This window comes from Mauremys mutica, chromosome 20 (assembly GCF_020497125.1).
Source record: "Mauremys mutica isolate MM-2020 ecotype Southern chromosome 20, ASM2049712v1, whole genome shotgun sequence".
NCBI classification, from domain to species: domain Eukaryota; kingdom Metazoa; phylum Chordata; order Testudines; family Geoemydidae; genus Mauremys; species Mauremys mutica.
Genome location: NC_059091.1, coordinates 24,709,284 through 24,825,600, shown reverse-complemented (window position 1 = coordinate 24,825,600; position 116,317 = coordinate 24,709,284). Strand labels below are relative to the sequence as shown.

The window sequence follows — 116,317 nt, the reverse complement described above, 5'->3', positions numbered from 1 at the left end:
CTCCCCCCCCCGCGGGTCCTGATCCCCTCCCTCTCCCCTGGGGCATCTCGCCCACCCCGGGGCCTGATCACCCTCCCCCGCCCGCTCTCCACCCAGCCCTCGTGGGCACCTCCCCCCCCCCCCCGGGCCTGATCCCCTCCCCCCACCCGGGACCTGATCCCCCTCCCGGGGCAGCTCCCCACTCACCCCCCTTTGGGCAGCTCCCCCCCCCGGGGCCTGATCCCCTCCCCCTTCCCCCAGGGCAGCTCCCCCTCCCCCGGGGCCTCATCTCCTCCCCCTCCCCCTCCCCCAGGGCAGCTCCCCACACAGCCCTCGTGGGCACCTCCCCCTCCCCGGGGCAGCTCCCCCCGCCCCCGGGGAAGTTCCCCACTCACCCCCCCGGGGGCAGCTCCCCCCCCCAGGGCAGCCCCCCTCCCCCACCCATCCCCAGGGGCGGCCCCCCCAGCAGCTCCCCACCTCCCCTCAGCCCCCAGGCTCGGCTCCCCACTGTCCTGCCCCCTCCCCCCGCCTGGGTGCCGCCGGCCCCGGGATCCCGCCCGCAGCCCCCGGCCAATGACAGCTGGAGGCTGCGGCTCGCGAGCTGCCCGCCCAAACCAGCCCCGGAGCTCGCGCCCGGCTCGAGGGCAAGTGCGTGGGGCTGATCCGGATCCTCCCCCCCCCCGGGGCAAGTGCGTGGGGCTGATCCGGATCCTCCCCTCCCACCCCGCGGGGCAAGTGCGTGGGGCTGATCCGGATCCTCCCCCCCCCCCGGGGCAAGTGCGTGGGGCTGATCCGGATCCTCCCCTCCCACCCCCGGGGCAAGTGCGTGGGGCTGATCCGGATCCTCCCCCCCCCGGGGCAAGTGCGTGGGGCTGATCCGGATCCTCCGCTCCCCTCCCCGGGGGCAAGTGCGTGGGGCTGATCCGGACCCTCCCCCCTCCCGGGGCAAGTGCGTGGGGCTGATCCGGACCCTCCCCTCCCCGGGGGCAAGTGCGTGGGGCTGATCCGGATCCTCCCCCCTCCCGGGGCAAGTGCGTGGGGCTGATCCGGATCCTCCCCTCCCCCCCGGGGGCAAGTGCGTGAGGCTGATCCGGATCCTCCCCTCCCCTCCCGGGGCAAGTGCGTGAGGCTGATCCGGATCCTCCCCCCTCCCGGGGCAAGTGCGTGAGGCTGATCCGGATCCTCCCCCCTCCCGGGGCAAGTGCGTGGGGCTGATCCGGATCCTCCCCTCCCCCCCGGGGCAAGTGCGTGGGGCTGATCCGGATCCTCCCCTCCCACCCCGGGGCAAGTGCGTGGAGCTGATCCGGATTCCCTCCCTACGGGCAGGTGCATGGGGAGGAATCGGATCTCCCCTCCCGGGGGGGGCGGCATATGCATGGAGCTGATCCCGATTCCTCGTCTCTTCCCCCGCTCCCCCAGGGCAGGTCCATGGGGCCGATCCGGCTCCCCCCCAGCGCTGACCTGGCGGCCCCTCCCGGGCTGGCCGGGCCCCGGGCTGGGCTGCCGGGCTCCGGCTCCAGGCAGGGCGGGAAGAGCAGCTGCTGCAGGAGGGAGAAGTCGGGGGGGTGCCCGTCCAGGAACAGCTCCCCCTCCATGCGCGGGGCCGGCAGCCTCGCTGCGGGGAGCGGCCGGAGCAAGGGCCCGGCCCCAGCTGGGGGGCGGGGGGGGCTTAACCGGACACACCTGGGCAGCCGGGGCCTCGCCCTATAAGAGCCTGGAGGGCCGGGGCCGGGGCCGGGCGGCTGCAGCAGCAGGGAGGGAGCGAGCGAGCCTGGCCGGTGCAGGGGGTTGTCTCGCTGTGCTGGTACCTGGGGGGGGTGTTTGATGTCCACCTGCCCCAGCAGTGGGGTGTCTGCCCCCTCTGGGGGGTGGGGTGGGGCAGGGCCCTGTCTGGCTCTGCCAGGCCCTGGAGCGGCTGAGGACCCCAGAGCGGCTCCCGCAGGAGCTCTCAGCCCAGTCGGGCTGGGGGAGACACAGACACCCCCCCCACCTTTGCCCTGGCTGTGGATGGTGAGCACCACCTAGGGGTGATTCTCCCCCCACCCCCGTCAGTGGGGCAGCCCCAGATGCAACCTGACACGTGAGTGAATGCATCGTGGGACCCACAGCTGTGAGCACGGGGCGGGGCGGGGTGGAGACACCCCCCCCAACTGCTGTGGTTATGCCAAGGGTGCATTTGCTCAGACTTTCCTCCCCTGCCACTCTGGCCTGTGCAGGGGGGCAGACCAGGTGCTCCCAGGTCCCCCTTCTGTGCCTGCAGCCACGGCTGGCTGGGCCTGGGAGCCCCTCGGGCGCAGGGTGCTGCACGTGGCAGGCAGAGTGGCTGGATGGTCCAGAGGCTACAGCAATGGACCTGGGGCTGGGTTTAATCCCTGGCTGGGCCAGCGCTGCCTGTGCCTGGGTGTGCGGGTCCCCATTCCCTGTCCTGCCTCGGGGGAGATCTTGGGAGTGGGTCTGTGCTGCACCCAGCACGATGGGCTCAACGGACCTACCGAAATACCCCCAATGAACAAGCCTAAGTGATTGGGCAACAAAATGGCAAATGAAATTTAATGTGGATAAATGTAAAGTAATGCACATTGGATAAATGTAAAGTAATGCACACTGCGTGGACATCTTCAGAGAACTATCCACGATGATGCCAAGATCTTTTTCCTGACTCGTAGCTAAATTAGCCCCCATCATGTTGTATGTATAGTTGGGGCTAATTTAGCTACGAGTCAGGAAAAAGATCTTGGCATCATCGTGGATAGTTCTCTAAAGATGTCCACGCAGTGTGCAGAGGCGGTCAAAAAAGCAAACAGGATGTTAGGAATCATTAAAAAGGGGATAGAGAATAAGACTGAGAACATATTATTGCCCTTATATAAATCCATGGTACGCCCACATCTCGAATACTGTGTACAGATGTGGTTTCCTCACCTCAAAAAAGATATTCTAGCACTAGAAAAGGTTCAGAAAAGGGCAACTAAAATGATTAGGGGTTTGGAGAGGGTCCCATACGAGGAAAGATTAAAGAGGCTAGGACTCTTCAGCTTGGAAAAGAGGAGACTAAGGGGGGATATGATAGAGGTCTATAAAATCATGAGTGATGTTGAGAAAGTGGATAAGGAAAAGTTATTTACTTGTTCCCGTAATACAAGAACTAGGGGTCACCAAATGAAATTAATAGGCAGCAGGTTTAAAACAAATAAAAGGAAGTTCTTCTTCACGCAGCGCACAGTCAACTTGTGGAACTCCTTACCTGAGGAGGTTGTGAAGGCTAGGACTATAACAATGTTTAAAAGGGGACTGGATAAATTCATGGTGGCTAAGTCCATAAATGGCTATTAGCCAGGATGGGTAAGAATGGTGTCCCTAACCTCTGTTCGTCAGAGGAGGGAGATGGATGGCAGGAGAGAGATCACTTGATCATTGCCTGTTAGGTTCACTCCCTCTGGGGCACCTGGCATTGGCCACTGTCGGTAGACAGATACTGGGCTAGATGGACCTTTGGTCTGACCCAGTACGGCCTCTCTTATGTTCTTAAGAGCTGCCCTGGGGCTGGGTTTCGTGTCTCCCCCAGGCTCTGGGGCCTGGATGTGGCAGAGCTGGGCAGGTGAATCCCCCAGGCCTGGCTCTGGCATCCCATCCCATGCCGGGGCGCCCTAGCAGGCTGAGCACCTGGCAGCAGTCCTGGGACTCGGCTCGGTTCCTGCTGGCTGAGTGCCCTTGGGCTCAGGAATCCAGACCCTCCATGGAGTGAGTGTGTCGGGTCTCCGGCCACCTGCCCTCAGCCGTCCTACACTGCCCAACCATGCAGGGTGCTCCCTGCCCAGACAGGAGACCAGCCACGGAGCTACTGGGGGGCTGGAATGTTCCCACTTCCCCAGGCAGGAGACAGTGACACTGCACATGCCACCAAAGCTAAAAGGCTTCAGGTCAGACACCCCCCACCCCCCAATGACGTGCTAAGCTGCTGTGGCTGTTCCCAGCCCCCCCCCTCTTCCCCAGTGGGGGCGAGGATGGTGCAGAGAAACCCACTTGACCAGTTGTGCACATCTCATGGGAGGATGGAGGCTGTTCCAAAGGGCAGGGGCACGGCCCCACCAGTACAATGCAGCCACCTCTGGGGTGGGACACAACAGCTGTCAGCCAGAGAGCAACAGTTTAGCAGAGGGGTGTGAGCGTGTCTGGGGGCAGATGCAGTCTCTCTCTTTGCAGAAAGGTAGAATAGTCAGCACCTGGACAGGCATTTGGCTGGCAAAGCCGCTTCCTGGCTTTCAATGGGATCCAGCCCCCAGGATGCTGGGGCTCCCCCTAAGCACCCCGCTCAGTCTAGCACCGATTCCAGGGGAGAAGCGCAGCAGCCAGCTGTCCTGGGGCTCAGCCCAGCCGGCTCCTGTGTGTCGTGGGAAGACACCTGCTAGGAGCGTGTGTAATCTGGTAACCACATCGCCTTCCCTGGCTGATGTTCAGCCCCCTCCCATGCTCCATGGGGGGCTGCAGAAGGGTTCGGGTTCTGCCCCTCAGCCTGCAGTGCTGGCACCAGCAAGGGGTAAATCTTGTACCACTGACCCTCGGGCCAGCTGTAACTAGTGCTTGGCTCCAGCTGGAGCGCGAGCGGCTCTCTGCTCCCTGCGGTGCCCGCACGGACAGTCCCGGTGTGGGGGCCAGGGAAGAGAGCAGCCGCGTGTTGTACAAACGTGAGCTTTAATAACCGAATGTGGCCCTGATCCTGAGGTTCCAGCGTGACACAGGCTGAGCGACTGTGACCAGCCCAGAGAATATGCGGCTTCGGTCCCTGCTGTCCCCGGCAAGTGGCACAGGGAACGCACCAAGGCCCCAATGTACATTAAAACATGCCATGAGGCACCGACCGCCAGGCAGGGGGAAGGCAGAGTCCCCCCACTTCCTCTCCCCCAGATGGGCTGTGGGGTTTGTTAACCAACACCAATAAACACCCGTTCCCTGGACACAAAAGGTAGGGCTGTTGTACGGCCCCCTCTCCTCTGCCGTCCCACGTCGCCTCTGGGGCTGTGAGCATAGGTGCTGGGGAGGGGGTGGCAGAGCTGGTGTGTGGGGGGGTTATTCTAGCATCTTTGCTGCTGCCATCTTCCTCCTCTCCCCCCAAGGCCTGCAGGAAGTTCAGCGCTTCATCCTGGGCCTATTAAACAACCCCTCCCCCCACCTCTCCATGTCACCAGCAGGCCCCCGGCGGAGCCTTCTCCGACCAGCCCCCCTTGCTTTGGGCTCTATAAGGCCCAGCCCCAGAGCCACGGGCAGCCCAGAGCCTCCTCCAGCCTTCAGTGGGGCTTGGGAACATGGCCATCCACGTAGAAGTTCCTGGTGATTTTGGGCAGGGTGAACTCTGCCCCCTCCAGCTCTTTGGTGAGGATGATCTGACAGCCGAGCCGGGAGTTCTCCTGCAGCTGTGGGGCCAGGTCCAGCATGTCTTCCTCCCTAGGGAGCCGGAGAGGCAAGGGTGAGTCCACAGGGCAGGGGGGCGTTAGCTGCTGGGCAGCGTTTCCTAGGCTGAACGCAGGCGACTGTTTCACTGAAATGCAGCAGCTGAACAGCCCCCACGCCGTATTGCCAAGGGAAAGAACAGGCTTGGGGCTAAAACACTTGGCCCCAGGAGCCCTGGGTTTGAGTCACAGCTTTGGCAATGCTCGTGGTGACGGGGGGGCACTTACTGGCTCTGGGCCTCAGTTTCCCTCACCTGTAAAATGGAGAAAATTCTTCATTGGTCTGTTTAGATGGTGAGAGGCAGGGACCCCACTGCTGCACCCAGCACGGGGCGGGGGGGGGGGCGCTCTCGCTCACCCAGCACAACAGGGGGAGGAATACAGCCTTAGGCTCTCGCAGAGCCCTGCCCTCCTGGTGATGGGGGGGCAGCAGGGCCCAGACACCCAGAGGCCGTTACCTTTCGTCAGGGACAGGCAGTTTGTCCAGCAACTCCTGGCTCACGTAGACGTGGCAGGTGGAACAAGCCAGGGAGGCTTCGCAGGCGCCTGGGAACACAAGAGCAGAGTCAGGGGCGGACAAGGCCCCTGCAGTGGAGGGGGAGGGGGAGGGGGGCTGAGCTGCCCCCAGGGAGAAGGGGGAGCCCAGCCGTGTGTCTGTATAGTTCGGGCAGACTCCGAGTCCCTCACCTCTGACCCCTCCCCCCTCCTGCCCCCGGGTCCAGCTCTGGGACACCCTCCAGCAGCCTGACTGCCTCAGTGCTCCCACCCCAAAGGGACCCACGCTGGATTCTTGGGACTCCCTCCCAGCCTCAGCCTCGGCTCCTGGGGGGAAGCGGAGTCCGGCTACAGGGAGGGACGTGCGGGGACCGAGCTTGACCCCGCCCTGCCCCTTCCCTGCACCATGGCCCCCTCTGGGGACTTGGCAAATCCCCTGAAATGCAGGGGGGGGGAGCACTGAAGAGATTCCAAGGGCTCCCCTAGTCACACCCGACGCTGGCAGCTGCCGGGGCCAGGGGGGGCCTGGCTCCTGCCGGCCCACGGAGCTGTCTGCATCCCTGATCGTCTACCCCCCAGCACGGGGCACAGCGGCAGACCTTCCAGTTCGATGTCGTGCCTCTGGGCCAGGCGCAGCACATCCTCCCCCACGCGGCCCTGCACGGGGATCCGGCGCCCGGAACGGTCAATGAAAACCACGTTCACTCTAGAGGAGGGAAAGGGGGAAACACAGTCAGATCCAGTGACCTCCTGCCGCCACTGGAAGAGGGGGGCTAGCAGGATTATATAGCGTGAATGGAGCCAGGGCTGCTGACGGGGGTGGGGGGATCACTTCTCGGGGCACACGCAGCAGAACTCCAAGTCAGGGCAGCCTGCGAGCCAGCTGGAATGGGACCACGCGGCAATCCTGGTGCTTCTCTCTTCCGCCAGGGCGACTGACAGGCATTAGCCACGCGCCAGCCACAGCACCTCCCAGCCACAGATTGCACAGTGCGTTTCAGAGCAAGGTCAGGGTCATCCTAGTCACGTCACAGGTGGGGAAACTGAGGCACAGAGCAAGCCAGAGACTTGCCCAAGCGGCAGAGCTGGGAACAGAACCCTGGTCTCCTGAATTCCAGTCCAGCGCTGCACCCACGGGGCCATGCTGCCACTCTTTCAGGGCTGTAGAGCCCCCCCCAGGACCCCATTCTCTGAGCCCCCCCTACAGAGGGGCAGGGGCAGGATCTGGAAATATCATCCACCTGGTGAGGGAGGCAGGTATGATCCTTGTTTTACTGACCAGGGACAAAGAGGGGCAGTGACTTGCCAGAGGTCACACAGGGAATTGGTGTTAGCCCTGGGATTAGAACCCAGGCATCCTGCACCCCAGTGCTGTGCTCAGCCCACTACTGCCCCACATCCTTCTGGACCATGTCTGGCAGCCTCTGAGAACAGACACCGTCCTGGCTGAGGCGGCAGTGGAAATCCTCCAATGCGATGGCTGCACAAAGGGCCTGAGCTTAGTCCCATCTGCGGATCTTGGTACTCACACGTCGCCCGCGGGCTCCGCTGTGCAGCTCTCGTCTTCCACCTGGAACACCCCTGGGAAAAGTACATTGCAGCTCAGTTAGCGGCAGAGCTCCCTGGGGACCGTCAGCCCAGCCTGAGCAGGGCAGGAGCTTGAAAGCCCACAGGGCAAACAGTGTCCTGGGACGGTGCCTGCTCATCCCCACCCAGGCCAGGCCTCTGCTGCTGCGGATGTCCCTGGCGGGGCAGGGGGCAGCGGGAGGGATGGGAATGGCAGGTTCGAACAGGCAATGAGCGGCAGGCTCAGGCCCATGTATACGGCAGCACCATAAATCCCAGCTGGGCCGAGACCTTGGGAAGGTGCCTGAGGGAATTAGGAGCCCAATTCACGCTGAAAGGCAGCGGGAAGTGGGGGGCGTCCCGTAGGCGCCCAGCACCCAGACACGCAGGCTCCCGCAGACCAAACCTCAGCCTTGTCCGCAGCCGGGCGTCGGGCACCGGTGCACACCCCTTCGCACCATTCGCACGAGCACGTGCGCCTTGCACGGGGGCGGCTCACGCCGGTTCACTCGCACCCCTCCAGGGTGAAGGTGACAATGGTGACGTGAGTCTGGCGGGTCTCAGCCCAGTTCGCAGGGTCCCCCCCGGGGTCCCCTCCCGCCCCGTGGCAGCTCCAGCCGGGAGGCCCGAGGCGGGTCAGGCCAGGGCCGAGGCCGCCTCTCCCCGGGGCTCCGCCCGCCCGTGGCCGTGAGGGTCCCACGCGTGGCTCTGCCCGAGCTCGGGGGTGCCCGGCCCCGCCCCACGGAGACCGGGGGGGCTCCCCCCCCCGGCCCGGCCCCACCTGCCGTGCGGAAGCCCCGCGCCGGGCGGAGCCGCAGCCCCCCGGCCGCCCCCAGCAGCAGCCGCCGAGTCACTATCCCGCCACCGGCCGCCACGGGGGCCGCCATGACAGGCGCCACGTGATCCAGGCGGGGTCAGGGGTCACTGGCTGCTGAGTCCGGGAGACGGGCAGGGGGGCGGGGCCAGGACCAAGAGGGAGGCGGGGCGGGGCCAGGGTTATACTGGGGGCGGGGGGTGAGGGGCTAGGACCAGGAGGGGTCTGGGGCCCTGCTGGGGGGGGGGGGGCAGGACCAGGAGAGGGGGTGGGGGCCTGGGGCCATGCTGAGAGGGGTTTGGGGCCATCCTAGGGGGTGAGGGGCAGGACCAAGAGGGGGTTTGGGGCCATCCTGGGGGGTGTGGGGCAGGACCAGGAGGGAGGCAGGACGGGGCCAGGGTATGCTGGGGGTGTGTGTGAGGGGCTAGGACCAGGAGGGGTGAGGGGCCCTGCTGGGAGGGGGGGGCTGAGGGGCAGGACCAGGAGGGGTCTGGGGCCCTGCTGGGGGGGGGCAGGACCAGGAGAGGGGGTGGGGGCCTGGGGCCATGCTGAGAGGGGTTTGGGGCCATCCTGGGGGGTGCGGGACAGGACGGGGCCAGGGCTATGCTGGGGGTGTGTGTGAGGGGCTAGGACCAGGAGGGGTGAGGGGCCCTGCTGGGGGGGGGGCTGAGGGGCAGGACCAGGACCGGCTTTGGGGCTATGCTGAGGGGCAGGACCAGGAAGGAGGGGGGGGGGGGCAGGGCCCTGCTGAGCACCAGCACCTCAGCACAGCTGTGCCCAAGCCCAGCTCAGCAGATGCAGGATCTGGGCCTGGTACCACCCCTGCTCTGTAGGCAGCAGCCGCAGCACAGAAGAGCAGCTCGTTCTGCTTCCCCCAGCCCGGGGGGCCAGCACCTATGGGGCTAAAGGAACCTGCCTCCTCCCTGTTTCAGTGGAGTCAGACCAAGCCTCCCTGGGTCCCTCTGCCCCAGCCCCCCAGTAGCTGAGTGCCTGGCAGGCTTTGATCCATCTGTCCCCTGGGCAGGAGCCCCAGCAGATCACGCACGAGCCTGGGGTGCAGGAGAGCTGGGTTCTAGCTGCAGAGCTCAGTGCCTGACCTTGGGCACAGCCTGTCCCCGCTCTACCCCCATTTCCAGAGGCAGAAGCTGAACGTTACCAAGCTGCTGCGTAAAGCGCTTCGAGCTCTGCCCCGCCCCACACCTGCTAAGAGCTGGGACAGGCCCTCCCCCTTTGCCAGACGGGGCCCTAGGCCAGAGGCTGCAGCAGAGCAGGGATCGCAGCTGGGAAACGGGAGCTGGGCTCAGGGACCCCCCGTTTTAGTGCTGCAGTTTGCACAGGTTCTAGTCTGTTGTGCAGTCAGCGCACTGTGCTGTGTGAGGGTGTCACCCTGGCCTAAGCCAGAGCTGCACCTGCCCTGTGCCTGCAGAGTAGCGCAGGGTGGAGATGAGCTCAGTGGAAATGCGCAGACGGCAGCCACGTAACCAGCTGTCGGATCCTCCTCCCCCAGTCGTCTCCATGAGCTGGGCGCCTCAGGCTGTCGCAGTTACGGTGAGAGGGGTCTTGCTGCTACTTCCCCCCACGGCCATCCCAGGGGCTCGGTACGTGCAAGCTGCAGCCCTCCCTGCAGTCCTGGTGCTGGGATCCCCAAAGAACTCCCAGGGCAGGGGGCAGCCCCTTGAATCCACTGAAGTTCCCCCCATTCCCTCCCCCTTCCCCCCTGCTGTCTGCTACTCTCCCCTTGTCTTCTTGGAGCACTGCTCCCCTTCTAATTAACCCCCCCCACCCCATCATGGAACGATGCTGCTGGGTGCCCCCTGCCCTTGGCCACTCTACTGGGGGGTTACACCCTTTCTCCCACCCTCCCCCCAGGCCCTGGCAATGCAGAGTGCAAGCTCTCTCGTTCTAGGCCGGGACTAGCCCCCCAGACGCCAGTGCCAGTTGGGGCCTGCCCCACCCTACTAAACACTCATAAGGAGAAAGTCAGGCACAGGGAGCGCATTACAAAAAATTTTTTCTTCACTTAAAAATTTTCAATTCAGCAAACAAAACACTTGCATGGAGCTATGTTCCCAGCTGATCCCTGGCACTGGCCAGAGCACAAGAGCTACTCCCCACGGCCTGCTGCAGCAAGCGATGACCAGAAAAGGGGAAACAGAATCAAGGCAGCATGAAGTAAAAACAAGAACAAAATCCCCAGCAAACAAGACAGCAGAGCTGTGAAAGCCGGGCTCAGCGGCTGCCCGAGGAGCAGAGTGGCAGGAAGGGAACTGGGGCTGATAGTTGCCCAACACAGCTGCAGTTACCAATGTAGACCAGGCTGGAGATGATCTGTGACTCACCCCAGGCCTTCAGGTAAAAGCAAGAGGGGATGCAGATCAGTGTAGCAAAGGGGGGGGGGGGGAGGTCTGGATGCTGAAAGCTGCTGTGAGGTTGTAAGGTGCAGTATTGGAGTGATGGGGCTTGTGAATCACCAGGACTCTTAGCTCCTGGAAGTCTCCCTGGGGACAGAAAGTTGAAGGGTCTAACGTGTAGCTGGATGGACGCACAGACCAGTGTCTGTAGGACTAGACGCTGGTGTTCATGGACTTAGCCAAGAGAAACATGGTTAAGGCCAAGTCCAGTCTGCCTGGCTCCCAGACCCCCCATCTGGCCACTGGCTCCCAGCTCCAGGGGGCGGTGCAGCTCCAAGCAATTGGAAGTGTTCAGAAAATGACACATTTACGCACGTATAGAAAGGGGACAAGGCTTGATAGAAATCTCTCTTTACTTTGGAAAGGCAATGGCCAGCTCGAGGGCTTGGGCCCCACATACAGCAAGCCAGACAGCATCTACAGTAGAAACATGGTAGCAACTTTATCAACCCCAAATCAAGAGAGGGTGGGGAGTCTCTATACAAATCCTTCCCCGAAAAGCAGCTCATCACCCTCCCCTCAATGGAGGCCAGCAGGGCACCATTCTCAATCACTGGACACCGGCTCGCTGTGCAACTCTGCAGCCTGCTCGACTAAATCGGCTGGCTAGCGGCTCGGTCCCTAGGCATTAACCCAGCCGGTTCTCAGCAGCACATACCGTTACGGGCTTGATACCCAAAGCTGCCAACATCAGCTCAGCTGCATTTAATGCTATATTCAAAATGCAGCTGGAGAGAGGGTGCAACTGGCTGAACGTCTAGTTCCACACCGAACACAAGGGCGGCCTCGTGTCGGACATCACGAAGCCACAAATCGCCCTCCAAGCTTGGTCAACAGGAGGGGGAGGCAGAGCAGCTTCCTGGGAAGCAGTGTCCAGAGGCTGCCTGGCTGCAGGGAAAGCAGCTCTGTTCGCCAGCTGCAGCTGGCTTCTACTGCAAGACTCAGCAAAACAGAAATCAAGGAATATGTTGGACTCTCCCCACCCCAAAAGAAACTTCTAGAACCAAAGTTCATGCCCAGGAGAGAGAAACTAAAAAAAGGAATGACCAGGCTCAGCGACCGTACAATGGACCAAGATTCCTGCTCCTAGCTAGTTAAAAAAGGAAATAAAAACCAAAGCGTGAATTAAAATGGCAACTTAACAAATCTCATTTCCAAACAAAAAAAAGTGTAAAACATCAGCATCTGAAGGGTTTAAAAAACAAAACAGAACAGGAATTTGGAGAGGCAGGCGGGGCCCGAGACCTCGAGCTCAGCGTGAGCCTCTAGGGAGCACTGCATCCCAGACGCAGCCCTGAAGGCTTTGAGCAGGGTGAGGCCAGGAACCAGGCAGATCCGGAGTCCCACGGTGTAACTAGACCTCTGTACGTGTACCCCCTAGATCGCCACCTCTGCGCTGCCAGAACTTCCATGCTCACGTTCCAGTGAGCAAAGGGCACCTGCCGGAGTCACTTACATTCCTCTCTCTGAAGCAGCAGTTTAAGGCAGGGAACGTGCATCTCCCTAGGACTCACTGTCCTCTCAGGATTGTTTGTAGGTTCCCAGTTACTGCAATCAGAATACAGCACGACTCCAGCAGGTTCCGCCCCATGGAGAGGCGCCAAGAACAGCAGAGACAGGGGCCACGGGGTAACCTTTGTCCTCCCCCCGCACGGTACAGGAGTGCTCGCCTCTGCTCTGGCTGCCCGTGACACAGACGGGTGCTGGTTCTGGAATGGGGGGGAATTGGAAGGGCTCATCCTCCAGCAGGAAGCCTGTGGGGTTTCCCACCCTGCTCAGAGAAGCCAAGTCTTTCTCACACACGTAAAAACCTCAAAATCAAGACTAACGTTAAAAAAAAGTTTGTACAAGATTTACACGCGGAGGGGATGATAGTGCTTCAGCAGGGAGGGGGTTAAAATATCCTCTTCCGCTTCAGGTAGGAGTCTGCATAGTGCCCTCCCAGGCCCTGAGAATGCTGTCCGACGTAGCCGCCCTCCGGGCTGGGCTCCGGGGATGGCAGCAGGTGGGAGAAGGCCCGTTTCTGGCCCCCGATCGGAGTCTGGAAAAAAGACAGCGGGGAGCTGAGTGTCAGGGCCTGGCAAAGCACCGGGTGTGTGTGGGGGTGGGGGGTGGGGGTGTAGAGGTCGGTAGCAAAGCTCTGCCCTCGTCCCCACAGATACTCACCTTGGAGTGGGAGCCGTGGGAATGGCTGTTTGGTCCCAAGCCCAGGATATTGTCCCCGGTGCCCACAGGTGGCATCCCTACTGCCTGGAAGAGAGAGAGAGTCGCCGCCACTGATGTCCCTGTTTACCAGCACTGCATGGGCCCACAAGCACCCTGCAGTTCCACTGGCTCAACACAGCCGCTTTCCATTCAAGGGACCCCTCAGAGGCCTAGTCCCACCTCCCGGGGACTAGCAGGGGCTACGTTCTGCGCATACATCTTACCATCTCTCCCCTCCCACTAGGGAACGGGGCTGCAGCTGCGGCTCCTGCCGTGCGACCTAGTGGCAGACTTTATGGCACTGAATGCAACATCCAGACAGCAGGGAACGTGCCCATTCTCCTGCAGGGAGAGCAGCTCCCTTTGGGAGCTGGCCCAGTGAGTCTTACCGGAAGGGCTGGGCTTCAAATATCAGGCCATTTCTAATCACTGCTGGCGGGACCTTCACCCCAGAGGGAAGTTACCGGCCTCCAGGTCCTACCTCTGCTGTCGCTGAGTAAGTGCGTCTCAGAGCCGCCCCTGCCGTGAGGCCGTACAACTGGCCGCTTGCTCATCTGCCAGGCGGCTCCATTTCATGGCAGCGCCAGAGCAAGGCGAAGGCCTGGCCTTTTCCATTAAAGGCTAATACCCCTGTAAAACCCAGGCCGTGCAGAGCCCCGGCAGGCTGGGATCCCCGCCAGGAATCACCACGCCCGCCTGCATGGATCTTTGAGTCACTCCGAACTAGAGGAAGCCTGAGTGCGAGCGAGCTGATGCACACTCGTCTGCGCCCTTAGCAGCCGGAAGCCCAGACTCTCCCCTCCCGGCACACACAGAAGTGACCTCTCACTTTGTTCAGGTGGCTTTGCTTAAGCCCAGCTTGAAGGCCACTGGTGAAGTAGGAGGTTGGGGATCCTGAGTAGAAGGGTGGCAGGGGTGGCCCCAAGCTGCTCCGCTCAAATCCAGGAGATGAAGACATCTGGAAGAGAAGCGGCTCCGCATCACAAGCTGGATCAAGGCTCGGTTCAGCCCCCTGGAGGCAGAACTGCAGGCTGTGCCTCCGTGCTCTGCAGCGTGGAAATAGATCAACGGGTGTGTCTACAGCGACCCAAGACCCACCGCAGGCCCGGGTTAACCGACTTGGTTGTGGGCTGCAGGACTGAAAATTGCAGCGTAAACGTCTGGGCTGGGGCTGGGGATCTGAAACCCTGCCGGGGGGAGGTCTCAGAGCCGGGGGCCCAGCCCAAATGTCTACACCGCAATTTTCACCCCGCAGCCTGAGTCAATTGACCCAGACACGGTGCCACAGGTTTTACTGCAGTGTAGACGTACCCAGTGAAACCAAATTCTCTTTGGCGCAAAGGACACAACACCCCCGCTTGCTCAGGGACAGGGGGCTGCTGTGCGGGATCCCCCTTGAAGCAGGCCCACGGGACTCGTGGAAAAGAACATGCCACCGTGGAGCCCGAAGGCCTGGGCTAGCTGAGTATAGAAAGGCATGAGGCTAGGGATTGGCTAGTGTGGTCTAACTCACTGGAAATCGAATGTAGACAAGGCAGCAGGTACCTCCCCCCGGCTCCAACTAGACCCTGCTAGAGACGGTACGTCCCGTCTGCACTGGGCTTTCCAGCATGTTAGCTGGAAGACACTGGCCCCCCCGCGACATCCTGCTCTGGGCAAGACTGACAGCTGTTCTCTGAGCAGCGAGCAGACACATCACCGACTTTCTGGCCAGCCTGGGAATGGTTCCTCCCCTTGGCAGCTTGCCCCGAGGAGACCCACAAACCAGGCCCTTGTTATCAATACCCTCACGAGCAGCCATGGACACACGGACAGGGAACTGCCTGGTGCCTCTATGGGAGCGATCAGGGAACGATCAGCTGTGCAGGGCACACGCAGGGCAGAACTCCACCTAACCTGATCCATGCCACTTCGTGACCCAGGCAGGCTCCTCCCACACCCCAAAACCAGCCAACCAGGGAGCCCTGAGAGCGGCAGGCCACACCCCCAGAGAGAGGCCCAGAAGCTGCAGGGGTGAAGAACGGGAGAGCGGGGAAGCAGCAGAGCCCAGTCCAGTGCATTGTCGCCTCGAAAGGGAGGTTCAGAATCCAGGCGGCTGCACTCAGACCAGCCCCACGGCTCAGCTCCTAGCTGAATACCCGCAGAAGTTACCTTGTGCCTACTGTGTCCAAATCCGCCCAGGATGGGCCCAGCGTGGTCCCTCGACTGGCCGTACATTCGGGATCCCAAGTCCTTCCAGGAGAAAGCAGAGAGCAAACACGGCTCTTACACAGGCATTTCCAGAGGCCATAACACAAGCTCAGGTGGGTCAAGGGTGCCTGACCAGGGAGGGAGAAAACGGGAGAAGAGCAGGCAGGACGCCTGGGTTCCGTTCCCTGCTCTGCTGCTTTAATACCCAGAGGACTCGACTCGTCCCAGCTGACGTCTTGGCTAATGCTCTGTCCCACCCCAAGGTACTTACCGGCTGATAGTCGAAAGCATAGTTGTCTCCTGCCAGCCCAGGAGAGGGCAGTGGTGGGTCGGCCATGGGGGGCTGTGGGATTCTGGGATTGGAAACATTACCGAGCACTCCAGCCTTCAGATTAAATGTTTTATTGGCACCACCTGCAGAAGAGCGTTACTCATTAGCACCACGGCAGCCGGGCAGATAGTCAAGGGCCCAGCTGCCCCGGCTCCCTTTCGAGAGAAATTACTGCAGGCTGCCCCATTACCCAACTGCACTGCTGGGCCCAGCCCTTTGCCCCCTGGGAGAGGCAGCTCTCAGCCCTCGGGATTCCCTTCCCCCGGACGCCCCATGCCTGAGAGGAGGGACAGTCCCATTGCCCCGTGGGCCATTAGCAGTGCGCTGGAGACGGAGCCTGACCTCGCTTCAGTAACGCCCACAAGGCAAAACTGAAATCATTTGTCCCTCTGGGCTGCCATCCACCGAGTTTAACCCCTACACTCGAACACAGCCGGATCTGTGCCCTATCCGAGTCAGGGCAGCACGGTGGACTAACGGCTGCTCCTGCTCTTGGCTCCGATACCAACTGCCCCTGGGCAAGTGACTTTGCTTCTCAAGTGGGGATCCGTGACCCCGTGGCAGGAGGTCAACAGGCGAAGTCTGCCCCCACCTCCATTCAAACGGAGTCTCCTGACTGGCATCTGCCTGAACAAGCCAAGTGCTAGGTCCCGGGCGCTTGTTGGCAGGCTCCTAACGTCAATCCCCCTCCGCTGTGCAGACAGGCACTGAGCTGAAGCAGGAGGAGTCTTGCCCTGCTCCCCCAGGTCCGCAGCCCTGCTCTGGTCCCAGCATGGACAGCTCCCCGCCCAGCTCCGGTTCAGTTCCAGCCTTGTCCGCCCCTTTCAGGGCACACTTAGCAGAAGAGCCATGCCGACCCCCATGCTTCTCCTACTGTCAGTTTAAAGGGGCAGCAGCCCCCCGGCCAGCTCACCTCCCAGGCTGTTTGCAGGAAGAAGGCTGTGCAGGTTTAAATAAGGGTTGAGAGGAATCTTGAAGTCTTTGGGCGGCTCTCCCAGCAGCGAGGCCTAGGAGAGAAGGAGTCCCGGGGATTAGTGCTGCTGGACGGTATCCCCGAGGCAGGCCGCTCAGAGGAGCGTCAGGAGGACAGGGAAACGCACAGGCCGTTCGGACTCCTGCCGACCGCTACGTTGCTTTGCCGGGGACAAGCGGCTGGAAGCGTTACAGACTTTTAAGGCTGCACCGAACAGACTGGGGAGCAGGCGGCATATGGCAGTGGGAAGCGCTTGTTCTAGGTGGACTCTGAACACAGCTGCTCTTCTTACCCCGTTCTCCATCTGCTTTGGTTTCTGAAGTCCACTGATCACCGATCCCAGGATGGAAGTGGTGAGGCCCGGCAGGGCTGATGGGGTCCCAGGAGATGAGGGCAGCTGGGACACCTGCGTCCCCATTGCCGAGTTCTCTCTCTCTGTCCCCAGGAAGGATGCCAGGGGCATGCCCCCCGAAGGCAGGATCGGTGACTTCACGTGCCCCTGCGTCATGTCAGCAGGCAGAGGCCCCCCTGGGGAGAGGAGATGCCACCGCTTTACAGACAGTCACTCAGCACCCTCTTCCACCCTCCCCTTCACCCACACACGCCTGCATCTGAGCCCGAGAACACCTGCTGCTAGGGTTGGGTCAGCCTCCTCTGCAGGCCCACGCCAATGGCTCCTACTCCAGAGAGGGCAGAGAAATCTTAACATGCCCCAGGGTTTCCTACAGGGCTCTGCGCTCCTCCAGGGTTATCTGCAAACCAACATGCCCGTGCTTTAGACCCCGACGTCAATGCCAGCACAGCAATCTCCAGTGATGCGCACTGCAGCTATTGCTCCATGCGCGAGGCGGCACGGTGAACGGGCAGCGCCCAGGGTGGCAGGAACTGCCACCCCCAGCGTCTGGGATGGGGCACTGCACAGAGAACCAAAGCTGCACTCACGTGAGCAGCTGCAGCTCTGCCCAGCATCCAGCACATGCTGCAGGAATCACGACTCCTGAGCAATCAGCTCATGCCACAAACCCACAGCGTTACCTGAGGCGAGTTCTCCCAGCAGCGAGCTTCCGGGCTGAGCCGGGGTGGTCGCCAACCCCAAGGTGCCGTGCTGTAGAGAACTGAGAGGAGAGTCCCCCAAGATCCCGGGTTTCTGCAAACAAGAGGCAGGTTAAAGGGCAAGCCGAAGGCACAGTGGGAAACGTGGTTAGTATGAAATGCCAGCGGTGCAGCCAAGCGGTGAGAGCATTGCAAGAAGCCAACCCAAGCAAATCGGTGCCTATGGTGCACTCAGCTCTGGGCCCTACATGAGCGGTTCATGCACGGCACGCGGGGACAGAACCTGCAGAGTACTAGCCTGCCACGCGCTCACTAGCCATGTGCACGTGAAGAGTTCCCTAGAGCAGTGGTTCTCAACCAGGAGCACATGTACCCCTGGGGCACGCAGGGGTCTTCCGGGGATACAGCAACACATCTAGCTACATAAAAAGCACTGGCCAAGCCAGTACACACTAAATGTCATACAGTGACTTGTTTATAGTGCTCTGTGCTGAGCAGCAGGTGAGGAGGCCCGGCCAAACACCCGCTGTCCGGTTGCAGCCGGGTGACCTTGTGCTAAGGAAGTGCAGTGATCACAGTCCCAGCACATCCCTCCCAGAGAAGCAGGGAGGGACACAGGAGGCTCTGCACATTTACAGATGGGAGGGGAAGCTGGAGCTTCCCGGGAAAGGAAGAGAAGACAGCAGATCTGGCAATCTTTGCATGCTCAGGGACCCAACGGGCTGCTGCAGAGAGCCATCCTAGCCTGCGCTTCCCAAGGAGGCGGGCTGCAAGCTCAGCTGGCACTGGAGTGATCTAAACACAGCACAGCTTGTTAGCGCAAGCACTCGCTGGATCTCTTCCCCGGAGAGGGGCACCCCACAGCCGCTGCTTGTCTTTCCAGAGCACTATTGGCATTTCAAAGCTCTCCCTGGAGGGGCCGCCAGGGAGACGGGCTGCAGCAATTTCATGGCTCTTTAAACAGACAAACCACCGAAAATAGAAACCAGGCTACTCCCACGCAGCGCCCTCCCCTCCGTCCAGACCGCTTGCTTCCCTAGAACCAAGGAGCCAGCTCAGCTCACCCCGAGTCCTGTGCCACTAACAAACGGAGAGGTTACCACTGTCCAACAGACCCAGCGCTGAGAGGCCCGGCCCCGCTTGCGCCACGGCACGGAACTCACGCCGCCGCAGCTGAATGCAGCCACGGGCCTGGTCGGCACACGCTCTTCCACTGGCAGAAGCCCTGCTTCGGCAGCAGCACATTAACTGAGCCTTACCCATGAGGCAGAGAGGGGCTCCGCTCAGACGGGTACTACCAAGCCCAGAGACGCTCCGATCGTTAGAGGCTAGGCTGTGACCTGCGACATGCCCCGCCCAGAACCCCCTTACAGCCCTACACAGGCCCCTGGATCCAGGGGCCGCACCCCTGCAAATGGGAGGGAGGGGACAGCTGGAGACCTTACTACCCCCTAAAGCCACAGGCAGGGCTGAAGCAACCCACTGCTGGTACAGCTGGGATCCTGCTCCTGGGGAAGTGCCGTGGCAAGGCACCCACCGATTTCCATGGCAGCAGGGTCAAGCCCCTAGACCAGCAGTAAGTGCCGACCTCCCAGGAGCAAGGAGGTGACAGGAGAGGGTGTCTGCCCCCCAGGACAGTGCAGTTTACACACCGCTCCTTGCTCCGCGTGTCACAACCCAGCCTGAAAGGTCAGCGCATGAGTGGAATTTGGACCAGGCCTGAGGGTGCATCTGGCGCTGCGTCTCCCCACACACACGCACACAGGAAGCCCTCTACCACTCACATGGAGTACGGCCTGGTTCTCCTTGTTCTGCAGCAGCTGCGTCCAGACCTGGTTCTGCAGTAACAGGGAGCTCCCAAGCAATGCCTTCTGGGGCAGAGAGCAAAGCAAGAGAGATCACTTCATGAACCGGGGCGGCTAAAGGAGCAGATGTCAGCTAAGAACAGCTTGAGTCAGCATTGAGCCGGCCTCCAAATGCCCAGCTTGACACCAGCCACGCTGGGGAGGTGGGGAACGCCGCTAGGAGCAACGCCAGTCAGAGGCTGACAGACAGCAGAGTGTAACGGGGCAGCGCCGGGCGCCACTGACAGAGATGGCAGAGTTCCGATTCAGTTCTCCAGCTGTCGGTTTCGTGGGCAAGGGCTCGAGGCCAACGGTTTCGGAGGTCATGCAGTGTGTGTGCGCCCAGGTGCACACGTGTGTGAGATTTGTGTACCCGACCAGAGTTATGGGAAGAGTCAGGCCTGGGGCATCTCAAGCTGGGCACACAACATAAGAACGGCCGTACCGGGTCAGACCAAAGGTCCATCCAGCCCAGTGTCCTGTCTGCCAACAGTGGCCAATGCCAGGTGCCCTAGAGGGAGTGAACCTAACAGGCAATGATCAAGTGATCTCTCTCCTGCCATCCATCTCCACCCTGTGACAGACAGAGGCTAGGGACACCATTCTTACCCATCCTGGCTAAGAGCCATTAATGGACTTAACCTCCATGTTCTCTTTTAAAAGCTGTTATAGTCCTAGCCTTCACCACCTCCTCAGGCAAGGAGTTCCACAAGTTGACTGTGTGCTGTGTGAAGAAGAACTTCCTTTTATTTGTTTTAAACCTGCTGCCCATTAATTTCATTTGGTGACCCCTAGTTCTTGTATTATGGGAACAAGTAAATAACTTTTCCTTATTCACTTTCTCCACATCACTCATGATTTTATAGGCCTCTATCATATCCCCCCTTAGTCTCCTCTTTTCCCAGCTGAAGAGTCCTAGCCTCTTTAATCTCTCCTCATATGGGACTCGTTCCAAACCCCTAATCATTTTAGTTGCCCTTCTCTGAACCTTTTCTTGTGCCAGTATATCTTTTTTGAGATGAGGTGACCACATCTGTACACAGTATTCAAGATGTGGGCGTAACATGGATTTATATAAGGGCAATAAGATATTCTCCGTCTTATTCTCTATCCCTTTTTGAATGATTCCTAACATCCTATTTGCTTTTTTGACCGCCGCTGCACACTGCGTGGACATCTTCAGAGAACTATCCACGATGACTCCCAGATCTTTTTCCTGACTCGTAGCTAAATTAGCCCCCATCCTATTGTATGTATAGTTGGGGTTATTTTTCCAATGTGCATTACTTTACATTTATCCACATTACATTTCATTTGCCATTTTGTTGCCCAATCACTTAGTTTTGTGAGATCTTCAGTCTGCCTTGGTCTTACTAAACTGCTCAAGATAGTTAGCTGCAAACTTTGCCACCTCACTGTTTACCCCTTTCTCCAGATCATTTATGAATAAGCTGAATAGGATTGGTCCTAGGACTGACCCTTGGGGAACACCACTAGTTACCCCTCTCCATTCTGAGAATTTACCATTTATTCCTACCCTTTGTTCCCTGTCTTTTAACCAGTTGGATTCAGTGGCCACTTCTGAAAGTCTGGCTGTTATTCAGCTTCTACCTTCACAGAAGGGCCTGTTTATAACGGGGCGGAGATCTCCCCCCACTCCCCCGAAGCGGGATGTAGCTAGAGGAGGGACAGCCCCATGGTTAAAGCACTGCTCAGCCGCAGAAAAGCTTGGTTCTACTCCTGGCTGCAGCAGACTCAGGGTGCGTTCCTAAGACAGACAATTTGTGCCTGGGTTCCCCAACCTCCCACCTCCTAGGGGTGCCGTGGGGATAGATTTGCTAGTGTTCTTGAGGTGCTCAAGTGACGGGAGCAATATAAATACAGAGACAAGCACAGGAAATTCTTAAGTCTGAAGCAGAGCAGCTTCTAGGACATTACAGGAGTGTCTTGGGCGAGTACCTGCTGTGCTTGCGTCTGGCTCTGCAGAGCTAGCTGAAGAAGAGCAGCGGAGAGGGCTGGGTTGGTCATGAGCGGCATGGACGGGGGGGCCCCCAGGATTCCTGCAAAGAAAAGACCATTTTGATACCGGCTGCCACCACACTGACAGTGCCGACTTTCGCATGGAGGATGGCGGCACGGGCCCTCTAGCAACGAGGCATTGTCCACCGTGGGACAGAATGCCTTGTTCCCAGCCCCTGCCCCACCACTCAGCACCTCTCCCCCAAGTGACGCGAGAGCCTGGGCCAGCACCACGCAAATACCAACAGGAAGGCATGTGTGCGCCGTGTCAGTGCTGCCAGCAGAGCTGAGAATTCGAGCAGGCCCCAGACGAGACGGGAACAAGCCTGGAAGTGTCAGACACCTGGGTTCCTACGCAGCGTACACTTAGCTCAACAGAACGCTGGGCTCTGGGGCTGGCTGCTGGCCAGGGTTACAAGCCTGGGCTTGCTACTGACTAGCTAAACAGGCTTGGCCTCGAGCCCATTCTCTGCTCCCAGCCACGGTCGGTGGCTTTCCTTCTTATGAAGGAGCAACGCAGTCATCCAGCTAAAGAGTGACTGTGACCATCGGTACAACCCTCCTCCCGCTCCCGCTGTTGAGAAGAGTCAGCACAGAGGGAATCTAGCTGTCTGGGGAGCTCTGGGCGGCACTCACAGTACCTCACAGGCCCTGTTCCCTACAACAGCTCCACCAGGGCTGTAGCCCCACGTAAGAAAGCCCATTACTCATTCTTACCCTGTTTTCCAGGAACGGCTCCGTGAAGCAGGGGGTTGAGTAAGAGCTGGATCGAAGCGGGGTTCCCCAGGCTGTTAAGAATCTGAAGGATATTTGGCTCTGGAAGGAGCCCTTTCCCACGATTAAGTGCCTTAAAAAAAAAAAGTTGCAGATGTCAGAGTCTGAATCTCTCTCTTTCATTACGGCAACATCCAGAGACCACAGGCAGGGTCGTGCCAAGGGCTGTACAGACAGTGCCAGACTCACACAGGTATTTAGGCACCTAAAGATGCAGATAGGTGCCGAATGGGATTACAATACACCTGAGTGAGTTACGCACCTGATCCCATTGACGTTCCACTGGAAATCAGGTGCCTCGCCTGGCAAAACCCATCACCACCACCCAGGCCCTCCCTGCAGCTCCAGGAGCCTAAATACCTTTGTCAACCTGGCTCAAGAGGGTTTGACATTTGTTCTGGAACGTGACTTGAAGGAGCTGGGGGAGAGAGAACTGACTAACCAGGAACTTCAGCAGAAGCTACGAGGAGTCTGAATTACACAGTTGCACTTGACAATGGGAGCTCAAGCAGTGCATTCAGCAGGCGTTTGGGCAAGCACCGGAAGAGGGTTGTTAAACCCAGCATGAAGCCAGGTCACTAACATTCCTAGCGCAGACAGAAACCCTGCGGTACAGGAGCTCCCAGGTGATCGGGCGTGGCCAGCAATGTCAGGCTGGCGTATGTGATGGAATAGTTCAGTGCTGGAGTTGTAAAGCAAATATACGCTGCTCTTTTTGAGAGCGGGATCCGGGCTTCAGATTGAGGAAGAAATTGGGCTAGTAATGACTGTGACCTAACTGGGTCACATGGAGCTAACAGCTTTCACTACCCAGCCTCCCCTCTCTACAAAACCTCACGGGTCTTTTAGTATCTTAACTTGCACAGGAAGCGAGTACTTAGAACATGGAAGTTGCAGGACGCTGGCCCGCAGGGAAGGTGGGACATTCTGCTTGCTAGAGCTCAGTACATTTACCGTCCATGTCTCAGGTGCAGAGAGACAGGGCAGATGCCTCGTCCCCTCTGAGCCTGGAACACGAGCATCAAGGCTCTTCATACAGAACAGCCTGTCGGTTTCTGTAGTGACAACACTGCCATGTTAGATTTTCCTGCTGTGAATTAGCAGAAGTTAATTTGTGTCCTGTTTCCTTCAGTCCAGCTGAGCGCTAGCAGTATCTGCACTGGCTCTGCACACAAACTGCCCCCGTCACTAACACTGGATGCCCCCAAGCATTAGCTACAGCCTACAGAAGGAAGCGCTGTGGGCAGAGTGTTGTTGGACCAGGCACCGTGCCACTGGTGTGAACTAAGCCTGTTCTAGGCTGCAGATCTGGCCTTGGAAAGGTGCAAGGAGCAGCCCCTGGGGTCTCCGGACAGAGCTGTGAACACTGTAGTGCAAATGCGGGGGAAGGGGGAGGTAACAGCACAGTCTGCCTGAGCAGGGTTGGATTAGTAGCCTTACCGTCGCCTGTGCAGCTATCAGGGCGGCCAGCATGCTGCGCCCAGGAGGGCCTGGGGCACAGAAGGAGACGCGGATGTGGTTCCCAGCGAGCGGCAGGCCATCTGTGGCCTGCTGGACCATTTCTGCTATCTCTGCTGACTCATACTCCAGGACTCCAAAGCCTTTCAGCTGGCCATCCTGACCGTACGCCAGCTACACAAAAACAAGGCAGTGAAAAGGAGGCTTAGCACAATAGGGAGAGGACACTGGCTGCTAGCACACGAAGGCCAGAGGCGCTGTGTGCTGGCCGGGGCTGACAGGGCCAGGGGCTTTCAGACCCTTCAGGCTGTGAATTTTTACAATCCGCATCCACACAATTGGAAACGTAACGCACCTGGATCTCAGGCCTGGGCACTGAGACCTTACAATGGGCTCTAATGGAGCTCAAAGCCCTGGGCTGGGCAAGGACCGTGCCAACGCAGGCAGGCAGGAGACACCATGTCATCCAGAAACTCACTGGTTTCGGGTGGGATTTTCAAAGGGATTTGGGCACCCAACTGCCTTAGGAATCCCTGCTCTAAAGGCCATGCCTGCCTCACAGAGCCGGGCTTCACCAGACTGGTTTAACTGCAAAGCATTTAGCTTCACAATCTTTGTTCCTTAACGCAGGGAGCCTCAGATCATTTCCCCTCCCTTTCTTCGAAGGAAAGCTGGAGGCTGTGAGCCAGTGGCAGCGTCCCAGCACATGGGAGCAGGTACATTCTAGATGACTGAACAGACACTAGACCGATGGCACAAGGACGAGTCATTTCCACACTGGTGTCAGGGAGCCAGATGGCACTTTCCAGTGGGACAGCCCACAGGTCACTTTCAGAACCTAGCCAGACACGCAAATTTACACTTGTTGTTTTCCTAGTGAAAGGCAAGGGCCTGAACCTTTACATCCCTGAAAGATCCTAGCTAGGTAGGGAACCCCCTAACCTCACTGCCTTCATTAATCTTAGCTAGCTTACCCAGCCAGGACCTGCCCCAGGGCAAGTCTCCCACGGACACTGGCCCCGCCAGCCTGGGGGGCGCCTTTCAAAGGCAGCACTAAGGCGTTCGGGGTACAGACCGCATCTTCCATCTAGCCCAGGTGGCTGGCTCAGTGATCATAGAATCTCAGGGTTGGAAGGGACCTCGGGAGGTCATCTAGTCCCACCCCCTGCTCAGAGCAGGCCCAACCCCAACTAATATCCACTGGGGTGGGATTGTTTTATGACTTTATTCCAGCAAAAGCCCAAGCACAGACACAGTCATACCCGATAAAGGGCTTTTGCCGGCATAGCCGGCTTCACTCGGGGAACCAGCATAAGCTATACCAGCAAACGCTCTCTTGCCGGCCTAAGCTGCGTCTCTACCAAGAGGCCTTGCTAGAATAAGCACTCTGGCGAGGTGTTTCTAGCGCAGACTAGGCCTCAGCACACCCTCCAGATTGTCTGGGGCCAGGTCTCGACACCACCATCATGAACACAAAGGAAACCCACCCCTGGGGCTGAGCTCCTCACCTGGCAGAAGGTCGGGGCAGAAATTGCTGAGAAGACCTGCCTCAGCTCCTCCAGGTCAGTGTAGCTGTGGGGTAATTTGCCCACACACAAGCACTTGGAATGAACCAGGTCTGCGGTCAGCTGGTTGACATCGGTCCAGTGAACATACAGAGTCCGCGTCCCCAGCTGCTTGCCCAGCAGCTCGGATTTTGCTCTGGCTGCTGAGTCCTTTTTCATGTACTCGACGAAGCCATAGCCTTTGGAGTGGCCCGTCTTCTCACTGTACACCAAGAAGCAGCGCTCCAGGTTTCCAAAAGGCCGAACCAGCTCCTCAAATTGCTGTTGCGTATAGAGCCGGGGGAGGTTGGCAATGCACAGGAGGGCATCAGTGGGCTGCAGCTGCACAGAGATCTCCTTGTCCCGGAGCTGGCTCAAGTGGAATTTCTGGATGGCCGACTCGGCCTGTTCCCCATTCAGCAAGGTGACAAACGCTGCAAGCAGAGAAGTTATGATAAGAAACCCTGCAACCCAGCAAGCAAGCACCTGGCTAGCGCATCCCACCTTCAGTGCCACTCCCACACCACCTCCAGCGTCACACCACACTGTCCGTACCCACACATCCAGCCATGCAGTGTTAGCGGCTCCAGATTATTAGAAAGGGCTCAACGCCCCATGAGGCAGTCACTTAGACTATCGGCTAACAGCCGTCTTGCTTAGAAGATGTATCATGCACTCGTGCTTTCTATCAGCCTCAGGACAAGGCAGAAATCTTGGTCTAAGCACTGGAACATTGTCAATAATATTAACAGAGGATCAGTCTGCAGGTGTCCTACAGGCCCAGACGCTAGCACACCACGTCCTAACTCCCTGGGCAAATGGCCCACCAGGGAGGAGACTGGGAACATCCAGTGATTGCTAGCAATGCCCGATACGTAATGGCAGCGCGAGGCTCAAGCCATTCGCATCCCAACCTCCACCTTGACACTCAGACGGTGAATGGCCCAGCCTAACAGCAGCCTCCACCTTGACAGGCGGTGAATGGCCCAGCAGCACAGTCACCTCACGCAACCCCACAAGCCTTTTCTGTCCACAGGAACCTTTAGCTGCACAGATTGTACGAGTGTCAGAAAGGCAGAGCAGCTGCAAAGTGCTGCCTTCAAGAGTCTGCAAGAAGAGTCAGGGGCTGGCTTGACTGAAAATCCCTCAGGTCAGCACCGCACAGAGGGAGCAGTCCTGGGGTTCCATAAAGCAATGCAACCCCATGTTGCATGTGGAACGTCTGCTGGGGCTGCAAGCTCCACAGCCCAAGTTTCCCAACAGATGCCATTAGCCCCCTCACAAATAGGATCCAATGTGCACAGCTGAAGGAAGACCTACCCAAAGAGCTGTAAGAAAAACAGTCCCAGCACGGCCACAGAACAACATGGCAAACAGTGTTTACTGAGGCAGATTAGCACTTGGACAAAGCGAAACCACATTTTAACAAAATGCAGGCACCACGCCCCCTCCAGAACCCCAGGCAACAGAGAAGCTGTCCCGAGGTCTGGAGTTGGGGAAAGGATCCATTCACTCGCACAGCACCCTGTGGGTGGGCTGCACAATAGCTGCGGCCCGGCATAGATTAGCCTCAGGCTGAGAAGATTCAACATTTAAATAGAATGACCCTTCGTGAGAGACCTGCTCTCTGCTTACTCACCAGTCCCTTTGTATTTGTCCACAAAACAGTACTTCAGTTCATAGTCGCTCAGCAGATCATGAACCTCCTGCATAAACAAAGTCAATGAGAAATCAGCTCCCAAGGAGAGAAGTGACATAACCCCTTGCATTTAACAGCCCCAGAGAAGAGCCTCACCTGCCCTCCATTCCCAAGCAGAGTGTTTGGAGCCAGTCAGGACTGCTCCTCATGGCAGAATTCTCCAGGACGCTAATTAGCTAGTGGGAAAGGGCAGCAGGTCGTACCCCCAGCACAGCCAGGGACGGCAGAGTCCATCAGCAGCAGGGCTGACTACAAAAACAAACAGGGCTGGTTCTCACAGCCACATTCCAGCAGAGCTGAAGGTCTCGGGCATTTCCTGCCTCAGAAATACTTACCTGCACGTGGGCAGGTCTGGGTTACATGCCTGAATAAACAAGGCCCAACGGCGCACCCCTCAAACTGCTCCAGCTAGCCAGCTTTTCACAGAACTGGTTTTTAACAACTCCCTCTGGTTTCATGGGACCGAGGTCAAGGCAAGATCTTTGGCTGGTAGTTTGAATGGGAAGTGCCACAGAAAGTCCAATCTGGCCTTGCTGCTGCTACTTCAGTCCTTGGGTTTATAAGTCAGAGTTCAGTATGGACACAAGAAATCGCCCACCATGCACATTGGATGCATTTGTACCTCCTGAGACACCTCTTCCAGTCCCAAGCAGCTTAGGGCCCCTAGAAACGTGATTACACTCAGTCTGAGTTCAGATGCTCCTATGCACTGCCTGGGCACCAGGGTTAGTTTCCATTACAGCAATGACTGGCCTTTCAAACCAAGGTGGCTTTTCTCCATCTTCATAGCATGGGAAGGCAGGTTGGACACTGCTGCATGCTCACGGGGCGTGCAATCCATGCCTTTGCTATAGGATTTAGACTGAACGCTCACACTCCCGTGTCACACCAAGGGCAGTGTTCTGAAATGGGGACGTGTGCAGTGGAATTCTCCAGCTGGGAGAGCAGGGGCCAGCTGGGCAGTCAGGGGGCAGCCCTGGGAGCTGCGTTTTGTTGCGGAAGGGGTGGCTGTACAGCGAGTTGCTACAGTGGACCTAAGTCACTTAGTGGGACCCCAAAAAAAAAAAATCTGACCCATTGAGTGAGAACAAGATGCAAACCGTGAGAAATCCTGCTCCTGATGCCAGTCCTTTAAACATACAACCTCAAAACCCTGTGGCTGACGTGCAGCGAGCACTCAACGTTGCCGTTTTGTCTGCCTCGGAGAAACCTCCCATCCCAACGATATAGCGTGGGTATCATCCGAGTAGCACAATCTCATCAACCCAAGCAACAAGCAGCCTATTTGCCAACACAAACATCGGGTGTTTTGCCAGAGCACTACCCTGAAGTTACACACACTTCTCCTTTCAGATAAGCATCTTCAAACCAGTGAGTTAATATCTCCGTGTTACAGCTGCCCCAGGCAGCAATTTCATGTAATGCTTTGCACAAGACTTTGCCCTTCTCTAGCAGCTCCTAGCTAAGCAGCGCAAGTGACTTCTAAACTTTGAGCCTTTCACTCCCCACCAGCAGGTGGTTCTCTGTGTTTTACAGATAGAGAAATGGAAGCACGAGAGAGACGACATAACTTGCCCTAGATGAAATTGCAAGTCCATGGTAGAGCTAGAAACAAAGCCCTGAAATCTTGATCCTGGCTCCCTGCTCCAGCCACGAGTGTGAAGACCTTCAAGAAAACCCACACGCAGAAGTGGATGAGCGAGATTCTGTGTGCAACCCCAACTTTCACATAGGAGACCTAAGCTGCCTGAGACATTCCAGAAAAAGCACTGTACGCTGCCTTTCCAATGCAAGCCTACTGACCTACGGGAGGGACTGCTCCTTGCTCAGTTTCTCGTGAGACCAATTACACGTGCTTCTGGAAAGCCAGGCCACCACACTTTGGAGGCAATGGACAGCATCAGGAAGTCAAGTGACTGGCTGAACAATGAGAGCCAGTCATGGGATCGAACCATTACCTGCTGGCCTGATGAGCTGATTCTGTGGAAGGACAATAGAAATGTGTTCACAAGGATTTCCTGCAAAGTCCCATTGTCCTTCCTAACAGCCAGGTCACTTCATCCAAGCGCCCATGCAGGGAGCTGAAGAGAAACGTTAGCCATGCTGAAGAGAGGACAAGAAAGCAAGGTGCTTTTATGGCACAGGGTCCTGTGCTGCTTCTTATGCAGGAGATGGTCTACGAAAGACTAAAGCTGCGTTCGATTTTGGAGCAAATGTAAAAATTCACCGAGTTCTGGGTTTTGCATCAACTTGAAATTCAGACCAACTCCAGTAAAAGATTGATGATTGTGGAAATTTACTGTTTTGCACCTTAAGTAGTGCAACATTTCCAGTTTCAGGAAGAAATGAGACGCTATTGACTATGTTTATCTTGGTGTTTGAGGGTTCACTTGAACCAGACACTCGGGTGATGAGACCTCATGAACTCTAGTTGTTTGCACAAACCCCTGAGAAGCAAAAATCAGATTTCCTACTCCCTAATCAGGATTGGAAAAAATCAGTCTGGTTTGATGAGACCTGCTCCTCCATCAGAGTTTTTGAAAGTCAGTCAGTTTAACAAATCAAAACTAAGCAGCAACTAACTTATGAGAAACACACTTGTCTAAAAGGAAACTCTCTATACCACATAGGCATAGCCTGCAATATAGATTTAATTTCTTGTCCAATAAAGTGAGGAAGAAAAGACGAGTATAATTTGGGGAGACGAGTGGGCTACAGAAAGGCAGCCTGCCACCAGATCAGAAGCAAACAGACTTGGACACGCAGTATAAAAATCCACTTCTATCGTGGTGTCTCCTCCCAAACTGAGTGTCCCTGAACTATTTAAGTTTAGCAACAATTGTACAGGCAAGTCTCATCTTACGCGGGGGTTCTGTTCCTCAGTTAGCGCATAAAGCGAAAACCACGTAGAATCAAAATTACATTGAGTTGAATGGTGGGTGGAATTTCCCACACTACAGAAACAGTATTTAAATTGTTATTTTTCTCTTTTTTTTGTTTCTGCTGACTGTGTAAAGCTGAAATCGCGCAAGTTAAACATGCACAAGATGCAACAGACCTGTAACCCTTTAGCTACCTGATACACTTAAAGACTCAGAGTTTGAATGCTGGCTGGCTAACTTTCCCAGGAGCACTGGGCAAGTCACTTCCCCACTCTGCAACCCAGCTGCAAAACAGGAAAACAACCTGTGGCAGATTTAGGGGTTGAGAGGGTTAGTTGATGTTTGTAAAGTGCTTTGAGGCCACAAAGTCCATTTTTTGTGGGTGTGGAGGGAGTACGATGTCAATTCACGTCTCAGCCAGGGACCAAAGATTACAGAGACACAAGCCAACCAGCACGGGATCAACAAATAGCATAAATGACCTGTTCAACTCTACTGTTGCGTCATCCAGGAGCTGTTTAGAGGAAAGATTCTAATCACTGCGTGAGACATCACCTGCAGTTTTATAGTTTAAGCCAACAAGGAAGCAGCCGATAGCCACCTGAACATCCAGGTGACCCTGGCGAGGAGTGAGGGATCAGACCTGGACACCAGAAGGGGCTGGGGAAGGGAGACACTTGTCTCAGCCCTCAACTTCAGAAAGTAGCTGACCTCCCGTTACAGCTGAGGGGCTGTTCCATGAGTAGGGATAAGATAAAGCTTCACCTCTTTCATGCTGTTACTACCCCCTGCTTCTTGAATCCAACTCCTCCCTCCCCATCTGCAGCCCTAATTTTCCCTGATTGGTCACACTTGCGGCCCAGCCGCCCCCCCCCCCACAGATCGACACACACCTCTGGGACCACCAGCTCCCCCCCCCCCACCCCAGCGGTCACATCCTCACCCAGCCCCTGCTCGATCCCATTCCCACCCCGTCCAGCCGAACACCAGCCCCCAGCTCAACCGAGTCTGGTTCAGCCTCCCGGCTCCAGGGGCTGCTGGTGACGTTTCCACTCCCGGATCCCCACTCGCAACCCCCCCCCCCCCACGGCCCGTTATCTGTTTGGTCACGTGCTCACCTGGCTCTCCCCCCCCCCCCCCCCGGTACCCGGCTGGTCACGTCCCCGCCCCCCCGGTACCTGGCTGGTCACGTGCTCACCTGGCTCCCCCCCCGGTACCCGGCTCGCTCCCTCCCCCCGGTACCCGGCTGGTCACGTCCCCGCCCCCCCGGTACCTGGTTGGTCACGTCCCCGCCCCCCCCGGTACCTGGTTGGTCACGTCCCCGGGCAGCCCCCGGATCAGGACCTTGCGGCGGTTGCGGAACTGGTGCGAGCTCCGCTCCAGGCGGCTCCGCACCTCGGCCGGGTCCAGCGAGGGCAGCTCCTCCTCGGGGACCCGGTCCGGGCCCAGCCCCGGCTCCAGCCCGGGGGGCTCCGGGCTGGGGACTGACGCGGCGCCTGACACGGACACCGCCGCCATCTTGGGAACCCTCCGCCTCCTGAGACCATAGAGCGGGAGACGGTCAGAAAAGAGCGGCGCCAATATCCCGCCCCCCTATTGGGCCATCGTAACCCCGCCCCTCCGCCGGCCTCCCACTGCCCATTGGCCAGAGGGAAAACATCCCGTCTGCTCATTGGCCAGCGACACAAAGACCCGCTAGCATCCGCGCTTCCCATTGGTCAGTAGAGCCCACCGGCACTAGCATCGCGCCGATTGATTGGCCAGGGTAGGGCGAGGCTAGACTCGCTGCTTCTGTAATCCCCGCTGCCCCCCCAGTGACCCGTCCCCCATTGCGTCACTGAGCCTGCCCCGTGACTCGAGTGTCCCCCACCACCCCCCCCGTCTGCCCCCATCCACCCCTCCCCCACTGACCCCCCCCACAGCCACCCCTCCCCCACTGACCCCCCACCTCCAGCCCAGTCCTGTCCCCCGCCCGAGCCAGCCCCCCCCTTCTGCCCCCCACCTCCATCCCCCGCCCCCTCGGCCTCCCAGTGACCCCTGTCCCCCATTGCGTCACTGAGCCTGCCCCGTGACTCGAGTGTCCCCCACTGACCCCCCCACATCCAGCCCCCTTCTGCCCCCACCAGAGCCAGCCCCCCTTGTCCCCCCACATCCAGCCCCCACACTGATCCCCCCCCACATCCAGCACATTTCTGTCCTCCCACATCCAGCCCCCTCTTCTGCCCCCTGCCAGCCCCCCTTGTCCCCCCACATCCATCCCTTCCCCACTGACCCCCCCACATCCAGCCCCCTCTTCTGCCCCCACCAGAGCCAGCCCCCTTGTCCCCCCACATCCAGCCCCCACCCTGACATACTGGGGTATGTAACCTATCACTTAAATCAGCTGCTGCAGCAGATGACGCTCAGAGCAGTAATAGCAGCAAAGAGTCTTGTGGCACCTTATAGACTAACAGACGTTTTGGAGCACGAGCTTTCGTGGGTGAATGCCCACATGACATGCATCCGACGAAGTGGGGATTCACCCCTGAAGGCTCGTGCTCCAATACGTCTGTTAGTCCATAAGGTGCCACAAGACTCTTTGCTGCTTTTACAGATCCAGACTAACACGGCTCCCCTCTGATACAGAGCAGTAATGTAATTTTAAAATATATTCAGAACAAAAAGAATCCTAACTGTGGTATTGGCCTATTGCTAGACAGAAATTGTAGAATGTTCAATAATGCAGAAAAGGCAGAAGTAGTCAATATTTCTGTTATGTAGTTGGAGAAAAATAATTATATAGTCTCATCATACGGTGGTAACTCTTTCCAGGCTACTGGTACCTGTGGAGAATATTAAAGACAAGCTACTGAAGGTTGACATTTTTAAACCATCACGGTCAAATAACTTGCACCCCCAAGTTTTAAAACTGCTGGCTGAGAGGTTTGATGGACTGTCAATATTGATATCTAATCAATCTTGGAGCACTAGAGAAGTTCCAGAAAACACAGGGTCTGCCATTGTTTAGAATGGTAAATAGGGTGACCTGGGTCATTATAGGCCTTGAACCAGACCTCACTCTCAAGCAAGATAATAGAGTGGCTGATATGACACTCCATTAATATAGAATTAAAGGAGGGTAACAATTAACATCAATCAACATGAGTTTATGGACAATAGATCCTGTCAGACTAATTGGATCTTTTCCTTGATGAGATTACAAGCTTGGTTGATAAAGGTAACAGTATTGATGCAATGTACTTAGACTTCTGTAGACCTGGTACCACCCATTTTGATTAAACTAGAATATAAAATTAACAGGGCACAGGTTTTAATGCCTTTAATGTTAAAGGCATTAAAACCTGCCTGGGAGGTCTCAAAAATGTAAATGGAGAATCATCAAGCAGTTTTTAAGGGGACTGGTTCTTAGCCGTATGCTAGCTAATTTTTTATTTATTTATTTTAAATCAAGGACCTGGAAGAAAACAAAATCATTGATAAAGTTTGCAGATGACACACACATTGAGGGAGTGATAAATAAAATGAAGAGGACCAGTCATGCTGGAGTGGTTGGTATACTGGTTAAGCAAACTGTGTGTATTAAGACAGCTATATCTATTTTATATATATTTTACACACACACACACACACACACACACACACACACACACACACACCTCTAGCCCTAGAAACAAAAGATGCAGTCCCCCCATCCTGGAAGTATGGACTATCTTGGGAAGCTGTGACTCTGAATAAGTTTTAGGAGTCATGGTGGAGATATCTCCCACGGCAGTGCTGTGGCCAAAAGAGCTCATGTTGAGAGAAGCTATTTTACATCTGTATTGGGCACTGGTACAACTGCTGCTGGAATCCTGTGTCCAGGGCGGGTGTCCACAATTCAAATATGTTGATAATTCAGAGAAGAGCCATGAGAGTGATTAAAGGGTTAGAAATCCTGCCTTGGTGTGATAAATAGAAAGAGCCAAACCTATTTATCTTAACAAAGAAAAGGTGAAGCCGTGACTTGATGACAGTCTAGAAGTATCTACATGGGGAACACATTTGCATCCGAAGAAGTGGGTATTCACCCACGAAAGCTCATGCTGCAAAACGTCTGTTAGTCTATAAGGTGCCACAGGACTCTTTGCTGCTTCTACAGAACCAGACTAACACGGCTACCCCTCTGATACATTTAAGAATGGGCTCTACGTTTTTGTAGAGAAAGGTCTAACCCAATCCAACGGGTGGACGTTGAAGCTAGACACTGGAAGTAAAGCTTACCTTCTTATGGTGAAAGTAATTAGCCATTAGAACACTTTACTGGGGTCGTGGTGGATTCTCCATCACTGACAATTTTTAAATCAAGATGAGTTGTTTTAAGAGCTGCTCTAGGAATTATTTGGGGGAAGATCTCTGGCTGTGTTATACAGGAGGTCAGATTAGATTATCACAATGGTCCCTTCCAGCTTTGGAATCTATGAATTTCCTCTCAACCCCCTTCCTTCCAACCCTGGACAGGTTTTGTGAGGTCAAGCACCTTTGCAAGACAAGCCTCTCAGACCTCACGCAGGAGCTGCTCTTAGCTGGTGAGGCAGCACAGAGCGTTTTATAGGGATGTCTGGGCCTTACACCACCACTTTGCCATCAAATTACTTCTTAAGCAGCCAAAAGTTCCAAACAAAGCGAGACTCGCACACTAGTGCTCAAAGCTCCTTGCAGGGGCTGCCTAAACGCTCTGCTTTATTATGCTCTGCCCGATGCAGGACACTGCAGGACGTGCTGCGTGGCACAGGCTCTGTGCTAGGAGGGGATGCAGTGAAACAGCAGCCCTAGATTTGTATCAATCAAATCCCACACTAAAAAGACCGTCCCTTCATTTTGTTCATGTGCTGCACGTTGCACAAAGGGACCCGGATCCATAGTTAGGAATTGCAAGTGTTAAGTAACTCCATGAAGAGCCTGCCAATGCAGAGCAGCAGCATTTAAAAAAAAGAGATATTACTGTGTAAAGTACTTTATTTGCAGAAAAGTTCAGGGATGTTACCAGCTACAGGTTATACTAGCCAGTAGTAGATTAGCACTGAGACCAGTGACGTTCACATTCGATAATCATCTCCCGCTGTCCAATAGAAAAAAAAGCCTCTGTACACACAGGCGCTTTGGCCAGAAGCAAGGAAGCTGCAGCTTGTTCAATCACCCACGCTTCCCTGGGGAGAGAGGGAGTCACAGCTCCAGCACAACGGCAAGACGCAAGGCACATTGCTGAAGTCCATTTTGCAGAAAGGTCGACACGCAGACCATGGCGCAGGATGGCCCCAGGAGGCCGGCAGCATTGCTCCACACTTCAGGCCCATGGCTCACTGCAGAGGTTATTTCAGTGACATTTACAGAGCAGACAATAAATACGGGGTGGGGAAATCCACTATTATACAGTTTAACAGCGTGATTTTAGGAACAATCCATCCAAGGCCTCCCTCTAGAAAGAGTGACGCTTGCTAACTCAGACGAAACGATCCTCCTTCCTTTACAAAAACATTGCACTTTTATACACACAATCTCTTCCCAGGCCTTTTATTTACTTTGAGCCAAACCAACAAATTGGTCACATTAGAAGATTCCTCCCTAGTTGTCCAGGCCAGGAGTGAATAAGCCTTTGGAGACTGGTCAGGGGAAGAGCTGTGTATGTGGAAATACAGTGGCAAGATACAAAGGCAAGACTAGAGGTATGTTACAAATACTGAAGGAAGATTTCCTCATGTAGCAGCCTCCTAGAAGAGAGGTCAGGGGACCACAGCTGTCCAATGCAGTAGCTGGCCAGGGGTGTCCAATCTGTAGCCCTCGATGTGTTAAGGAAACACGTCTTTGATTAGGAATTGGAAGTGCATTCCCTGACCGGGGTCCTGTGATTTTTAAACTGAAGCATTGGCCCCATTACTATGGGAGACCGTGGGAGTCACGCACCCTTGGAGCTGCGGGTGTCCCTTCCCGGCTGCAGCCCAGCTGGCAGGGCAGGAAGCGGGAGCAGCTCTGGCTGCTCCAATGCCAAAGACCGTCCTGGCCTGCAAACACCTCAGGGTCAGCGGGATCGGCGCTTGAGTGACTTTATTTCCATTGGTGCAGGCAACATATTGACTTTGGCTCCTAGACCTCACTGCAATCAGTTCAGCTCTGGGGCTGGGCGCTGGGCACCAGGCAATAGCACCCGCTCTCTAGCCTGTGGCTACAAGAGATTGAGGGCTACGGGGACTCCAAGAACCACAAACAACTGGGACACCCAACTGCTACCGTTTCGTTAGTAATAAAGTGCCACAAATGTTCACTTGCTCAAAGCCGGTGAACCAGACCCCAAATGTTCTGCAGAGTCAGATGGGCTGGGTACAGCCCACACCCATTTCTGTCGCAAAATCCATTCCAGGCATTTAGCTGAGACAGTGAGCAACTAACACTAAGGCTACAGGCTGGTTGAGCGGATGTTGGCAGCACACGCACGGATCTAAGGCCTTGTTCATTCAGGGCTTGAGCCGTCCCTCCACCGGGTTTTGTAACGTAACCGACGGTGGCAATGCAGCCGTCTCTGCAGCGCACGGAGAATGAATCTGAGCCCTCAGGCCGAGCACACGCGCGACCGCAGCAGTCCCTGTTGCTGAGGAAGAGGGCATTCGACTGGATGTTGTTTGTGGGGCCGTGTCTAGAGAAGCAGGCAACCAGGACTAAAGGGCTAACTGGCTTTTTCAGGACTAGTCTGGCTAACGCTGGCGTAAGGTGGCCAGAGGACAGGGGGGGGCTGTGATTTGGTCAGCAGATAAAGGCCATTCTTGTCTCGTGATCCGGATTTGGTTTAAGGCCAGCAGGCTCCAGCCCCCTCCCCCAACCACATGATCTAATTCAGTGCTTGGCTCCTGGGCGGGAAACCCTTTGGCTGGCACGTGGACGCGGCAGCAGAGTGACCGGCCTCGGTACCTCCCCTGGGAGCGGCCGTGTCTCACTGAGGCGTTCGAGAGCCATGGCCAGACAGGCTGGGGCAGCTGCTGCCTGTTCAGGGAGTAGCCAACACATGCTCCTTCTGGGCCCCAAACAGCCCTTCCAGTGGGGCACAGGAGCTCCCCTTGTTGCCCCCTGGGCGGCAGCCAAGGCTGCCGGAGAGCACCGAAGGGCTGCCCCGGAGCACAGACAAGGCCTCTGACTGCAGGGCCAGCAGAGGCCCTGGTCAGAGGCTGGGGAGCGGGCGGGCTCCACGCTGGAGAAAGCCAGGCCCAGCAGGCAATGCGGAGAGGGCAGCCCCCTGAGGCAGCCTGCACCTGCCCCCAGCCCGCAGGGGCCTTTGGAGGGGGAACGTCCCTCTGCTCAAGGCGAGAGGGGAGCAGAGGGGGGCCCAGGCAGCTGCCCAGGGGGTTACAGAAGAAGCCAGCGCTGTCCCGGGGTTGCCAGCGGAAGAGGCACTGGGGTGCTTTATGGTACAAACTGGGCAAGAGCGCAAAGAGCTGGAGGATGGGCCAGAAGACCAGGCGGGCGACACGCCCAAGAGAGGCCCGTTCCCCTGAGCTGCAAACGCACCACAGAGCAGGGCAGGCTGGGAGCCCCTGTCCGGCTGGAGGAGGGAGCAGGCGCGGGCCCAGTGTGTCCTTCCTAAAAATGCTTCGAGCCCTCCCTCGGCAGCTGCCTTAACCACGCACCCCGCTTCCCCTAGTCAGAGGCAGCGTTACAGGCCTATACCCCCAGAAGTACCCACCCCTCAAGCCCAGCCTCTGCCCCACAGCTCCCTGCAAAGGGGTTAGGAGTTCCTGACAGCAGCCCGGGACGCGGCCTGTTAGGCTCCAAGGAGGCTTTTTCACACGTCCGTCCAGCCCTTCCAACACGCACAGAGCTCTGGCTGCACAGCGCTGACACAAGCCAAGAGGTTTGATGAGATGCGCCTGGCCGCCAGACAGCCCCACAGCTTCCTCTGGCTGCGCTTCCCGGGATTAAAATCCCCCTGACTGGAGAGCCTACGAATCCAGGCCAAAGCAGAAGTGGCAACGGAAGCTTCGCCAGCCCTCTCTCCTTACACGGAGGGTTCCCTGGACTCCAAGGCACACGGTGGAAAAGTGGATCGAGTAGGACGGTTCCGTGCAGCAGCAGCAGCACCGAGGCAGCAAGTGGTGAAGTCTCAACCCTCCCCAGCACTTCCAAGTGGCCTCTCCACCAGAGAGTTTCCAGCTGAAGGCAGCCGTGGTCCTTCCCCAAGCAAGTTCCCAAGCATCCCACTCAACACACGCTGAAGACTGAGGGGGCCTGAGCCTTGTATTTCTCGTGGAAGTTCTTCAGGATGGGGACGAGGTTCTTGAAGGCTGGGCGGAAGGAAGCTTCGGATTCCCAGCAGTTTTTCATTAAGCAGTAGATCTGAGGAAGGAAAGAACAGCTGAAAGGCAGGCCGAGCAGAAATCAAACCCACCACTCAAAGCAGCTGCCCCCAGCCTGTGCTGGAAGGCAGTTGGGAACAGGCCCGTTAGCAGGCAGCAGTGGAACAGCCCTCTGGCTGACATGTACCCTCCCCTGCTCCAAAGCCTATCAAAACCAACCCGAAGTAACAATAGCCACCACTGCTCCCTTATTCCGCCAGCTGAGGGTTCTCTCTGCCTACGGCCATGGGCATTGGAGGATACAGCCCCTGCCCAGGGCAGGGCAGCTGGCTGGAGAGACTTCAAGCTTGCCCAGTCTGAGTGGAATCCCAGGGAGAGCTCTCACTGACTTCAGCAGGGGCCGGATTTCACCCTGCAATCTTTTACCAGCAAGGCCAACCTACTGCTTCCATTCCTAATCAGAGTGAAGGCAATTAACCGTTAGCCGGGCCCTCTGGAGGCAAAGCCTTCATTGGGAGGCAGACACTGCCTCGCTACGGCCTGCTCGAGCCCAGCACCGATACAGCTGAGGGGCTATCCCTGGCGGCGTGGGGGAAAGGGAGTCAATTCTGCTTCCCTGTGTCACCCTGCCGCATCACTGGATTCTTCACTTCCTGTCCTAGGCTGCTGAGCAGCCATCAGCGAGACGGCTACATTCCAGGGGTGGAGGAAGTGGTCCCTGTACAGTCTGTGGAGCACTCGGGGTCCCACTGGGACGGAATGGGCTGTAGCACCACGTGAAGTTATTAACAGGCACCGCTCAGCGACAGCCTCACCTCACAAGGACAGTCCTTCGGGCTCGGGAGCCTCTTCCCCCTGTCCAGCAGCTCAATCAGCCTCAGCACTGTCATCTGACCCTGAGTCGCGCCAATCATCTCGATGAATTTCTAAGAGGGAGGGAGAACAAAGCTGGTTAGTGGGGGAGGGTCCCGCTTGTTACTTGTTCAGCAAAGTAACTCGAACCCCAGGAGCAGGAAAGCCCCCGTCAGTCCCTCTCCACTCACCACAGGAGGGCTCTGGCTGGAGTCACAGCGTGTCAGGAGCTCGTAGAGAGTGACGCCGAAGGACCAGACGTCGGAGGCGTAGTAGAACTTGCACTCCTTCAGGCACTCCATAGCGTACCTGCGGGCCGGGGCAGGGGAGACGGGCACCATCAAGCTCTAGCTGCAACCACAGGGCATCAGCACAAGGGACCCACAGCCAGAGCGTGGCCAGACTCCCTCCGAAAACGGCACTTGAGCTCCGAGGGGCTCACAACAGAGACGCTGCGCCATGGCCCTGCACAGCATCCCGGAGAGTCCCAGGCCAGACGCTGCCCGGACGGCAGGATCCCATTCCTCAGGGCCTCCCAGCCACATCTCTGGCATGGCAGAGAACGTGCAGAAGGAGGCCGTCACATTCAGACGCAGTCTCTGGGCAGTCGCCGAGGGATGAGGCGGCACAAGTGCTGGTTACCCCGTCATCCTCCTCGCCGTGGCTGCGCTGCAGACCGACCCTCAATGCACCCAGCCTCCAGGTGTTACTGAATTTGCTTTTCCACCACAGCTCGCACGTGGCCTGAGGCCACTCACCTGTGTGGCTCACAAAGACTACAGGTCCCAGCATGCAATGCTCCAACTGAGCCGTGCTGGGACCTGCATTTTAATCAGGCCAACCCTCTCTATTAACAAGAGGAGGCTGGCTAGTCAGCTCCGCGCAATGCAGATTCACCAGGGCACTGGGCTAGCTAGCAAGCTACCGGCGTTGCCCTCCGAGGGAAAACATGGGGACCCCTGGGAGGGCTCTCTTGGGACCCCACAACGCTTACCAGAAGACAGGGCTGTCTCCGTCCTCGCAGACACGGTAATATTCGTGCCCTTCGGGGATGGCTTTGGCCAGTCCGAAATCACCGATCTTCACCACATTCTCGTTCTCCAGCAGCACATTCCTAGCAGCCAGGTCCCTGTGGATGTAGTGCAGGGAGTGCAGGTAAGCCATGCCCTGTGGAGAGCAAACACCGGATTATCCCCATTCTGCAGCCAGAGAGACGGGGACTGGCCCAAGGTCACATGAAGAGTCTGACAGAACTGGGGATAGGACCCAGGAGTCCCAGCGCCCAGATTCTCCCCTGCTCTAGCCACTAGACCCCACTCCTTCCCCTGGACATTGCACACTGCACAATCATTTGTTTCCCCAACCCAGCTCTGGAGCAGCACAGACACACTGTGTAGCCCCTTCTCCCCCAGGCAGTGACAGCATCGGCACAGGCCCCCCCCACGCTGCCTGGCTTGGGCCCGGTCGTTACCTCGCAGATTTGCTGGGCAAAGAGGAGGATGTGGGCCAGGCTGACGTTGTGCTTGGGCAGGTAATCCCGCAGGCTGCCCAGGGGCACGTACTCCATGATGAGCTGCACGATCTTCTCCCCTGGAAGAGGAGGCGGATGTAAGCGATGCGCTAACTGGGACGGGCTGCGGTGGGCAGCGGAGCAGAGAGACGCAGCCACGGCCTGAATCCCCATCACGGTCCTACCAGAGGCTAAGCCCCCTCCTGCGATACTGCAGCTTCGCGCCTTACGTCCCACGCTCCTGGAGAGCAACCCCTGGGCAGCTGGCCAGCCTCTGCAGGGAGTGCCTAGCGCTCCCTTCTGCCAGCTGACTGAGAGGTGCAACCGTTCTGCTCTGGCCTGGGGATTTGCAATCAAGGCACCAGGCAGCAGCCTTGGGGGGACGTGCATAGTTAACCCCACCTTAGGGGAAGCAGGGGAGCCCCACAGCACGCTCAGCCTACGGGGTGGGTGTCCGTAGAGCACGTGCCTTGGGCTACTGGAGAACTAACCGGCTTGGGAGGGAGCCGCGCACAATGCGGGACACATGGGACTAGGGGAGACAACGCTCTGCCGCGATCCTCCCCCAGGAGCCCCGCTCCCCAGTGGCGGCTGGGCTGTACCTTGCTCGCTGCAGCAGCCCTTGTACTTGACAATGTTCTCGTGGTAGAGCGTCTTGAGGATCTCGATCTCCCTCTTCCAGCTGGTGAGAAGCTGCTGGCTGCAGCCGGACTTCAGCGACTTCACGGCCACCATCTCCCCGGTGCCGTCGTTGGTGGGGTCATAGCAGTACAGGCTCACTTTGCCGAAGTGACCCTGGGAGACGGAAACGGGGCTTTCAGATCCCACCATGGAGCAGGGCTCCAGATGCGGGGAGAGGCCCCTGTGGGACGCACGAACTGGGGCAGAAAAGCTTCTCAGACCAAGGTCTCCAGTGGAAACGTCCTCTGCCAGCCTGGGATCCGGCCCGAGCTCAAGGCCGGTTAGTGGCAGGTCGGGGGCAGTGCCCAGAGCGCTGGAAGTGACCAGTAACTGCCAGGGTATCCCAGCGTCCCAGGGAGAGGGCAGCACAGGCCGACCCAGGCGGGAGCAGACGAGAGGCTCATCTATCTAAGTGCACACTCTCCAACAGTGGTGCAAGAAGCCTCAGTCAGCAGTCGCGCCCTCACCGGCCTGCAGGGCCCCAGCCAGCGGCTTTGCTCACCCTACCCTGACAGAGTCTGTCCTTGCGAAAGGGACGGGGCTGTCTGGGCTCTCGGGAAAAGCAGCCACTTCTACCTCCCTCTGGCGGTGCATTGACACGGTGCCATTGAACCCGGGCGAGGGTTGCTATGGATGCAGCTTACCTCCCCCAGTTCTCGGATCTTCTTCAGGTAGCGTTTCTGAAAGACCGTGGGGTCCGACACGGGGAAGTCGGGGCTCACGGAGGTGACATCGACGAGGTCTGGAATGCAAGGAGACGAGTCACGTGGCTGACAGGACTGGCACGAGCCACGCGCCAGTGCGACACTTCGCTCAGTGATGGCCAGCGAGGAGCAGCAAAGGGAGCTCCGTCGTGGCCAGATGTGGGGCGCCCGGTGCAAGCCAAGCCTAGGTTAACCACACGTGCCTGGTTGGGCTCCAGGGGTGGCAGGTTTGTTTTGCCTGGGTCATCCCTTCTACTGAGCGCCAGGAGGGAGAGTCGCGTATTGATGCAGGGCAGACACCAGCAGAGCTGGGGGCCCCTCACCCTCCCTGCCCGGCCTGACACAGAGCGGAGGAGCAGCCCAGGAGTCAGGAAGTCTCCCTCAGTCTGTTCCCAGCCCCCATGTGTGCTCTGCCCGCTGGCGGGGGGCCGGAGGGCTTACTGTGCGGCTGCAGCTGGGTGAGGTCCCGCAGGATGGTCCGGAAAGAGGGCCGCTCGCTGGGGGCGTAGGTCAGGCACTGGCTGATCAGGGCACCCAGCTCCTTGCAGGACGGCTCGGGCAGGCGGTGCTTCTTCTCATAGAAGCGCTCTTTCTGTGGGGAAAGGAGGGTCCCACTGAGCACTGCGGCGAGCCATTCAGAGCCACGCAGCCCCGCTCCTGCAGTCTCTCGAAACTCAGCACTCTCCCCTGCCTCAGTGACCGTTTCCTCTGCGGCCCCCGCCACCCAGAGCGGCTCTGGCCTGCCACAGAACGGAGCAGGCTCTTCCAGGGGGGTTTAGAGCCCGCGAGATTCACCCCACTCAGCACATCCCATTCCCTCTGCCACGCCGGCCTCGGAAGAGATGCTAGAGTCTGAGGGAAAAACAGCGTATCCAGCCGCTACTGCTCTCGTTCTCACTAGCCGGAGGGCAGCTCGGGGGCACAGCTGAGGTTATGGGACAGGCGCGTACCAGGCTGGGAGGTACAGGCACCCAGGCGCAGGCGTTACCTCAGAGGGGGTGCGCTCCTTCAGCGGGACGTCCGCATCAAAGCAGATCTCCAGCAGGGTGGTGCCAAAGCTCCATTTGTCGGCTGCGGTGCTGAGGCTGCCGACATCCTGGACGCACTCAGGGGCGATCCAGGGGATCCGGTCCACTCGCTCTTGGGGAAGAGGAGAGAGGGGTTCGGGGCTGCTGCAGGGACACTGCCTGAGCCACCGCACACACCGCTAAGAACTCGGGTTTGGGGAAAGCCCCTTGCAGCAGGACCGCAAGAATGGGGCAGACGCCGAAGGAGTCGGGCCCGGTCACGGTGACCCAGCTCGGCTCTGCAAGGGCAGCCCACCCCTGCTGCGTGCTGACGTCAGGAGTCACACGTGCAGCTCCAGAGTCCCCAGCCCTGCTGGGAGGAGCAGGAGGGGCCGGGCTCCCAGCTAGGAGAGGACAAAGCAAACAGACCAAATGGGAGTCTAATGAGCAGGGCCTGGTGGCCGGAGTCACCCGGGGCGTGTAACCCGCACCACTCGGTGCTCCGATCCGGTCACGTCTCCCAAAGGAGAGCTGGGCTGCAGGCAGCACACCGGGGCTCAGCAGAGGGCGTGCTCCCCTCAGAGGCAGTGCTACAGGAAATGGAATGGGTGGCTCAGTAGGAGGCGCTCTCCCCCCGAGAGTCATTGCTGACCCCAGTGTGGCTAGGGGGCCTGTGCTGCAGGGAGTGAGGTTCGGCCCTTGGAATGGGCCGGGACCTCAGGACTCCACATGGAGCTCAGGGGATGGTGGAGATGCAACATTCTGGTCACAGTCCATCCCACGGCTCTTTTGGCCCCCGAGTCCTGGCCAAACTCTAGCGTGGCTGATCACATGCTGCATCCAATTCTCCCAAAATTATCCCTTCACTTCCTGTCCTCAATTGGTGTGTCGCGTTGCTGTGCGCTGTTCCAACAGCTGCGACAGCAGACCCCAGAAGTGGCTGCACATCCGGGGTGGTTGCAGTGACTCCTTGAGTCGTTTGGCAAGTGCTCGAGGACCCGCTGGGCGGGAAGGTGCTGGAGAAGGGCCTTGCCTTTCGTTTGCTTCTGGGATCCTTGCTGGAGCGGGCGACTCACGGGGCTCTGCTCAGGGTCAGACAGGAGCACGAGCCAAGCCTGGCTGGCGTGCCGAATGAAAACTGGGATGACTGCGCTCAGCCCAGCTGATGCACAATTCACAGGGATCCCTGCTGCAGAGCCTGGTGACAGCACTCTGGGACTTCCCCTCCCACATGGGAGCTGCAGGGAGCGCGGCCCAGCCCCGCTCAGCTGCAGCCACCGACAAGCCGGGCGTCTGGAGGGAGGGCACCGAGAACTAGGCGGGAGGAGAAGGTACCTTCTCGGGAGAGCACCGTGAAGCTGACCCCAGGGTCGCTGAGCTTCACGAAAGGCAGCAACCCATCCTCCAACCCCTTCCTGGCCAGCAGGATGTTCTTAGCGCACACGTTGCCATGCACCAGGTTTTTGTCCTCCTGTAAAAAAATGAAGTGAGAGGTGAGGAGCCCCGTGCCTTTAAGATAGTCCCAGGTGCTCTGCAGGGCCTGAAGACCAGGCTGGAACGATGGCTCCACGGGCGCCGATGCCCAGCCACCCCGCGACTCCTGGGTCCCGTCACAGCTCAACACGCAGGCACTCGCTTCCTGCCTCTTTCCCCCTCCGCGAAACAGATGTGGGGGGAGAACAGGAGCCCCAGCTGGCCTTTGTGCAGCTCTGCACAGGGCTACGGCCTGCCACCCGCAGCCTTGCCAAGCGGCTGCCGAGTGTGGGCGTGGGAGCACTCCTGAGCCGCTGGCAATGGGCCTAGCAAGGAAGGGAGGAGGCAGCATTCCACTCCCGGCTCTCCCAGGCCCCCCACCAGGGAGCGCGGTTCCCGTGTTACCAGAGACAGTCCCACGGTTTCAGACCTAGCGGTGCACCTTGGCGAGAGGCCTGGGTTCAAACCCCAGCACTGCCAGCGTCCTGCTGATCAACCTTGGATGAGTCGCTCCTCGGCTCCGTGCTTCCCAGGGGTGGGGAGGTGCTGGGACACGGGATGAGGGAGAGGGTTTGAGGACCTACCCAGCTGGATCGGCAGTGCTGAGCGCTGGCAGCTGGCGCTCCCCGGGGGCTGGAGCACAGAGGAGCAGGGGCAAAAGGTGCCTGAACAAGCCCACGGCTCTCCAGGGCAGCCTCCAACGAACGCCCCACGCCCAGGGCACATCCCTGTTCCTAACAGCTTCTCACCAAGTAGCTCAGGGCGCTGGCGAGCTGCTTCGCGACCGTGATCTTCCAGCCGACGGTCACCCGGCCTTTCTCCTTCCGCAGCAAGACATCCAGGGGGCCGTGCTCGATGTACTCCTCCACCATGATATCTGAGAGGGCAGAAGAGGCCGGTCCTCGCAAGCCTGGCTCTTTGGCACTGGAGGGCAAGGCAGGGCCACAGGCTGGGGCCCAGCTGAGGATGCTCAGGACAGACATGCTGGCAAGTCGCAGTCTGATCAACTGTTGCCGAGATGAAACCCCCTGCACAGGCAGGCTGGGGAGGGAGACTCCTGCCCTCTCAGAGGGTCCCTGAGCCCCTCTGCGGGGGCAAAGGGCCAGACAGGCTGTTAGGGAGGGGCGGAGGGAGGCGGCTGCAGCTGCCATCCCGGGGAGGGCCATGCACTGGGGCGCGGTTACTCACTCTCGGAGCCTCGCACGCAGACGCCGTGCACGAAAGCCAGGTGGATGTGCGAGACCTGGCTCATGAGGCTGGCCGTCTCGAAGAACGCCTGCAGAGAGAAGCGGGGAGTCACAGCCAGCCACCGAAGCAGCCAGCGGGCTGGGGGTGGGGCCACTTCACCCCTCCTCCCCCAGGCTCCTATCCAGGTCCAGGGCCGTCTCCCCACATTCAGAGTCACCCTTCCTCCTGGGCTCCCAAGCACCCCCTCCTCGCCCCACAGTCCCCTGGCCTATGGCACCATCGGGAGGGTCCCGGTCTCAGTCCGGGCGGTGTCCCAAGCGTGGAGCCCGTCCACACCGCAGAGCTCCAACCCCGAGCCGCCAGCAGGCTGGGCCCAGCACTCCCTCCTGCCCACCCGCTCAGCCCCGGGGCTCGGCTCACCAGGGCGATGTCCCTGTGGCTGGGGTCCAGCACCTTGAGTACCACGTGCATCTCCCGACTGTTGTTGTTCTGCTCGGTGGAGAAGTACTCGGCCTCGTCGTCCCCGCCAGCACCCCCGCAGACATGCAGCACGCCCTCGTAGATGTTGGTGCGAGTGCCCTGGCCGAGGTGAGCTCTCTGCAGGGAGACAGCAGCAAGGGGTCACTCGGCACCACAGGGAGAACCCCGCTTGCTCCCCACCATGGCCAGAGGGAGACCGTCCCTGGGCTGAAGGTGCTGAGCCCCCACTCCTGAGCCAGGCCCAGCACCTGCTCCCCAGTTCCCCCCCACTGCACCGGCTTTCAGCTTCCCTTGCGCATCGATTCTCCTCCAGGACACCGCCCCGTCCCCCCGGAGCCTCGTCAGGGAGGCTGACCTGGGTGATCTCATTTTTCCGGATCTGGTGGAAGCTGAGCTGGGTCAGGTTCAGGATCTGCCTGGTGCTGTCCTTCACCCTCCGGGCGATGATCAGGTCTGAAATCTCTGTGGGGAGAGGAGGTCAGAGACCCCATCAGCCCTGAAACAAGCCATTTAGGAGCCTGCTCTGGCTCTCTGCATGTGGGAGCTCTGGGCTGGGGCAGAGCCTCGGCTGCTGCCAGAGGCTCCTGGGGAGAATCTCACTCCCCAAACCAGTGGGGGGGGTTCATACCTCCCGGCTTCGGCGGGCAGCACCTCCTCACCGCGAAGCTCTCGTCCCCCGACTTGAGTGTGCAGCCTTTGAGAACGTCCATCAGCTCCCGTACGGTGGAGAACTCCCGCTCCCAGCCCTCCAGCACGAAGGAGTCGCCTCTCTTCTGGATCCGGAACTGCCTGTATTTGGGGGTGGCCTGCGTCCCCGGGAGAGAGACTCCGCTGTGACAGGGTAACCCAACGTCCATGGCTCCCAGAGCCCCCGCTCAGTGTGCACATGCCCCATTGACAGTCTCACGCCTGAGCGGGCAGACCCTGCCGTCACCCACCCATGCCACTAAAAACCATCAGTGGGTGGCAGGGGCCTGCAGCTCCTCCCTATTCACTCGCTGGTTCAGAGCGCCGGGCTCCAGGCAGGGTCTGGGGTCAGGCCCTGCGCGTGGCTAACCAGCGTCTCACCACCACTGGCTGCCTAGATTTCATCACAATCCCCCAGCTCCTCTCTCCAGGCAGTCAGCCCGCCCGGCAGCACCGCTTCCATCCGAGCTCTGGCCAGCTGGCCACACCCCGGCTCACCAAAGGGGACTGCAGCAGGGTTCCGGGCAGCGCTGCCATTTCAGACAGTGGCCAGGCAAGGCCTCTGCCTCTCTGTCTGCTGCCACTGCGCTACGCCAGCCCAAGACGGAGAAGGAAGCTGTTGCTCAGCTCCGGCATTTCCTGCAGTAACTAGGTCGGCTCAGGAGAAACCACTCTCACCGCAAGTGAGACACCAGGGCAGCCCATACCTTCCCGGTCGGTTACACAGCACGCACAGATGCTGTACCAGCTGCAGCCTTCCTCACAAGGCTCCTCCTGGCACCTGCCGCCCCCAGCTTCCCTATCTGCTGGCATCCTGGCCTGCACTCCCCAGGGCGATTGTGTGGAGGGCTGTGCCAGGGACCCGCCATGCAAGGCGTGGAGGCGCCAGGGAAAGGGAGTGTTTCTACGGAGAGGCATGTGCCAGTGGCAGGGCACAGACCCAAGCGGCCCTGTGTTCATGGCAGCCGTGTGCTGGGACATGCGTGTACTTGAGTGAGATTGGAATTAATGAGACTTTCAGACAAGATGCGCTGCTCTGCCTGGGCAGCCGGGCAAAAGGAGCTGGATTCCTATGGGGCTTGGGTCCCTCGCGGTCCTGGGAAAATCCCCTGGCTCACCCCAGTCTCTTTCCTCCAAGTCTCCCTTTGCCCCACTCTTGTGTTCTGTGTCTCTTAGTTGCCACTTTCCACCCCAGAGGTGGCTGCACATGTTTGGCATGTCTGGAGCTGCCCGGATCAGACCCAGGTTGGCCCAACCCCTCCGAACACGGGAGAGCAGTAAAAGCCAGCCAGAGCGGATGCCAATGCTTGGAACCCGCATTCGGTGCTGGGTCCATACACGCCACCCAACGGGAGTGCCCCACTCCCAAACCCCCGCCAGCTGGCTCCCGGCCCACACACCGTTCAGGACAAGTGGGTCTCATGAGCAGAAAACTAGGTCTGTGACATGCAGTTGGCAGAGCGTCCCAGGAATGAGGCCAAGCTAGTCTGGGTGGGAGACGGGGCTTTCTCCAGGGCTTGGCCGGGACTGGGGAACAAACTTCTCCAGGGAACCAAGGACCATCCCAAGCCTCCCCGACACCACTCCACTGCTCTAACCTGCCTCCTACCAGAACAAGACACTCCACCGCCCGCACAGTCCTCCCTCTGCAGAGGCTGAGAGCGCAAACCACTGCTGCTGGCAGAGTGTAAGAACGTACAGCCAGTGCAGCAGCTGTCACGCGCATGGGGCCTTCGCTCATTCGATTCCGTCTCGGATGCACATTGCTCACCCCACGCCTGCCTCACCTGCCCTCGGTCCCTCTTCACCACCGACAGGATCAGCCTGTTGAAGTCGAGGATGCTCCAGCGGATGATGTACAGCCCATCCTGCTCCTCCCGCTTCAGCTTGGCGAAGACGAACTCCTCCCTGGAGGTAGGAAAGGTGTCAGACGGGCCCAGGCCGCGCCGAGCCCCAGGTCTCCCACTCGGCAGCAGGCACCACTTACTGCATTGGCCCATGGATGCCGTTCAGGACGCTCATCACCAGCCGTGGCGGGGCTACCTCGTGGCACAGGTAGTGGCTGGAGTCGGCCGTGAGCCTGAAGTAGCCGTCCACCAGCGACACCAGGGACAGGGCCGTTTCGTATGACGGGAGAACCAGCTCCTGGGGGGGGGGAAAACAGCCACGGGGCGTCATCACTGGGGGCCGAGAGGCTGCCTAGGCCTCGCCCTCCCCCCGCTTCACTGTCCCAGCTCCGGTTTCTGAGCCAGCCAGTGGTTCAAGGATCAACCCCGCGAGCGCTCACCCCACGGGCTGGAACTCCCAGCCGCTGGCACGGCACTAACAGCAACCCCTGTGGAATCCTGATGCACTACGGGAAAGCCCCAAGATTCTGGTAGTGCCCCGCCCCCTCTGCACACAACCCACAGCTCCGGCACCCCCCATCCCGGAGCTGCCCTCTAATGCCAACCCCCTCCCATCTCCAATGGGCTGACCCTGGAGCCACGGCTCTCAAAGCACTGGACAGACATTCAGCGATTAAAGCCTAACACCCCCCCGTTACCGGGTGACTTGGCCAAGCCCACCCCACAGGTGGAGCTGGGGGTGAAACCCAGGCTTTCCCTGCTCTAACCACTAGCCCCCACTCCCCTCCCACAGCCGGAGAGGGGCAGTCCCCACTCCAGAGCCCCGCCATGCAGGGAGAGCCCTCACCAGGCACTTGTTGTCTTGGCGGTGGAGGCTGACTTTGCAGCCCTCGAGGGCAATGTGTGTGATCTCCTGGAAGTCACAGAAGCGCACCCACTTGGCCTCGCTCCTCTCCACTGGCTGACACGGCCCTTTGGGGTCCAGCTCTTTGGCCCTGGTCTTCCTCCCAAAATAGCCCCGGTGGGGGAGGCTTTCTGCACTCTGCAGAAGTAAAACAAAGTGGGGTCACGGCTCCAGCTTTCCAGGGGGCTGGGCAGCATCCACAGACTAGGCGAAGCGGTGGCCAGGCCTGGCCTGCATTCTCCCATGGCACTAGGCTCCCCACGTCAGCTCCTGCCAGCGAGCATCTAGCCCTTTGCCCCACCACGTGTGCCTCCCGCCCCACATCAGCTCTGACGCGGCCTTAGCAGGCGCCGTCCCTGGAGGTTCCGGACACCGCATGCCCTGGGAAGAGGCAGCATTTTCAGCTCCGGCAGCAGCAGCACGGCTCGTGCCAGCACCGAGGCAAGTCCGAGCGAGCACACCACTTGCTCAGCAAAGCATGTTTCTAGTCCCTGGAGCTAGCAGCGCTTGCGTGGCACGGAACACGGGAATCCCCGGACGCTGGACTGATGCCACCCTCATTCATTGGGCCCTCAAGGCCAGGCTAGTCTTGTGCCTTCGGAGACGGGGGTTTCCCCAGGCGCACACCATTAACAACCACAGCCTGGCTCTTGCCTAGCATTTTTCAGCAGCAGCTCTCACAGGAGATCAGTGCCATCAACTAAATTCCCTACCCCAGCCTGGGCCAAACACTGACCATCACCCTCACTTTACTGATGGGGAAACTGAGGCACTGAGCAGGGCCAGGACTCACCCAGCAGCAGAACCCAGGTCTCCTGAGCCCAAGCCCTAGGCTCTATCCACTAGGCCGCAGTGCCTTGGGGGGGGCGTTGGTCAGCCCTAGCTAGACCAGGACCAGCACTGCCACTTGCTACTCCCAAGGAAGAGGAGCCGAGTACAACCTACCTCAACAGGGACAGTCCGCCACTGAATCCCGTCCGTGCCGGTGACCAGGACTTCATGGGTGGCGGGCCTGTCCCTGGGAGACGAGGCACAGCCGTCCTCCAGCTGCGCGTGCCCTCCGTTGACATAGAGCAGCACCTTCTCGCCCTCGGAGGCCGTCTCCAAGGAAAGGACCGGGAAGAGCTCGCTCCCGAAGCGGGGGGCCAGGTTCTCCAAGGTGGCCAGGTACTTGTACATGACGTCCTGCTCCGTCAGCTTCCCCGCACTGACCGTGTGCCGCTGGAAGCGCTGCACGAACTTCCTGAAGACGTTCCTCATGCGGAACTTGGTCAGGTAGTTGTTCTGCTGGATCTGCCGGCAGAAGGAGCGCGGGATGCAGCCCTTGAAGCTGCGAGAGACACAGGGAAGGAACAGCCCCCGGGAAGGTTAGCACGCCGGCTCGCCGGGAGGGGCGGAGAGCGAATGGCAAAGCAGAGCATGCGGAAAGGACGCTGCAGTCACACAACGCTGTTCCACCACGAACCCTAGTACCCGGCACAGCGCGACGTGCCTTGGGCCCTACCGCCCGCTTGGGTGGCAGGTGCCCGCTGGAGGAGAAGTGGCGCAATGTGAACGCGGGCTCTCCTGGGGCCAATTCAGTTCCAACACCTGCTGCCAGGCGACTCCTATGAGGGGCTCCAGAAACCACCTCCACGAAAGCCATATTGTTTTCAGCGCTGCATGAGGCAAGCTCCGCCCCAGAAGAGGCCGCCATTCAGCGGCCACACGCTAGCTGAACTGCAGTGCCTGGGATGGAGGTGGACAGCACAGCGCCGATGCCCAGCCACCCCGCAATCACCTGGTTTTTTTGGCCACTTCTTCGAGAGAGACGCCTCGTTTGAGAGCCATGTGAGAGAGGTGAAGGACAGCCATGCCTAAGCTCTCGTTCTTAAACCGGTGGATCTCCTGCTCGCTCTGAAGGTCTTTCAGAGACACAACGTCATTAATGAACTCGTATTTCCCCTGCAAAGGGAACCAGAAACAAACAAACAATGTTCTCCAAAGAGAAAAGGGGACTCAAACCAGCCACTCGAATTTAGCTGTCTTCCTTCTCAGCCTCACAGAGAGCCCTTCTCAGCTCCTACGGCCCGGAGCAGATTTGGAATATCTTTAAATCACCTTAAAGATTTTCTTCTGTGTGGAAGAGCTGCAGGCGCCCTGACCTTGAGCTATCAGGGCTCAGGAGGAAATTTCCTCGGGGCAGGATATTCCACACCTTCCTCTGAGGCAGCTGGTGCTGCCCCTGTCCGAGATGGGAGACCAGGCTAGAGGGACGTGGGCCCCTGCTCTGATCCGGTTTGGCCGTTGCTACATTGTTTAACCCTTTCCCCAGCCTGGAGGCAAGCTGGCCTCCTGCCACTGAATCAGGCCAGGAATGCACAGCCAGCGCAGGTGACGGGGAAGCTGAGCAAACGTTGTGCCAGCGCACTTGGGAATCAGCGCCCGACTCTCCCCTGAGGCAGGGGGCAGATCCCTGCCTTTTCTGCACAGGTTCTCATCCTGCACTTGGCACACTCAGCTGAGTATCAGAGGCACCCGGCGGGAAGCGCTGGTGAAAGCGGCACTCATCCCTAGGAAGCCCCGGGTCTGTCTGTAACCCTTTGGGGGCACACTCAGCCAAGTATCAGAGGCACCCGGCGGGAAGCGCTGGTGAAAGCGGCACTCATCCCTAGGAAGCCCCGGGTCTGTCTGTAACCCTTTGGGGCACACTCAGCCGCGTATCAGAGGTACCCAGCAGGAAGTGCTGGTGAAAGCGGCACTCATCCCTAGGAAGCCCCGGGTCTGTCTGTAACCCTTTGGGGGCACACTCAGCCAAGTATCAGAGGCACCCGGCAGGAAGCGCTGGTGAAAGTGGCACTCATCCCTAGGAAGCCCCGGGTCTGTCTGTAACCCTTTGGGGCACACTCAGCCGAGTATCAGAGGCACCCGGCGGGAAGCGCTGGTAAAAGCGGCACTCATCCCTAGGAAGCCCCGGGTCTGTCTGTAACCCTTTGGGGCACACTCAGCCGAGTATCAGAGGCACCCGGCGGGAAGCGCTGGTGAAAGCAGCACTCATCCCTAGGAAGCCCCGGGTCTGTCTGTAACCCTTTGGGCCGCCAGCCCTTCCCAGTCCGGCACCGGGGCCCCCACCTGCTCAAAGAGATACTCGAAGGACGACTTGTCCAGAAGCGCCCCGCCCTGCAGCTTGTCCTCCAGGGCGTCGCTCTGCCGGGGAACGTTGCGGTAGACGGCCGGCTCTCTGTTGCTCATGCCATGCCAGTTGCGGAAGTAGTACCTGCGGGAGACACACACAGACAAACCTGTGGGAGGGGCCACAGCACCACTGAGCCCGGTGGTTCAGCAGCTGCCAGACCCTGGCTACAAAATCCTCCCTCTTCTGCTTCTGAGTCAGTCCCCTCCAAGCTGCCCCAAGCAGCAGTCACAGCGAAGGGAGCCTGGTCTCCACAGCAGCAGCATAGAAAGCCACAGCTTTTCACTAGTGCACGTCCAAGTGCTTTACAAGGGAGGCCAGTATCATTAGTGCTGTTTACAGCTGGAGAAACTGAGGCACGGAGACATGAAGTGACTCGCCCAAGGTCATCCAGCAGGTCAGTGGCAGAGCTGGGAATAGAACCTAGGTCTCCTGGGTCCCAGTCCAGTGCTCTCTCCACTAGAGCACACTACCACCCCTCTGGGACTGGCAATACAGCCAAGCAGACCTACACCCTGCTAGAGTTAAGGGCCGGCTCCTCAGCTGGTGCAAACCAGCATGCAGTAGTTTCAGGGATTTGTATCAGCAAGGACCTGACCCCGCCAGCCTCCCCACTGCTGCAGGACCCTCCAGGGGCAGCCTGGCATAGCCTAGCCAGGAAAGTGCTTCCTGTTCAATGCTGAGGTCTCAGCCCCTCGTGCTGGCACCCCAGAGCTGCTGCCAGGGGTGCTGCACGCTGCAGGCCGCTCCGTACAGATGAACGAGCGCTGGAGCTTGGCCAGAGAAACGCCTGTGCATGTTCCAGCGGGGAAGGCATGAGCCAGCACTCCCCCATGGTGCAGGCGGTTTAAATCTGGCAGACAGCGTCCATGCCAATGCAGTGAGCTGGGGACCAAAGGCCTCTATTACAGCAGAGCTGCAGCCAGAGCAGCAGCAGGGTGAGTCTCCCAGGACATTTTCCCCAATTCTGCCAGCCGGGCCCCGCCCCGCAGGAGGAATTCAGACTTCAAGGCCCATTCGGCGGAGACAAGACAGACCTGGGCTGCAAGCGAGGGGGACCAAGACCCCGCCCAGGCTACTGAACAGGAACGGCTCTCAGCACACCACAGACCTGCACCCCCTTTGCCAAACACCCCCGATTCGGGGACCCTCCCACACAGATCTCCAGCTTGTGGTTTCCAGGCTTGTGGAGAGGCTGGAGGTTTCCAGGGCTGGGTATTATGGGCAGGGAAATGCGCCAGACTACACACCCCTCTCAGGTGCAGCTGGCTTCTTCCAAAGGAATGTACTTCACTTGCTTGGCACTCCCTGCCTGAGAACACCCTCTCCTCTCAGTTGCCAGCTCCATAGTCAGCAAACTCAAATTGCTCTCGGGGCACAGGGAGGAGACGGGGTTAAAAAACCTGCTGTTTACAAAGGCTCATGGGATCAGAGGTCTCAGCCAGAGCAGACACGCCTCTCAGGGCTAAGGCCTCCTGTGTTCTAAACCCAGTCACCTTGGCGCAGGCTATGCTGCTCCTCTGGGCCTCAGTTTCCCTGCCTATAAAGTGGTGAGAACATGGCTCTCCATCGAGCACTTCAAAACAAGAGCGCTTCACCAGGGTAAGCCTGCTCCAGCAGGCAGCCACGGCAGCACCAGAGCTGCTGAGGACAGGAGTCACTTGTGTGCAGCACAAGTGGTCTCCGAGCCCGTCAAGCAGAAATCAAGGCAGGGATGCCCAACCAACAGGACTGTCCAGCAGCAAGACTCGCATGGAAACCAAGGCTCCTGACCCGTTCAACAGCAACAGAATCAAACCGCTACCAATGCAGCAAGCAAGCTACTGTCACAGGCCCCAAGCCTGCCATTCGCCTCTCCGGACACAGGTGTGGGTAGGATCGGGGCTCCGTGGAGCACAGAGTGCACCGTCTCACATGGATTGTCCAGCATCTCGCACAGCAAAGCTCTGATCCAAGCTGGGTGTGTTGGGGAGGGAAGCTTGCAGCACTGCTGCTTGCATCCCACAGGCCCCTCATGCTGGGTGCTAAGACAAGAGGTGTCAGCCGGGGTGGGAGGAGGCGCACACTGTACAAAGACTGGCAGGCCACACAATTCGTAGCCAGAGCACGGTTAGCTCACCAGCTGCATCGTGCCTGCACTGTGGCTCGAGGCCTCCAGTCTCCCTGGGTCGACACCTCTCCCCAGCACTGTGCGCCACTAACGCGTTGCTCTTTGGATTACACCCAGAGGGGCCAGCCAGGAGCAGGACCCCGCTGTGCTGGGCCCCAGACACCCATCTTGGGGAGCATCACTATGGAAATGCGGCAGAGGCACAAACTCCAGCCAAAGCGAGTTCCGGTTTCCACTGCCTGTGTCCTCCCCGGAACCCTCAAAGCCACAGCTGTCTGCGGTAGCGAGCACACAGCTAGTCTGACGCTCACATACCGAGAGACGCAATTTCCTGCAGCCGTGCTCTGGCGTGGGTGGCTTAGCCACCCGTCCTGCTGAGGACAGAGGAGCGACAGAGCTGCACCTAGCTGTGCCTTGGAGGGAAAGGAACAGAGTGCTGCTGCTGGGAGATCGCAGCATCCAACACGAGCATTTGTAATCTAGGGGCTGGATCCGGCCGTTGGACCAGGCTGTGTTATCAATGTGACTGATGCTCTGTCCAACCCAGGGGCTCAGCTGCCAGAGACCTATGCGCTATCTGCAATCAGACGGCAAAGCCGGGGAGCTGCGGTCCTTGTACTCACCCGGAGGCGGTCCGGGTCTTTGGCGGCATTTCGGCAGCGGGGGACCCTTCAGTCAGACTGAAGGGCTCCCCGCTCCCAAAATGCCACCAAAGACGCGGAGCGACTGAAGGGCCCACCGCCGGGCCAGGGCTCGCAGGGCCCTTGTGGGGCCCGGGGCAAATTGCCACACTCGCCCTCCACTCTGGGCAAACCTGGTACAGAGATTGTGGCCCATAGTGATGCTGTTTAGAGCAACACAAAAAGACTACATATCCCAGCATGCTTTGCCCCATCTTGAGCTGAGCAGCTAAGCATGCTGGGATATGTGGTCTGCGCTGCAGAAGAGGCTGGCAACAGGCTGTTTTATAGGAGCCCAGGATCCACACTCCAGTACCATGGCGATGCACGCGGCCAAAGCCCTCCCATACAGACCCTTTGGCCACTGCTGATTTGCAGGCCATGAGTGCAGTGCCAGACTGACGGCCTTTAACTAGTCAGCGCTGTCCTCAGCCCCTGCATGCCCGACAGGGACATACGAGATGCCTCCAAGCAAACATTCCACTTTCTAATGAGAACCACACTGGTGCTAAGGAGGAAAGTTGCCAGAGAAGAGGTTCACAGGGCCTAAAAAACCCAGACCAAACAGTCTTGTAATCCCTGTTCACTTTTGCCTTTATTTTGACTCAGATGCTATAAAAATGAGCATGAAAGCCCTGCCGTGAAAGCACTGGGGACTGCGTTCTAGGAGGATATGCCGTGTCACGCAGCATGATTCCTGTGGTATGTAAGAGCCTCACAGGGAGGATATCAATAAGCAGAACTGCCTAACGGCTGTAAAAAAACCACACACTACTCTCTTCATACCTGGAGACCTCGATCAACACGCTGCTCCCAAGTCACAGGGAGAACGAGTTCGGTGGGTCTCAGCCTATTTCCCTTTGGACCTTTCTCCATGTCACCAGCGCTATGCAATGACGTGACTGGTAGATTCTGCTCAGGAGAAGCCCAAGTCTGGCACAGCAGAAGCAGAGCTGACTGCGGGGAAGCACAGACTGGAACAGCAGGGGATGCGGGTTGGGATGGAGATCTCCACGGCAGGGGCACACCGCCCAGCTCTCAGCCGTGCCGTCGGCCCAAGGGAGACCCAGAAAGACATGCACAGAGTCTCTCACTTCCCCAGAGATGCTGCCCGGTCGCTCTCTGACCCGATGCCAACCTTTATCCAGGCTTCTTAATTGCTTCTGTTGTCTCCCTTCCCAGGTAACCAAACGACCAAGGGATGCCTGTCCCCAACACGAGCGTTCCTATTCAAATGCCTGGCACGTTACCCCATAGCAGCTGACTAAGGGGCCCCTCGCCTCCCAACCGCAGCTGGCAAAAGCAGAGAGCGTGAGGAGCCATCCGTGACCCCAGGGAGCAATCCTCACCTCATGCGGAAGAGCAGATTCAGGTTGGTGTCTTTGCTGATTTCGAACACATGGTTGGGAGGGAGCCAGACTCTGGTCTGCACATCACAGAGCGCGAAGAGGCTGTAGCAGAGCGGCGTGATCCCTGCGGGAGACAAGGGAATTCCTGTGCCATGGCAGGGATGCATTTCTCCTCTGCCCTGGTGTTAGACGGCACGGTTTATAGCGGCTTCTCTCATTGTCTTGTCCTGGAAGCTGTTCCCAGTTCTCTGCTCCCCGTTACAGGATTTTACTGGTAACAGATTCCTTCACTGAGTGCAGGAACAGCGCCGGATGCTCCGAGCCCCACGGTCTAGGCCCAAGTCCCACAGTGCAACAACGGAATTAGCCTTTTCTGAGCCATGTGACGGCTCATAATTTAAAGGTACTTGTTAAAACTAGCCTGCTTTTCACAAGAATCCTCATCACTAGCTTTTAAATAGCACTTCGGCCGCAGATCTCTAAGGGCTTTACAAAGCATTAACTCTGTTTTGCAGATGGGGAAACTGAGGCACGGGGAGGGACAGAGACTTGCCCAAGGTCACCCAGCAGCAGGTCAGCGGTGGAGCCAGGAACAGAACCCTGGTCTCGAGTCCTAGTCCAGTGCTCTCTGCACCAGGCCACACTGCCTCCTCCAGAGACATCGCCACACCCCAGGCTGGTTGCTCAGAGGCAGCCAGTTGGCCTGACAAGCCTCTCAGCAGCATGACTGGTTTTGCGGAGTTGGGTTTTGTTTTTTTTAAACTGCACCAAGCAGAAAACACCACGATGGGAGACATTATCCCAGCCTGGTTTGTCAGCTGGCCTCACACAGGAGGAAAGGAGGTTTGCAGCAAACCCAGGGTTAAAAGGCACATCAACCACTCCCTCCTCCTCCCAGTGTGCCAGGGAAATACCCCTGCACAGACCCTAAGGGCAGCCCTGGCGGCTCGGCTCTGACAAGACCTAAGAACCAGGCTCGGGTGACATCCACGGCTCCTGTGGCTCACCAGGGAAAGTCCCTGGAGAGTGGCAGAGTGTTTATCACGCGAAGATGCCAACGAGTCAGAGGCCGCATCACCACAGTCGAGCTAGTCATGCTGCGATAACTCAGCCTTCCAGTAAAGACCCAACAGCCAGAGCACAGGGGAAGAGGGACCTAGGAACGCCAGACACACACAGGAGGCTAGAGCCAGTGGTCCTGATTAGCAAGAGCTACAGCTCTAATGGACACAGAGCTTCTAAGGGGGACGTGAACTCTCAACAATACGTAGCAAGGGGGACTCGGTGGTGTCGGGGCAGGCAGGGATTAGAGCCTTTTGCCTCTGGTCAGGGACTGGCTGGTTCAGAGCGGGGAGCTGCTCACCGGAGGGAGTAACAGCCCTTTCGGCTCTACGGCACCAGCGCACGGCTGGTATCGTCCAGCCGATGTGATTCATAATCCCCAGTGGGCAGAGCCACATCATCGCAGACAGCACTGGCCAGCGAGAGCCCAGGGTTATGCAGAGGGTGCCAGGGCCAGGCTGGCAGCACGGCTGCCTTCATAGACAGGGCAGAGGGTGGCCTGCAGAGCAGCTGCGCACTAGCAACCCGGAGTCACACGAGTTCACGGTTCTTGGTATCTCACGTGCCCCAACAGCCCCTTGACGCTAAAGGCTTTGGACCGGACCCCACGGGGCGGTAACGGGCAGTTCTGCTGCGTGGATGCCAACGCTTCGGTGCTGGGCCCATACACTCCACCCAACGGGAGTGCCCCACTCCTGTAACACCTGTGCTGCTCACTGGCCCAGCAGGCTGCCAGCATCACAGGGAAGCAGAGGGAACCTTCATCTCTGAGTCTGAAGCGAGGGATCAGCCCCCACGCCCCCCCCACCCCAATGCAGCACTGGGCGGTGACCCTCCCTGGCAGATCCAGCAGCGTTAAGCACAAATGACTGCTCAGAGCCCTGTCTTTGGGGCAGACTCATGGAGGCTTGTCTGGAGCGGCCGTAGCCCAGGGACACTCCAGGCTCCGCAGGCAGCCAGCGCTCACCGATTTTCTGGGCAATGGCGATGCAGATCTCCTCTGCGCTCAGCACCCCCTGCGTGTAGGTCTGGCACCGCTCCTCCTCCTCGCCGCTCCAGTGCAGGTACACCTTCAGGCCCCCACCCGCCGAGAAGCAGCAGCCCTCCATGTCCGAGTCGCTGTGCTTCCCCGCACACTGGCACAGAGACATCTCGCCGAGGCCTGAAAGGAGAGAGGGAAGCGTTTGTAAGGAAAGGGTGGGGCTCAGGACAGCGCTGCCGGGGTCTCGGGGCCCGACGGCATCGAAGAAACATCGCTGCTCTGTGTGTGGCTGCGGGTGCTTGTGTTCCAGGGACCAGCCAGCTGGAAGAAGCCTGCCATGGCTGCATTCAGTAGGGGAGGGGTCGGAGGAGGGCCCCAGGAAGGCAAGTCCAGCAGGGAGAAGGAAGAGGAACTAGCCGGCCAGAAAGGAGCAAAGCATCACCACACCGCAAACGCCCAACCTTTGCCTCTGAGCGATGGGGTCCCGGCAGCACGGCCCCCAGGCGGAGGAACACCAGCCTCCCAAAGCCCAGTCACCCTCCCATGAGCCTTGGAACAACAGGGGCACACTCTGGCCCTCGCTCCACCACTCCATTACTCCGCAATAGCCGGGCTCGCCGCACCCCACCCAAACAACTGGGGGAAGCCAGGGGTCAGCGCCCGGAGCCCTCCCCCTGCCCCTCGCTCTCTGGCGGGGCTCTCTCTCTCTCTCTCGCATGGGCCAGGCTCCACCGCTCTGCTCACACAAGAAGGGATCCATCAGCCTGCAGGTGGGGCCCCCCCAAGGCACTCTGCCCAGCAGAACATACCACGTGACCCAGCGTCAGATGCAGACCGAAGACACTTCTCTATTGAGCCAGGAGAGGGAAGGACTTATCCAAGGGGGTGCAGCAAGTCAGTGACAGAAATGGGAACAGAACCCAGGAGTCCGGGCTCCTAGCCCCACATTCTAACCCACTAGATCCTGCTCCCCTCCCTGAGTTGGGGAGAACCCAGGAGTCCGGGCTCCCAGCCCGCCATTCTAACCCACTAGATCCTACTCCCCTCCCTGAGTTGGGGAGAACCCAGGAGTCCGGGCTCCCAGCCCGCCATTCTAACCCACTAGATCCTACTCCCCTCCCCGAGTTGGGGAGAACCCAGGAGTCCCAGCTCCGAGCCCCCCCCAATTCTAACCCACTAGATCCCACTCCCCTCCCCGAGTTGGAGAGAACCCAGGAGTCCCGGCTCCGAGCCCCCCACATTCTAACCCACTAGATCCCACTCCCCTCCCCGAGTTGGGGAGAACCCAGGAGTCCTGGCTCCCTTCTCTCCTGTTTTTATCACAAGACAACACTCTAGTTTAAGCCAGGGCCCAGTTCTGCCCTCAGTCCCATGGGTGCTTCCCCTGGAGAAGCCAGTGGGATCTGTGCCTTTGTAGCAGGGCAGGCCTTGGCCTCTATCCCCAGCCAAACATGCCGCCAGGGGCCTTTTGCTGACTAAAGACAGATCTTAGCACACAGCTACTGGCTTCCTCTGCCAGCTCTAAAGACATTGTTCAGCAGGGAACTCCCACATAGGGCGGGAAGTATCCTGCCATTCCACGGTATGAACTCCCCACCAGAGCCTGCGAACCAGGCAGGAGAAGACAGAGGAGGTCCTGCCTACCATGCAGCCGCTAAGCAGCCTGAAGAGCTGCAGAGATAAAAAGCTGCTCCCCGGAGATGTAAAGGCTCAGCAATGGACCACGCGGGCGCCCCCACTGCAACAGCTGCGAGATTGATGGGGGTCGTCTCCAGAGTGACTCAGGAGGGGGAGAAAGGCGAACCTCTTGGGTGTGTAGTTTTGCATCTCCGGCAGGCAATACCCCAGTGAGTATGAAGCATGTGCGACCACAGAGCAGGCTGTAAGCACCGGGCTCACTTTGATGTCAGGCATGCCTGGGGAGCTCAGAAATATGAGCGAGTCAGTGACAACAGAGACTGCTCGTGACATGCCACCATGGAGCCACACCTGGGCCTGTATGTGCAGGCACATCCCCTGCGCTGGAGATGGGAGCAAACACCCACCCCACCCTCCGTTCCAAGCAGATTAAGCCCCCCTGGAAGGCCAAACAATCCCCACACCAGTACCCAGGATAAAGTCTGGCTGATCCTCTTCTGTCTGGGGGAGGAGGCAGGTATCAGCAAAGCAGCTTAAGAAAATACAGTTGTTTAGGTTTTTAAGCAAATGCTCTGCTCACAGGGAGCAGAGCGCTCTGTGCGGTTCAGGGGCTTGCCGCAGGAGCTAGGTGGTGGGGGGAGGGTGGGTGTTGCGCTTAGTGTGGAGGCTTATCTGGAGCCATCACTCCCCCATGGGGGAGCTCATCAGATCCGTGCCCCCGCCCCCATGGCACAGCAGCTACTGCATGGCTGATGACACTACTGCCAGGTCACATTCCTCCTCCTGACTCAGCAGAGGAGCAGAGCAGAGCAGAGCCTGGGCTGTCCAGGTTTGATTTACTCTTGCTGGGGGAGGGGAATGGGAGAAGAGAGGGTAAATCCTCAGCGAGAAGCAGTTTTCTAGGGATTCCTCAGCCGTACCCGGCCCCAGACGGGGACCTAGCGGAGGAAAGACGGGTTCTGTCCTGCTGCGCAGAGGACAAAGCCTCTCAAACCTAAGTGCGTAACAGGATCCCTCAGACACACCCTCACGCAAACCTGGGCAGTTCCCCATCCCTGCCAGTGACCAGAATGGAATCCAAAACAAACAGCTGTTCCTCCTCTCAGAAAGCCTTGCTTCCTCATTTCTGTAAACCAGGCAAGGTGGAGATTTGCTTCCCACACGTGGCCTTTGCCCCTGCACTCGGTTTGCAGGAGGGCTCAGTGCCTCTAACGCGAGGGAGCTGCGAGCACCCAGCACCTGCACCCCATACTCGCCTTGAAGCCAACCGGCCACTGGAAAACCAGACCCTTTATCAGCCCGCAGGCAGGCTACCCGCTGGCAGCGGCTGAGATGGGGGTTTTCAGCAGCCCATTATTCTGGGGAAGAGCTCGGAGGGTTTCTCCAGCTTTCAAGTTGCAATGTCAACAGTTTGACAAAGCAAAACACAGGAAAAACTCTGACAATTCCAGGAGCCCGGGGTGTGTTTCGTGTTCATTACGTTCCATAACATTACAGAGGCACAGGACCTGGGGAACCCCAAACTGCCCGGCAAAGTTGCAGGTTCTTGATTTAAGGACGCTGGGGGTGCCCCAGGGTTGGGACCACGCTGCCCTGCCCATATTGCTAAATAGAAGCATGGAGGGGTCTCAGACTGGAAGCAACTGACAGCCACTGCGCTAAATGTTTTCCGTTGGCTCCCCCCCTTTTCACCTGTGGCCTCTCCCCTGAGCCTCGTAACAGGGAGCAGCGCTCTGAAATGTTTGCTGTTCCTGGAGAGCAGGAATCTGGTTGATTCAGGCCTCTCGACCTTAGGGCAAGAGAACAAAGCTGGCAGGATGTCCCGAAGCACACATCCTCAACCTCTGCACTTCATTTGCACCCACACGAAGGCCTGGGGATCTCAGTCACCAGAGAAAGCCCCTAAACCGCTAAACAGCCCACTTTGCAATGGTCGAGTCACCCCTGCTCGCAAGAGGGATACAGCTGCAAATCATGGCTTTCGGCAGCTTTGCCAATCTATGCTAGAAATCTGCAGTGGTAAATCTACACCAATGGCTGCAACTGGGCACACCTCCAGCGCAAACAAATCCTAAGCAACCATGAACTCAAGGGTCAGCGGGGAAGAACTGGACACAAACTAAAGAGCAGACCACCAGAGCCAAAGGGGAGGCACTTCCCTTCTTCATGGTAGCACCCCTTCAGGGACCTAGACTTTGTCTACACCAGGGGTAGGCAACCTATGGCGCGCGAGCTGATTTTCAGTGGCACTGACGCCGCCCGGGTCCTGGCCACCGGTCCGGGGGGCTCTGGATTTTAATTTAATTTTAAATGAAGCTTCTTAAACATTTTTAAAACCTTTTTTACTTTACATACAACAATAGTTTAGTTATATATTATAGACGTACAGAAAGAGCCCTTCTAAAACGTTACAATGTATGACCGGCACGCGAAACCTTAAATTAGAGTGACTAAATTAAGACTCAGCACAGCACGTCTGAGAGGTTGCTGACCCCTGGTCTACACATACAAATTGCACTGGCTTAAACTGTTTTTTAAACCGATTTAGTTAAGCCAGTGCCTACCAGTGTGGACATTCTTATTTTGGTTTAAGAGTGGCTCATCTGGGCTTGAGTGGAACTGATTCCTAACCGACTTAAGCAAAACCAAAATGAGCCCAGCTCAAGCCAACAGAACAGGGCCCATACAGCCTTTCGCACCAATTGAATCAATCAGGTAAAACCAGTATAAGTCAAACACACACAGTTGGGGCAGGCAGGCAAGCCGCTATGCCCCAAGCCTTCACCCTGGCTTCGACCTAACCACCCCTAAGAGACTCACCTGTGCAGCAGCACCCTGCCAAGAGAGGGCCAAAGCCTGACCTGGTGCAACGAACACAGCCGCTCCGCTGTCTTCGGTAAAGCTAGACCCACTGACACCCGCCGAGGTTCGGCCGCCAGCATTTACACTTCAATCACATTAATACACTGGGAACCTCCTGGACATACCGTTGCCTACAGCGAATAACCACGATCTCATCTCTCTACAAGCAACTCCCCTGTGGCCTTTCCTGGCGTCGGTAACAAGAGCCCGTGGTGGGAAGATGAAGCTAGACAGAGTTAGACTGGAAACAACAGACAAAGTTTTAACCACGGAGGTCATTAGCCACGGGAACAACTTACCAAGGCCTGGGATGGGTTCTCCATCATGGGCAATTTTAAAATTGAGACTGGATTTTTGCTCTAGTTCAAACCAGGAATGAATCTGGGGAAGTGCCCCGGCCCGTGTTCTGCAGTAGGTCAGACCAGAGAGCGGGAATGGGCCCTTCCAGGCTTGGAACCAGCGAATCTGGTCTATTTTGCTCTCGCCTGTCAAGACGGCTCAATGGACTCTCACCCCAGAAGGGGCCAGTGGGACCAGCTAGTCTGACCTGAGTCTACCCTGGAGACGATCAGCTCCCTGAGGCAAGGGCCCACTACGAGGCCTAGAAGATCAGCATTCTGTGCTCTCCCTTGTCTTGGAAATTAGAGCATCCCCCCAAAGGTTAAGCCCACAAGGGCTCAGGGCAGGGAACTGTTTGAAACTACTGCTCAGGAAAGAAGAATAAAAACAGATCCAAGATGAGCCAAGTGCTCCCATGAGCTTCACCCGGGAAAAATTAAAGGGCAGACGCACACCAGCCAGGATACCAAGAGCATCCAGCACCTCCAGGAAGGGCGGAGCAGGGGGGCCCGCGGTCAGACAGAGAGCACCCAACTCAGAGAAGTCCAGGGGAGAGGTGGTGTCAGAGGGCAAGCTGGCAGCGCCTGGCCCCTGGGGAGGGGGCAGCTGTTTTGCATTCAACAAGCAAGTCAGCAGTAGGAGGTTCACATTTCCTGTGCCCCTCCCGACTAGCACAGGAGGGGAGCCGGCTTCTTCCCACAACTGACACCCCAGTGCCCCCACAACACCCCATTTCTGCTGCAGCCAGCCTGACTCCTTCTCGTGCCAGACACCCCTTCTCCCAGCTTCTGCCCCACAGCCTCCTGCCCCTCTCCCATCCCAGCCTCGCCAGGGCCAGGCTTGATGGAGGAAGGAGCTAGATGAGGAGTTTCCATCTCCATGACTCCCCCATGCCTTCCAGCAGCAGAGCCGCCTACACCTGCACCCCCCCAGCCCTGTATCCCTCATCCACCTCCTGCCCCCCCAGCCTGTATCCCTCCCCCGCTTCCTCCAGATCAGCCCTTCCTCTCTGACCCTGACCCAGCATCCTCCCCCACTTCCCACCAGCCCACGTTCTCCCACAGAGCCTGCCATCCCCATCCCCCCATTTCCCTACAGACACCCCCCTCTTCCCAGGGCCAGCCCCCCTCCCACCGGCCAGCCCCCTCCTGCCCCCCACTCCTACCTCCCTACACCCCCTTCCCTACAGACACCCCCCCCACCGGCCAGTCCCCTCCTGCCCCCCCACCTCCCCTACAGACACCCCCTCTTCCCGGGGCCAGCCCCCTCCTCCCCTACAGACACCCCCTATTCCCAGGGCCAGCCCCCCCCACCAGCCAGCCCCCTCCTGTCCCCCACTCCTCCCCCCCACCCCCTTCCCTACAGACACCCCCTCTTCCCGGGGCCAGCCCCCCTCCCCACCGGCCAGCCCCCTCCTGCCCCCCACTCCTGCCCCCCCACACCCCCTTCCCTACAGACACCCCCTCTTCCCAGGGCCAGCCCCCTCCCACCGGCCAGTCCCCTCCTGCCCCCCACTCCTGCCCCCCCACCTCCCCTACAGACACCCCCTCTTCCCGGGGCCAGCCCCCCTCCCCACCGGCCAGCCCCCTCCTGCCCCCCCACCTCCCTACAGACACCCCCTCTTCCCGGGGCCAGCGGGCAGCCCCCCGCTCCTGCCCCCCACCTACCCCCGCTCCGGGGTCGCGCTCGCGCTCTCCGCCCAGGCGGCCCGATCCCAGCCGCCGCTCCAGCTTCCTCGGCTCAGCCGTGAGGCCGCCTCCCATTGGGCCCATGAGACGCCCGCTCCCATTGGCCGTTCGCACGTCCCGCCTGCCCATTGGCGGCGCGCGCCCCAGCAGCCAGGCCCGGATGGGGGCGGGGAACGGGCGCGCCCCGCCCACAGGGGGGAGGGGGCGATGCTCATTGGCTGCCCCAGCCGGCCCCGCCCCGTTCACAGCTGGATGGAGGGGGCACCGCTGGAGCAGCTGCCCCGGAGCCGGGCCGGGCCGGGCCATGGGGGCTGGGCCCCCAGGCCTCGCGTGGCCTGGTTCTGCCTTGCGCCCCGCAGCCTGCCCGGGGCTCCCCCTGGGGCGCTGGGTGCCGGGGTTACAGGCCCAGGGAGGTGGCGGTTTAACGCTGCTGCCTGTATTCATTTCGGTGCCCGATGACTTCAGATAAAAATGATGCACGATGAATTATGCAAAATCCCCCCTGAAAGGCTCTCAAAGCACTTTACAAACGTTACACGTTAGCATCCCCACCCGCAGGGGGCAGGCTAGCATCCCCATTGTACAGATCGGAAAACTGAGGCACAGAGACATTAGATAAAACAACAAGGAGGCCTTGTGGCACCTTAGAGATTAACCAATGTAGTTGGACGTAAGCTTTTGTGGGCTAAAACCCACTTCATCAGATGCATGGAGTGAAAAATGCAGTAAGCAGAATATATATTACAGCACATGACAAGATGGGTGTTGCCTTGCCAAGTGGAGGGTCAGTGCTAACGAGCCAATTCAATGAACGTGGAAGTGGCCTATTCTCAACAGTTGACAAGAAGGGGTGAATACCAAGGGAGGGAAAGTATCAGAGGGGAGCCGTGTTAGTCTGGATCTGTAAAAGCAGCAGAGAGTCCTGTGGCACCTTATAGACTAACAGACATATTGGAGCATGAGCTTTCCTGGGTGAATACCCACTTCCTCGATGCAAAGGGAGGGAAAGTTACTTTTGTAGTGCTAATGAGACCAGTGCAATCAAGATGGCCCATTTCAAACAGTTGACAAGAAAGTGTATCAGCAGAGGGAAAATTACTTTTTGTAATGACTCATCCACTCCCAGTCTTTATTCAGGCCTAATTTGATGGTGTCCAGATTGCAAATTAATTCCAGTTCTGCAGTTTCTCAGAGAAATTAGAGGAGTTTATGCCCAGCCTGCCCCAGTCCATTGCCATATTGACAATAGAGACAATAGCAATGCAAATGATCACTTGAGCCCACAAACAGAACTAGAGAAGCAACAAAGAGTCCTGTGGCACCTTATAGACTAACAGAAGTATCGGAGCATGAGCTTTCATGGGTGAATCCCCACTTCATCAGACACATGAACTAGAGAAGACACTTTGTTCTGACTTATGAGTCAGTGCAACCAGCAAGCAGCTGTTATGGTGCAGCTACTATTTCTAGGGTCAGGGTTTCAAGCACTGTAGATCGGTGGGAGCGCTTATGGTGAATCACTGGGAAAAGACATGTTAGGTAAACTAAAATGGCAGATGGTTCTAGTGAGCCCTGCTTTTAGCCTACAGGTAGAGGAGTGGAGATTCTACAGCAGCCACAGAGAGAGGATCATGTATTGGATTACAGCTCCATCATTAAGATGTGGTGGATTTTATTCATTTGCCCACAATGAAGCGCTGCTTGGATGTGAATCCAGCTATTGTACTGCAGCATCACAGTAGCAGGAAAGTTCAGTCCAAGCAAGAGAAGTGTAAATTTCATAGCCCTCAGAACTCCCACCAAGCTTCAGATGAAGGAAATTATCTATTAGCCGCTGCTCATTCCTCAGAGCTTGGCTGTCAGCAGCTGCACCTACAGCTGGACTGTCCGACAGCAACTGCTCGTGGTTCATTAGAAAGGCCAGTGCACTTCTCAGTGGAGGCAGGATGGTAGAACTAGCTGTGTTGCAGTTTGGCTAAGACAGCAATGTTCTTCCTTTTCTCCCTTGCTCCACGGTGTAGCAATTGAAGACAGGGTTACTATGCACTGAAGAGGTGCATATTTTAAGTGATGGCAACCAAAGTAACTCAGACTTAGACCCCACCAACCCACATGCCCATCCTGGCCAGAGGGACAGTTCACTGACAGGCTGGAACAAGCAGCAAATAAATTCCTTTGTGCTTTCTTCCACACCACTCCTCCTGTGCAGGACGGGCCCTCTAGAAACAACCCCAGCGTAGGGCATTGGCCTCCCTCACAGCCCTCCTAAGAGTTGGCTTTTGGTTGTAGGCATGAGGACAAAAAAATCAATCGATCTTGGGCTGGTGTGTTGAGGGCACTGCCTGTCAAGCTGACCAGCAAAGGCTGTGTTTCCTTGTACACCCCTCTCTATCCTCACCTGACGGCTCGCCTAATGCTGACAGTGTCCGCTTTTGGGGGAGAGGGCTCCCCCTTTGGGTCTGTGTTTGTACAGGAGGGTCCTGCTCCCTGGAGGGGGAGGCTTCTAGATACTACAGTAATAGGCAGGTATATTGTAAAGGCTGAAGCCGAGTGATCAGGTTTATACATTCATTCATGCTCTTAAAAACCAAGTTCCCCAATACAAAAGACAGGGGCTAGAGTCGTGCCAAAGGCTGGATTAGAGGAGCGGACGTGTAGCTACGCACTAGCGCTAGCAAGTGACAGAATGGCCTTGGGCTCTAAAATAGCCTCTGGGAGTTTTCACATTCCTGCCTACTCACTGATTCTTCCCCCATCTCCCAGAGACCAACTTCTCGAGTTTGGAATTAGGCCACGAATCATTCCAAACAGTGCAAAGGACTTTCACAGCCACCCCACCTCCGCCCACTCTGCTGGCAAGGAGCTGCCTTCACTTTCACATCTCAAAAGAGGCCCGAGGGATGGAGGCCATTGGTGTAGGAGAGGTTATAAAAACATGAAGAATATAAGGAAGGGAAAGGCTGAAAGGGGAGGCACTTGTGAGGAGAGCGAAGCAGTGGTGAAAACTGAAGAGTAGCGTCTGAAGCTCCTTATGACTCTCCGCAGCTGGCTAGGAACTCACTAGATAATAATGGATCCTGCTGTAGAGAATCATCATCTCACAACACGGAGATGACACAGAATGAAGGTCTCGGGCCCGGCTCCCATCAAACCCTATGGAAAAAAAATCACAAGAGGCCTTGAAGAGTAGGCAGCTGTCATAGAGGGGGAAACTAACAGGGCTGCCCAGAGGATTTGGGGGCCTGGGGTCTTCCACCACCGAATTGCCGCTGAAGACCCGGCACTTCGGTGGCGGGTGCCAGGGCAGAAGGACCCCCCACTGTGGGTTTTCGGGGCACTTTGGCGGCAGGTCCCGGAGCGGAAGGACCCCCCACTGCCGAATTGCTGCTGAAGACCCAGAGCGGAAGAAGCTCCGGGGCCCCCAGCTACACCAGAGACCACAGCTCCAGCTGAGAGCTGCCCAGACAGCTGCCCTCCGCTGGGATGATGCACAGGAGGAGCAGGAGAGCAGAGGACACAGTACTCAGTCGAGTGGGTCCAGCTGTAGAACCAGGTTCCAGAGGGATTAGATGAATCCAGAATCTGCCCCTCCTGCTAGGAAACACAGCAAAACCTTCCTCTTCTCTGGCATCACCAGACAGATGTTCGCATCCTCCTCCTCCGCTCCCGCTCCCATCCAAAGCAGCCTACTCCATGAAGAGCTTCCTAGAAACTCTCAGCCAGACTCCGGACATGCCTATTGTGACTCTACATTTCATCAAAGACACTCAGAGACAAAGGTGGCGAACAGCACCCAGCACAGTGCTACATGCCTGAATGCCGCAGACACTCCAGCCACACCCCTCCCTGCCTGGGCAGAGGCTGTGCCTTCTACGCCACCCGCCAGTCACTTGCTTTACAACCCTCCTTGGTGGCTGGCGATTCAGTCCAATTCCTAACAGAGAGCGTCACTCGCCGAGGCCGATGCCAATCGGCGGCATGCTGCTGCCCAGCTTTTACCTGTACTGGGCACAAGCAGAACTGGCAACCTGGGCACTTTGCAGCAGAACTCAATTCACTTCAGAGACAGGCAGTTTCACTGCCACACGCCCCGAGGCTGAGCTCGCCCCGGGGGGGGCTAAGCAGCCCTTACACCTCGCCCACCCCCTCCAAGTTCTCATTGTATTATTTCCACAACCCCCCCCCCCCCCACCACCACCTACTAAACACACGGTAAAAAGCCCAAACGAAATGTGAATGGTATTTCGGAGGCCCCAAGCAATTGCTTAGACTGTGTGTGTCTAGTGCCACCAGTGCACGGACCTGTCAATGCCCTTTTGGACCTGGCAGACATGAAGGCAAGTGCTTGGCTGGGCCGCTGTTCTGCTCACTCTCCCCTGCCGGATCCTCCAGCCTGAACCCCCCCAGGAGTGATGGGTGAAGGCGGATTTGGATCATGGCCCCCAGACCTTGCTGGCCTGTCACTCTTCATGCCACGGCTCATGCTATCGCCAAGCAGACCCCTCTGGCTCCAAGAAGGGCCTGAGAACTTTTAAAAGCAGGTTTCAGGCCTTTGGGCACAGATCCTGCCAGCTGGCTTGTGAGGTGTTGATTTGTAGCACTGTAACCAGTCACAGTTTCCATGGGGCCTTCAGGCCAGGAAGTTAAGGCGGGGGAGAGAACATTTTATCTCCATTTTACAGAGGTGGAAATGGAAGCACGGAGAAGGGAACAGACTTGTCCAGGGATCTGTCCCCACAGGTATCGCTGGTACCTACCTACCACACACAAGCCAGGCGACACATCACTTAACAAGCTGGTCGCTCGTCCAGCATTTCGCTCAGAAATGTCTACTTGTGTGCACCCGAATCCTTGGTGCCTGTATTTCCCCCTCAAGCTTCCTCCCCACCCACACTGCACGAGCTCTGGGTACACAACAGCTCCTGTGTTTCGTAGCACACGGAGTCCCAGCCAAAGCTAGGGAGTCGGACAATAAATGCCTTTATTCAGTCAGTCGAGTGGTCTCCCTTCCTGGCGGCTTCTGAAAACGCAGGAAGTGAAGCTAGAGACCCAGGTCCCCATCTCACCTGCAGCCTGACTCCTTGCTCGTTAGCCTACCAGCAGCTCTCCAGCCAGGACACGGGGAGGGCCACTTGTGGGCGTAGGCTGATTTTCGATTCCTCTCTACCACCCTGCCAGCCCGTTGTTCAAAGCGTCTGGTACGACCATGTTCTGAGCGTGGCCCAACACCTGGCTGGCAGCCGCGTGGGAAGGATGCTCCAATGCAGACAGCTGCGCCACCTCCTCTCTCCTGTTTGCGCAGACGAGATCGTGCCCCACCCCCTTCGCTAGGTGTTTTGGTCTCACCCCCCTGGATGCTGGCTGCGGGGGGGACAGACGGCTTCCAAGAGGTCTTTGCTGCGGCAGAGCCTTTCTGTGCTTGGAGCCCAGTCAACACGTACCGGGCAGAACCAGCAGAACCTGGGCCCAATGCCCAAGCCCTTCCCACCCATTGGGAAGGCCTGGCCCAAGGCCAAGGAATCGCATAAGGAAGTTTTGGTGTGGAGTCAGCACAACGTGATCCCGGCTGGACCAGAGTCAACCTGGCACCCCTAAGCCCATGGATACTCCCCCGCCGGCTCCCTGCTTTGCCACACCCAGGCACGGGATTTACCTCTTAAAATGCAGGTGCGGTTTGCCTTGTGCCATTCTACCCTGGTACTTCCTAGGAATGCGGCAAGGCAGGCCGGTTCCTCGCAGCCCTGCTGAGCGCAGGGGCACTGAGCCACCTGCAGAAGAAACAGAGCTGGGCACTGGAGAAGTTCACAGCAGCGCCAGAAATAACAGAGCCACTGGGCACAGCATGGCCAAGCCAGCCAAGCTCTGCTCTCCTGGCTACCCAGCGGTGCGTCCCCATCAATGCAGGGTGTAGCTCTGCTGTCCCCCTGCCACCTGGCGTAGGCTCCATTCCCTGTGCACTCCCCCGTCCTACTGGGGGAACGGTCACCCTTAGCATGGGACACTGCTAGACGGGCAGGCAGCTGGTAAGGAAAGCGACAGACTGCCGGTCAGCAGAGCTGGGCCTACGCCTCAGGCACATTCACAGCACAGCCCGCTCCTCCGGGCCCCCGAGCACACACCGGCAGATGGCCGAGGCGGCACAGGCGCTAACCCAAGGTGTGTTTGCCTGCAGGCCCTGCCAGGTGCCACGGCAGCCCCCAGTTTGTTTTGGCCACCAAGGGCTCCGCAGATTAGGGAAGGCCAGTGCCCTCAGGCTGGCCTGCAACGTAACTCCCAGCACCAGGAACAACTTTGCAGGTCAATTTCTCTCTTTTCAGAAGCCACAACAGCTCACCCGACGGCCCCAGCAAGTCCGCTCCACGCTCAGCTACTTCAATCTCTTTATTCAGGTAACAGCCTTACTGGGCACCAACAGAAGAGATACAACGGCACACTTGTAACTAGTACATTGCCCGGCATCACCAGAGTGAGACCTAGAACCTAAACTGCCATATGCCAAGTCCCTTTGAGCTCCCGTCTCACTGGGGTAACCGACTGGACATCCCCTCTGCTAACACAGGGGCTTCCGGCTGCTCCCCAAAGGCAGCCCAGGGCTTGGCGTTGGATACAAAGAGCCAGCAAGCAGCTCACACATTCACAAAGTGTCTACGTGTGTAAAGCATGTGTCATCCTGAGGGATAATCGGGTGAGAGAGGAAGGCGAGAGGGGGTAGGATGGTGGCAGTGGGGGGAGGTGAGGGGACAGTCTGCTTTACGCATTTCCAGCAGTAGTTCATGGGTTTCCTTTCTCCTCCTCGCTGCTCTCCTTGACCTCCTCGTAGACAGCCTCCGCCTCCTCGCCTCCCTTCTCCGCTCCCTCCGCCGTCTTGGCATTCGGCACCCAGAGCCCAGAATCAATGCAGCGCTGCATGTGGTACTTCGCTTCCTGGAACGCAGACAGCGCATGGGGGCTCAGGGATGTTAGCACAGCACTTCCCCCACGGGTCTCTGCTTCCTCCCAGAGCTCCCCAAACCCACCTCCATCCCCTGCAAGACACTGCACTGCAGCCTTCAGCCAAGGGCTCATTGCCACTTGGTTGGCTCAAGATCAGTGACTTGGGAAGAAGCCAATAGCTACACAGGAAGATGCGTTAATGTGACTGGGAACGGACCCCAATTCACAGCAACAGAAAGCTGACTGCTCTCCTCCTGTGCCTCAAGAGCCAGGCACTCCAGGCCCTCACCTAGGCCCCGTGTCCTCCCCACCCAAGGGATACTCACAGCAGGCTCCATTTTGCTGATTGCATCCTGCAGCATCTGAACGTCTTTTGAATCGAAACACTTTTGCAGCTCCTGGGGGAGGAGAGGGCAGCCTGGTGAGCGGGTCTGGCCCAGGGCCCCTTCCACGGCCCCATGCAATAGACAGTGCCTAGGAGCTCACACCTCGTGCTCCCGCTCAGCTAGGACCCAAGGCCTAGGGAGGCAGTGGAGGCACTCCGCAGTGACCCGCCTTGCCCCGGCGCACGGAGAGGAATGCCACCTTGCCCATTGCCCTGGGAGGGTGGTGCAGTGGCCAGGGCACTAGCCTGGGTCTTGGAAGATCTGGGTTCGTTTCCCTGCTCTGTCAGACTTGGGCAAGTCTGAGTCTCCCTGTGCCTCAGTGCCCCACCTGTAAAATGGGGATAGGGCTTTCTGACCTGGGGGGTGCGGGGACTAATCCCATCAAAGCACCTGAGCTGCTCAGAGAATGGGGCCAGAGACGTGCTCTAGGCAGGCTAGGGAGTGGGAAGGAGGAGCCAGAATGCGAGATCGACAGCAGCAGCTCTTGCTCAGAGCGCAAGGCACCTGCTGCTCAGTGTCAGGCTACTCACAGCCGGGAGGGATTCGTACACCTCCACGGGATCCAGCCCGCCAGGGCCCAGCCGTTTCTGCCGCTCCTCCTCTTCATACTCTTTCATGGCTTTCTCGATGCGCACCTTGGCACGGCCTCTCACCCGCTCCTTGAAGGCCTCCAGCTCGTCGGTGAACCCCTCCATGTACTGCTGATCGGCCGTCTGCAACGAGCAGGGAGAAGCAGAGTAGCAGAGTTGAGAGGCCAGAATGTTAATGAAGAAGGAGCCGAGATGGCACAGCATCCAGCCAGGCACGTGAGACATGGCTGAACCCAGATTACGGACCCCTTTGCTCAGGCCAGAGTGTGCCACCGTAGCCACGCCCTCAGTCAGTCAGGCTAATTGCAGGGCTGGGAGGAGCCCAGTGCTTCCTTCATTAAAAGCCACCTGCTGTAGGACGACAGCATGTGTGACAGACTGACAGTCTCTCCTCCTGCGCTGTCCCCACAACCCCTTGCTGTGGGGGCGAGCACAGCACCACAAATACACAGGCAGGCGATGGCAGAGCACAAGCAGCAGGTGCCACGAAAAAGTCCAGCTAGTAGGAGGGATAAAACTTACAGTCCAATATGTTCTCTGCGCTCAGGGCTCTCCAGGCACAGAGCTCCCAGGAGGCGGCTGCCCAGGTGTCCTTCAGCTGGCCCAGCGACAAAGGAGACGGCTCTGCAGCTTTAGCTAGTAGCCACAGTGATGACCCCAGCCACAACGCTCACTACTGGGCATGGGAAGCTGGGCAAAAGTCAGACTGTATTGAAACCCCACTCCTGAGTGGGCCTTGGGCCCCCTCTCTCCAGCGCGGGCAGACTGAGAACGAAGGAGGAGGCACCACATGGCATCGGAACTGCCAGACTGGCTCAGACCTTAGGTCCACCTAGCCCAGTCGCTTGCCTTGGACAGTGGCCAGAATCAGAAGCTGCAGAGGACAGTGTGAAAAACCGCACGAGACATAGACGTGGGGTAATTTGCCTCAGGAAGGTCCCTTCTTAACTTCGAATAGAGGTTGTCTCACACCCTGAGGCAGGTTTGTAGCCTTAGCAGTAACTGTTAGAATTTGGGATATTCCAGGAATCCATGTGTCCATTCCCTCTTGGAATCTTGCTAAGTTCCTGACCTAACCAACACTCCATGGTCGCGAGTTCCACACTGTCCACCACAATCCTCCTGACTGCAGGCCACCTGTGAGAGGAGGAAATGGGGAGAAAACAGCACAGCTGAAGGGGACTTGGAACTCACCTTGATTTTGGTGAAGAACTGTCTGAAACAAGCTCTGGGGTCCACCTTCAGGCTCTTGGCCAGCTCTAGGATGAACTGCATCACGATGGTCTGGTGGGCGACCTGCTCCATCAGGGCGTGTTTCTAGGAGGCGGAAGAGAAAGGCGACTGTGGCTCTAAGGACTGTGCTGTGCGGCGCACTGCCAGCAGAGGGCGTGCTCACATTCCAACAGAGACACCAGCCGCTGCAGCCTTGCCCAAGTGGAAAGAGGACACCGGCTGGCCAAGAGCCATGACAAGCGAGTCCACTGCAGTCTGAGCTCTTGGCCCATTCCCTTCCAGACTCAGCTGCCAGGATCTCTCAAGTGTCGGCACCATCTTTACGCGAATGGAGGAAGCCGTCTTTGAAAGAGACGCTGGCTCCCAGGAGGGCAGCTGGCCACAAGACAACCAAGGCTGACTCAGGAAGAGAACGAGCAGCTAGTGGATCAGATGAATGGCTGCTGGAACAACAGTACTGACAGGAGAAACTAATGTACTAGAGTGGCAGGAAGCCTCTCCAGTACAAGCTTTCCAGGCCTCGTTCCCCCAGCACGGGTTCGCTATGCCATGAGGTGTCCGTTAGGGAAGGGACGCCAATGGGAAAGAGCTTGGCCCACCACAAACGCGAATGGGCCAGAACTCAGCAGGGCACACGGGATTGACCCCACTGCTATCCGCATTTCAGGCTGCAGTCACAACTCCTGGCGAAACACAGTAGCCTCACCTCTTCCACTTCCAGATCAATGCACCAGATGACCAGGTAATTGGCGGTCTCTTCACACACCAGATGCGGGTTATCAGAGAGATACTTCTGGCTGTCGTCCCAGCGCCGCAGCATCCCTTCAAAGCAGGAGAGCCACAGTTAGCAGCAGACAGTCACCTTGCCACATGGCCAGAGAGAAGAGCCCACCCACCAAGCTGTTGCTCACAGTTTCAAGCAGAAGCCTGGACAGGGCTAGAGAGGATCCGTGGTACTTTAGGAGGCAGGATTACACCTGCTGGAGGGGAAAGATGGTGGTGTGGTCAGGGCACTCGCCTGTGACTGGGAGACCCAGGTTCAATTCCCTCTTCTGCTCCAGGTTGCGTGTGTGTGTGACCCTGGCCAAGTCACTTAGTCTTAGGTATTTAGATAAACACCCCAGAGGATCTGGGCCTTTGTGCCTCAGTTCCCTATCTGTGCAGCTGCCTCAGGAGAGGCTCTGTTGGTATCTGAGCACCTCACCATCTCCAAGGTCAATGAGCCACCTAAGTACCTAGGACAGATCAAACACGGGACAGAGTTTTGGATTAACTTCTCCTCCTGGCTGTATTTCACAGCAACAGCCCTAATGATGGCAGGGCGCACTGTCTTTGGATGGGGGACGAGTGACTGGAACAGGAACGTTGTAGGAATTTAACCGAACACCCAGCTGAATTTACAAGCATATTTATTAGAGGCCTATGACTTTGGTATCCAAGCAGCAGGATTATGAAGGCAGAATCCAGTACAGGATCCGATGATGTGGCAAGATAGAGCTAACCTGCTGACCCACCTGACCAAGAGGGTCTCATAAGAAAAGACGGGTCTGTGGGAAGGCACTAGACTGGGACTCAATAAATCTGGGGTCATTTCTTGGCTCCGCCAGACTCTCCACGTGACCCTGGCTAAGTCACTTCATCCCTTTGTACCGGAGATCCACATCTATAAAATGCAGGTAACACTTCCCTACCACACAGGACTGTGGGGTGGACAGATGTGCTAGCACCTGAGCTGCTCCAGAGCTCTGGTGAAGGGCACCTGAAAAGCTCCAGTTCAGGACTATGAAGGTAGTGAAGAGTTAGGAGGAGGCAGAGAAGGTCCAGCAAAGTCGGGGGTGGGACTCAAGAGAAGAGCCGTTCAGGAGAGGGCCTACATGCTACAGCTGGACTGGACTCGACCTCTCGAGGTCCCTTCCAGTCCTAGAGTCTATGAATCTATGGATGTTGGTTCGTACAGTCCTGTAGTAGGGCTTTTTAAGTGAAGTTAAGGATAAAGGCAAGCCCCAGGAGTGGGCTGTGTTAGGAAACCACTGGCTTACTGGTGCCTTTTACACATGGGTCTGAAAGGAGTTCCACAGGCAGGGACCCCCAGCTGAGAACACTCCAGAGCCCCACACCCGACACCCTGAACATGGGTCTCTCCAGCTGCATGTTCTTCCCTTTCTAAGTCTACAGCATGGGAGAAGACAGGTATTGCGGACATGACCCAGATAGCAAGGAATCCAACTACACCTCTACCCCCGATATAACGTGACCCGATATAACACAGGTTCCCATATAGCGCAGTAACCCCAGGGCTCCGGCAGCAGGGCTCAGCCGGCGATTAAAAGGGCTCGGGCTCCCCACAGCGGCTGGAGCCTGGAGCTCTTTAAATCACTGCTGCAGCCTTGCCACCGCTACCCCAGAGCTGCGGCAGCGGGGCTCGGACGGTGATTTAAAGGGCCTGGGCTCCCCGCAGTGGCTGGAGCCCGGGGCTCTTTAAATCACCACTGGAGCCCTGCTGCCGCTACTCCGGGGCAGCAGCAGTGGGGCTCCAGTGGTGCTTTAAAGGGCTCAGAGCTCTGGCCGCTGTGAGGAGCCCCGTCCCTTTAAATCACCATCAGAGCCCTGCTGCTGCTACCCTGGAGCTCCGGCAGCAGGGCTCCAGCGGCGCTTTAAAGGACTTGGAGCTCTGGCCGCTGTGGGGAGACCGAGGCCCTTTAAATCACCGTCAGACCCCTGCTGCCACTACCCCAGGGCTCCGGCAGCAGGGCTCGGCCGGCGATTTAAAGGGCCCAGGGCTCCACACGGCCGGAGCCCCGGGCTCTTTAAATCACCGCTGGAGTCCTGCTGCCACTACCCCAATATAACGGGGTTTCACCTATAACACGGAAGGGACTTTTGAAGCTTTCATCCCCTAGACTGCCCGGGAGCCCTGCGCTTGCAGCCAGCTAACTCACCAAAGTGTTTGATCTGCTTCTTGTACTTCTCCACAAACGACTTGTGTTTCTTCTCTTTTTGTTCCTCCGATTCATCCTCCTCTTCAGGTTTGACGTTGAAAACGCTCTGCAGAGAGAGAGGAGGCTGGTTCATGGCACTGCTGCGTGGCCAGCTGTGGCTCCAGCACGACAGCTCGGACGCCATGTTTGCAAGGCAGCTTCCTCAGCTAGAAATCCCCCCCTGCTCCTTCCCCTCACCAGGCACCATTCAGACCAACCTTGCTGAAGCCGTCTTTGCTCAGGGTGTCCACGTTCCAGGGCATGTTCTTCTCCTTCTTCCTCAGCCCCTCGATCTTCTTTTCCCAGCTCTTCTCTTCTTTTCTCAGCTGCTGCGCTTCAGCCTGAAGTCTCTGCAGCTCCCCTTTCCCACTCTCCGCGTCTGTCACCTCCAGCTCCTTCATTTTCTTCTGGCACTCGGCTAGTTTCCGTTTGCATTCCCTGCACCCTTTATCCAGCTCTTCTTTCTCCTTCTGGAACTGCTCCATCCTCTCCACTCGGGCCTGCAGAGATCAATTTACAGCTTTTTAAAAACACTCTTCATCACTTGCTCTTGGAATAGAAGAGCCAACTGATCCCCTGGCAAAGAGGAGAGGACAGACAGTCTGAGTAACACTGGGAACCCCTCTCCTCACCTCATGTCCCAAATAAATAATAATAATTGGAGATAGACCAATCTCCTAGAACTGGAAGGGACCTTGAAAGGTCATCGAGTCCAGCCCCCTGCCTTCACTAGCAGGACCAAGTACTGATTTTTGCCCCAGATCCCTAAGAAGCCCCCTCAAGGATTGAACTCACAGCCCTGGGTTTAGCAGGCCAATGCTCAAACCACCGAGCTATCCCCCCACACCCAAGAGATGATCGTTGGGCTGATAGGATCTAACAGAACAGTAACTGACATGCTGAGCTGCGTGGGTCACACCAACAGGACAGCAGCTTCTATGCCAGAGAAGGGTTACCCTACATGCTTCCCAACTCATCCATTTTTTGATTAATCCCAGTATCACCGAGTGTGTGGCTAGTTTCTTGCAGCGAGTGAGTGGTTGAGAGTTCAGCTCTCTACAGAGGCAACTAGCCTGTAGGGACCTTATGGTTTAATCAGACTTTTTAGCTGTCTCTCTTCTATGCTGCACTGACATTCACACAGTCGCCGTGTGCTGCTAACTGAAAGCTCAGTACCACCTAGTAGTTAGAGTTTCCCGAGGGCTTGGCACAACTGCAGAGACTCCAATTATGCTTGGCAGAGCACGCGATGCAGGAAATCAGTATTAACCCAGGAGCCGCAGCAGCGACTCTGTAGAAGAATGAACGTTCCTCTCCTCTGCAGTATCAATTTGTATTAGCTGAAAATTAAGAGGTGGAAGAGTCCTATTGATCCCCATGTCATCCACCCTCACAGGGCAGGGCTGTTCACTGCTGCACAATCTTTAGGGCTTTGTCTAATCTAGGTGCAACTGCCTCAAGCAATGGAGTTTCTACCACCTCCCTTAGGCTCACAGTGCTGGAGATTCCCTTGATCTTCAACTCAAATTTGCCCCCGTTCTGTTTCAATCTGTCTCCCCTAGCTATAGGCATCCTAATGCTGCCTTCCTTCCAGAGACCCAACAGCAGTTAACTACTGAACACCTTTGCTGTGTTTCACAGTCGGGGTTTCCCTTACAGGCCAATGTTTTCAAGAGGGTTCTAAGATCCTTAGGATTCTGTTTGCTGTTGATTGGACATGGCTCTTGTTGTGGCTGTTGGGAGAACATTTTCTCCCTCCTCTGAGCCTGGAAAACAAAAGCTGAATTCCCATTTTCTTCTCCATGTGGAGAAAAATATCTATTTCTCCACATGGAGCAGAGACCCTTCCTTCCTGTGCATAACATGCTAGGCTGGAGGGAGAACACCCTAGCTGAGACAGTTACTCACACTGCACTTACACTTTCAAAGTAGGGATGCACAACACTCAGGGAAGGAGGGTTTTAACAAGATCAAGGTTTATTTCTCCATTGCCTCCCAGGACTTAGTACTTATGTAGTGCTCTAGATTACCAAAACACTCAATTAGCCACCCAAACTTCAGCTCCCTCTAACAGCTATTATCCACATTTTACAGATAAGAAAACTGAGGCAGAGTGAAATGAGTTGCTCAGCATGAGTGATTTACAGAATCATTATTGGACCTCAGCATCGCACTCCCTGCTCAGATCCCTGGAATTCCCAAGGGAAGAACAAAAGGCAAAGTGCACTGCCTACATTCTAGGTCCTTTGAGAGACCAATCGATCTTCGTATCTATACACATATGTAGCAGAGGTGAAAAGCCCCCATTTTATCCAGAATAAAACTGTATTTTCCCCAGTGTTTGCCACTCAAACAAGATCAAAACTCCCTGAGGCAACAGGGTGGGTTCCCAGACCCAATAAATGGTGACGGACCAGGTCACATAAGAAACTAAGTCTTTGCATTCACACACTACATCCAGAGCTCCTTTATTCCCCAAAGAAGGCAGGTAAGGCTGACTCAATGCCTCATCTGTTAAACTGGAACCAGTTACAAATACATGGGGACTAAGCAGAGTGTCTTACCACACCTGCCTGTCTGAGGCTTTAGTCTGTTGGCTAGTGTCCACTACAGCTCCTAAAGCACCTGCGCACTGGTGTTACTGATATCAGAGTCAGTTAAGGCCATGACATTGGTTTTCCTTTCTGGTGGCTCCCAAGTCCAGAGTGACTGTGGTGGAGAAAGTTACTGGGACACTGAGGAATGGATTTCTGCCCAGACAGCTTCCTGCGGTTTCACAAGAGAGCACATGGAGACAGTAAGCCCCAGGGTTTCCTCTTGGACTTGCAGTCAGGACTCCTGAGTTCTAGTCCAGACACAACTACTGCCTTGCTGCACCATCCCAGGCGATTCCCTTCCCTGCTCTGTGCCTCAGTTTCTCTTTCTGTACTAAGGGAATATAAACCAGCCCTCCACTGGAGGATCACAGAGACCTCTTGATAAAAAAAAAATCACAGAAATATCAGGCTGGAAGGGGTCTTAAGAGGTCACCAAGCCCAGCCCCTGCGCTGAGACAAGACCAAGTAAACCTAAACCATCCCTGACAGGTGTTTGTGCATCTGTTCTTAAAACCCTCCAATGCCGAGGAATCCACAAACTCCCTTGGGAAGCCTATTCCAGAGCTTAACTACGCTAAGAGGTAGAAAGTTTTTCCTAATATTTAAACTAAGACTCCCTGGCTGCAGATTAAGTCCATTACTTCTTGGCCTACTTTTAGTGGAGGTGGAGAACAGTTAATCACCATCCTCTTTATAACAGCCCTCAACACATTTGAAGACTATTAGCAGAGCCCCCCACCCCCCAAGTCTTCTTTTCTCAAGACTAAACATGCGCAGGGTTTGTAATCTTTCCTCCCGTGGACCCTCTCCAATGTAGTTACATCAGTCCTAAAGTGCTCCAGCTGAGACCCCCCCAATGCCGAGTAGAGCAGGATAATTCCCTCCCATGTCTTACATACGACACTCCTGTTAATACACCCCAGACGGATATTAGCCCTTTCGGCAACTGCATCACATTGTTGGTTCGCATTCAATTTGTGATCCACTATAATGCCCGATCCTTTTTCTGCTACCACCACTTAGCCAGTTAGTCTCTATTTTGTAATTGTGCATTACTTGGCACTTGTCTTTATTTAATTTCATCTTGTTGATTACAGATCAATTCTCTAAAGTGTCCAGGTTGTTTTGAATTCTAATTCTATCATCCAAGGTGCTTGCAACCTCTCTCCGCTTGATGTCCTACATAAATTTTATAAGCACACACTACACTCCCTTATTCAAGTAATTAATTAATAATTAATTGTGGGACACACACACACCTAGATGACAGCAAACCATTAACAACTACTTTTTGAGTGCTGTAAAAGCACTCTTGCATCCGAGGAAGTGGGCATTCACCCACGAAAGCTCATGCTGCAAAACGTCTGTTAGTCTATAAGGTGCCACAGGATTCTTTGCTGCTTTTACAGAACCAGACTAACACGGCTACCTCTCTGATTTTTGAGTGCTGTTTCCAACCAGCTGTGTACCACCTTATGGTAATTTCATCTAGAGCACATTGCCCTAATTTACATCTGACTGTGTCAAAAGCCTTACTAAAAGTTTCCCATATCACATTGACTGCTTCCCCCTATCGACTAAGCCAGTAACTCCATCAAAAAAGAAAATGAGGATGGTTTGGCAGGATTTGTACTTGACAGAGCCATGCTGGCTATTCCTTCTAACCCTGGTATCCTCCAGATGTTTATACACTCATTGTGTAATCATCTTGCCAGATGTTGAAGTCACCATATCGAAGTACCCCATATGTACTCATTATTACTATGTAGGATGCCTGGTTAAGGAGAAGACAAGCCTCAGAGATGGGTTTCCAGGAGGATCTCTCCTGGGAAGGAAGGAATCTCCCCTTAAAGAACTCCCTCATTTTTTTGTAGGAGTCTCTCCCCTCAGGGAAGATCTACCTTGAAGCTGGGTGGAGGTTCCCTTGAAGCTGGGTAATTCCCTGTCTCTGGGGAGCTGACAGGAGGGAGACATCACTACGGGTGGGGCTGATTTGGCTGAAATTGGGTGTGTCCAAGGGGTCTCAGGCCTGAGGAGTCCCACCAATTGGAGGCAGAGCCTCACTGGAGTGGGAGTCAATCCAGGGGATATTGAGAGGGGCTGGGGGAGGGGAGATGTCAGTCTCTGCAATGGGCTGAGCCCTGTGCGGGTGGAGGGATCCTGGCTGAGGGGGGCACGTCCTTGGGGCCAAGTCCCGACAAGCGCAGGGTTCCCAAGGTGAAGACCCCGGGTGGGGCGCACAGTGTTCCTGGGGCGGGCGGGGGATACTTGGCGCCGGGCCCCAAGGCACAGGGGCTGAACCCCACCCAGGCCTGGGCGCTGCACGGCCAGGGCACCGCTGGGGCCTGGGGCGCTCTCGGGGCGGAGGCAGGTCAGAGACCCCCTGGGGCAGGCCTCCCGGGGTCCCGAGGCCGGGTCTCCAGGGGAACGGGGCCCCCTCAGGGGCGGGGGAGCGGGTCCGGTCTCCATGGGAACGGGGCCCCCTCAGGGCCGGGGGGGGCAGGGGCCGGTCTCCACGGGAACGGGGCCCCCTCAGGGCCGGGGGGGGCGGGGGCCGGTCTCCACGGGAACGGGGCCCCCTCAGGGCCGGGGGGGGCGGGGGCCGGTCTCCATGGGAACGGGGCCCCCTCAGGGGCGGGGGAGCGGGTCCGGTCTCCATGGGAACGGGGCCCCCTCAGGGCCGGGGGGGGCAGGGGCCGGTCTCCACGGGAACGGGGCCCCCTCAGGGCCGGGGGGGGCGGGGGCCGGTCTCCACGGGAACGGGGCCCCCTCAGGGCCGGGGGGGGCGGGGGCCGGTCTCCATGGGAACGGGGCCCCCTCAGGGCCGGGGGGGGGCGGGGGCGGGGGCCGGTCTCCAGGGGAACGGGGCCCGCACCTGGTGGCGCCACCGGAAGAGACTGGCCGTGTCGATGTTGGGGTGAGTCTCGTCCTCATCGTCCGACACCTCGATGTGGTCCCAGACGCTGTAATCCACCATGGTGGCGCCCGGGCCGCGCCGCGCCGGCCAGGCTCTTCTGGAACCCTCCAGCAGCCGCCGCGGCGCCTCCGCACACCCACTTCCGCCCTCGCCCTGACTCACTTCCGGTGCCCGACGGAGGGGGGAGGGCTTCGCCGCCTAGCCCTGCACGCCCACTCCCGAGCACCGGTAGATACGCATGCGCATCGGAGGCGGCCGACTCGCCGCAGATTCTACTGCGCGTGCGTAGGAGGACCGGCAAGGGCACGGGAGAGCGAGTTCTGACCCCTCGGCCGCTCAGTGCGCATGCGTCCCCCCCCCCCGCCCTTCCGCGCCCAAAATGGCGTAGGCCTTAAAGGGCAACACACAGCAACTATAGCCTGAGGGGTGAGGGGGCGGAAGGCTCCCTCCCTGCTCGGCACGCAGGGGGTGAGGGGGGGCAGCCTCCCAAAGACAGGCAGAGTGGGGGCGGGGCAGGCAGTCCCCAGGACTGGGTGTGTTGTGGTAGCCCCCAGGAACCCCACTGAGATCGGGGCGCCCACCCCGCTGGGTGCTGCCCCGGCACAGGCCGGGCGATGCCCCTGCCCCTGCCCCGAAGGGCCTGCACCCGCTCAGCAAAGCCATGCAAGGCTGGGGAAGCCGCCCGCAGCATCCAAACTCGGGCGTTTTAAACACATCCTAGTTCGGGGGGTTGTTTTATCTGCATTCTGGGTTCCTGTGCCCCGGAGGGGTCGTGTCTTCGCCGCACCCGAGAGCTAGAGCTTCACCTTCGATTACAGTCGCCTGAGAGTCTCCTGCATCCTGAGGACACCAGGACGGGAGCTTTGAAGAAAATCCCAAATATCATGCGACCCTCGAGAAAATCCTGAGAATTGGCAACACGATTCTCTCACCCCACCTGAGGACAGCAAGGCTGTGACGTTCACTCCCCCATGGCCAGCACCTGCGTTGGTGCTGAAGCTCCTCCGGAAGTGCTGGCTTTGCACTTTTCTGACCCAGGGTGTCTTTCAGCCAAGTTTCCCTTTGAGGCTTAACCTGTCACATGGGCTAAGTGGTGTAGATAGGCAAAGCCTCGTTGTTTTAATGGAGGATGCACCCACTTATGTCGGCTGAGGATCTGGCCATCGGCATAGAAGTTGGCAGCTGCGCCTGATCCCAATAGGCTACAAGATTTGTCAGCCCCCCTGGGAACTGGAGCCAGATTTGGAATGGACTCTCACCAGGAGCAGGGTCGGACCATTCTACTACTCTACAGCAGGGGTTCTCAATCTTTTTCTTTCTGAGCCCACGTGTGCCCCAACAACTGTTTTTCTGCCTATAAAAGCCAGGGCCAGCGTTAGGGGGTAGCAAGCAGGGCAGTTGCTCAGGGCTGCACGCCACAGGGGCCCTGCGAAGCTGTGTTGCTCAGGCTTCTGCTTCCGCCATGGGTGGTGGGGCTCAGAGCCCCAGGCTTCAGCTCCATGCGGTGGGGCTTTGGCTTTCTAGTGCTGGCCCTGCTTGGCAGACTCCTTGACACCTGCATGGCCCCCTAGGAGGTCCCGGACCCCTGATTGAGAACCACTGCCCTACAGCGTGCTGCAATGTGAACAGAGAACTGCACTTAACCCTGCAGCCACTGGGGGTCTCCCTGCCGTAGAAATATGGGTGCAAATATTCTCCTTGGCCGAATGGCCATCAGATCCCTTCCTAACCCTAGGAGGCAGGGTTGAGACATAGTCACAGGGTATTCCTCAGTGTCCCTGGCACTCTGCAGTCTCCAGAGCTGGGACGCTGAGAAGGATGAGAATTGACTCCTTTACTCTCAAGAGGCAAAGGATGCTTCCCAATTCGCACCCCTGCAATCCCGTAAGTAAGGTGACCAGATAGCAAGTGTGAAAAATCGAGACAGGATGGGGGATAATAGGAGCCTATATTTTTTTAAAAAGCCCCAAATATCGGGACATCTGGTCACCTTGCCCATAAGAGACATTTCTTTGGAAAACAACAAGGAAAAGCTGTGTCTGATCTCGAGCGGCATTGCGCCAGGTAGCAGCCTGCCTCCAAGTCAGGGATGGACAACAGTGACAAATGGACATGGGGGAGCAAACCTCAAATACAGCGTGAACCCCTCTCCTGGTGGGTTTATCCCACCTCTGACAGCGACCCAAGGGAGCTGGCTTTTCATTGCATGTTGGCAGCACTTTGTGCAGCTTGTCATGTCACTGACATCACTGAAGTGAAGAGAGAGCTCCCCAGCTCTGCAGTGAGGGCTCACTTCCCAGTCTCCCTTACGTGTCATGTGGTTATTTCCACCCGTGCCAGTTGCTACCCAGTGAGAATGGTGCAGGATTTGTATACCCGCTTTGCACAAGTGCAAATGACTGCACAAGGTGCAGGGAAATGGAGACCCTGGCATGCTGCCTCGGGCTCTTGGCAGCACGTCCTGACTGCTGACCCTGGAATAGAACCAGAGGAGAATATTTTCCTCCTGAGCATCTGGGATCCAAACACTGCTGTCCTTGTGCAGGCAAAAATACCTCTCATTTTCAGTGCAGGCTGTAGCCCCTGAGTCTCAGCCTCAAGCTGCCTGTCTCCTTTCCTTATCCACTCTCTTAACACCCCTGGTAACAACAGTGCCAATCAAGCACAGCATTGAATGCAGACAGCCTTGACTAAGCGACTCCGTGAAGAGCTGTCAGCCATGGAGCTGTCACAACCTCATCAGCTCTGCATGGAAGGAGCCACTGCTTGATATTCTAGCCTTACGCTGCGTGTCGAGACTGTGCGCCGTGCTTGACAGGGAGATGGCTTCCTGTGCCGAGAATCTGCCTCCCAGGTGTCAGCACTCGTTGCAGGGATTGTGGCTGGGCTCAGCCGGTCTAGCTGCAGTCAGGCAGGAGGGTGTACGGAGGATGGAGTTTACTGGTGCTTTGGGGGTTTGAGAGTATGGGAAGTCCAACAGGACGGATGGGAAATCCTCTGGCCCCCAAACTGTGTGGCCAATAAACAGATGCTGTATGCTGCTCCAGAGGTGGCTGCCCTGAAGTGGAAGGTAAAGTGATCCATGTGTGGCCTAACGGACAGGGCGCTAGACTGCACCAGAATAGCCCTGGCTTCTATTCCTGGCTCTGGTAATGGCCTGCTGGGTAAGCTTGGACAAGTCACTTCGTCCCTCTGTGCCTCAGTTTCCCCATCAGTAAAATGGGGAGAATGAGAGTGACCTGCTTGGTAATGCACTTTGGGAGCTATGTAAGAGCGAGGTATGATTGTTACAGCCCCCCTCCCCTCCCCTCGGGGTAACTAATGCTCTGAGTGTCTCCGCAGGAAGCTGCTAGAGAAGCTCAGGGTGGTGGTATCCTGCTGACTTTGCTTTGTTTAGGGTTTTTACTTTACCCTTAAATCACTTACACCCTCTGCTTTAAAATCCCAACCTTGACCCCGTGATGACACCTCTCTCCTTTCCCATCAGGGGCTGATCCCAGAGAGCCTCTTCTCCACTCTTCCAGTTCGTCTTAGTGCCCTGGAATGGTGCCGTCGCACTCCCACACAATGATTATGCGTGTTACATTAGACGCAGGTGAGTAGCCCCTTTGTGCTCAGTGGGCTTGATTCTGAGGTACTCTCCACCTGGGGCAGGCATGGAGGGAGTAGGGAAGATGGCTGTAAGCATCCCTGTGTGCTCCTTGTATTCCCGGGCCTCCCAGCCCCAGTGTAAGTTGGAGTGGCCAAAGGGCTGCTCTAGCACTCTGCCTCCCAGCAGCCAGGGGAAACAGAGACGAGCCATAGTGCAGTACACTCGGCCTGCACCTCTGATCTGCCCTGACTCTGGGAGCAGGGAGGGTGCACTTGCAGGGCCTCTGGCCTAGCTGGGGAGGCCCCTGCGTGGGGGAGGATACCCAAGGGGGTGCATTTCCCCTCACTTTAAGGCCCCTTTATGCAGCCAAAGTGGCCTGAAGGAGCCAGAGAATACGTGAGGGTTGACACACCGCAGCAATCCCCTCTGTCCCAAGTGAAACACATGGGTAAGTCTTTGCCAGATTGGCGCCCAGATGCGTGACCTCATCATTGTCTCCATGGAGACAAGATGTGATGTCATACATGCAGGGCTGTGCCCCCATTTCCTGCAGCAAAAGAACGAGTCTTGCCTCTAAACTGGCAGCCGCCAATCTTTAAAACCAATACCACTGCCATTGGTTCCTGGGCACAATCTCTCACCTGGCTTCAATTCTTTCCCTCTTGCAGGGAGCAGTGTGACCAGGGAGAAAGGGGCTCAGAGGAGACCAGACCACAGCTCTGGGATTAACAAAACAAACGTAAACTTCATCTTGCAGCTGAGACGCCTTTAGAAACTGTCTCCAGGAGGAGAGGGGGGAAGTTTTGTGCTCTGGTTATCTGCAAATAGTCTGTCATTTCTGAGGAGACGAGACGCATGCACGCCAGGGCTGAGGAGGTGAGTAATCCCCACCGCGACAGAGATGACAAGGAGCTTTCACAACTCTGTTCTAGGTAGAAATGATCAGGCTAAACCCTCGGGATCAGGAGTTCGAACAAACAGCTACGCTCTGGGAGATGGCAGCTTGGGGTCTGAGCCTGGGTTTGCTCTTTAGCAAGCTTCCTAGAACCCTGCCTGCCCTTGCATGGGGCTAGTTATTGCTAGGATTAGAGGCAGTGTGACCTAGAGGGTGGAGCACTGAGACTTGGGAGACCTGGTTCTATTCCTGGCTCTGACACTTACTGTTAGTAGCATTATGATAGAATCAGGATCCATTGCGCTAGGCGCTGTACAGACACAGAACAAAAAGACAGTCCCCTCCCCAGAGAGCTTCCAGTCTAAGTATAAGACAAGAGACGACAGATGGGTACATAGGGGGGAATGCAATGAGGGAATATTGGCCAGCATTACGGGGAGCGGTCTCCGCACACCAGCAGCCGACCATTGCCGGGTTGGTTGGTTGGTTTGTTGCTGGATGACCTCAGAGCAAGTCGCCTTCCCTGCCTGTGCCTCAGTTTCCCCAGCTGTAAAATGGGGCTAATGATATTTCTCCCTTGAGATCCACAGATGGAAAGTGCCAGGTGTTAAGGTGGTTTAGTTAAACTGCAGGAAGCCTTGGTGTGGGCCCCCTTTTTCTTGTGGTTTAAGGCTTGGGAAAGTTCACCAGTTGAATTTCAACTGGATTTAGCTAAACTGCTGCACATGGGCTGTGAGGTTGCTCTTATCTCACTGTAAGCGCGGCTTAGTTTGAGCTTCAGTCCCCAATTAACTCCAGCTAAAGCACAAAGAGCTACTTGTAAACTGGATTAAGAGCGTCTACTTGGCTGTTTGCCACCAGTTGAAGTGATGAACTGACTCAGCTCTGGATGTAGACAAGTGCAACTGCAAAACAAACTCCTCCTGCACTGCTCTCCTTTGTGACACGTGTCTGTACCACTACTCAGATGGCAAGTGGGTGGGTGTTAGGGAGAGTCCAGGGCTCTGAGTCTGAGTTGTGCCCTGCAGCGTGTGCTGGCGTTTACACCAGAGCAGGCTGCACCTGTTCTGCTCGGGAAGTGTTTCCCACCATGCTGCCCTGATGTAAGCGCAGCGCCGCTGAGAATCAGGCCCCAGCTGTATCTGCAGGGGTCCGAACCGATAGGTTGCGATGCAGAAACTCGGTGCTCAGCGGACACTGCACTATCACGAAGCCTGCTGCCCCACACTTAGCGGCTCGAGTCCATACTGAGCTGGGGCGGGCAAGGCTGGCTTTACAACCCCTTACTCTAGTCAGGGCTTCTCAAGGTTTTGTACTGGTGACCCCTTCACGTAGCCAGCCTCTGAGTGCGACCCCCCCTTATAAATTAAAAACACTTTTTAGTATATTTCACACCATTACAAATGCTGGAGGCAAAGCAGGGTTTGGGGTGGAGGCTGACAGCTCGTGACCCCCATGTAATAACCTCGCACGCCCCGAGGGGTCCTGACCCCCAGTTTGAGACCCCCCGCGCTCGATTCTGGGCTGCTGGGGGGCAAAAACGGCTCCTGGCATAAGCCAGAGCAAACGGGTGCCCATCAGTGCCACAGAGCAGATCCACGGAGCACCAAGTTACCCAGGCCTGCCCCCGCTCTGCCCCCAGCAGCCCCACGCTGTGCTTGGGTGGTGGGATTCTCCCCAGTCCATTGGCTGAGTTTACAGCCCATTGGCCCCTGCACACCCCCAGAGCAGGGAGCAGATTCCATTTCACTGTTAACAAGAGATCTGAGAAGTTGGGCTATTTTGCATCCGCTCCGTTAGTGCTGCGAGCTATTCTGGGTCTCTGAAAACCTTCGCTGAGCACGCTGAGCGATGCATCTGTCACAGGGCACCTACCCTCCCAGTGACTCGCCCTGGCTCTCCCGTCACCTTGCCGTTTGCAGAGCACTGCGTGCGTAGCAGCTCCGTACGTTCTCCTTGCCGGTTCACCTAAGCGTCTGTCAGTGTCAGCCGGGCGAGCGAGGCGTGCCCACGGCCAGTAACAGCAAGCAGGAAAGGCCACGCAAAGATCGGCAGGTTACGGCCTTTACACGAGTGGAGCATGTCTCGGCCTCGGCCTTGCGGGGAATAAGGAGGTGGCTGGGGCGCAGGCTGTGCTGCAAGGTGCTGAGGAGCTGGGTCTCCCGTGGAATCCTGTCAGCGTGCAGCTGAGGCTTATAGGGAAAGGGAAGGAGCGCAGTGCCTGGGTGGGCTGCAGTGGAGGCAGCAGGGCTGGTGGGCAGGGAACTGAACCAGGAGGCAGAAGCTGGTTTTAATCCTTCCTCTGTCACTGCCTGGCTGGATGAGCTGGGCCACGTCCCTCCAGCTCTCGGGGCGTCTGATTAGCCTGGAAGTGTAACTCAGAGCTCCGGGTGCCACGAGTCTGCGACAGCCTCCAGCTAGGGAGTCAGGCTGTTCAGCGCAAGCTCCAGAGACCCGTGGAGGTCTCTGGTCCAGTCCCAGCGCTCACCTAGACGGTGTCTGTCACCAAAGCGCTTTAGGGTAACGCTGTCTCTTGCTTTGTCTGTGCAGCACCCGACACAGCGGGGGAGCCAGTCTCGGTAGGGGTCTGTGCAGCGCCCAGCACGGCGGGGGAGCCGGTCTCGGTAGGGGTCTGTGCGGCGGGGACCTGGTGGGGGTCTGTGCGGCGCCCGGCACGGCGGGGGAGCCGGTCTGGGTAGGGGTCTGTGCGGCGCCCGGCACGGCGGGGGAGCCGGTCTGGGTAGGGGTCTGTGCGGCGCCCGGCACGGCGGGGGAGCCGGTCTCGGTAGGGGTCTGTGCGGCGCCCGGCACGGCGGGGGTCTGTGCGGCGCCCGGCACGGCGGGGGAGCCGGTCTCGGTAGGGGTCTGTGCAGCGCCCGGCACGGCGGGGGAGCCGGTCTCGGTAGGGGTCTGTGCGGCGGGGTCCCGGCGGGGGTGTGTGCGGCGCCCGGCACGGCGGGGGAGCCGGTCTCGGTAGGGGTCTGTGCGGCGGGGACCCGGCGGGGGTCTGTGCGGCGCCCGGCACGGCGGGGGAGCCGGTCTCGCTAGGGGTCTGTGCGGCGGGGACCCGGCGGGGGTCTGTGCGGCGCTCGGCACGGCGGGGGAGCCGGTCTCGCTAGGGGTCTGTCCGGCGGGGGTCTGTGCGGCGCCCGGCACGGCGGGGGAGCCGGTCTCGGTAGGGGTCTGTGCGGCGCCCGGCACGGCGGGGGAGCCGGTCTCGGTAGGGGTCTGTGCGGCGCCCGGCACGGCGGGGGAGCCGGTCTCGGTAGGGGTCTGTGCGGTGCCCGGCACGGCGGGGGAGCCGGTCTCGGTAGGGGTCTGTGCGGCGCCCGGCACGGCGGGGGAGCCGGTCTCGGTAGGGATCTGTGCGGCGCCCGGCACGGCGGGGGAGCCGGTCTCGGTAGGGATCTGTGCGGCGCCCGGCACGGCGGGGAGAGCCGGTCTGGGTAGGGGTCTGTGCGGGGCCCGGCACGGCGGGGGAGCCGGTCTGGGTAGGGGTCTGTGCGGGGCCCGGCACGGCGGGGGAGCCGGTCTCGGTAGGGGTCTGTGCGGCGCCCGGCACGGCGGGGGAGCCGGTCTCGGTAGGGGTCTGTGCGGCGCCCGGCACGGCGGGGGAGCCGGTCTCGGTAGGGGTCTGTGCGGCGGGGTCCCGGTGGGGGTCTGTGCGGTGCCCGGCACGGCGGGGGAGCCGGTCTCGGTAGGGGTCTGTGCGGCGGGGACCCGGCGGGGGTCTGTGCAGCGCCCGGCACAGCGGGGGAGCCGGTCTCGGTAGGGGTCTGTGCGGCGGGGACCCGGTGGGGGTCTGTGCAGCACCCGGCACAGTAGGAGTCTTGGTCAGGGTCTGTCCAGTGCCCAGCCCAAGGTGGGTCTCAGCTGGGGGTCGTGCAGTCCTGGGCACAGTGGGGCACTGTTCTAGGTTGGGCTCTGTGCAGCACCCAGCGCAGCGAGGGGCCCGTAGGGGTCTGCAGTGCCAGGCGCAGTGGGGCTCTAGGGGTCACTGTAGCCCCTGTACTTTTAAGTGTCCGTTGTCTCTGTAAAACGTTCGCGTGACAGCTGGCAGGAAGAGGGGCCAGAGACGTGCTCCCTTTCCCCAAGGCCTCCAGAATGCTGCCGAGTAACAGCCTCATTGTAGTATTGGCTCAGGTTAAGCCTTAAGCTGTTTGTCAGGACTCTCTCCAGACTGGATTGTCTTTTCTCCTGATCAGCTGCATGCTCCCCTCTGGGTCAGGGCCTGGCACAAACTGCCCTGGCTGCAGCTGTATAGGACAGCAGCACCTGTGCGGGTGGGTCTGGGGCACAGAGAGAATAAGGGACTTGCCCAGAGTCACTCAGGGGAGTCAGTGGCAGAGCCAGAAATTGAACCCAGCTCTCCTGGGTCCCAAGCCAGCCCTCAGATCATCAGCCCAGTCTTGCTAGTGCCGTGGAGTCCTTCAAGCCCCACAGGGAGCTGGAGCTGGGGTTGGTGCTGGGGCTGGCCTCTGGCTTGGTCACCAAAGCCGCAGCCCCACCAAAGTGGCCCCCAGCCACTTACCCCGGCTCTGAGGGCGCGAACTCCACAAGCTTTTTCATCTCCTTGGACTCATTTGCGGCTTCCTTGGCTGCGTAGCGACTCCTGCGCTGCTTTGCCTGCCTGCCTTCCCTCCCTCCCCACGCTGACGTTACCTGCGGTTCTGCCCGTGGGGCTTGGAATTGATTCTGCTCCAAGGGGGAGACGGAGAGTGACAGAGCATCGTGCGAGTGAGGAGACCCCAAATGCTCCGCGCCCTCCCCGGGCCCCGTGAGCCGCCCGCCTGGGGCTGAGGATTGCCGGATGGGGAATACCCTCTGGCTGAGCCTGGGGCCGGATTGAGAGCAGAGTCCTGCAGGGAAACACAAGGCACCATCAGCCTCCAGTAACCAAGGCCAGGAGCTCTCTCTGTTATTTGCATTAGGGTAGCAGCTGTGAGGAAGGACAGCCCAGTGGTTAGGCACATGGGAGATCTGGGGTCATGTCCCTGCTCTGCCACAGACTCCCTGTGCGATGTTGAGCAGGTTACTGCAGCTCCGTGCCTCAGTTTCCCCCGCTGTACACTGGGCATACTGGACCTGCCTGGCCTCCCGGAGGGGTTGTAAGGCTAAACGTACTAAGGCTGTGATGTGCTTACATTCCAGGCAGTACCTACGAGAGAGGCCCCAGCTGAGGGCACGGCCACAAAAATCTGAACACACGTCACCAGGGTTCTGAGCCTCATTTGACAGCTGGAGAATGGGGGCACGGAGTGGTAAGCCTCAGCTTTGGAAAGGTATTTAACTCCCACGGGCACTAAGTGACTGCCCCAGGCTCGCACCAGGAGCCAGCGGCAGAGATCGGCCGCGTCCCAAGGCAGCGTCACGACGCATCTGGTGCAGTGCCCAGCGCCCCTAGCGCCCGGGGCAGCAGCTGGATTTCAGGGACGTTCCTGGCTGGTGGAAGGTCTTGGGCCGGCCCTGCGCACCGGGCTGGCCGTTGCTTTGGGGGTGGGGGGAGGGTGCCAGGCAAGAGTGACTCTTGTGCTCCAGGGGGATCTCGGAGGACGTCAGCCCCAGATAAAGCGGGCGCAGGGCAGTGCCAGTCTTTGTGGGATGAGAGGGAAGCACCGAAGGACTCTCCAGTTACTCACCCTCCCCTGAGGCCGACCTGCAGAGCCCTTGCAAGGCAGAGGCGACCAAGCAACGGCTTGGGGCTCCGAGCAGCTCAAGGAGCCCCGTTTGCTCTTTATTATACGAGCCTGCCTGTTTTCGTGTGTGTGGGGGGGGGGGGTTTCCTGCATGGAGACCCCAGGGGGCTCGCCCGGCTCTGCCAACTTGTCATTAGCCTGGGTCCTCCCCGGCGCCAGTGCTGGGCCTGGTAGGATTCTGCGTACTCCCTTTCCTTGCTCGCTAATTCATTCCCCAGCTGCAGAGTCTGGCTGAGCAATGGCTGGGGGGGGCAGCTGGGGGGAATTCCAGCTGCGGCTGCTAGTCACCGGGAGTGCCGCGCTGTCACGGCTCCCCGCAGCAGTCAGCTGAGCCCCTCCTGGGAAGGACCTGGGGATGAGCCCCGGAGCAGGGACAGCTGGGCTGTGCAGAGAGAGGTCCCCCCCCCCCCCCCCGCCGCCAGCATGTCCCTGTGAGCAGGTTTGGCCTGTGGGCGAGGCCACAGGCCACCGCTGTCCTAGCTCGCCCCCCAGGAGGGAGGCAGAAGGCGAGCTCGTGAGGACCGGGGCTTTCAGGGCCCTGGATGTGCCGCAGGCTCCCCCGTATGCTGTTGCCCCCTGGGGTGGGGGACAGGGGGCTGGGGCTGTCGAGGGGCCTGGGCGCCTGCTGGGGTGTGGTCCCTGCTGCCAGTTACAGAGCTGTCCCATCAACCCAGTGGGCATGAATCAGGAGTGACTTCAGGTGTGAGCAGAGGAGAATCGGGCTCCTAATTCCCTCCTCCATCCAGCCCCTGGTGAATCCTTCCAGCAGCATTTCCACTTCAGGCTCCGTCTGTCTGCTTCATCATTTGTAATGGGGATGGGGGACGGCAGCCACAGGATCCTGCCCCTGAGCTGAAAGGCAAAGCCAGTGGCTGTTGCTCTGAGCTTGGCTGGAGCTGGGAGGACATATGCCAAGACCCCTTCAGCCCTTAAAAAGGGGCCAAAAATGGCCCTCGCTCACCTGGGGCCTCCTGGCTAGCGAGGAGATGCAGCAAGGGCCCTGCTTCCAGCCCCCCGTGCAGGGATGGATATGGGGCATTCCTGAAATACACTGCTTCGTGCGGGGGGGGAGAGCATGGGAAGCAACGTACTAGTTAGAGCAGCCCTGGGGCTGCTCTAACTGCCTCACAGGGGCACCACTGGTAGGGGGAGAGGGCTGCTGCCACTGAGGCAGAGTTATCCACCAAGCAGTGAGTCCGAGCTGGAGGCTAGAATAGCAGCTGAATTTTAGAAACATCCTCCCCTCTGGGATCTGCTAGGAAAATCCCAGAGACAGCTCACCACTGCCCCCAGCACTGGATTTGCAGGGCAGGCGGAAACCACTCTCTCTCCTTGGCCGATTTGCATAATCTAATTGCCATGTGGCTCATTAAGCCTCACACTGCAATAAATTCCCTGCTGTGGAGCCAGGGATTCCAGTCCCTGAGCTAAAAGGGTGAGTACAGAGGGCCGCCCAAAGCCTGCACTGCCCCCGCCTGTGGGAGAGGAGCAGAGTTCGGGGTAAGCGCCAGGTAACGGAGCCCGGTGACATTTTGCAGTTTGAAACTTTTGAAAATGGCTTGTTTTCCCCAAAACCATCAGTTTTCATTTGTAACTTTTCCCATTTTTGATGAGAGCTGCCCAGACCTGAACTACGTCTGTTTTGAGCAATGAAGAAAAGATGGTTGGTTTGTTTTTCTTTTTCCAGTTATTACGCTCTGGCTGCCTTTGTCAGCAGGAAGTCTGGGTGTGGGGGGAGGTGAAAAACCAACAACAGGAAAAAATCATTTTAAATTTTGTAAACTGAAAATGATCCAGATTTTCTGGGCTATTTTTCTTTGGGGAAAAAAATCAGGAACGTTTGAGTTTGGGGTGAAAAATGCTTTCAGAACGTTTAAGAAAAATCTGTGACCCTTTTTCAAGCAGCGGCGGGAGCCAAGTGTCACTACCCCTCTCTTTCTGCATTTGCTGGCACGTTCCCATTCTCTGTGGGGAAACTTCCTCCTGGGTCAGAACTAGTCATTATTTAGGAACAGAAGAGCTGCCATAGTGGGTCAGCCCAAGGGTCCGTCTAGCCTGGGATCTTGTCTGCGACCATGGGCAGTACCAGAGCTTCAACGGGAATGTACAGAACAGCCCATCTTCTTGGTTCCTGTGAGTCAGAGGTGATGGATCACCCTAAGGATGAGAGGGTTACATCCCTCACCAGCTTGGCTAATGGACCTGCCCTCTAGGAACTTATCTAGTTCTTTTTTTAACCCCGTTACACTTTTGGCCATTACAACATCCCACGGCAATGAGTTCCACAGGTTAACTGGGCATTGTGTGAAAAAGTATTTCCTCTCGTTTGTATTGAACGTGTGGCTTATTGAAGGGGGTGCCCCCCTGGATTTTGGATTATGGGAAAGGATAAATAAGACTTCACTTTCTTCACACCATTCATGATTTTGTAGATTTTGTAGACCCCCACAACATGCTATAAAAAAAATCCACAGCCCACCTGTGCCACAACAACTAGTTTTCTGCATATAAAAGCCAGGACTGGCATTAGGGCCATTGTCCTGGGGCCACCAGGAACCTAAGTTGCTCAGACTTCAACTTCAGCCCCGGGTGGTGGGACTTCAGCTTTCTGCCGTGGGCCCCAGTGAGTCTGCCAGCCCTGCTCGGGGACCCCCTGAAACCTGCTCATGGCCCCCCAGGGGGCCTCGGCCCCTGGTTGAGAACCACTGCTCTATCACATCCCCCCTTAATCTTTATTTGTACTAGGGCAGCTGGGTTGTCATTGGAGCAGGAGTTTTCCACACACAGCAAGAGACAGACGGTCTCGCTGCTGGACTAGACAAAGCAGGGGAAGGGTCATAGTCCTCGGTTTTCAGATGGGGAAACTGAGGCAGAGAGCGACCCAGTGTTTTAGAGGAATTGTTTTGTTAAGGGCGGGGGTCCTGTGGCGCAGGGGCTGGCCGGGCACTGGGGGGGTCCCTTGGCGGCGGGGGTCCCGTGGCACAGGGGCCGGCCTGGCACTGGGGGGTCCCTTGGCGGCGGGGGTCCCGTGGCACAGGGGCCGGCCTGGCACTGGGGGGGTCCCTTGGCGGCGGGGGTCCCGTGGCGCAGGGTCCGGCCTGGCACTGGGGGGGTCCCTTGGCGGCGGGGGTCCCGTGGCTCAGGGGCCGGCCTGGCACTGGGGGGGGGTCCCCTGGCGGAGGGGGTCCCGTGGCGCAGGGGCCGGCCGGGCACGGGGGGGGTCCCCCGGCGGAGGGGGTCCCGTGGCGCAGGGGCCGGCCTGGCACGGGGGGTCCCTTGGCGGCGGGGGTCCCGTGGCACAGGGGCCGGCCTGGCACGGGGAGTCCCTTGGCGGCGGGGGTCCCGTGGCACAGGGGCCGGCCTGGCACGGGGGGGTCCCCCGGCGGAGGGGGTCCCGTGGCGCAGGGGCCGGCTTGGCACTGGGGGGGGTCCCCCGGCGGAGGGGGTCCCGTGGCGCAGGGGCCGGCCGGGCACGGGGGGGGGTCTCCCGGCGGAGGGGGTCCCGTGGCGCAGGGGCCGGCCTGGCACTGGGGGGGGTCCCCCGGCGGAGGGGGTCCCGTGGCGCAGGGGCCGGCCGGGCACGGGGGGTCCCTTGGCGGCGGGGGTCCCGTGGCGCAGGGGCCGGCCTGGCACTGGGGGGGGGGTCCCTTGGCGGCGGGGGTCCTGTGGCGCAGGGGCTGGCCGGGCCCGGGGGTCCCTTGGCGGCGGGGGTCCCGTGGCGCAGGGGCCGGCCTGGCACTGGGGGGGGGTCCCTTGGCGGCGGGGGTCCCGTGGCACAGGAGCCGGCCTGGCACTGGGGGGGTCCCTTGGCGGCGGGGGTCCCGTGGCGCAGGGGCCGGCCTGGCACTGGGGGGGTCCCTTGGCGGCGGGGGTCCCGTGGCGCAGGGGCCGGCCTGGCACGGGGGGTCCCTCGGCAGCGGGGCCGGCTGGCCGGGGGCTCCGTGGCGGAGCTCGCCCTTGTTGCGTCCTGCTGGGGGGCCGAGCCCCGGCGCCGCGCCCGGCCGCTCGCTCGCTCCGGGGCCGCTCCCCGCCGCCTGCAGAGGGGGAGCAGCCGCCCGCGCTCGCTGCGCTCCCCCCGCGCCGGAATCTGCGCGCCCGTCTCCATTCCTACGCCGCGCGGGGGGGGGAAGGACCGGCCCCAGCCCCCGCGCCAGCCCCCGCCACCCCGGCCAGCTGCCCAGCCCCGCTCCCGTCGCCGGCTCGGCCCCCGGCCGCGAACAAAGGGCGAGCGGCCGGGGGCGCAGCACGGACCGGCCGGCCGTGGGGACGCGCCGCCGGGGAGCCGCTGCAGCGAGGTAAGCGCCGCGGGCCCCTGGCAGCCCCCGGCCCGGAGCCGCCCGCCGCTGCGGCAGCGTCCGGGGGCGCCGCGTTCGCATCCCCGCCGGGCCGGGGCGGGGCGGGGCGGGCCACACGGGCTGGGGGCGCTGCCGGGAGGGAGGGGGGCGAGGCGGGTCCCGGAGGGGAGGTGCGGGCAGCGCTCAGCCGGCGGGACCGCAGCCTGCCGGAGCGTGTGTGAGAGTCAGCTGGGGTGTGTGTGTGTGTGTGTGATCCATGGGGACAGTCAGCTCTGTGTGTGTGTTTGTGTTTGTGTGTGTGTGAGTGAAATTCATAGGGACAGTCAGCTGTGTGTGTGTGTGTGTGAGTGTGTGTGTGTGTAATCCATGGGGACAGTCGTGTGTGTGTGAGAGAGAGAGAAATAGGGACAGTCAGCTGGTGTGTGTGTGTGTAATGCATAGGGACAGTCAGCTGGTGTCGGGGGGCTGACAGTCAGCTGCTGCGTGTGTGTGCAATCCATGCGGACAGTCTATGCGTGTGTGTGTGTGTGTGTGAGAGAGAGAGAGAGAGAGAGAGAAATCCATAGGGACAGTCAGCTGGTGTGTGTGTGTGTGTATAATCCATAGGGACAGTCAGCTGGGGTGTGTGTGTGTAATCCATAGGGACAGTCAGCTGGGGTGGGGGGGCTGACAGTCAGCTGCTGCGTGTGTGTGCAATCCATGCGGACAGTCGTGTGTGTGTGTGTATGTGTGTGTGAGAGACAGAGAGAGAGAGAAAGAAATCCATAGGGACAGTCAGCTGGTGGGGGGGGGTGAGGCTGCAAACCATGGGCACAGTTCGCTAGAGGGGTTGCAATGCCCAGGCCCAGTCTTTTGCCCTGGGCACTGATGCTTTTCTCAGCACAGGGGCTCTGCACCGGGCACTCCCTTCAGTACCTGCAGCATGGCCCTTTGCCTCTCTCTCCACCCACCCCGGGCTCTAGGGCTGGGTGTGCCCATCACACACCTCTCCCTCGGTTGTGTTCACCGGGGCTCCATTTCTCAGTGGGGGAAGGGGGGAACCATATCCCTGCCTGTGCTGGGAGTTGTGGTTGTTTTTACTTTGCATTCATGGTGGATTCCGCCCTCTCCTGCCACAGAGACGGGCTGGCTGGATTGATGAACTCCAGTCACCCCGTGGCTGTCAATCCTCATTCCAGTCTCAGGCCTTCCCCCTAGATCTGGGGCCTGCGCTGCTCCCCACCTGCCCAGCAGCCATGGCGGCGTTGGTGCGGTGCTGGAAAAGCCCCTATTTTCCCTCCTCCAGCAGCTTGGTGGAGTCTCCCCTGCAAGGCAGGGCATCCTGCCTCCCAGTGTGCAAGCAGACCATGCGCTGCATAGCAAACGTGCACCACATCGCCCGGCCAAAGCAAAACAGGGACCAGGAGATTAAGGAGGAGCAGAAGCCCTGGTCTCATTGACACAGGTGCAAATCCAGAGTAATTATACTGAAGGATCCAGATAGACACCAGCATTACTGAGACCAGGATCTGGTCCCCCTGCTGGTTTCAGCTGGTGGGTTAGGAATCCCTCAGGATAGCACAAAGTGAAGTCTCTCCCTTCCGCGCAGCATGCAGGGCTGAAGAACTTCAATTGCCCAGTGATCTTTGGGAGCTAGGGGTCAAGTTCCCAGCATGCAACTTTCTCCATCTCATCATGCCGCCCATAAACCATAATTTTCGCGCCTTTTATTAAAAATCCCACAAACCTGCGTGGGACTTTTCTGACTCCGCCACCTCTGACAGAAGCATGGAGCTCACAGAGCTCTATGCTGTTCTCATGGACATTGCAAATACAGGATGCACAATTCTCCAGTATTTGTAGCCCTGCAGGGAATGCCAGGGGACATGACCATGTCTTTGTGCTGACGGACATAGCAAAAAAACAATTCAAAGATGCTGGTGGCATTCACAAAGCAGCTGCAAATGGTGGAGTCCCACTTCTGAGCCCAAGCAAGGAGCACGGGCTGGTGGGGTCGCGTTGTGGTGCAAGGAGGACGAGCAGCAGCTACAGAACTTTTGGATGTGAAAGGCCACATTCCTGGAGCGGGGTGCCAAGCCTGCTCCAGGCCTCCAGTGCAGGGACACCGGAATAAGAGCTGTGCTGGCAGCGGAGAAGCGAGTGGTGATTGCGCTGTGAGAGCTTGCAATGCCGGATGGCTCCCGGTCAGTGGGGAATCATTCTGGAGCGGGAAAATCCTCTGTTGTCATGCAAGAGTGTGGGGCCATTTATCACCTCCTGCTCTGCAGGACCGTGACTCTCGGCAATGTGCAGGACAGAGTGGATGGATTTGCAGCAACAGGGTTTCTGAAGTGCGGTGGGGCAGTCGATGGCCCACATATCCCTATTTTGGCATCTGCATACGGACAGTGGTTATGTGAGTGTTGGTGGGTCACCGGGCATGCTTCACCAGTGTCTGTGTGGGCTGGTCAGGGTGTGTACAGGGCACTCACATCTTTATGAACACAAGACTGTTCAGAGAGCTGCAAGCGGAGACCTCCTTTCTCGGCCAGTATATTACCACTGAAATGCCAGTAATGGTCCTGGGGGACCCATCCTACCGCTTGCTCCCCCGGCTCATGAAGCCTTACACTGGCCACCTCAACAGCACCAAGGAATGATCCAACTTCCGGCTCAGCAGGGCAGAATGACAGTTGACTGTGCCTGTGGTAGCCTGAAGGGACGCTGGCAGTGTTTACTCACTGGATTGGATCTCAGTGAGAAATATGTCCCCACGATTACAGCTGCCTGGTGCGTCCTGCGAAGTGTCTGCGAGGCAAAGGGGGGAAAGCTGGCACCAGGGCGGAGGTGGAGCAGCTGTCAGCTGAGTTTGAACAGCCAGCTAGACGGGGTGGTACGAGAGGCCAGCGGGACGCTGTGCTATAGAGGGAGGCTTGGAAAGAGCGTGTTCACTGTCAACCACATCTGCGTTCTGAGCCGGACTCTGCTCTGGACCCGGAACGAGGGGAGTTGCTAAGAATTGTGCAGTGCTGGCTGCACGTTTGTAGAGGTGGCTGGGTGTTTTCCTGGAGTCTGTGGGGCTCGCTGTACATTTACAAGCACTCTTTGCTGTGACTACGGCTCTGCATTCTACAATATTTGTTGTGAACTAAGACAGACAATTTGATTCTCCAAAAATAGAACTTGATTGAGCGGGGGGAAAACAGTGCAGAAAATCAATGGACAAAAAACCACGCAGGCAATGCTTATATACACTCTAACATAACGGAATGTCGTGAAACTTTAAAATAAGAAAGGGAGTAAACGTTTATGTCCATTCGAGTGCACAGATGTCGTCCGTTGTGGCTACACGTACCCTGACCTGTGAGAACCATGGCTGGTGTATGTGAAGCTATAGCTTTCCTTGCTGGTCCCCAGGGTGGAGTGGTGGGGGTAGGGATATGGCCTGTGATAGAATCATAGAACTGGAAGGGACCTCGAGAGGTCATCCAGTCCCCTGCCCTCATGGCAGGGCTAATGCCATGTGAAATGGTGCCAGGTGTAGGGAGCAGTGATCACGGAGTTCTTCTAGGAGTGCGAAGGGTGGGGAGTCTGGGATTTTTGGACCTGTAGGTCCACCAGGGTCTGCAGCATTTGAGTTTGCTGCTTGAGAAGACCCAGTATGTCCTGGTCCATCTCCCTCTCCTTGTCCTGCTGGCAGTCCTGGGCGTTTCTCCTGTCCACTCGCCTTCTCCAGGCTGCTGGTCGTATTGGCTTTCCGGGCGCTTTGCTCACGGTCCAAGGCAGCATGGGCTTGCAGGATCTTGCTGAGCATGTTCTCCCTCGTCCTCTTCTTTCTCCTGCTCCTCGGGGTCAGGTGTTCCGTGGGCACGGAGGGGGCCCCCCTCAAGGCTGCAAAGGCAAAAGCTGCTGGTAAAAACAGACCGATGTGCCCTTGGATTGACAGTCACAATGGAAAGGGAACAAGAAGTTTCAGAACTCCCTCCCCTTAGTCCCATAAACACTTTTAATAAGACGCGCTTCTTGACACAGCTCCGCTCGCCAGCAGTAGCCACGGGAGTCTGGCCTGCAAGGGTCAAGGGGTGGGGAGGGTTTTCTGTGGGTTTCCCTATCCCTGGCACTGAATATCGGCACTGCTGACCACAGCGGTGGTGGGTTTAGCTGACTTCTCACTTCTGAGGCGAACGAAGGCACAGAAAGCCCAGCTGCTGCTGGTGTCCCAGGCCTGCCTGCCGCTAGCCTGGTTGCTGCAATGGGGCCAGCTAGAATCGTCCCAAAGTGGTGTGGGGAAGTGTCCCACTCCCGAGGAAGCAGTAAAGCAGTCGTCCCTGGAAAGCGCTGGGTTGCCCCAGATCTCAGGAGGTGGAAGGGGACCTCCCTACGCACCTAAACAGAGTGCTCCGCATGCCACCCCGCCCAGCCCTCCGGGGCAGTGAAAAGCAGGTGACAACTCTTGTGCCTCTACCTCTTCTCCTAGGAGTCAACCACTGACAAGTTTGTCTTGTTAAGGAGGGACTGGGCCATGTTTATTGGCAATAATTCCTAGGGAAAATGCATGGAGACACTTACCAAGGTCCCTCTCCAACCCTGGGCTCACATGCGCTCACCTGGCGGTACCGGCCAGACTGGTGGAGTCTCAAACAGGTCCGGAGGGCTCACGACATGGCTGGACCCCGCCACCGCCTCTTGCCAGGCTCCGTCTTTTTCTTCCTCCTCGCTGTTCACGACAGGGTCTCTGTCTCGGGCTCCTTGGAGGGGCCCAGGGTGCTCTGCGGGGCGCTGGGGAGGGCTCCACCACCAGGCCTGGCAAGCGGCAGGTCCGCGAGGCTGCCCCAGATCTCTCGTTGCCCTCCCTGGCCTAGGTTCCTTCACCTTCACGTGGCATAACTGCTGCTCACTGTCCTGCCCCTCTCCCCACGTCCCCCAGACAGTCTGCTCGTAGGTGCCAACGTTTCTACAGCGGGCCCGTAACTGGGCCTCTCCAGCCTCTGCTCCCCACAGGCCCAGGGAGTCTGCTCCCGCCAGGAGCGTGTCCGGTGCTTGGAGCCGGCGTGGGCAGCTGCACGCAGCGAGGGAGAGTCACCAAGGGGGGTCACCAGGAAAAGGCGTTTCAAAAACACACACGTGGCTTGAAAGGGCGTCGGGGGGGTCCTTCCGGTTTTGACTCTGACCCCTGGGCGGAGGCAGGGCTGGCTCCACAGCCCAGTGGGGCAAGCACCCGCCTGGGGCGGCCCTTTCCCGGGGGGGCGGCAGGCTGGGCCGGCGGACCTGCCGCAGTCATGCCTGCGGGAGGTCCACCGGAGCCCCGGGAGCAGCGGACCTGCCGCAGGGATGACTGCGGAGGGGACACTCGGCCGGCGGCTCCAGTGGACCTCCCGCAGGCATGACTGCGGACGGTTCGCTGGTCCCGCGGCTGGGCTGCACCTCCCGCAGGCATGCCTGCGGCAGCTCAACCGGAGCCGCCGGACCAGCGAACCGCCCGCAGCCGCGGGAGGTCCAGCCGAGCCGCGCGACCAGCGGACCCTCCGCAGTCATGCCCGCGGGAGGTCCGCTGCTCCTGCGGCTCGGGGGCGCCTCCCGGGCATGACTGCTTGGGGCGGCCAAATTTGTAGAGCCGCCCCTGGGCGGAGGAGTGTAAAACTGAGCAGGGCAGTCGCTGTGGCAGGGAATGGGGCATTGTGGGACAGCAGCCGGGGGACTCTCAGGGTTGACACAGGTCATGCCGTGTCTACACTTGCTCTGCGTCAACCACGGTAGGTCAGCCCCGGCTCCACACCTTTCAGGGAGGCGGTTTTCCTGTGTCACTTACGCTGCCCAGAGCTAAATGTGAGTGTAGAGACGTGTCGATGTACAGCAACCTAATGGTGCAGCGTAGATCAGACCTTAGCTGCACCTCTGGTCCGATCCAGCGTGGCAGTTCCTGGGTTCATCCCATTACAAATGCACCTCTTGTTTCCCGTCCAAATTTGTCTCGCTTCAGCGTCCGGCCACTGGGTTTCATTCTGCCTCTCATCTACCGGACGGAAGAGCTCTCTGTTATCGGAAATCTCCCCCTGCTTCCCAGTGGGTACTTAGAGACCTTCATCCCGTCCCCGGTCCTCCTTTCTCTTGGCGCTAATGAGCTGGTGCTTCGTAGGGCCCTGCCAGCAAGGCAGGTTTTCCAGTCTCCGTGTTTGTAGGTTGCTGGAGCGGGCAGGGCTAGAGTCTCCCCCCATCGGATGCAGGCTTGGAACAGTTCAGTTGCTTTAGTGCAATTGGTTCTGTGCCCATGAGGGTTACATTCACCCCACAGGGCCTAGACACCCCTTAAGTCTCGCTTCGTTCCTTTGGGCAAGACTGGATTTCGGAGCCCGTCTCTGCAGCAGGGGCAGGAGCGCATTTCCTACCACCCGTCTCCCCCTGGCTGGGCTGTGCAGAGCCCCCCAGCCACCCTCAGGAGGAGCCCGGCTTTCAATCCCACTGCCACCCACGCAGGAGCAATCAGGCCACGTTTCCTGTTGGCACGTGGGGCACTGGAGCCAAGAAAATCCCCCCCCTCCCCGAAACAGCATCCTGCAGCCAGCCAGCCAGCTCTGCGCAAACAGCCCACAGGAGAAGCTGCAACGGTCCTTATATGGCAATTACCCCCCCCCCCCGCCCCCTGTTCGCACTAAGGCGGGATAAGCCAGTGCTACGGAAGATGGTCAGACGTGTTTCCCTAATGCCAGCCATGCCTAGCTAGCGCCAGCGCCCGGAGAGGGTGTCGATTCCTTTCCAGCTCAGTCAGTCTACAGCATCGAAACCCTCTAGTCCATCAGGGCAGGACTCCCCCCCCCCCCAAATCTGCTCCCTCCTCCGCAGCGTTGGGTAGGAATTCTTAATGTTGGGGACAGGGAAAGTAGACGAGGACAGATTGAAACTGTTGACCTTTGATTATTCTGTATCCCCCTATTGTCTCTCCTCTCTGTTTTAGGGTTTGTCTACACAGGGACACTCAGGCAAATTAATCCAAATGAATTTTTAAAGTGAATTAGTTAAACTGCGTTAAACCCCTGCGTGGACGCGCTCATTCAGAATTAAAGTGGTCTGATTTTGATTTAGCGTAATTCACTTTGGAAGCTAAAGCAAATTAAGGCCACGTTAATTCTGAACGAGAGTGTCCATGCAGAGATTTAACGTGGTTTAACTAATCCACTGTAAATTCACATTTATTCAGATTCATTTTCCTGAGTATCTCTATCTTAGTACTTAGCTGGCTCCTGTCACCGTAGGATCTGGGCACTGCCCTGACACACTGAACCTCGCAGTGCCCCTGGGAGGCCAGGCACTACTATTACCCCCATTGTAGAGATGAGGAAACTGAGACACAGATCCTCTAAAGTGCTTAGGCTCCTCACTTCCATTGGAGCCTAAATACCTTTGAGGGCCTGGGCCAGAGAGCATAAGGGGGCATCTGCGCTGTAATTCCCAGCTTGCGGGGATGCAGCCACGTGCGGTCTGATCCAGCCAGCGGTGTAGCTGCAGGAGGAGCCAGCTGCCCGGAGTCCGCGTCTAGTGTCTCCCACGGGATCACGCTCCTGCTGCAGCTCCACTCCCTACTGTCAGCCTGTGGGCTGGGTCAGAGCTAGCGTGGCTCTGGCTCCTTGAGCTGGCAAGGACGGGGACGTAGCCAAGGGTGCAGAGGGATGCCGAGGCAGTGCCAGGAATTGAACTCACGTCGCCCCCATCCCAGCTGGCACCCGAGCCACCGGCCCGCCCTTCTCCGCAATAGCTGGGGGGGAGGTCGACTCCTGTCATTGCACCAGCTGCGGATCTGGCCCAGTGGTAGGAATTGGGGAGCCCCCGTGTCTACCCGCAGCTCCAGTCCCATCCCAGTTCGACACTCTTCCGGTGCTCGTGTTCTGGGGCCAGCGTGAACGCAGGGCCCTCAAGGGGCTCGTGTGGGGAGTGCTGGCCCCTGACGTGCGATTTGAGATCCCCGTAGGCCGCAGCGGGCCAGTCCCAGCGTATGGCCTGGCCGGAGAGAAGGAATCACTCATTCGTGTTGGCTGCTCCGTTACCTCCTGGGGTGGGGCAGGGATGGACCCGTGCTCTGGGAGGTGGAGATGAGTTGGGATGGACCCATGTTGCAGGATCGGGGCTGGGACTGGACCCGTGCTGGTGCGGGGGAGGGGCAGGGATAGTGGGGGGCAGCAGGGTGGACCCATGTTTGGGGAGGGGGGGGCAGGTGGACTCTTGGCCACCCAGCCCTGGGCCTCTCAGCTGCTCCTGTGCAGTCCTGGCCTTTAGGACTGGCAGCAAGGGGCAGTCGACCTTGTTGCCGGTCAATGAGGCCCTGCCTGGGGCTGGTGGGGGCCGTGCCCACCCCCGGTGAGAGAAATGGCCATGTCCCCTGCAGAGGAAGGGGCCCTGCAGCCTGGGTCTCAGTGGCCCCGAGGTCTGTCCCTGCCCCCAGCCTGGCTCCCTGCCGTGGGCGTGACGTCTGCCCTTCCTGGGGCAGCGTAAATATTTAGGCGTCAGCAGATTTATGGGGAGCTGGCTGGGGGCGGGTAGAGCAGAGCGAGCGGGGGTGGAGGTGACCCCCTAGCGAGCCTCCATGAGCGCAGCCGGCCCAGGTCAGGAGCGATGGGAGCCGATCCCGTCCGACAGCCCCGCGGGGCCCCCAGGCGCAGTGAGTTCAAAGGGTCTCCGCCCACTTCCCATCGAGTGGGGGGGTGACGTCCGCCAAACTCAGCGTGGCATGAATGGGTCAGAGACTCCCAGGAGCGAGGGGCCACATGGGCTGGCTGGCTCAGGGGGGTGGGGATTGGGACCCGGGGCCTTCCCCCACAGGGGGCCTGGCTCCGATCTGACCCCAGGGCGGGGCAGGGAATGGGGCACTGGCTTCGATCCAGCAGGGGGCGGCGGCCCTGGGGAGTGCAGTGGTGCAGTTATGTAGGAAAATGGCCTGCTGAGGAGGCAGATGAAGGCTGCTAGCTGGCATCACTCGGATGGGCTGTGTGGCCTGGCACGGCCATGCTCCGAGGATGCCTTCCGCCCTCCAGTGTCTGCAGAGTGTCGCTGGGCTTCCCACTGGAGGTGTGTATAACAGTGTACTAGTGCTGTCAGCCAGGGGAGAGAGAGGGGGTGTGGGGGTGTGTGCGCGTGCACGCATTCCTGAGCCACTGCAGGGTAACAACCTCCTGCTGCTGCCAGCTGAGATCCTCCTTAGTGCCAAGGGTCTGTGCCTGGCCCAGCGGGTTCTGCATTCAGACCCGGGTTGGGCCCCCGAGCGCTCTTTGCGAACTCAGAGCATCCTTTGAACGACGGCCCTGCCCCGCTGAGCAGCGTCACCGCAGTGCTTCCGCCGCGGCCCCCCCCCCGCCCCCGCCCCCGTGTATGCAATGGAGTTAAACAATTCATTATTCAGGAAATAACTCCTCAGTCTGCTGCTTCGTGCAGGGGATTGACTCCGCGAAGGCTCCTTGGCCCGCTCCTCCCCGGCTCGGCGCTGACTCTGGGCCCCGGGCCAGGGGCTGTTTTTGCAGCGCTACAACGGGAGCTGAGAGCGGTGGTATTGAAATAAGGGAGAGCGGGAGAGACGGCGTTTGGGTTCCGTGCCGCTCTGGGATCCTGCCTACCCCTGCGCCCCCCTGGCACCACGGAACGGCCCCTGGGTGGGAAGAATCTTCTCTGTGTGTCTTGTAGCCAGCAGAGAGCAGAATGGGCTGGTGGGTGGGGACTCAGGACTCCTGGGTTCTATTCCTGGCTCTGCCGCTCACCCGCTGCGTGACCTAGGCCAGTCCCTTCCCCTGTTTCTCGTCCTATTCCCGATCTCGCTGGACTCTCTGGGGCCGGACAGGGCTCTGATCTACAGCCGCTAGGTGCTGCTGGGATGGCCCCGGGACTCAGGGAGGAATCCCGACGTGGGGTTGGTCTGACAGAGCCCAAATCTGCCGATCGTCTGGACACTTTGCTGGGGTTGGGGCAGCCTGAGCCCATCCTCCTTTGGCCTCCTCGCTCTCTGGTTGACAGCAGCCTAGCCTGCCCCAGAGCCCCCTTTTCCCCGCCCTTCTCTCTCCAGCACGGCCATCTCTGGGGGAGTCCCTGGCCCCGGCTGGCGAGCCGCAGGGCTCTCCGAAGTCTGTCTGACGCGGTTCCCCCGTTGGCTCAGCGCGGGGCCCATGCGGCTCCCTACTGGGCTTGCCCTGGTAGCCCCAGGCCCACGGGCCCCGTTGCAGGCCTGTCCCGGGCTGCTGGGGGTTAGAAACAAGTGCAGGAGCTGCAGGACGGGGCGGCCTTGCCAAAGCTCTCCCAGCGTCCACCCTGCACCGCTCCCTGGGCCCTGCCCTGCTGTTCCCAGGAGAACACCTCTGCCTGGTGCCCCTTGGCCCGGGGGGAGAGGCAAGTGGGATGCCCCTGCCTGCACAGCTCCGTGAGCTGCCAGCTGAGGGTGGGGCTCTGTTGCGAGGCTCCTGGGGCTCCGGGGTAGGGTTTGGGGGAGTTGCACCTGTCTTGGAAGGGCAGCTCAGAGGCTGCTGACTGGCCTCGTTTCCCCTGGCTGGAGGGCGATTGAGAGACAGACGCTTCCCGGCAGCGGCGTCCTGGTTAAATACAACCCCAGGCAGGTGAGAACCGTAAAGAATGAACAAGTGCCAGGTGAGACCTGCTTGGCACAGTCGCTGCTGAGAGTGACATCTCACCCATGCACGGATCCTTCCCTCGCCTTCCTCCACCCCCAGAACCAGCTGATCCTCGACTGGGGCTGAGACAAGTATTCCCCACAGTCCCATCTCAGCCCTTCTTGGGAGCCACGTGGTGTTTTTAATTATTTATATTATGGTAGAGCTGCCTGGACCCCGGCCGAGATCAGGGCCCCGTCGCGCCGGGCGCTGCCCAGACCTCGGCCGAGATCAGGGCCCCGTCGCGCCGGGCGCTGCCCGGACCCCGGCCGAGATCAGGGCCCCGTCGCGCCGGGCGCTGCCCAGACCCCGCCCGAGATCAGGGCCCCGTCGCGCCGGGTGCCGCCCAGACCCCGGCCGAGATCAGGGCCCCGTCGCGCCGGGCGCTGCCCAGACCCCGCCCGAGATCAGGGCCCCGTCGCGCCGGGCGCCGCCCAGACCCCGGCCGAGATTAGGGCCCCGTCGCGCCGGGCGCTGCCCAGACCCCGCCCGAGATCAGGGCCGCGTCGCGCCGGGTGCCGCCCGAACCCCGGCCGAGATCAGGGCCCCGTCGCGCCGGGCAGTGGAAATGTGTGTGCACGGTGCAGACAGTTCCGGTTGTGCACGTGTGCAGGGCTGTGCAGGCGTTCACATGTACGGTGTGTCCACATTACACAGCACCCGTCCTGCCGGCCCTCCCGCTAGGTCCTCTGCGGCAGGGTCGGAGTGAACTAAGTGAACCTGCCGCCACATTTCGCACAAGGGTGTTTCTGGGATGAATTTTACGGCCCGGCCTCTCCTGAGCTGGGGTCGTTAGCTCATCAAATCGCCCACTGGGGAGGCTGCACCCGGGCATGGGGGGTGGAGAGAGACGTTGAGGGTTGGTCTGAGTTGGGCATGCACCAGAGGGCACCTGGTCTGGTCCTGTGACATGCACAACCCCTGCCCGTCCTGGGTCTGCGCCCGTTCCCCTCACCGCTGGGGGCTGGGACTGGGAGCCAGGACTCCTGGGTTCTGTTCCCAGCTCTGGGAGGGGAGTGGGGTCTAGTGGGGGGTGGGTGAGGCCAGGGATTTGGAGGGGATGGGGCAGGATCCTGTCCTAAGGGACTTGTCTGCAGGGGGCCCCTGTTGCTGGGGAATCGTGGCGGGGGGATGGGGCAGCCAGGATCTAACGCCCCCACCCCCGTCACTGTCTTTCAGGCTCCAGGCAGCCAGGAGAGAGCAGCGTTTAACCCCGGCCCTCGCCCTGCGTCCTGGGGCCGCCGGGCTGAGAGCAGAGGGCACATGAAGAAGAGCCGGAGTGTCCTGGCTGTGACGGCGGACGAGGTGAGCGCGGCACCGGGGGGTGTCCCCTCCAGCCTCGACGTCCCTCTTGGGGTGCGGCCTGGCAGGGAGCTGCCCCCTGCAATGGGTGAGCAGGCGGCAGGAGGCACTGACCAGGCCCGGATCGGAGCCAGCGCCCCCTAGAGGGGAAAGGCCCCGTCCCAGCCAGCCAGTCCCCTTGGCAGGCACGTGGACAACACCCACCAGGGCCAGGGCCAGGGCCAGGGCCAGGGCTGTGGGCGCCTCCGTGGGCTCCCCCAGGCTGGGTGCCTGGGGGGAGCTGCAGGCTCCAAGGGGGCCCCGGCTGGAGGGGGAGGACGTAGTTAAGGCCCTAGGCTGGTGGGCAGGACTTTCCGTGCCACCCCCGCTGGGCGGGTCTCCCAGCACCCCGGGGCAGCGAGGGCTCCCAGGCACGATCCAATGCTGCAACCGGCTGGGCCTGGGCTCTCTTATCCCTCCCCGAGGCAGCCCCGGGGTCCCTGAGCTGGGCCCCCCGTGCCCTGCCCCCTGCTTCCTGGCTCCCCGGGCCCTGCAGCATCACAGAGTCGCCCTGCCCCCCTCAGCTGGTCTGTGTGGTGGCTGCAGCGTGTTCGCGTCTCAGGCTCAGCCGCTGTCTCTGGTCGATGCCTCAGTGGGCGGGCGGGCGGGCGGGCGGCCTGACACCGTGTGTGCTGAGCGCGGTCTCACGCCGTGGCCAGGTGCTGCGCGTTCTCCCTGTGTCCCGCCAAGCGTCTCGCAGGGGGCCGGCGTGCTGGCGTTATCCAAGAGCTGGCACACCCGGTGCCGGGCTGGGGGTTAACGAGGGGTAAACAGCCCCCTTATACTCACACCAATTATGTCAGTTTATTAAGAAAATGCCCCTGGGGAACCTGGGCTGGTTCCAGGCAAATGGACGGACATGGTGGGCTTGGGGTTATATGCCCCCGGTCAGCCACCTCCGCACCCCTGCGCTGGGCAGAGGCCAGAGGGCAGGGATTCTGGTACCCAGGCGCCTAAGGTGTCTGCGCCCAAGGCCTGGAGCTTCCCGCTCCTCTGCGGGGGTCTCTACACAGAGCAGGAGCTGCCTTTAGGATGATCTGTGAGGCAGAGACGTGGGCAGCTCCCGGCACAACAAAGTTCGTGGTCTGCACAGAGTCCAGCATAAGAGGGCCCTGATCTCGGCCGGGGTCTGGGCGGCGCCCGGCCCGACGGGGCCCTGATCTCGGCCGGTGTCTGGGCGGCGCCTGGCCCGACGGGGCCCTGATCTCGGCTGGGGTCTGGGCAGCGCCCGGCGCGACGGGGCCCTGATCTCGGCTGGGGTCTGGGCGGCGCCCGGCGTGACGGGGCCCTGATCTCGGCTGGGGTCTGGGCAGCGCCCGGCGCGACGGGGCCCTGATCTCGGCTGGGGTCTGGGCGGCGCCCGGCGTGACGGGGCCCTGATCTCGGCCGATATCTGGGCAGCGCCTGGCGCGACGGGGCCCTGATCTCGGCTGGGATCTGGGCAGCGCCCAGCACGACAGGGCCCTGATCTCGGCCGGGGTCTGGGCAGCGCCCGGCGCGACAGGGCCCTGATCTCGGCTGGGGTCTGGGCAGCGCCCGGCCCGACGGGGCCCTGATCTCGGCCGGTGTCTGGGGAGCGCCTGGTGCGACGGGGCCCTGATCTCGGCCGGTGTCTGGGCAGCGCCCGCCGCGACGGGGCCCTGATCTCGATTGGGGTCTGGGCAGCGCCTGGCGCGACGGGACCCTGATCTCGGCCGGTGTCTGGGCAGCGCCTGGCGCGACGGGGCCCTGATCTTGGTTGGGGTCTGGGCAGCGCCTGGCGCGATGGGACCCTGATCTCGGCCGGTGTCTGGGCAGCGCCTGGCGCGACAGGGCCCTGATCTCGGCCGGTGTCTGGGCAGCGCCTGGCGCGACGGGGCCCTGATCTCGGCTGCGGTGTCAAAGAGCTATTGTAATAGTAGCAATGATCAGAGACAGGTTTTGGCTCTGTTCCCTCCCCCTTCTGTGGGAACTGGGGAGCCCCCCCTTTGCCTGCGGGATTCCCCAGTTTCTGTCCTTGGAGTGTTTGTGTTGCTCTGGCTGCAGATTTGGGCCATGTCGGCCTGTCACGGAGCTCAGACGGTTTGTGGCCTTGGGATCTGGTGAACTCATCAGTGTCCCGGCTGGCATCTCCTGGGAGGTGGGACACAGAGCCCCGCCCCCTGCCTGAGCTGCTGGAGAATCCCTGCTGGCAGTGGAAGGACTAGGATACACAGCTGTTCCCTGCTGCAGAGATGGGGGCGCCTGGGGAAACCCGGGAGATGTGATTCCCTTTCTGTCCACTAGAGGGCAGCGCTGCCCGTCCATGCCCGCCCAGTTGAATGAGTTATTTCCACTAATTCCCTCCCCCGGGTCTCTCCGCCGTTTAATTACATTTTCTAATTAAAAAACCGAGTTCAGATAGGGCTGGACGGGGAGCTCGGTGCTGAGTGATGATAACCAGCATCAGTGCTTCAGCAGAGGGGTCGTACCCAGCCTGGGTTCCCCTGTGAGAACCAAGGAGGGGAACCCAGGAGTCCTGGCTCCCAGCCCCCCTCTAACCCACTAGACCCCTCTGCTCCTCAGAGCCAGGATAGAACCCAGGAGTCCTGGCTCCCGGCCCCCCTCTAACCCACTAGACCCCTCTGCTCCTCAGAGCCAGGATAGAACCCAGGAGTCCTGGCTCCCGGCCCCCCTCTAACCCACTAGACCCCTCTGCTCCTCAGAGCCAGGATAGAACCCAGGAGTCCTGGCTCCCGGCCCCCCTCTAACCCACTAGACCCCTCTGCACCCCAGAGCCAGGATAGAACCCAGGAGTCCTGGCTCCCGGCCCCCATCTAACCCACTAGACCCCTCTGCTCCCCAGAGCCAGGATAGAACCCAGGAGTCCTGGCTCCCGGCCCCCATCTAACCCACTGGACCCCTCTGCTCCCCAGAGCCAGGATAGAACCCAGGAGTCCTGGCTCCTGGCCCCCATCTAACCCACTAGACCCCTCTGCTCCCCAGAGCCAGGATAGAACCCAGGAGTCCTGGCTCCCGGCCCCCATCTAACCCACTGGACCCCTCTGCTCCCCAGAGCCAGGATAGAACCCAGGAGTCCTGGCTCCCGGCCCCCATCTAACCCACTAGACCCCTCCGTTCCCCAGAGCCAGGATAGAACCCAGGAGTCCTGGCTCTCGGCCCCCCTCTAACCCACTAGACCCCTCCGCTCCCCAGAGCCAGGATAGAACCCAGGAGTCCTGGCTCTCAGCCCCCCACCGCGCTATCCCACTAGACCCCCACTCTCTTCCCAGAGCTGGGATAGAACCCAGGAGTCCTGACCCCTCAGGTCCTCCAGCCACTGGACCCTGCGCCCCTCCCCGAACTGGGCCTAGAAGGGGGCGGTGCTGGTGCCCCCATATCTGGGGCAGCTCCGAAGGACCCCAGTCACCTCGCTCCGTGCTGGCTCTGCTGCCTTCCCCACCTGTGCCCCAGCCTGGGAGCTCCCAGCTGCTGGTCCCTGCCTTGTCTGCTGCGGGGGAGCCGGCTCCGGCTGGAGAGGGAGCCTGCGGCGATGGCCCCGTTGCTATGTGCGAGGCAGGGGAAGGACCCGGTGTGTCCTGGCAGCGTCTCCCACCCTCTGGCCAGCCCCGCTCAGCAGACAGGTCCCCGCTGGGTGTCCCACGAGGCCGTTCTGCCCTGGCCCAGCCTGTTTGTTTGCTGGGGGGGGCAGCGAGGGCCGGGCCCCAGGCCTGGGACTTCCCCTCCTTGCCCTGCACTGCCCCGTCCTGGCCGGGCGCTGACAGACCCCCCCGGTCTGGGGATGGCTCAGCGGGGGCCTCGTGGGGCAGCGGCCGCCCAAAGGTTTGTGGGAATGTAAGGGGCCCTCTGAACCAGCGCTGCCCCCGTGTGACTCCGGGGGGCGCCGCCCTGAGGAAGCGGGGGGGTGCACTGCCCCCGTGTGACACCGGGGGGCGCTGTGCCGCAGGGAGCGGGGTGGGTGCACTGCCCCCATGTGACTCCGGGGGGCGCCGTGCCGCAGGGAGCAGGGTGGGGGCGCTGCCCCCGTATGACTCCGGGGGGCGCTGCCCTGAGGGAGCGGGGTGGGGGCGCTGCCCCTGTGTGACTCCGGGGGGCGCCGCAGGGAGCGGGGTGGGGGCGCTGCCCCCGTGTGACTCCAGGGGGCGCCGCAGGGAGTGGGGTGGGGGCGCTGCCCCCGTGTGACTCCAGGGGGCGCCGTGCCGCAGGGAGCGGGGTGGGGGCGCTGCCCCCGTGTGACTCCAGGGGGCACCGCAGGGAGTGGGGTGGGGGCGCTGCCCCCGTATGACTCCGGGGGGCCCCGCAGGGAGCGGGGTGGGGGCGCTGCCCCCGTGTGACTCCAGGGGGCACCGCAGGGAGTGGGGTGGGGGCGCTGCCCCCGTATGACTCCGGGGGGCGCCGCAGGGAGCGGAGTGGGGGCGCTGCCCCCGTGTGACTCCGGGGGGCGCCGCAGGGAGCGGAGTGGGGGCGCTGCCCCCGTGTGACTCCGGGGGGCGCCGCAGGGAGCGGAGTGGGGGCGCTGCCCCCGTGTGACTCCAGAGGGCGCCGCAGCGAGCGGGGTGGGGGCGCTGCCCCCGTGTGACTCCAGGGGGCGCCGCAGGGAGCGGGGTGGGGGCGCTGCCCCCATGTGACAGGCCCCATGTCCCATTCCCTGCCCCCCTGAGCCAGCCAGTCCCCGCCCTGGGACCGGTGGGAGCCAGCGCCCCCTGCAGGCGAAAGGCCCCGCGCCCCATCCCCACCCCTGAGCCACCCGGGTCGCCTCTCGACACTGGCGCCGAGGCCCAGGTTACTCGGCACAGGGGCCGTGTCCCCTCCAGCCCCGAGCGGGGTCGTGTCCCCTCCAGCTGTGTGAGCAGCCGCAGCTGAGAACCGGATTCTATCCTTAGCTCCCCCCGCAGTCGAGAGGGGCAGGGGGCTGATTAGTGCAGCCTGACGATGCTGAGCATAACGTCCGCTTCAGCCTCCCTCCACCCGCCTCTGAGATGGGCTGGTAAACAACAGCACAACGGCAACGGGCAGGGGCCTGTCCCCTCTGGGGGGCCAGCTGCCATCTGGCCCCAGGGCAGGGCCTGGCTGTCTCCGGGGGCAGGGAATGGGGCAGGGGTCTGTCCCCTCTGGGGGGCCAGCTGCCATCCGGCCCCAGGGCAGGGCCTGGCTGTCTCTAGGGGGCAGGGAATGGGGCAGGGCCTGTCCCCTCTGGGGGGCCAGCTGCCATCTGGCCCCAGGGCAGGGCCTGGCTGTCTCCGGGGGCAGGGAATGGGGCAGGGGTCTGTCCCCTCTGGGGGGCCAGCTGCCATCCGGCCCCAGGGCAGGGCCTGGCTGTCTCTAGGGGGCAGGGAATGGGGCAGGGCCTGTCCCCTCTGGGGGGCCAGCTGCCATCTGGCCCCAGGGCAGGGCCTGGCTGTCTCCAGGGGGGCAGGGAATGGGGCAGGGCCTGTCCCCTCTGGGGGGCCAGCTGCCATCTGGCCCCAGGGCAGGGCCTGGCTGTCTCCGGGGGCAGGGAATGGGGCAGGGGTCTGTCCCCTCTGGGGGGCCAGCTGCCATCCGGCCCCAGGGCAGGGCCTGGCTGTCTCTAGGGGGCAGGGAATGGGGCAGGGCCTGTCCCCTCTGGGGGGCCAGCTGCCATCCGGCCCCAGGGCAGGGCCTGGCTGTCTCCAGGGGGCAGGGAATGGGGCAGGGCCTGTCCCCTCTGGGGGCGCCAGCTGCCATCCGGCCCCAGGGCAGGGCCTGGCCGTCTCCAGGGGGCAGGGAATGGGGCACAGGGCCCTCTAGGAGATGGAGGGTGAGGAAAGGTCATGGGTCGCGCCCCCCCCAGCCCTTGGCCTGACGCTTGCTCTCTGCTCTGATTGGCAGAAGCCCAAGGACCTGCTGGACCCCGGGCTCTGCAGCCGCTCCTACACCGCTGGCAGCATGCTGGGCACGGACCTGCGGCGCGGCCGGCGCCGCCTCTCCTCCAGCCTGCAGGTGCCACCATGGAGACCCCTGGACCGGGCACGATCGCCGGAGCCTGACAGCGTCCAGAGGCCGACCACCCTGCCCCTGTGCATCCCGCCCCGCATCGCCATCACCCACGCCGAGCCGGACAGGTAGGGCACGGGGGGATCACGGTGTGTGTGCGCAAATACACCGGGGGAGGGGCTGGTTAGCCTGCCCTGAGTGTGCAAACACCCAGGGGGCTGGTTATCGTGCCTTGAGCATGCAAATACCCGGGGGAAGGGCTGGTTATCGTGCCTTGAGCGTGCAAACACCCGGGGGAAGATCTGGTTGTGCTCTGAGTGTGCAAACACCCAGAGAAAGGGCTGGTTGTGCTCTGAGAGTGCAAACACCCGGGGGAAGGGCTGGTTGTGCTCTGTGTGTGCAAACACCCGGAGGAAGGGCTGGTTGTGCTCTGTGTGTGCAAACACCCAGAGGAAGGGCTGGTTGTGCTCTGAGTTTGCAAACACCCGGGGAAAGAGCTGGTTATGCTCTGAGCGTGCAAAACCCCGGGGGAAGGGCTGGTTGTGCTCTGTGTGTGCAAACACCCGGAGGAAGGGCTGGTTGTGCTCTGTGTGTGCAAACACCCAGAGGAAGGGCTGGTTGTGCTCTGAGTTTGCAAACACCCGGGGAAAGGGCTGGTTGTGCTCTGGGCTTGCAAACACCTGGGGGAAGGGCTGGTTGTGCTCTGAGCGTGCAAACACCCGGGGCAAGGGCTGGTTGTGCTCTGAGTTTGCAAACACCCGGGGGAAGATCTGGTTGTGCTCTGAGCGTGCAAACACCCGGAGGAAGGGCTGGTTGTGCTCTGAGCGTGCAAAAACCCGGGGCAAGGACTGGTTGTGCTCTGAGTGTGCAAACACCCGGGGCAAGGGCTGGTTGTGCTCTGAGTGTGCAAACACCCGGGGGAAGGGCTGGTTGTGCTCTGAGTTTGCAAACACCCGGGGGAAGGGCTGGTTGTGCTCTGAGCATGCAAACACCCGGGGGAAGGGCTGGTTGTGCTCTGAGCATGCAAACATGCGGGGGAAGGGCTGGTTGTGCTCTGAGTGTGCAAACACCCGGGGGAAGGGCTGGTTGTGCTC

The 116,317-nt window shown here is 59.1% G+C and overlaps 6 protein-coding genes and 1 long non-coding RNA gene across 10 annotated transcripts; 2 read left to right on the top strand and 5 right to left on the bottom strand.

Moving 5' to 3' along the window:
- Positions 1-4,654: 4,654 nt before the first annotated feature.
- On the bottom strand, positions 4,655-8,400 carry FDX2 (ferredoxin 2). Its single transcript, XM_044994435.1, has 5 exons — positions 8,269-8,400; positions 7,451-7,502; positions 6,521-6,627; positions 5,885-5,972; positions 4,655-5,421 (listed from the first exon to the last, which is right to left on the bottom strand). The coding sequence occupies exons 1-5, from the start codon at positions 8,372-8,374 to the stop codon at positions 5,265-5,267; spliced, it is 510 nt and encodes a 169-aa protein (XP_044850370.1). The 5' UTR covers positions 8,375-8,400; the 3' UTR covers positions 4,655-5,264.
- A 2,647-nt stretch (positions 8,401-11,047) lies between these two features.
- RAVER1 (ribonucleoprotein, PTB binding 1) lies at positions 11,048-31,237 on the bottom strand. 3 transcript variants are annotated; one of them, XM_044994728.1, is made up of 15 exons: positions 30,990-31,237; positions 26,743-26,809; positions 25,068-25,537; positions 23,542-23,733; positions 22,045-22,174; positions 21,268-21,368; positions 19,249-19,335; positions 17,447-17,558; positions 16,704-16,939; positions 16,352-16,445; positions 15,379-15,521; positions 15,069-15,149; positions 13,747-13,875; positions 12,879-12,962; positions 11,048-12,753 (listed from the first exon to the last, which is right to left on the bottom strand). In XM_044994728.1, exons 1-15 carry the CDS (start codon positions 31,200-31,202, stop codon positions 12,607-12,609), a joined length of 2,286 nt encoding a protein of 761 aa, XP_044850663.1. In that variant the 5' UTR covers positions 31,203-31,237; the 3' UTR covers positions 11,048-12,606. The 3 variants fall into 3 exon arrangements, with proteins under 3 accessions (XP_044850663.1, XP_044850664.1, XP_044850665.1); XM_044994729.1 differs by having other exon boundaries at positions 19,249-19,332; XM_044994730.1 differs by lacking the exon at positions 19,249-19,335.
- Positions 31,238-37,323: 6,086 nt separating this feature from the next.
- Positions 37,324-65,331, bottom strand: TYK2 (tyrosine kinase 2). Its single transcript, XM_044994762.1, has 24 exons — positions 65,197-65,331; positions 58,676-58,870; positions 56,647-56,770; positions 52,447-52,591; positions 51,116-51,279; positions 50,281-50,665; positions 49,279-49,473; positions 48,572-48,729; positions 48,372-48,492; positions 46,526-46,703; positions 46,253-46,359; positions 45,838-46,014; positions 45,418-45,505; positions 44,979-45,106; positions 44,092-44,227; positions 42,738-42,889; positions 42,191-42,341; positions 41,690-41,787; positions 40,967-41,159; positions 40,326-40,444; positions 39,849-40,021; positions 39,046-39,163; positions 38,818-38,928; positions 37,324-38,042 (listed from the first exon to the last, which is right to left on the bottom strand). Exons 2-24 carry the CDS (start codon positions 58,857-58,859, stop codon positions 37,908-37,910), a joined length of 3,540 nt encoding a protein of 1,179 aa, XP_044850697.1. The 5' UTR covers positions 58,860-58,870; positions 65,197-65,331; the 3' UTR covers positions 37,324-37,907.
- A 6,254-nt stretch (positions 65,332-71,585) lies between these two features.
- On the bottom strand, positions 71,586-83,055 carry CDC37 (cell division cycle 37, HSP90 cochaperone). The gene is made up of 8 exons (XM_044995125.1): positions 82,810-83,055; positions 77,556-77,837; positions 77,299-77,404; positions 75,066-75,181; positions 74,321-74,443; positions 73,067-73,249; positions 72,477-72,548; positions 71,586-72,141 (listed from the first exon to the last, which is right to left on the bottom strand). Exons 1-8 carry the CDS (start codon positions 82,909-82,911, stop codon positions 71,989-71,991), a joined length of 1,137 nt encoding a protein of 378 aa, XP_044851060.1. The 5' UTR covers positions 82,912-83,055; the 3' UTR covers positions 71,586-71,988.
- A 2,000-nt stretch (positions 83,056-85,055) lies between these two features.
- LOC123353740 lies at positions 85,056-92,608 on the top strand. Of its 2 annotated transcripts, none has more exons than XR_006574568.1 (4): positions 85,056-85,921; positions 86,339-86,446; positions 87,112-87,319; positions 92,490-92,608. It is a non-coding gene; the product is annotated as an uncharacterized LOC123353740 (long non-coding RNA). The 2 variants fall into 2 exon arrangements; XR_006574567.1 differs by having other exon boundaries at positions 85,057-85,705.
- A 3,332-nt stretch (positions 92,609-95,940) lies between these two features.
- Positions 95,941-97,410, bottom strand: LOC123353833 (basic proline-rich protein-like). Its single transcript, XM_044995248.1, has one exon. The coding sequence runs from the start codon at positions 97,408-97,410 to the stop codon at positions 95,941-95,943; it is 1,470 nt and encodes a 489-aa protein (XP_044851183.1).
- Positions 97,411-107,910: 10,500 nt separating this feature from the next.
- Positions 107,911-115,355, top strand: LOC123353832 (cAMP-specific 3',5'-cyclic phosphodiesterase 4B-like). The gene is made up of 3 exons (XM_044995247.1): positions 107,911-107,925; positions 109,128-109,253; positions 115,119-115,355. Exons 1-3 carry the CDS (start codon positions 107,911-107,913, stop codon positions 115,353-115,355), a joined length of 378 nt encoding a protein of 125 aa, XP_044851182.1.
- Positions 115,356-116,317: the final 962 nt, after the last annotated feature.

Coding starts and splice junctions, on each gene's coding strand:
- FDX2 (XM_044994435.1), bottom strand. CDS start 8,374: ATGGCGGCCCCCGTGGCGGCCGGTGGCGGGATAGTGACTCGGCGGCTG. Junction 7,503..8,268: donor GCGGGGCTTCCGCACGGCAG/GTGGGGCCGGGC, acceptor TACTTTTCCCAG/GGGTGTTCCAGGTGGAAGAC. Junction 6,628..7,450: donor GCGGAGCCCGCGGGCGACGT/GTGAGTACCAAG, acceptor TCCCTCCTCTAG/AGTGAACGTGGTTTTCATTG.
- RAVER1 (XM_044994728.1), bottom strand. CDS start 31,202: ATGGCGGCGGTGTCCGTGTCAGGCGCCGCGTCAGTCCCCAGCCCGGAG. Junction 15,150..15,378: donor ATGCTTTCGACTATCAGCCG/GTAAGTACCTTG, acceptor TTCTCCTGGAAG/GACTTGGGATCCCGAATGTA. Junction 13,876..15,068: donor TTGGACACAGTAGGCACAAG/GTAACTTCTGCG, acceptor CTTCTCTTCCAG/ATGTCTTCATCTCCTGGATT.
- TYK2 (XM_044994762.1), bottom strand. CDS start 58,859: ATGTCTCTGTGCCAGTGTGCGGGGAAGCACAGCGACTCGGACATGGAG. Junction 51,280..52,446: donor TCGAGTATCTCTTTGAGCAG/GTGGGGGCCCCG, acceptor TTCCCTTTGCAG/GGGAAATACGAGTTCATTAA. Junction 49,474..50,280: donor GGCGGACTGTCCCTGTTGAG/GTAGGTTGTACT, acceptor TTACTTCTGCAG/AGTGCAGAAAGCCTCCCCCA.
- CDC37 (XM_044995125.1), bottom strand. CDS start 82,911: ATGGTGGATTACAGCGTCTGGGACCACATCGAGGTGTCGGACGATGAG. Junction 77,838..82,809: donor TCTTCCGGTGGCGCCACCAG/GTGCGGGCCCCG, acceptor TGATCTCTGCAG/GCCCGAGTGGAGAGGATGGA. Junction 72,549..73,066: donor TGTACGAATCCCTCCCGGCT/GTGAGTAGCCTG, acceptor CTCCTCCCCCAG/GAGCTGCAAAAGTGTTTCGA.
- LOC123353833 (XM_044995248.1), bottom strand. CDS start 97,410: ATGCGAACGCGGCGCCCCCGGACGCTGCCGCAGCGGCGGGCGGCTCCG.
- LOC123353832 (XM_044995247.1), top strand. Junction 109,254..115,118: donor TGGCTGTGACGGCGGACGAG/GTGAGCGCGGCA, acceptor TCTGATTGGCAG/AAGCCCAAGGACCTGCTGGA.